Source organism: Rattus norvegicus, chromosome 17, assembly GCF_021556685.1.
Source record: "Rattus norvegicus strain SHRSP/BbbUtx chromosome 17, alternate assembly SHRSP_T2T, whole genome shotgun sequence".
In the NCBI taxonomy this organism is placed as follows: domain Eukaryota; kingdom Metazoa; phylum Chordata; class Mammalia; order Rodentia; family Muridae; genus Rattus; species Rattus norvegicus.
Window position 1 is genome coordinate 73,387,227 of NC_141550.1, and position 144,179 is coordinate 73,531,405.

Sequence of the window (144,179 nt, forward strand, 5' to 3'; positions counted from 1 at the left end):
AGCATTGAGGTTTTTGATCCCTATCTCTTCTTTTGTAGGGCTTTTTCCCCCTCGGGCGATGATAAGGAGAAATTTCCTAAAATGAAAAGTCTGGTCCACCATAGTTTAGGGGGAGAATATGCCACCTAACTCCTAAATATTCATAAAAACTTCTTTAAGATCTACAACTCAGAACTCTCTGGGCTGCCCATACTTTGGGGTGGCCCGTTCGAATCTCTCTGTGGGAATCTTTTGTTTTCTCTTGACTTTGATAAATGAACTTATGCTTAAACTATTTGTATCTGTTAACTGAATTCTTTTCTTTAAAAAGACAAGAACCGAGAGATCCTACTGGTGACTCCCCATATCAATCCAAACAGGCCAACCTCCTCCTTTGGGCTCTAAGTGCTTTATTCTTAGATACTTATAGATAAGTATGAAGATACTTGCTTTGTACTTGGATAATTTTGGTCCCTAACACATGGACTTACCACTCATGCAGGCCTCATGTAGCGGGGATGCCGTGTACAAAGGAGGGTTGACTTTCGCCCCATAGGACAGCAAGAGCTTCACACACTCAACGTTGCCTGAGGCGCAGGCATCACAAAGTGGGGTGCTGCCGTCAATGTTGCGTGCATCCACCTCAAACAACAGAAGCCAATGTCAAAGGGTTAGGCAAATGAGTGCAGTGAACTGTGTAATCTTTAGCCAGGTCCATCTTTGCAAAGATAATGTCTTAAAATTACCAGTTTGCTCATCCACACCAAGCCATGGGAGGGAGTTCAAAGAGAAAGATGCATGAATTGGGGTAGGAATGTAGGAGCCTCCTAAATATAAAAATCTCTCGTTGGAGCGTATCTTCCCGCCCAGAGCAGGAGAAAACTCAGCCTCAGCCTCCCTACCGCCCCAAGCAAATAATAAACAGAGGGCAAAAAGAGAGAGCCTGGGGCTGGAGAAGCAAGTTTCAAGATGGATTTTAAGTTGAGCTTTGACTAAAAAGAAATGTTCCAGACTGCTTAACATGCCTCATGGAAGGAGCCAACGCCCTAGACTGGGAAAATGCACTTAGAATGTATCCTAGTTAGGCTTCTATGTGGGTACACACTGAAAACTGAAATGTAGTCCATCCCAAGCTTCAGGAAAGGGTAGATGTATGCTGTGTTCATTCTGCACTCACATGGTGAGCGCCGTCCGAGACCAGAGTCCTGTACTCCCCACAGGCACAAGGGCCAGTACAGATCCTGCCAGCTCTACTAAGCAGACAGATAGCCTGCAGAATGAAAACTAACTGTTCCGTGAATATGCACACCAGGGAGGGCAGCCAGGTCAGAAGTTTGTTTTGTTACCTTTTTTCTCTGCCTCACCCCAGTGGTTATGCCTGCGCTTCACCCTGTGTATCGTTGTGTTAAACCTACACAGTGATTCCTTCCTTCCACACTTGTTAAAGCAACAGGTCACCTTTTAGTACTTACTCATCTTTTAATAAAAAGGACAACTGGTCAACCTCCTTTAAAAAACAAAACAAAACAAAACAAAAAAACCCTACACAGCAGCTGTTAAACCTGGGGCCCAGGTACTCACAGAAGAGTCTACCTGGTCATCTCAGAGTGCAGCTATGCTAAACCACTTTGCTAAAAGTGCCCCATCCATGAACCTGCTCTGGTCCACAGCAACCATCTCGCCTCCTCCCACGGCTTTCAGCACACTAAGCAGCCTGTCTATCCACATCCTTGCACACCTTACAGTCTTTTCTCTAGGGTTCTCCTGAGTCTGTCCCACCAAGCCCCATAGCTGCCACTGGGTGGCTGTCAATGCCAAATGGTCACCCACCTGGGCGCCAGCAGCCAGCAGCAGCTGCACACACTGGGCCTGGCCCTGCAGACTCGCTGCATGAAGGGGCGTGATGGAGTCCACAGTGACTTGGTTAACACATGCTCCACTGTTGATCAGCTGCTGAAGCTGTAGACTCTCGCCCCGCTGAGCGGCCTCATGCACGGGGGTGCGCTCCACCCAGAAACCTAAAGAGAAAACAGAACCCTTACTAAGACCCTCTCGCTTCCATCAAAACAAAGGAATCCACACGAGGCTCCAGGGCCCATTGGCAGCCAAAACACCATAGGTGACCATGTAATTGGTCCCAGTGCTCCTATTAAAATCCATAAGCAATCCCCACTAGCTAGAGGGTGGAGCTCAAGGTTCTTGCCAGGGCATATAAGGGTGTCTGCGCTATGAATCTGGCTCATACTGGGAGCCCATCTCTCACCCCTGACCCCTTATAGCCATATGCTCTATAGCTTCAGCAGTTCCACACTGGGGAAGAAAGGAGGAGAGGAGGGGGAAGGGAAGGAGAGGAAGAGAGTCCACTAGAACCAGAACGGTCCCTGAGGTGGAGCTAACGTGTCATGTGCAGTTCCTGCCCTGTAACCATTTAATAGCTTATCTACATGGAATCAGTACTCCCACTCCATACATGAAGATGTGTAAGATGCGATAACAAACAGCTCCTAGTCGCAGGCAACAACTCAAAACATCACAATGGAGGCAACGAAAGAACATTCCCAGTGATAAGAACTGAAAAGCAAAATCTCCCAAGTACCCGGGCAACTGCATTGGAAGCATCACAAAGGTCGCAGGTCAAGCTTTGCTTATTCAGTACTGTGTTTCCAGCACCTAGGATGTACACATGGTTCAGAGCTGAACAAAGTTGCTTGTGTTCACCTGGATGCTGGATGAATGAATGATTGGTTGAATGGATGAATGGATGATAGATGATGGATGAAGAATGGATGGAATTGCTGAAATGAATTATAATTGTATAAAATATACAATTTGAAAAAGAATCAACTTTTTTCCTTTATATGATCTATCTTTAGAAGAAATATAACATAAAAATCAAACAATCCAAGTTTAAAATGGGCAAAGGATTTTAACAAACACTTATCCAAAGGAGACATACAAATGGTCAACAAACATGAAAAGATTGTCAACATCACTAATCATTAAAGAAATGCAAACTGAAATTGCAATGAGATTTTTTTTCATACCTATATGTTGTATAGCAGTTGTTTCTGAGATAAACATTCAATCCGAGAAGCTCTGGAAGTTCTGGATATTTTAAGGGGAGGTGAAACATTCCACTCTCCAAGGGAAAAAAAAAAAACAGGAAGCAAACAACTCAGTAGCATCAGGAAGTTCCTGAAACTAACCAAGTTCATAAGGTCTCTCACTCTTCATAAATACATAAATAGTAAGGGCTGATGAGAGACACTCTCAAATAAGCCAAGCCTAGAAGAGGCTCAGACCAACTGAGCTGCCTACAAAGGACAATCTCCTGTGTGCAGTTGCTTACAAGTTGTACAGTGAGCTCCAGTTTCCCAGTGCTATCACCCATTCCTGGGTGGACATACAGCTGCCTTTGAGTTATCTCTTATTCTCTAAATAAGTCTTCACACAACAAATATAGAAGCAATACAAGCGTTCACTAAGAAATGAGTGCATAAGCCAAATGTGGCAGAGGAAGATGAACACTAGGGTTCGGATCACTTTGGAAAGGTGTGCATTGGGAGGCAGCTCACACACTGTGTGCACAGTCAGGAAGCAGAGGGAGATGAACACTAGGGTTCGGATAACTTTCTGCCCTTTTTCTTTTTTATTCCATTTGGAACCCCAGCTCTTGGATTGGAGTCATCCACACTCCTTTGGGTCTTCCCGCCTTAGTTGTACCTTTCTGGAAAGGTTCTCTCAGAAATAACCAGAAGTGTATCTCCCAGGTTATTCCAAGTCTAAGTAAGAAATAGTAGCCCTTCAGTAACAAAAATCCAGAGAAGAGCATGCCCACTGACATCAGAAAAAAAGATGGCTTTAGAGGAGGGAAGGACATTAGTCATCTAGTCTGACTCTCCAAACCACTGGATGTCTCCTGTGGTTATAAATCAGGGAAGAATAAGACATTCTCTTCATAAAGATCGGTAGCAATCAGCAGGAAGGATAACGGGAAAAGTAAGGGAACGATAACATGTGGAAGTGAGCCTTAAATAGATTCCTGAAGAGTAAAGCAAGCACAGAAAATACAGTCAGTCAGGAAACTGGCTGGTCAGGCTTCAGGTCAAGCTGGTCCAACCCAGTACCAAGAGTGCAATTATGGTAAATTGCCCCGTTTCTGAATCTCCGCATTATGCCCTTGAGAGTGGTGCTGCATTGGAAACCTGAGCCCCTGCACTGCTTTAGCAAGCTCCCTCTGGGGCGGGGACTCCATCTTCAATTTTCGCTATATAATTGCTCTCTCATTACCAGCTTGCTCCCTTCTCCCCTCCTCCTCACGTAGCCAAATACCAAGATGGCCATGTGGGACCTCGGTTACAGTCTTCCACTGACTTCTATTTCTCGTGTGCGCACTGCTGGTTCACATGTACAGATGTGCACATGTATGTCAGGCCAGAGGTGGGCTCCCTGTGTCTTCCTTAATTGTGTTTCCTATGGTCTTAGGAGATGGAGTCTCTCACTGAACCTGGAATTCACCAACAAGCCCAGACCAAATGACCAACAAGCCCCAAAGAATATTCTATCACATCTTAATAGTTCTCAACTGTTGGGCCCTACCTTGGGTGTTTCCCTCCCTCCTCCCTGAGTCTTTTAGCCTGCTATAACAAGAAATTGTTTACACCCTTGGGAGCTGCTCTTAGCCCCTGATTTGGGGCTGGGATTTTCCATGGCACCCTTCCTCCCCACTGAGCCTTCCTGCTTGTTGTTGTTTAAGAAGTTGTTTATGCCCCTGATTGGGCCGGAACTTTCACCACACAGACTTTTCCTGTTTTCCTGGTTGGGGATTTTCACCTGCCTTGTTTTCCTCAGCTTTTGCCTGGGGTATATAAGGAGATCTCAGTAAAGCCTTGGGGGCACTCGCTGAAAACTGGTGACCCGTGTATGTGTTTTATTTCAATCCCGAAGACCTACGCCCGATATTCATACTCTGGCGAGACCTACGCCCAATATTCATACACTGGCGGCACAGACGCCGACACTCAACAGACTCAACTTAATGAACTTCATACTGACTCCTCTTCAAAGTCTTTTCTTCAACACAGTCTAGAATTCCTGCTTCACCTTAGTAGGAAATTTCTGTGAAGCGCTCCACAGGCAGCAGTGTCTCTGGCTCCCACCATCCTTGGCAAACTGAGTTGCTACCTGGTTTATCTACTCAGTTCCTGGTCGTCTGAGATGGAGCTCATGCTTAATTGGCAAGCCAGAGACAGCCACAGAGAGCCTCTGGATAAACGGCAGGGATTCCTCTGGCCAGACAACTATGGTGCGAGTATTCATACCAGGACAAGCGGCAAAGTCTTTACCCGCTTCCTGCCCATCTCTCCACAACGCACTTAATTGCAGAGGGCAGAGACCTGCTGCATGAGCTCAAGATGTAGGTGTTTAGCCCCGGCACAGCTACTCTCCAAGAAAACTAGGATTATGGCTGACCTGCCCCAGCCTGCCCAGTGCAGAGCAAGCCAACTTTCCAGAGACCCTCCTCCACAATATACTATAGACATGTCCAGTAGTAGGCTGGACTTGATCTTAACTTTGACAGGGATCATGGCTGTGACTGAAGCTGCCTCTCTCCAGCCCAGTCACCTCTCAGCAGTAAGCAGGGCAAAGTGGTCCATCACTGTGACCACGAATCAGGGTCAAACCTCAGGGCTGCCTTCTTCGATGTGATATGAATCGGCAATCTTTTTCCAAGTAAGTCGCTGAAGGGGATCTGAAGGTTAGAGATGAAGCTCAGTTGGTAGAGAGCTTGACTGCATGCACAGAGCCTGGGTTCAATCCTCAGCATAGCATTAAAACAAGGTGTACTTGGATCTGAAGAGATGCCTCAGTGGTTAAGAGAACATAGTACTCTTCCAGAGGACCTGAGTTTGGTTCCCAATTGTCTTATAACTCCAATACCAGGAGATCTGAGGTAGGCATTGCATTTACACACACACACACACACACACACACACACACACACACACACACCATGGTATAACTAAAAATAAAAGCATTTAAATGGGGGGGGGGGGCTGCCAGCACACACTTGTAATCCCAACACTTGAGAGGCAGAGGCAAGTGGATCTCTGTGAGTTCAAGGCCAGCCTAGTCTGCAGAGCTGGTTCCCAAGACAACCAGAGCTGTTACACAGACAAACCCTATCTAAAAAAACAAGCAAACAAATAAATGAAGATGAATAAATATAGACACAGGAGGGGCCAGCCACACATGCTGGGCTAGCACTAGGGAAGAACTAAGAATGTCTATGAATGGGAACAAATGCTGTAAGGGATGCCTCAAGACACACATAGCTTTATTTAGCTCGCAGGGAAAAAGTCCAGAGGGCTGGGTGACTTATCCCCAGCGCCTTGGAAAACTAAGATCTGTGCCCTTAGTAATGAATTCTGGAGCTGAGGACTTCAGAGATACTGTGGAACTGACACACAAGCAGGGAGAGCCAAATGGACAAGCCCTTTACCGTTCCAAACCTCCTTACAAAGGCAGTCAAGGGATGCAAGCCTTGGTACAGACAAGCCTCTTTGTCTTCCTGGGGTTCCCTCTATACACTGGGAGGTTTACCCTCCTCTCCACTATAAGGATGACAGTGCCTGTTCTTCAGGACCCTATGACACTAAACATAATTTATGTGCCCAAGAATGGCCTGAAGAAGACACCTAATAAGTGTTAGTGGTCATTATCATCTGGCTTTAATTGTGCTCTATTTAAATTTTAACAGACTTTGACTCCCAAGAGAAAAACAGATCTCTTTATCTGTAGAAATCCTTACTTTAAATTTGTGCTGCCTTTTGTTGGTTTTTATCTCTCTAGCATATCTTTTTAAGTGTTTTAATTATGAATCTCCAAAATAGTCTTAGACAAAACAAAACAAAACACGATGCAATTAGCCTATGATGTAACTTTAAAAGGTACTCGATGTAAACAGGCGGGAGGTGGGGGTGGGGATAATTTCAGTCTATATTTTTTTTAAAAAATATACAATGAGGTAAAAAAAAAAATGAAATGTTAGCCTCGGAAGAGGAACAGGGAGCAGCAATTTGAAAGGACTAAGTACGGAAAAGAAAGTAAAAGGGAGTAAGAGAAAGCGAAACAGATTGGCAACTAAGTAAAAGAACCAGGAACCGGGCGGGCGCAGGAGTGACGCCTCTCCACTGCAGACCCAGCTGAAAGCTTACGTGGAACACATGATCTACCTCCTTCCCTTCCTGCCCTCACTTACTCAGTAATTTACTACCAGTCTCCTTCCCTGCCTTTAGTTGCCCTAAAATGTTTAAGTGAGGGTTTAGTTCCTATAGCCCAACCAGCGAGCCAGCGAGCCTGGGCTTCACACCACAAAGCCCTAAGCTCTCATCCTGTCTTTTCTTTCTTTCTTTCTTTCTTTCTTCCTTTCTTTCTTTTTTTTTTTTTTTTGAGAGAGAGAGAGAGAGAGAGAGAGAGAGAGAGAGAGAGAGAGAGAGAGAGAGAGAGAGAGGGAGGTTCTTGGTAGTAGCCTGAGCTAGCGGTAAAATTCACAATCCTATCTGGGCTACCTAGCCGCTGAGATTACCAGCGAGAACCTCCAGGCCTGCCTTATCTTCTTCCTTCCTGTTGAACTTCAGAAAAGAGTTTCATTTGCAATCAGCCACCTCGGCTTTCTCTTGAAGGAGGGAACTTTTCACAGAGCTAAGTTATGGGGAAGATAAGAATGTGGTGTTTGTTACTTAGTATTATTTCCTTTGAAAGCTTTTCAGACTCTCTTTAGAGCTTGTCAACAAGTTCTCTTTGAATTTCTATTTTAGGGTAAGTTTTCATTCTAACCATTCAGAGAATCACTGTAAGCCTTGAAAAGCATCCTGAATCCTTGCTAAGACTGAGCGTGTCGCGAGGATAAGAAGGGTCAAGCCAGGAGGTTCCTAATGACACACAGAAAGTCTTTTCTGTCCTTTCCAAAGACCTCATTAAATTGAGAAAAGAGGGATATATCTACATAAGCAAAGGAAAGCAGTCTAAAAGTGGTATGCATAAATATTTTGGTTACCCTACAGCAGAGACACAAGTCAGAATGTTACACAGTTAAAAGTTCTCCCGGGTGGGTTCCACTTTTAGTGGAAAGGAGGTACTGTCTTGGAGCCAACACCTTCCACTTATTCATTTAGGCCAGAAATACAAATACCAGCAGGACACATTTTGGGAGATGCATATTAAAATTTTAAAATTCCAATGTCAAAAATATCCAAGAACCCTAACATGCATGTACCCGCTAATCAAGAATATGATTTTCTGGGCTGGAGAGATGGCTCAGTGGTTAAGAGCACCGACTGCTCTTCCTGAGGTCCTGAGTTCAAATCCCAGCAACCACATTGTGGCTCACAGCCATCTGTAATGAGATCTGATGCCCTCTTCTGGTATGTCTGAAGGCAGCTACAGTGTACTCATATACAATAAAAATAAAAAAAAAAATCTTAAAAAAAAAAAAAAATCTTAAAAAAAAGAATATGATTTTCTGGGGCTGGGGATTTAGCTCAGTGGTAGAGCGCTTACCTAGGAAGCGCAAGGCCCTGGGTTCGGTCCCCAGCTCCGAAAAAAAAGAACCAAAAAAAAAAAAAGAATATGATTTTCTTCTCCACAAGCTATGCAAAAAATATACTGGGGGGTGGTGTTTTGTTTTTGCTTGTTTTTTTTTTGTTTGTTTGTTTGTTTTTTAATATTTAGAGACAAGATTGTGGCATAAAGCCTAGGTTGGCCTGAAACTCACAGCCCTGCTGTCTCTACTTTCCGATGGCTAGGATTACAGGTAAGTGTCCCCATGCCTGGCTCCAATGCCAGAGTAACCCCTACCTGAACAAAATAAAATGTATGCTGAGAGGCTTCTGTTTTTAGCCATTCATTGCATATTCACGCAATCAAATACTGACCAAGCTTTCAGGGTCAAAGTCTTGTGTCAGCCTAGGGTGCCAAGAAAAACAGGTGCTTATTAGAGAGTCTTTGATCGTTCTGAAGGTGTTTGTTTTGCAGAAGTCAATTAAAAGATCTACCTACCTTGTTATGACTACAATTTTCCAGTCAGCTAAATTAACTCGGTTTTCTTCACACTACTTTATTAACTGGTGTAAAGGAGCATTTTGGATTTCTTTTTTTTCTTTCTCTTTTCAAGCTACCGAAGTGCAATGCCATTGTCCTTTCTGTTTTCCATATTATTGTTTTGTAAGCAAGAAAAAATTTTACTTCTCCAAAGAACGCCCCTTGGCCTTGGAATCCATTTTATAGATCAAGACAGCCCCAAGGGTACAGAGAACACTTCTTTAGCACCAGGTATGTCAGTGTTGGGCCGTGACCTCATTCTGGAGCAGACTCTCTGGGTGCAGCTGGGTGTGTGGGTAGGATGCTGTAACCCCGGCAAGCAATACACCGCACCAAACGCCCGGGAGGTGGTGCAGTGACCACAATGGGGTTCTGATGAGGCTGCCAACCCGTGTGTTCTAATGCACACTTCCCAGACTCTGCCGCTGAATTCAGCAACGACCCCGCATGCTCCCCAAGGTGTGCCGGTGCTCTGGTAGACTGGCGGTTCTGAATTCCATACCTGGTGCATCACAGGGAAGACCAGCTCCGGCCAGGGACACACAGTGCACCGGCCAGGAACAAGGCGACAGACATTAAACGCAGGGCTGAGATGACCAGGATCACCCGGACCTTACTGGAATCACTACATCCCACCCCAACGCCTCTGACCACCAACTCGGAACGATCCGCGATGCCCGTCTCAGGGAAAAGGCCACCCATGAGTTTGCTCTGTCCCCAAGAGCTGGTCTCGCGGTCCTGACTCCAGCCCCGGTGTGGTGCCCTTGGCGTTGCGGCGCGAAGCACGTACCCACATCTCCCAGGAAGCAGCGGTCCCCGGCGCGCGGCTCCATGCGGCTCGCTGGCTGGGCGCCCCTGCCTACCGGCCTTGTCACTCTGAGCGCTGGGACCTGAGCCCGGACCTAAGCCGGGACCAAAGCCGGGACCAAAGCCCGGACCTGAGCCGACCCGAGCGCAGGCCGCTGGGCGGAGCCTGACTGCTACCTTGGCCACCGCTGGGAGTTGTAGTTTCTGTATCTGCCGCGTGCGGTCTGAGCGTCCCCACTCAGCTGTCACCGCCCGAAGGGTGACATGCAAAACAGAAGAGTGCAACACGTGCGTCCGTGTGGACGGGTGCGAATATGTCTATTAACAAGTTCTGTGTTTAGAAGAAAAGCTTAAATCCCGGTGTCATTTGTAAAAGATACGTTCGTGTGCAAAGTGTTGAGTTCCTCAAACGCGTGCCCATGTGCAATATGTGCTTGGCTGTGGTTTACACTGATAGAACAGAGCAAAATATTCAGTCCCTTCATGCCTTAAACTTTCAAGAAGAGCTTTTTACTGAAGATGGTGACCAAAATGGCTGATTTTTCCGGGTTTTTTTTCCAAATAAATCATAACTTTCAAACAGTTGCTATTCAATGAAGAAAACCACGTTTCCTGGTGGACGGTTTTAATCCCGTGTCTCACTAACCGGTTTAGAAAGGACCTGGAGCTCTACGAGCAACCCAGCAGAAAGGAGAAACCAGTCTTCCCGGTGGGTTCCAAGTCAACCAAAAAGTAAGATACTTGGGAGATACTCTCATCTTGACCTGTATGGAGGCTCAGAGTGGAAATAACTTGGGACTTGAACACGAAAACGTCAGAATCACTGGAAATAGAACTGCAAAGTCATCCTTTGAGGTAAAGATGTTTGGATGACACGAAACTTTATCTTCAGCTTGGACCACAGGTACTGTATTTAGGAAGCCTTGAATGTTATATATTGGAAACCCAAACTCCTGGGGAAATCTTGGAATACAATTGCAAACCTTTTAGTAAAAGTAGCTATATCTTTTTGGCCATTTGTCTATCAAATGTTGGCTCTTGTAAAGGTTTTGTTTGGGATTTGTTTTGTTTTCCGGGAGTGGGGGCGGCATTTGTTTTGTTTTCTCTCTGTAGGGTGTATATGTGAGTGCACGTGACTGCATGTGTGTTTGCAGGCCAGAGGATGCTGTCCTTGTTACTCCTTGAGGACCTTTGGCTTCGTTTGAGGTAGGATCACCTGTCTACCCCTGCAAACCGCAGGCCTGTGAGCTTTCAGAGAGCCTTCCCCTTCCACCTCCCATCTAGGTGCAGGAGTGCTGGGATTATGAATGACAGGTTACACTGCCCAGCCTTAACTTGAGTTCTGAGAATCTAGCTCAGGTCCTCTCAGACGGTTCAGCAAGCCCGCTACCCACTAAGCTATCTCCCAGCTGTTTTGCGTGCTTCTTTGCAAGGTTTCTACGTTTTTAAGCAGATATAATAGGTCTCTATTTTCACATATCTTCAGTGTAATTCTTCCTTCTCGTCAGTGTGATAATGTCTGGATGTTTGTATTTTCTTCAGCGTTGCTTCCCTGACATGTATTCTGCAAATCTGAATATAGGCTACACAGAACATATATGAATATATACATGTATGTTGTACATGTGTTATATAAATGTTTGCTACGTGTTCCTTAAGCAATCATTTGCTTATTACTTGCTTGTAGTGTTTTCCCTTTATTCTGATGCTTGACTTTAGTATCTATTGCAGAAATCCCCCTTTTAAAAGTGTTTACCTATTCAAAAGTACATTCTCTAAAATTAGTTCCTTGTCTTAGTTAGGGTTTTACTGCTGAGAATAGACACCATGACCACTGGGCTCTCTTCCAGAGGTCCTGAGATCAAATCCCAGCAACCACATGGTGGCTCCCAACCATCTATAATGAGATCTGATGCCCTCTTCTGGTGTGTCTGAAGACAGCTACTGTGTACTCATATATAATTAATAAATAAGTCTTTTGAAAAATAAAAAAATTAATCCTTTCTGGGGTATTGCAAATTGCTGCCTGCCAATAGGAAAGCTGGTTGGGAAAATTACCTTGATTGCTTACGCTTTGTCAATCCACAGCAAGTTGCTTAGTTGTGAATGTTTGAGGGCTCTTGGGAATAATTTGTTTTCTTTACCTTCATTATGTAATTTTTTTTCATGTAAAGGTACTGGAGAACATACTACCCTTTCATAGTCATTCACTAGAAGAAAAATAGAATGCAATTGCACTGTAATTCTGTACTCCTTAAAAGATTTTGCTGGGAAATATAAACTGAGAGAAAAAATAAAGTGGTAGAGCCTTGCTCCAAGCATCCATCAACCAAATGTGTGTGTGTGTGTGTGTGTGTGTGTGTGTGTGTGTGTGTAAAGTGGTTGGAGTTTGTTGTAGCTTCGTTCCATCCACCAAATGTGTATATGTGTATATATGTACATGTGTATACATGTATATTTGTACATATGTATATATGATGTATATTTGTTGAGTCTGCTTGCTGAAACTTTGCTCCAGCCATTCAATGTGTGAATGTACATATATATCACATATATATATCATATATATATATATATCCATCAGTCTATCTATATGTCTATGTGTCTTTGTATGTGTGAAGTTATTGGAGATTGCTTTGCTTCATCTACTCAGTGTGTGTGTGTGTGTGTGTGTGTGTGTGTGTGTGTGTGTGTGTGTGATTTTCTCTAATCTCTTTCTTTTTCTCTTTTCTCTAATCACTGGCTGTCATAGGCAGCACCCTCTGCCAGTTGCTATCTGAAACGACCCGGATAAGCCCTTCTAATTCTGACCCCTGTCAGCAGTGCTATTAGCTCTGACCATTTTTTTTTTTTATTTGCCCTGTGGTGTAAAAGTTGGCCTTCAACCCATGGGATAACTGCTCAAGTATTTGCCTTACTTTCTTTCAAAATTTCTTTGTAGCTTTCAGTGCACGTGTCTTCTAATTCTTTTGTGAAACCTATTTCTAAACACCTTAGTTTTGCTATCCTGTTGGAAATGCCTTTCTTAAATTTAATGTTCTCCAGTATAAAACGTTGAAATCATAATTGGTAATGGATTTTTTTTTTTTAAAAAATGGCATTCTACAACCTCACTGAATTCACTTATCAGTGCTAATTGTGGTAGCACATATGCATTCTGTCGATTTTGGACATATACAAGTAAACATGCTGTGGGTAAATAAATGTGTCTCACTTCTTTTCTCATAGAAATGCAGTTTTTATATTCTCTTGCCAAACCGTCTCTGCTGTAAGTTCTAGTACAATGTTGAAGAGAATTCTTGGGAACAGACATATAGTCTTGTTCTTGACCAGAATAGGAAGGCATTCAGTGGTTCACCAGTCAGCGTATTAGAATGAGTACTTTGGAGAGTCCTCCATTACTTAAAAAGCTTCTTAGTAATACTAGTTTATTCAGGTATTTTGTAAAATCATGAAAGTATGTATTTTGTCTAGTTCATCTTTTTTAATTGCTTTTAATAACCATCCCTTGTACTTTGGTATGTCATTGATTGCCATTGGTACTAAAGTGCTCTTGCACTAAGATTGATTTATCCTGTTGTACTATTTGATCTTTGTAATTTTTCCTGTGATGCTGGCTACAAGGTGCCATGTTTTTTCAGGAGTTTTTGCATCTTTGTAAGAGATGTGGTCTGTGGTTTTCCTGTTAAGAGTCGGCTTGCGGGGTTGGGGGTTTAGCTCAGTGGTAGAGCACTTGCCTAGCAAGCACAAGGCCCTGGGTTCAGTCCCCAGCTCCGAAAAAAAGAGAAAAGAAAAAAAAAAAAAAAAAAAGAGTCGGCTTGCCTTTACCTCGTCTGTTTTGTAAAAGGGGCGTGGGGGCGAGAAGCATTGATGTCACTTCAACTCAACAGGGCAAACCCCAAATTCTACATCTTCACGTCTGACGTTAAAGGGCTCTTCAGATCTCCAACTCTCTTCAGCTTTGTTGACTGCAACCTCTCTCCTATGCTGGTTCCATACCCAGCCTTCAGCTTCCCTCGGCAGGAGTCTGGGTTGTCCATCTTCTTGGGATCTCAAACACAATAGAGGATTCAGCTTCACGGCTTTACACAGTGGCTTCTCTGGGCCTCCATGAAAGGACGTCCCTGGCCTCAGCAGCTTTCCTTAGCTGCAAAGGGAAATTCCAGGACTTCTTTCTCGTATTTTTGCCTATAAACCCAGAATCTCCTAAAAATCCAGTCATCTCTCCCAGAAGCTGCCAAGCTACTGGATGGGGCTTGAACTTGGCCCCGCCCTTCAGTTTGATTTGCATGCGCTTTCTGTTGTTAATAGTTTTCCATCACTGCCTAAGCTTCCCTGTGATCCTTTCCGGGTTTGGGAGCTTAGCCAGGTGTGGTTTCGCCTTGAAGTCACCACTCTATTTGGTTTAGAATCAGGGTTTTCTTTAAACTTTTGTCTCCATGATCTCAGGGCTTCGCTCCAACCAGACATTTCCTGCTGCCCCTTTCTCCTTGAGCCACAGGGTTTTTGCACTTTTCTTTGTCCAGCCTGCTCCTTTTCGTTATAGATCTGCAAAAGAGTGGCGACTAAACACGTGACTGAGTCAACAATAAGCTGTTCTTTCTTAATAGGGAAAAAAAAAAAAACGAGCAATCCATTCTCTGGAAGGGACTGATTGTTACGCTATAGTTTTTACTGTCTACTCTGTTACTTTCCAATAATGTGATAATTACACATCAGCCATATGTTTGCTACTGAGCTAAATTTTTTGTTGACACGCTGCTTTATTTTGTTGTAGTCACTTCTTGGACTCAACAGGAGGCCTTAGTTGAAAAATGTATATATGTTTTGCCTGCACATACGGCTATGAACCACTGTGTGCCTGGTGTCCTTGGAAATCAAAGGGGGGCATCAGATTCCTTAGAACTGGAGTTATAAGCTGGAACTCACCATGTGGATGCTTGAAATAGAATCTGGGTCCTACAGACCCCCAGGAGGCTTTCTTTTGTGTGCCCCACCCACCCTCTCCCCATCCCCACCTCTCTCCTTTTGAGACAGGATTTCTGTGTGTGTGTAGCCCTGGCTGTGGAGAAATTCACTATGTAGACCAGATTGGCCTCGAACTCACAGAGATTCACCTGCCACTGCCTTCCAAGTGCTGCATTTCAAGGCACCACCATGCCCAGCTGACTATTTTCTTTTTTAGAAAACTATTTTGTTTACTTTTTGGAGATTAATATCATTATATAATTTCCCCCTTCCCTTTCCTACTCTCAACCCCTCCCCTATTCTTCTCCTTGTTCTTTTTCAAATTCATTGCCTGTTCTTTCATGAGCTGTTGTTTTACACACACACACACACACACACACACACACACTCCTAAATGCCTAAGTACATCCATCCTTCTTCGTATTTTACTTGTATGTTCTCAGGGACGACCATTTTTAGTACTGGATAACCAATTGGTGTGCCCTTTCCAGGGGAAAACTTTTATCTTCTGATTTCAGTCCTCCTTCGTTGCCTGTAGGCCTTTCTGTACAATTGAGGCCTCCTGGGATTCTCTCCTTTCGTGTTAGCCCTACGGTCTTTCCATCCACTCTTCCACAATGTTGCCCAAGTCTTAGGAGCTGGAGTTGTATTGTAGAGGAATCCATTGACACTGGGCTTCACAACTCTGCATTTTGATTGGTTGTGGTCTTCTGTAATGGTCTCTGTCAGTCACACAGAAAAGTCTCCCTGGTGTGAGATGAGGACTAGAGTTATCTGTGGGTATATGAATAAAGGTTTAGAATATAGTTAGTGATTAGGCTGGTGTAGAGGTAGTTACAGTTCTTCAAGATCCATGACATCACCAGCCCTGGGTAGTTGGCTAGGTTTTTAGTACCAGGCATGACCATTATCTTATTAAGAAAGCCTTAAATCCAACTAGAGAAGTATTGGTTATTACCAGTGTGGAGTCTGGCACGGTCTTGGTAGAGGTGGAATGACATGTCACTGGGGGTGGGTTTTGAAGTTTAAACTAGCCCTCTCCCCCCTCTCTCTCTGTAACATCATGACATAGCTCTCTGTTACTGGTCCAGTATCTGCCCTGCCTTGAGGATAATGGAACTACAATCAAGACCTCAACTATATGAATGCTTTATTTTATGAGTTGCTTCGGGATTGGTGTGTGATGGTTTGTACATGCTTGGCTCAGGGAGTGGCACTATTAGAAGGTGTTGCTCTGTTGGAGTGGGTGTGGCCTTGGAGTAGGTGTGCCATTGTAGACATGGGCTTTAAGACTCTCATCCTAGCTGCTTGGAAGCCAGTATTCTGCTGTTAGCCTTCAGATAAAGGTGTAGAACTCTCAGTTCCTCCATGCCTGCCTGGATGCTGCCATGTTACCGACTTGATAAGGGACTGAACCTCTGAACCTGTAAACCAGCCCCAATTAAATGTAGTCCTTATAAGAGTTGCCTTGGTCATGGTGTCTGTTCACATCAGTAAAACCCTAAGATAGAAGTTGGTACCAGCCAAAACCATCCAATGGAAAAAAGATAGCATTTTCAGCAAATGGTGCTGGTTCAACTGGAGGTCAGTATGTAGAAGAATGCAGATCGATCCATGCTTATCACCCTGTACAAAGCTTAAGTCCAAGTGGATCAAGGACCTCCACATCAAACCAGAGACACTCAAACTAATAGAAGAAAAAGTGGGGAAGCATCTCGAACACATGGGCACTGGAGAAAATTTTCTGAACAAAACACCAATGGCTTATGCTCTAAGAACAAGAATCGACAAATGGGATCTCATAAAACTGCAAAGCTTCTGTAAGGCAAAGGACACTGTTGTTAGGACAAAATGAGAACCAACCAATTGGGAAAAGATCTTTACCAATCCTACAACAGATAGAGGCCTTATATCCAAAATATACAAAGAACTCAAGAAGTTAGACTGTAGGGAGACAAATACCCCTATTAAAAAATGGGGTTCAGAGCTAAACAAATAATTCATAGCTGAGGAATGCCGAATGGCTGAGAAACACCTAAAGAAATGTTCAACATCTTTAGTCATAAGGGAAATGCAAATCAAAACAACCCTGAGATTTCACCTCACACCAGTGAGAATGGCTAAGATCAAAAACTCAGGTGACAGCAGATGCTGGCAAGGATGCGGAGAAAGAGGAACACTCCCCTCCATTGTTGGTGGGATTGCAGACTGGTACAACCATTCTGGAAATCAGTCTGGAGGTTCCTCAGAAAATTGGACATTGAACTACCTGAGGACCCAGCTATACCTCTCTTGGGCATATACCCAAAAGATGCCCCAACATATAACAAAGACACATGCTCCACTATGTTCACAGCAGCCTTATTTATAATAACCAGAAACTGGAAAGAACCCAGATGCCCTTCAACAGAGGAATGGATACAGAAAATGTGGTACATCTACACAATGGAATATTACTCAGCTATCAAAAACAATGACTTCATGAAATTCATAGGCAAATGGAGGCAACTGGAAAATATCATCCTGAGTGAGGTAACACAATCACAGAACACATGGTAGGCACTCATTGATAAGTGGCTATTAGCCCAAATGCTTGAATTACCCTAGATGCACAGAACACATGAAACTCAAGAAGGATGACCAAAATGCGAATGCTTCACTCCTTTTTTAAAAGGGGAACAAGAATACCCTTGGGAGGGAATAGGGAGGCAAAGTTTAAAACAGAGACAGAAGGAACACCCATTCAGAGCCTGCCCCACATGTGGCCCATACATATACAGCCACCCAATTAGACAAGATGGATGAAGCAAAGAAGTGCAGGCAGACAGGAGCCGGATGTAGATCTCTCCTGAGAGACACAGCCAGAATACAGCAAATACATAGGCGAATGCCAGCAGCAAACCACTGAACTGAGAATAGGACCCCTGTTGAAGGAATCAGAGAAAGGACTGGAAGAGCTTGAAGGGACTCAAGACCCCATATGAACAACAATGCCAACCAACCAGAGCTTCCAGGGACTAAACCCCTACTCAAAGACTATATACATGGACTGACCCTGGGCTCCAACCTCATAAGTAGCAATGAATAGCCTAGTAAGAGCACCAGTGGAAGGGGAAGCCCTTGGTCCTGCCAAGACTGAACCCCCAGTGAACGTGATTGTTAGGGGGAGGGTGGTAATGGGGGGAGGATGGGGAGGGGAAGCCCACATGGAAGGGAAGGGGGGGTTAGGGGGATGTTGGCCCGGAAACCGGGAAGGGGAATAAAATTGAAATGTAAATAAGAAATACTCAAGTTAATAAAGATGGAAAAAGGGGTTGGGGATTTAGCTCAGTGGTAGAGCGCTTGCCTAGCAAGCGCAAGGCCCTGGGTTTGGTCCCCAGCTCCGAAAAAAAAAAGATGGAAAAAATAATTAATAAATTGATAAGGAAGAAGAAGAGGAAGAAGAAGAAGAGGAGGAGGAGGAGGAGGAGGAGGAGGAGGAGGAGGAGGAGGAGGAGGAGGAGGAGGAAGAAGAAGAAGAAGAAGAAGAAGAAGAAGAAGAAGAAGAAGAAGAAGAAGAAGAAGAAGAAGAAGAAGAAGAAGAAGAAGAAGAAGAAGAAGAAATTGGTACCAGGAGTGGGATATTGCTGTGATAGACTGACCATACTTTTGTTTGGAAAAATGTGGATTTTTGGACTTTGGATTTGTAAAGTGTTGGAATGCTTTAAATGGGGCTTAATGGGCTATCCTAGTAGGAATATGGAAGACTTTGTTACTGAGAGTGATTTGAATTGTGCAGACCTGGCCCAAGAGGTTTCAGTGGAGTGCCAGGAGCCAAGCAAGCTCTGTCTCAGGAATTTTCTCAGGCAAACTTTTACAGCCTTTTGTCTTCGGGAAATCTAGCCAGTTATCTGCTCTTACCACTTTTACAGCCTCTGTCTCCAGCTGTCTGTTCTTACCAGTTTATACTTGCAATTAATGGTTTATGGCTACAGGAAGGGTGGTGACAGTGATAAATTAGTCTTGGACCCTGCATGGGCCTTCCTGATTGTCTTTTTAAAGTTTGAGAGCTTGATCAGACAATGGACTTGCTCTCCTTCTTTGTGCCTCCTGTCCCCCATTCTTTCGCCCCCTCCCCAGGTCTCCTCTGAACCCCCTCACCCCCCACCCCCACAGGTTGGGGCAGTGGAGAATTTCAATGTGTGGCCTAGAGACTGTTTTGTGGTATTTTGGTGAAGAATGTGTGTCAACTTTTGCTCTTGTCTAAAGCATCTGCCTGAGGCTAAGGTGAAGAGACTCAAATTAATTGCATTGACAAAGGAAGTCTCAGAAACAGCTGTCATAGATTTTGTTCTCTGGTTAAGTCTCATGAAGAGCATTTTAAGCAAGCTGTAAAAGGAAAATATAAAACATATGGTTCCAGTATTAAAGGGCACCAGGAAGTGAAATGGAGCAGAATCCTGTGTTCAAGGATACTAAATTGAATTAAGGGAATAATGACCCTGAGGTAATGGCCTGCATCAGGTGTACGTGATAATGTTTAAGAGTCACTCAGGTGGTACTGGTTTTGAAGCATCAAGGGGTCATGAAGAACAGCTGAGGCTTAGCACTGTGAGAGGCTATGGAAGGCCATTGGTGAAAGTACAGCCGCAGTTAAGAGTTGATGTCCCAGGACTGAAGGAGTCATGCAAAGCAATTGAGGCTTGGCACCATGAAGGGAGCCTATGAGAGGCTATTGGTGAAGCCTAGCAGCAGCAGAAGACCCCAGCATATTTGAGATGCCAGTGCCATGGGATGATCACCAAGAACAGCAGTGGCAGTGGAGTGGATCAGCCTGAGCTTAGAGTGCTACAGAGGGCAGAACTGGAGAAGTGACTTCAGCCCTTTGGAGGAGCCCAGAAGATCATGTGTGGATCCAGACATTGAAACAAAAAGCTGTAACATTGAAGTTTGAGATGCAAGAGCTGTGGCTTATCTGTTGAGGAAAACTGCTAACAGGGAGTGGAACCAGCCCTAGAGAAAGAAGTTTGTTGCAGTCAACAAAGACAAAAAGGGAGTTGGAGATCTGAAAACTGCTTTGACATCAGGCATGGAGTTTGCCCAGCTGGTTTCCTGTCTTGCTTTGGGGATTACAGTTACATGATTGGCTGAATCTCAAAGGAGACTTTGCACTTTGTACTTTTAACATTGTTGAGACTGCTATAGAACATGGGGGTCTTTTTAAATTGGAATAAATGTATTTTGCATTGGGGTATGTTTAAGTATGGTCCCCATAAATTCATATATTTGAACAAGCCTATGGAGGCCAGGAAGTCGAATGTGATGGTTTGTACATGCTTGGCTCAGGGAATGACACTACTCCTGTTGTAAGTGTGTCACTGTGGGTGAGGGCTTCAAGACCCTCATCCTAGCTGCCTGGAAGCCAGTATCTGCTAACAGCCTTCAGGCGAAGATGTAGAACTCTTAGTTGGTAGGCATTCTCCTGACCCTTCTTAGCCCTTGGGTAGTGTGTGAATATTCCTTGTTCTTTTTTCACTTTCATAGCAGTCTTACTGAAATCTTGAACACATTTTCACCGGTGAGGTGCTTTGCACTTGACCTCCAAAGTTCATTTGGTCACTTTCATCTTTGGATTTTGATTTCCAACATCCCATTTTTGTTAAATCTTTGGTGTTTTCCTTCTGTTCCAGTCTCCCGCCTCCAACTCCATTTACTAGCATTTCATTCATTTTTCACACGTTATTACCTGAAATAACTGTGGCACCTTATAATTTAATGCACCTGTACAATGAACTCAGTGATGAGTAGGGTCCTTCTTTTCCTTGCTCATGACCACGATCTCAGATTTTAATACAGAATTTGCCACATGTATACTAACCCGTTTAATGATGAAATCTTATCTCTGGGTAACAAAATTTCAACTCACAGCTCAAGGTCCTTGGTACTGTTGAATTTCTCTCCTCGGTACTTATCTGTAGTAAGGATAAGACTTGAATTGTTAATTACGGTGACCCCAACGCTCTTCACGTAGATGATAAACTTCAAATCCGCCTGGGGAACTCCCACAATGAACTTAAGTTTTGTATGGATTTAACATTCAGCAAATTCAAACAGTAGTGACATCTTCCAGTTGGGCTAGACCAACCTGCATTACCAGAGTCACTGGAGAGGACCTTCAATTTATAGCTAGTTGATTGTCTTTACTCCAGCCAACTCAGTTTTTTTACTCCGGACTGTACCTAGGCGCTTTAGCTACAAGGGGAGGTTCAAAAGCAAGCAGTTTGACAGAAATTATGTTAGCTGTGACATCTTGGCCTAAAGACCTAAAATAGTTGGGTAATTTTTCATCAAGGAAATCATTTCTAGTTCAACCTAAAATGGCCTCAGCAATGAAACAAGATGGAAGCGTCTCTGTACAATCTCGCCCTGATAGCACCTAATACAGAAAGAGCCGGAAAGCGGCCATGAGCAACCCACAATACACTGGAGGAGGTTCCGGCTGAGGAGCCTCACTTCCTGCTCACGCCTTCTATATCCGGCCGCCTACATCTCGCGAGAAGCCAGGGAAAGCTCGGTCGTCCAATCCAGAGCGAGCTTTGCCCCTCCCGCGCGCCTGCGCATAAAAGAAAAAGCAAGAGCAACGTGGACGCCGGCGGCGGTCGCGCCTGCGCCTTGGCGCGCTCCCCGTGATTGGCTCCCGTGACGCGACCCACGGAGCTTTAGTTTTCACTTTCTGTCTTCTGAGCCCCCTCCCTCTCTCACGGTCCACGAGGTTTCACTTCCGGTTACTGGTGCCGGGGGGGGTGCCGGAGGGCGGACGCGTTCCCAGCGCCTGGCTGGTTTCTGAAGCCGCTTCTCGCCCGTGAGACTGAGTGAGGGACCGGAGCGTGCGCGCGCGGCCGGGGAACACCCGGGTTCGTGAGGCGAGGTCCGGAGACGCGGCAGGACGAGGGGCCAGGAGGAGAAAGGGACGGGCTGTTAAAGCATGGGAAGGACACTGAGCTGTGAGCTCAGCTCCTCAGGGAAGGCTGCCTCGCCGGGGACAGGTAACGCTCCCTCAGGGGTCGGGGCGTCCGGGGTGAGGAAGAGCGGGGCACGCGTGGTGATTGAGGGCTGGTGGGCGGGCGGGCAGGGCGACGCGCGGGGCCACTGGGCAGACGCCTCGGTCGCCCGGGACGCGGGGCCCCCATGCTCCGACCTGGAGAGGAGGGTAAGGTTAGACAGGGTCTCCACCGAGCCTGTGGAGGGCGTGGGAATGGGTGTCTGCACTCTGAGGCAGAAAGCCGGGCGCGTTTTGTTTGTGTCACCTGTCACAGGGCAGCTCCATGCCCAAGGGAGGTGATCGGCTCTGCACTGAAGCGTTGCCTTGGTTTGGGGTTGGCCTAGCTCCTCCTCCCCCAGAGGGGTTTTGGGGAAACCCTCAGGTCGGGTTTCTGGATTCCGTAGAATCCAAGGCAACGCATGACAAGGTTTACCCTTCTTTATTACGTACAATGGGCCTTCCCCATATGGAAGAGAGCAGCGGGCTGCAGCCACGTTGAAGGAATGTTGCAGTAGGCTGGTCCCGGCGTTGGTTAGAGGCGAGCCGGCGGGCACTTGGTAGGAAAACGTGGCTTAACTTTGAAAACTGGAGTTGGTTTGAAAGTTCTCGGGTCTCTTAAGTCTCGGTTGATGCGCCTTACTTTAAGCTACTCTCTACTGTACTCTTTCTGAAGGGAAACTTAGAACGGGAAGTCAATCAAAGTCTTTCCTAAACCTGTATAATACAAAAGCACCTGGGGACTCAACAGTGTCCGCCCTCAGAGGAGCAAAAGGAAGGCGGGGTGAATATGTCAGAGTGTAGAATCTGAGATTGTTGGAAAGCCTACCGAAGAGGTTTAGGACAAAGCACATACACCTGATAGTGTAAGCGAATACTCTCGTACTGGAAAATGGTTTGGTAAAGGATAGTTCAGTGTTATCAGTGTACATCAATACCTAGAGAGCCCAAGATAGAAAAAATAAAAGGTAACTGAGTATTTCTCAGTAATTACTATTAAGGACGATGATGTTGGAAGTGTGTTGTCAGTTCGTTTCCTACAATCTTTCAAATAAACATAAATGGCATCTCTTCTAGTCTGTAAACATTTGCTTAAATACATTGAAATTTGAAAACCGCCAGGAAACTTGCCTGGTACTATTTGTTACCTGTAGCATATCCGTTTAGCACAAATATGTTGGACATGTTTATCCGTCGTATCTTGTCAGTGGACATTTTTAAGATTTTTCTTATAAAAATTCTTATACATATATATAAAATGTTTTTCAAAGATGTATTTACTTTATTTATTTGAGTACACTGTAGTTACCGTCAGACACACCAGAAGAGGGCATCAGATTCTATTACAGATGGTTGTGAGCCACCATGTGGTTGCTGTGATTTGAACTCAGGACCTCTGGAAGAGCAGTCAGTGCTCTTAACCGCTGAGCCATCTCTCCAGTCCATAACAATTCTTCAGAGCTGTGTTTTTCACCTGCAGCTGTTATAAACAGGGTTTAGTTGCTGATGATAACTGTTTGTAGAATCAAATTTTTATGATAATGCTAGGCAGTTTGTTAAAAGCCCTGGGATGATTTTACTTTTAAAATTTAATTCCCCTCAGATTTGGTTTTCATTACTCTCCAAGGCCGCACCGGATGGTAACAATGTTTTCTAAACATTTTAACTCATCTAATAATTGAAAAATCATTTTAATTTTTAATCTTTCCTAGTGAATAAGAAAGGAAAACATTTGGGACAGCCCAGTATCCCTTGTTTATGATATTGGGTCTGAACACTCTGCTTTGACCTATTTACAATTACCATACTGTTTTAGTTATGGTAGCTTTATGATATACATTGGTACTTTCTTTTGGGTGGGGGAGACCAGGGAAAGCTCAGGATTCTTCTTTGTTCTTCCAGATAAATCATCTCAATCTCTATAGAAAACCACATTGGGATATTTGTGTTTGCGTTATATAGCTTATTCATTGCATTTATATTCATTTACGAAAAGACTTTATTTTTTCCTTCCAAGAATATATCTTTATTGTGTGTGAAAATGTGTTTACAAAAAAAGCAAGCAGGCTATTTGGCTATTTGTGCACATTGTTAATGAGCATTACAGGAACCTTAGAAATAGATTGTGTGTTTTCTAGAAGGAAAATCTCGCTTGAACTTTCACCGTGATCCTTATTTCATTAAAATATCTTGATCAGTCTTGAACTTAGAGAGTCATACTTTATATTCACATTTTGTTTTGTGTTCCAAAATTTATATTAACAGCATGTGTCTTTGTCCACATTTTTTTTTTTAATTGTAACCCAGGCTACCCTTGAACTTGATATGGTAGCAAAGGCTGGAATTGAACTCTTGATCTTCTGATAACTCCTCTAAAATGCTGGAATTACAGACACACTGCCATGCTGCATTTGTGCCATGCTGGTGATTGAGACAGGGCTGTATATTCTAAACAAGCGACAAGCACTAGTCTACATCCCCAGCCAGTTCTTCTACAGTTGTAAAAATACTGCATTACTCCAGTTACATCTATTGATAAATACTACATTAGATGTTAAATTGATTACTTTCAAAAATAGTTATTAGTATGTTTCAAAACTAGACCAGTTACATCTTGGCTTAAATAATATTTTTGATGAAAAGTAGCTTTTTACCTTCCAAAAAATATTAGTGATAAAAGTAACATTGTATGATGTTTTTGCAAATAGCCTTCATGTCACCTTTAATTGTTCAAGTACTTCTGCACTTTGTCGTACAGATTGTTTTAGTTGAAGTATATGACAAAATTGTCTGGTATTGGCTAAGTGGTTGGAAAAGGAGGTACATTTTAATATTTTCTCATAGTCGTGGTTTTTTGGGGTATTCATCAGTTTTGATAATAATTTCCATTTATTGAGCTTGTACTTCAGAGGGCTTTCATTCATTTATTAGTCATTTGGAAAATACTAGTTCCCTAAATTGCATAGATTTTTCCAAATAATGAGTGTGTGTGTACACACACATATATTAATGTTATATATTTAATTGTTATATATAATATATTAATACTAATAGTTATACATAGTAATATATATTACTTATATCTTAAGAGTGTCATTTTTGTTAATTTAGATTTTTCTAGGACTCTGCTGAATGTTTTTTAGGACTTTGTCTTAGTATTTGTCAGAGTTATAGGTGCCCTTACTATTTAAATGCCTTACTATTTTACATCTTTTAATTTTAATATTGACTATTTCTTTTTTTTTTTTTTTTTTTTTTTGGTTCTTTTTTTTCGGAGCTGGGGACCGAACCCAGGGCCTTGCGCTTCCTAGGTAAGCGCTCTACCACTGAGCTAAATCCCCAGCCCCTGACTATTTCTTATTACTGCCCAACTGGTTTTGATTTATCTTTTTTTTTTTTTTTTTTTTCGGAGCTGGGGACCGAACCCAGGGCCTTGTGCTTGCTAGGCAAACGCTCTACCACTGAGCTTAATCCCCAACCCCCCTGGTTTTGATTTATCTTACCTCTAGTTTATCATTTATATTAATCTTATCAATGAAAAGTATGTTTATTTTTTACTTCTCACTAAACTATTGATATAACTAGGTGGCGTATATACACTTGTGCATTTTGTGTGTTTATTTTGTGGTACTAAGAATTGATTCCAAATTTCAAAAAAGATCAAGCTACCCCTGAGCCATGTCCTCAGCCCTGTACTTTTATATTTTAAAGGCTGTAAATGCCGAGCATTAGAGTATTTGTCTAGTATGTGCACCACCTTAGATTAGTATCTGTTAGAACATATTTTCTTTTTGAGACATTATACCGCCCTTGTACCTATGATTTCACTGCCATGTATATTGAGTTTCTGGAATTACAAGTATGCTCCACCATGCCTGGCTGGAAGTTTTTTTCATGATTTCATACTTATTTTAAGTTACATGTATCTATGAGAGCGTGTGTGCACTTGAGGGCAGATACTTGTGAAGGCCAGAAGAGGATGGATCTGGAGCTACACCCAACGTGGGTACCAAGAACTGAACTTGAGGCTCTTCAAGAGCAACATGTGTCCTTAACCACTGACCACCTCTCCACTAGCCGGAATTAAAAAGAAGTTTTAAAATGTATATATTTGTTTGTTTATAATGTAAGTATATAGGTATTTGTGTGTATGTAAACATGCATGAATACTGTGGAGTGTATGAGACAGGTTGTTGGGTCCATAAAAATGTAACTGTGTTAACGTGTAAATGAAATGTTAATAAAATGTAAATGTGTGTATGAATATACGTGTGTCTCTGCATATTTGTCTATGTAAAGAATTTTAATTCTTTTCCTTTCCTTCCTCTCTGGTTCACAGAGAGTTAACCAGCTAGGCCAGTGAAGAGAGAAATAGCAATAAATCCTTTACCTAGTCACTCAGCTGTTAGCAACAAGTGTCAGCAGATCTAGAAGCCTGCAGCTTCTGGCCTCAGAGTAACTTAGAGTCAAGATAGGCATACATTCTATAGAAAGCACTCACTAGACCAGATCTTGACCCATTCTCTGCTAAGCTCCCAGCAATATCCTCTTCTTGCCTTTTGCTTTTCATTTTGTCTTTTTAAAATTGGTTTCTGATTTAATTACTGCTTTTGTCATAAGAAATGTGCTTAGGGCATACTTCTGGTTTTGTTTAATAAAATATAACATTTAATTGGAGAAGTAAATCTCTTGTTAATTGTCAAGACACTATTGCTTGATGAAATACACACTTTAATGTATAGCTACTTTCTCTTAGGAGAAGAGCTATTTGACCCCAACTCTTGATGTCTAGTTCATTTTGATACAGGACATATTTCACCTCTATGCTCAGGGCATTTGGGGTGGAATAGAGGGGGGGGAGGGAGGGAGGGAGGGGGGGGAGAGAGAGAGAGAGAGAGAGAGAGATGAAAGCAGTTTAAAAATCTTAGTTCTGCCCCTTGCTTTGTAAGATACGTTCAAGATTTATTTATTTTATGTATATGAGTACTGTAGCTGTCTTCAGACACACCAGAAGAGGGAATCTGATCCTATTACAGATGGTTGTGAGCCACCATCTGGTTGCTGGGAATTGAACTCAGGACCTCTGGAAGAGCAGTCAGTGTTCTTAACCGCTGAGCCATCTCTCCAACCCCCAACCCCTTTTTTAAAAGAAATTTTTAAGTTAGAACATTGGTCACAGTTTATATGGATGTCTTTAAAAAGTCACCATAAAGGACTGGGGAGCGTGGCTCAGTAATAGAGCATTTATCTACCACATTGGATCTGCAGTATCATACTAGAGGATGGGGGAATGCATACAGCCACATGCATTTTAAAATAATTTTAATCAAAATTATATGATCTTGAACAATTTACCTTTTAGGCATCATGTCAAAACAAAGAAATTGGGGCTGGGGATTTAGCTCAGTGGTAGAGCGCTTACCTAGGAAGTGCAAGGCCCTGGGTTCGGTCCCCAGCTCCGGAAAAAAAAAAAAAAAAAAAAAAACAAAGAAATTTAAAAATTATAAGTATCAGGCTGATCAGAAACTTTGTAGATTATTTAGGGAATATTAAAAACAATCTTCGGGGTTGGGGATTTAGTTCAGTGGTAGAGTGCTTGCCTAGCAAGCACAAGGCCCTGGGTTTGGTCCCCAGCTCCAAAAAAAAGAAAAAAAAAACAAATAAAAACAATCTTCAAAAGTAAATATTGCTCTTAGAAAGCTAAGACAGAAAGATTGATCACTGCAAGTTTAAGGTTAGCTGGGGCTAAAGAAAGAGAAGAACCCTGTATCAAAAATCAAGGACAAGGGTTACAGAGATGGCTCACTCGTTAAGAGCACTGACTGCTCTTCCAGAGGTCCTGAGTTCAAATCCTAGCAACCACATAGTGGCTCACAACCATCTGTAATGGGATCTGATGCCTTCTTCTGGTGGGTCTGAAGACAGGTACAGTGTACTCATGTTCATGAAGTAAATAATAATAAAAAAAAAAATCAACTGACAAGGGGACGAGAAAGCTCAGTGGATAGCTCACTTGCTGCCAAATCTGATGGCCCTGAGTTTGATTCCTCGAACCTCTGTGATGGAAGGAGAAAACCAACTCTTTCAGGTTGCCCTCTAACATATATACCACAGCAAGCTCTCCAACACATAAAAACCCATGAAAAAGATATGTTACATTTTCTTAAAGTTGAATATTCAACTCAGTCTAACCAACTTTCAGTCAGATGATAAGTCATAATTTGTAGATATAATTTTTTTTTTTTTGGTTCTTTTTTTCGGAGCTGGGGACCGAACCCAGGTCCTTGCACTTCTTAGGCAAGCGCTCTACCACTGAGCTAAATCCCCAACCCCGTAGATATAATTTTTTAATTCAGTGGATATACTCTCCAGTCCCTCACTCCTTTCTTAAAAAGGCAACTGCCACTGGATAAATTGAAATATCTAAGTCTACTTGCTATTTTGAAACAGCACAAAGTTACATAATTCTGTATTTAAATAATTTGCTAATGAGTTCAAATTATCTTCTGTATAGTCAATACAACATAATATGCTTTTTGGTCTATGTACTCCTTCACATTTATATTACTGATATTTTTTCCCCATTTCTTTGATTTCTAATCTGAGTTCCTTTAACTTGTTTCTCTATAATAGACTATATTGCTTAGTGAATTAATTACTAACTTAGGGTAGTGTGTGATTTTACTGTATTTAAAGATGCAGTTATATGATCTCTGCTTTTTGTTTCAAAAGTTTTTTTTCAGAGAGATTATTCTTGTAAGCATAACTTCTGTGTTATTAGCACTTAAAGAGTTGGAATAAAAGCATCCCAGTGTTGTTACTGCTTCTAGAACAAACTAGTATCTTTCTGTGGAACAAGTTTGTGTCTGACCTATAGACTCAGTGTAGCCAGAGTTAACTTGAGTGCAACAAACATAAAATCCATAAATGTAGTACAATGGGGGAGGGTACTTTGTTTGTTTGTTTGTTTGTTTATTGAGGCAGGGTTTTTCTCTGTGTAGACCTTCCTATCCTGGAACTCACTCTGTAGACCAGGTTGGCCTTGAACTTGCAGAGATCCACCTGCCTCTACTTCCCAAGTGCTGGGAGTAAGGGCATTCCCCACTGCCACCCAGCATGAATTAAATAGATGTCAGTCTCTGTGGCATTGGCAAAAGCTAGGACATACCCAAGACTTGGGAGAAATGTAAACTTTACAGATTTAGTCACATGCAAATTAGACGCTTGGTAAACATTTGTTCACTTTAGAATTGTTTAGAACATTAACAAGGAACAGGACTGTATCAAGAATTACTGCCTTTCTAGCTTTCTGTAGAGATGACTGAGATGGGGCTCAACTCAGAAGACAGTTAAAATAAGTGTTAAAAATTATTATTGAGTTCATATTGTAAAGAATTTAGTAGTGGTAGTCTTTTCTCTAACCCAACTACCTCCCAAATAATCTAGACAGAGACTATATTTTTGTTAAATAATTTTTTCTTTTTTCTTTCATTGGTTATTTTCTTTATTTACATTTCAAATATTAACCCTTTCCCCAGTTTCTCCTCTGGAAATCCCCCATCCCACCCCGCACCCCCGCCTCAATGAGGGTGCTCCCCCCCAGCCACCCACTCCTTCCTCCCTGCCCTGGCATCCCCTACACTGGGGCATCGAGCCTTCACAGGTCCAAGGGGTTCTTCCATTGATACTGAACAAGGAGCCATGAGTCACTCCATGTGTACTACTCTTTGGTTGGTGGTTTAGTACTTGGGAAGTGGAAGGGGTGGGGGTAGGTCTGGTTAGTTGATATTATTGTTCTTCCTATGGGATTACAAACCCCCTCAGCTACCTCAGTCCTTTCTTTAATTTCTCCATTGGGGATCGTATTCTTAGTTCAATGGTTGACTGTGAGTATCTGTCTCTATTTGTCAGGCTCTGGCAGAGCCTCTTGGGAGACAGCTATATAAAGTTCCTGTCAGCATGCACCTCTTGGCATTCTCATTGGGGACTGGGTTTGGTGACTGGATATGGGATGGATCCCTATGTGTGGCAGTCTCTGGATGGCCTTTGGTTCAGTCTCTGCTCCACACTTTCTATTTCCTCCTGTGAGTATTTCGTTCCCCCCCCCTTTTTTTTTTTTTTGGTTCTTTTTTTCGGAGCTGGGGACCGAACCCAGGGCCTTGCGCTTCCTAGGTAAGCGCTCTACCACTGAGCTAAATCCCCAGCCCCTCGTTCCCCTTTTAAAGAAGGACTGGAGCGTCTGCACTTTGATTGTCCTCCTTGAGTTTCATATGGTCTGTGGATTGTATCTTGGGTAATTCCAGCTTTTGTGCTAATATCCACTTATCAGTGAGTGCATGTCATGTGTGTTCTTTTGTGATTGGGTTACCACACTCAGGATGATATTTTCTAGTTCCATCCATTTGCCTAAAATTTTCATGAAGTCACTGTCTTTGTTTTGTTTTGTTTTTTTAAAAGATTTATTTATTTATTATATAAGTATACTGTATCTGTCTTCAGACACCAGAAGAGAGTGTGTCTCATTACAGATCATTGTGAGCCATCATGTAGTTGCTGGGATTTGAACTCAGAATCTCTGGAAAAACAGTCAGTGCTCTTAACCACTGAGCCATCTCTCCAGCCCTGAAGTCATTGTTTTTAATAGCTGAATAGTACTCCATTGTGTAAATATACCATGTTTTCTATATACATTCCTCTGTTGAAGGACATCTGGGTTCTTTCCAGCTTTTCTGGCTATTATAAATAAAGCTTCTATGAAAATAGTAGAGCATGTGTCCTTGTTATATGTTGGGACATTTTTGGGTATATACCCAGGAGAGGTATAGCTTGGTCCTCAGGTAGTAGTATGTCCAATTTTCTGAGGAACCTCCAGGGTGGTTGTACCAGCTTGCAATCTGACCAACAGTGGAGGAGTTGTCTTTCTCCACATCCTCCCCAGCATCTGCTGTCACCTGAGTTTTTGATCTTCGTCATTCTGACTGGTGTGAGGTGGAGTCTGAGGGTTGTTTTGATTTGCATTTCCCTGAAGATGTTGAACATTTCTTTAGGTGCTTCACAAACATTCTTAACTGAGAATTCCTCGTTTAGCTCTGTACCCCATTTTTTAATAGGGTTATTTGATTTTTGAGTTCTTTGTATATATTGGATATTAGCCCTCTATTGAATATAAGATTGGTAAAGATCTTTTCCCAATCTGTTGGTTGCCATTTTGTCCTAATGACAGTGCCCTTTGCCTTAACAGAAGCTTCACAGTTTTGTGAGGTTCCATTTGTCAATTCTTGATCTTAGAGCATAAGCCATTGTTGAAATTTTCCCCAGTGTCCATGGGTTTGAGGCACTTCCCCACTTTCTCTTCTATTAGTTTCAGTGTATCTGGTTTTATGTGGAGGTTCTTGATCCACTTGGACTTGAACTTTGTGCAAGAAGTTACAAATGGATCAATTTCCATTCTATATGCTGACCAACAGTGGGACCAGCACCATTTGTTGAATATGCTGTCATTTTTCCTCTGGATGGTTTTAGCTCCTTTGTCAAAGATGAAGTGACCATAGATAGGTGTGTGGGTTCATTTGTGGGTCTTCAATTCTATTCCATTGGTCTACCTGCCTGTCTCTGTACCAATACCATGCAGTTTTATCACCATTGCTCTGTAATACAGCTTGAGGTTGGGGATCATGATTTCCCCCAGCAGTTCTTTTATTGTTGAGAATTGTTTTCGCTAGCCTGAGTGTTTTGTTACTCCAAATGATGTGGAAATTGTTTTCTAACTCAGTGAAGAATTTAGTTGGAATTTAGATGTAGATTGCTTTTGGTAAGATGGTAAGATAGTCATTTTTACTATATTACTATATTTTAGTATATTAATCCTGCCAGTTCATGAGCACTAGAAGGTCTTTCCATCTTCTGAGATCTTCATTTTCTTTCTTCAGAGATTTGATGTTTTTGTCATACAAATCTTTTCACTTGCTTGGTTAGTGTTACACCAAGATATTTTATATTATTTGTGGCTATTGTGAAGGGTGTCGTTTCCCTAATTTCTCAGCTTGTTTATCTTTTGAATACAGGAAAGCTATTGATTTGTTTAATTTTATATCCAGTCATTTTCTGAAGTTGTTTAGCAGGTTTAGGAGTTCTCTGGTTGAATTTTTGGGGTCACTTAAGTATCCTATCATTTCATCTGCAAATAGTGATATTTTGATTCCTTCCTTTGCAATTTGTATTCCTTTGACCTTTTGTTCTCTAATTGCTCTGGCTAGGACTTCAAATACTATACTGACTAGGTAGGGAGAGAGTGGGCAGCCTTGTCTGCTCCCTGATTTTAGTGGGATTGCTTAAAGTTTCTCTCTATTTAGTTTGATGTTGGCTGCAGGTTTGCTGTATATTGCTTTTACAATGTTTAGGTATGGGCCTTGAATTCCTGATCCTTCTAAGACTTTTATCATGAAGGGATGTTGAATTTTGTCAAATGCTTTCTCAGCATCTAATGAGATGATCATGTGGGATTTTTTGAGTTTGCTTATCTAGTAGATTACATTGATGGATTTCTGTATATTGAAGCATCCCTGCATCTCTGGCATGAATCCTACTTGATCATGATGGATGATCATTTTGATGTGTTCTTGGATTCAGTCTTCGAGAATTTTAATGAGTATTTTTGCATAGATATTCATAAGGGAAATTGGTCTGAAGTTCTCTTTGTTGGGTTTTTGTGTGGTTCAGGTATAAGCATAATTTTGGCTTTATAGAAAAAATTGGGTAGTATCCCCTCTTTCTGTTTTGTGGGATAGTTTGAAGAGTATTGGTATTAGGTCTTCTTTGAAAGTCTGTTAGAATTCTGCACTAAACCCTGTTAGTCCTGGGATTTTTTTTGTTGTTGTTGGGAGACTTTTAATATCTGCTTCTACTTTTTTAGGGATTATGGGACTGCTAAATGGTTTATCTGATCTTTATTTAACTTTGGTACCTGGTATCTATCTAGAAAATTGCTAAATTCCCCCCATATTTTCCAGTTTTGTTGTGTATAGGCTTTTGTAGGATCTAATAAGTTTTTGAATTTCCTCAGTTTCTGTTATGTCTCCCTTTTCATTTCTGATTTTTGTTAATTTAGATACTGTCTTTGTGCCCTCTGGTTAGTCTGGCTAAGGGTTTATCTATCTTGTTGATTTTCTCAAAGAACCAACTCCCCAGTTTTGTTGATCTTTGTATAATTTCTTTTTGTTTCTACTTGGTTGATTACAGTCCTGAGTTTGATTATTTCCTGCCATCTACTCCTCTTGGGTATATTTGCTTCTTTTTATTTTAGAACTTTCAGGTGTGCTGTCAAGCTGCTCTCTCCAGTTTCTTTTTGGAGGCACTCAGAGATACGAGTTTTCCTCTTAGCACTGCTTTCATTGTGCCCCATAAGTTTTGAGTATTTTGTGCCTTTTTATTAAATTCTATCTTTATTCTTTCCTTGACCAACTTATCATTGAGTAGAGTGGTCAATTTCCATGTGAATGTGTGCTTTCTGTCCTTTTTGTTGTTATTGAAGACCAGCCTCAGTTTGTGGTGATCTGATAGGAATCAAGGGATTATTTCAATCTTCTTGTATGTGTTGAGGCCTGTTTTGCGACCAATTATATGGTCAGTTTTGAAGAAGGTACCATCTGGTGCTGAGAAGGTATATTTTGTTTTAGTGTGAGATATTCTATAGATATTTGGTTCATAACTTCTGTTAGTTTCACTGTGTCTCTGTTTAATTTGTTTCCATGATCTGTCCTTTAATAAGAGTGGGGTGTTTAAGTCTTCCATTATTGTGTGAGGTGCAATGTGTGCTGTGGGCTTTATTGAAGTTTCTTTTATGAATGTGGGTGCCCTTGCATTTGGAGCATAGATGTTCAGAATTGAAAGTTCATCATGGTAGATTTTTCCTTTGATGAGAATAAAGTATTCTTCCTTGTCTTTTTTTGATAACTCTTGGTTGAAAGTTGATTTTATTCGATATTAGAATGACTACTCCAGCTTGTTTCTTGGGATCATTTGCTTGGAAAATTGTTTTCCAGCCTTTTACTCTGAGGTAATGTCTGTCTTTGTCACTGAGGTGCATTTCCTGTATGCAGCAAAATGCTGGGTCCTGTTCATGTAAGGAAAAGTGATTGTCCTGTGGCTGTCTTCTTTTGGGCATGTTGAAAGATTACTTTCTTGCTTTTTCTTGGGTGTAGTTTGCCTCCTTGTTTTGGAGTTTTCCATCTATTATCCTTTGTAGGACTGGATTTGTGGAAAGATACTGTGTAACTTTGTTTTTGTCATGGAATATCTTGATTTTTTCCATCTATGTTAATTGAGAGTTTTGCTGGGTATAGTAGCCTGGGCTGGCATTTGTGTTCTCTTAGGGTCTGTATGACATCTGTCTAGGATCTTCTGGCTTTCATAGTCTCTGATGAAAGGTCTAATAGGTCTGCCTTTATATGTTACTTGACCCTTTTCCCTTACTGCCTTTAATATTCTTTCTTTGTTTTGATTATTATGTGACAGAAGGAGTTTCTTTTCTGTCCCAGTCTATTTGGAATTCTGTAGGCTTCTTCTTGTATGTTCATGTGCATCTCTTTCTTTAGGTCAGGGAAGTTTTCTTCTATAAATTTGTTGAAGATATTTACTGGGCCTTTAAGTTGGGAATCTTCCCTCTCTCCTATAACTATTATCCTTAAGTTTTGGTCTTTTCATTGTGTCCTGGATTTCTTGGCTGTTTTGGATTAGGAGGTTTCTTTGCATTTTGCATTTTCTTTGACTATTGTGTCAATGTTTTCTGCCCCTGAGATTCTCCATTCTGTCTCTTGTATTCTGTTGGTGATGTTTGCATCTATGACTCCTGATCTCTTTCCTGGTTTTCTATCTTCAAGGTTGTCTCCTTTTGTGACTTCTTTACTGTTTCTCTTTTCATTGTTAGATCCTGAATGGTTTTGTTCAATTCCTTCACCTATTTGGTTGTGTTTTCCTGTACCCTTTAAGGGCTTCTACCTGTTTACCTGTGTTCTCCTGTATTTTTTTAAAGGGGGTTATTTATGTCCTTCCTAAAGTCCTCTATCATCATCATGAGATGTGATTTTTAAGTTCAGATCTTGCCTTTCTGGTGTGTTGGGGTATCCAGGACTTGCTGTAGTGAGAGAATTGGGTTCTGATGATGCCAAGTAGCCTTGTTTCTGTTGCTTATGTTGTTGCACATGCCTCTGGCCATCTGGTTATCTCTAGTGTTACCTGCTCTTGCTGTCTCTGATTGCAGCCTGTCCCTCCTGTGTTCCTGGTTGTGTCAGAACTCCTCAGAGACCAACTGTCTCTGTGATCCTGTGATCCTGAGATCCAGGTTGTGTCTGATTTTTCTGGAAATCAAGCTCCTCTGTGATCCTGTGATCTTGTTTCAGAGCACCTCTGATCCTTGATGTGTTAGAGCACCTGGGAGCTGGGCTTCCTCTGGGTGTTGTGGGACTGGGTGTGGAGCCAGTGCTCAAGGTCTGCTCAGAGTCGTGGTTCAGACTGGAAGGGAACCTGAGACACTGGCTCGGTGGGTGTCCCTGCATCCCGGGTGACCCAGGTACTCCTGGTGTATGGGCAGTTGTGGCCTCCTCACCCCTGATGCTGGGTGTGTTAGAGCACCTGGGTGTTGTGTAAATAAGTTTTATAACACAACAACTGAGCAAGTGTTAATCTCTTCTAATCCTCCAAACTAATAGATCTGCTTCTGAGCCAACACCTCTTATTCTAATCCTCAAACTAATAGATCTGCTTCTGAGCCAACACCTCTTATTCTCATCCTCCAAACTAATAGATCTGCTTCTGAGCCAACACCTCTTAGACCCTTGCATTTTAGTATTGATCTGGCTCTCTGCTTCATTCCTTTTCTCATACTGGTCCCTCACCTCATGGCCAGATCTCTCCTCTCTATCCCAATCCTTGCTGGACTTGGAAGTCCAGCCCTGTTCTCACCTCTGCTCCATCATTAGCTGCTCTTGTGCTCTCTCTTTCTCTCCAAAGTAGGAAATAAATAGAGTTGTGTTTTTACAACACTGAGACAGGAGATAACTGGAATAACAGTGCCACATCCTGATCGCAACCAGATATTGGAGCAGAGAAATGAGCATTTGAATAATGCAAGGATTAAAAAATAACGTGCCAAGTCTAAAGTAGAATGATTAAACTTCAGTTACAATTTAGATGTGTAAAGCAAAAACTTTTAAGTTGCAATGTCTATAGTTACAGCTTACTAAGGCTGAGTCTGAGCTAAGTAGTGTTCAGATTGCACCATAGGAGATGGATCACTATATTTGTACTTCAAGTGTTGATGGTTTGTGTTTTGAGTCAACTGAAGGTCCTACTTCCTCTGCCAAGTGTATCATGCCCAGCTTTGCATTTGTGTTTTTGAATTGGATTTTGGGGGGAGGTGTTAATATGTCCCAGTGTTTTGCCTGCATATACTATGTCTGTGTGCCACATGTGTGCCTGGTGTCAACAGAGGCCAGAAGAGGGGTTAAGATCCCTGAAGTTACAGACAGTTGTTAGCTACCAAGCAGGTGCTGAGAATTGAGTCTGGGCCCTCTGGAAGAGAACTGTTACGAAGAACAAAGACAGATTTACCTAAAAAATAATTAGAAATAACATATAAGGACTGTAAAATAACAGAAAAGCCTATGACTATTTAAATTAACCATCTAAATAGGAATAAAATCTCCAATCGACTTATACTAATTTTTCTTTCAAGAAAGGACTCGTGACCTTTTATAGTTTGGTTTTGCTTATGACATCTTTGTTAATAGAAATGATAAAACTGGGGTTGGGGATTTCGCTCAGTGGTAGAGCGCTTGCCTAGCAAGCACAAGGCCCTGGGTTCAGTTCCCAGCTCCGAAAAAAAGAAAGAAAAAAAAAAGAAAAGAAAAGAAATGATAAAACTATATAAATTTCCACATCAATTAAAACAGTTTCTCTATATGAGCTTGTTTCAAGCCATAAATACAACCAAATTGTATGTTGCTTTATAGTTTATAGAAATTTTATTTTAAGATTTATAATTTTTATTTGAAGATTTATAATAGAGTAAATATTTCATTTTAAGACTTATAGTCAAAATAGCTTTATTGATGTGCTGTTACCCCTCTGAGCAATCCAGCTAGATATAGGTCTGAGGAAAGTGAGTTTCTTCTCTACAAAATTAAAATAAAGTTTAGTCAGTTCCCTAAGATGACTATAATAAAGGCCAGATTCATTAGTGTTGAGCAGGTCATAATTTTTAGTTAGAAGTTTAGACATAATTGAGTTTTGACTATAAATGCCCAGAGACTGTTACTTTGGTATGGATCTTTTATACCATCACAATGACATAGAATAGAGAACAAGATAGAGCTGAGCAAACTTGACAACTGTGGAATGTTAGGGTAAAAGAGTATAAGGCATTCAGCAGATTCCAGTGGTCCTAAGAGTAGAAAGGAGGCAGGAAGAAAAGGGTGAAAGAGAAGCTGATAAATTCAATGATATAAATAGGTAATAGTTTAAAACTATGGTTAACATGAAAGTTTTATGCTTTAGTGTTCTCGTTTGGAAAATAGATAACTTTGTAGAATTACTGTGAGAATTAAATGACATTTGAAGTCCGTAGCCAAGGAACTTGTGCTTTATAGTTTCTCAGTAAGTGGACAAGCACAGTGTTTTAAACATTTTGTAATGTTCAGCCTTTCATGTTTCTGAAACATAGCCTGCAGGCAATAGAGATAATTGAAACTAACTTTGAGGACCAAAAAGGATCATAATATATGGTGGCTAGATTTCTGCTGATTTCCTGTGTGCTGGTATTCACCCATTTAAACTATGATAGGGGGGGGTGTCTCCAGTATTTGTAAAATCACCACTAATTTAAATAGTCTAGTTGACTATTTCCTACTTTTTTTGATCTGTCTATTCTAGACATTTATGTAAATAGTGTACAGTATACAGGTTTGTCTTTATTTTGTGCATGAGTGATTGCTTACACATATATTTGTATCCTATGTGTGTGCCTAGTGTCTGGGGAGGCCAGATCCTCTGGAACTAGAGTTAAACTCAGTTTCTAGCTATTATTCGGGTGCTGGGAATTAAACCCAGATCTTCTGGAAGAGTAGCCAGTGTTCTTAATCATTAAGCCAGCCCTTGGTCCTTTTTATTAATATTTTTATTAATTCTTTGAGATTTTATTTAATATATTTTGATATATACTCCTTACTCCTCAGATCCATCTTCTACTTCCTGTCCCTTCTGGAACTTCCTGTCCTTTTTTTTTTTTTTTTAAAGTAACCCACCAAGTCCAGTTTGTGCTGGAGATACATAAACACACACACACACACACACACACACACAAAATTATGAGTGTGGCCACCCACTGGAGTGCCGTGGACATATTAGGACCACACTTTTGAAGAGAAAGGTCCCTCCTCCACAAGCTATCATCTGTCAGTAGCTTCTCAGCAAGTAATTGTCCTCCCATTTAATTGTTCTGTGACATTTCATCATATGTTAAAACTTGATTTTTTTTTTCTATTGCTAGGAATAAAAATTAAAGTCTTTACCATATTTGCCCACACTGGGCAAGCATTTTACTCCTGAATTACACGTTCATTGTCAGTAAACTTGACTTCTGGTTCTTCGTTTTATCTACCTAGGGAAATTCTACTGATCATTCGCTTGTTAAGGGTACCTGCGTATGAGTCACTTTATTACATGTTCTCTCCTTGAAGACGTTCAGGGTGCTGCTGTAATTTACAGTTCATTAATACTTTGGTTTAGAAACTCATCTTGATAATTTAGATTTCATTTGTCATATTTTCTATTATTCACTAGTTAACCATTCAGTGAAGTTTCATTAAAGATAATTGGTCTGACCGCGCGCGCGCGCGTGTGTGTGTGTGTGTGTGTGTGTGTGTGTGTGTGTGTGTGTGTATCCTTTGTGTGATGAAAACCTCAGAAAGATTCACAAGCACAGCTATTTTCTTTTTTTTTTTTTTTAAGTTTTAAAGTACAAATGGGTGATTAAAACCATTAATGGCTCTAAGATTTTTCTAAGAAGTGTAAATTTAATTTTGGTTACTGGAGAAAAAACACCCCTATTAGGCTACTTTTGAAGTAACCCTTCCTTTGAACACTGTTGCTCTTTGAAGACTTCTGATGATTCCTATGTTTTCATTCTAGGGAAAACTCAAGTTTGTGTCTGAGAATTACATAGGTAATTACCTACCCTAGGCCACCTTATGGCTATGACTGCCACGTGGATGCAGATACCTACAAAGTTTCTTGCAAAAGAAGTCATTTTTGTGCCTTCAAACTAAATCACTGTGAGTAAATTGTACCTAAAATATATTTCTTAATCTAATGTCCTAAGTTTCAGGTTTGTCTGAGGTAGGGATAAACTTCACCTCATAAGCAGTTCCATAGTGCTAATAATATTTATTTTCCTTCTTTCAGAATTACCTCTATGAGCTTTCAGGCAACACTGTTATTAAATGACCCAGACAGACCTGTCCTTATATAATTGTAGCTTTTCAGTACAAGGAACCTAAAAGATGGCAGCACCCACTTATAAAAGCACGTGAGTAATAATAAAATAATAAATGCATGCTTTGTTTATTGGGTTTGTTTTTCTTTCTCTAATAAAATACTCTTTTTGTTTCTTTCTAGACTTGAGCTCAATAAAAATGGTAAGAAATTAGTTCTTGAGGTTCTTGTTGTTGTTGTAGTAAATGTTTCACAATGTAATCAGCCTTTTGTCCTCATTTCTTAAAGCGCTGGTCTCTCCTTGGAAAGGGCAGTTAATTATTCAGGGTTGTGTGCTGTGTGATGTGACTCTTCGGTCTACTTACCGCACAGAGGCTCCCGGACAGCTGTGAGTATTACGTTGGCTGTCATCCTTGATACAGGTTTTGTTTTCCCATTGCTGGGTGCTCACTTCATCGTCTTCAATCACTTCAATCGTGGGATTGGTGTGAAATAGTGATTTTACTTGGCTTTATGCTAGCATGTCTCTGATCTAGTATGCAGAGTACAAGTACACAGATCACCTAAATTCTAATTCTTAAAGAGAAAATACTTACATTGCTGTAGTTGAGGTGGGGTTTACATTGCCCAGGTTGGCTTGGAACTTAAGGGCTCACTTCAGCCTCCTGATTAACTGGAGCCACTTGGATCTCTTACCATGCCTGCCTAGATTATTTTATATTAAAAGGTTGCTTTTTCTCTAAAACAAATCAGATTTGTTCAGAGAGCAAATAATACAGCAAATTATAGCCACTCAATTCTATTATTGACTCATTAAGATAAGATTTATAATATCTTATGTTCTAATAGTCACATGATTCCCTTATTTGAAAGAAATACTAAAAGTGGCTGTTAAATCTGTTTGTAATATGATGAATTATGATAGTGAAGTTTTGTTTTTTTTTTTTTCTCCTGAGGAACTGTGAGGGCCATCTTTAAGAAATCTTTTTGTTTGGTCTCTTCATATTTTTAGTAGTAGGTACTCCCTACTCCTAAAGCCTGGATGCACTTTAGTTGACATGTGGTAATTGGACTCTGTGAGTTCCTTTCCCTGTGGCTGCTTATAACAACAGAGCAGAGACAGGTAGTGTAGCTCATAGTTAGGAAAGTAAGAGTTTTGTGAGAAAATTTTAAAAGAAGAAGAGCTCTTTTTTGCCATACAGTGTAGTTACTAAACTAAATTAGGAAAAATGATGGCATATAGTATTCAAATTGATGATAAAACGGGTAAAATTTTGGTTATTTGCCCATTTTTCAGCATTTTCCTACAACTTGCATATTAATCATAAATTTTAAAAAGGCAGACTTTGCAGAAGAGACAACTGAAAATCTATTTTCTTAAGTTTTTTGTTTGCTTGGTTTTGGTCTTTCAGTTTTTTTGAGACAGGGTTTCTCTGTGTAGTCCTGGCTGTCTTGGAACTTGCTCTGCAGACCAGGGTGGCCTCTGCCTCCTGGTGTGCTGGAATTAAAGGCTAAATCACCATTACCCAGCTTTCTTTAAGTTTTTAAATGTGCTTTTAATTAAAATAGAATTATATCATATACCCTTCCTTACCTCTAGCCCCTCCCAGCTCTCTTCCCTCAAACTTCTTCCATATCCTCCTTAAAAGGATTAGCATCTTTTTCTTGATTATTTAGCTCCTTTTTCTTGATTATTATTGTTACTGGTGTATACACACATGTGCATGTGTGTGTGCATGAGTATATATGTGTTGTTTTTAAGCAAAATCTCAATCATTATATTTTTACTAATGAAAACTTGGAGCCACATGCTGGGGTGGAAGCCTGCTAGCTCAGAAAGGCTGATCAAAGTCCTCAGCCAATATCCCAGAAGGAATGCCCTCTCTCAGTCATCTCCAAAAACCTCCTTAAAACTCATTGTCTCGGGGCTGGGGATTTAGCTCAGTGGTAGAGCGCTTACCTAGGAAGCGCAAGGCCCTGGGTTCGGTCCCCAGGTCCGAAAAAAAGAACCAAAAAAAAAACAAAAAACAAAAAACAAAAAAAACCTCATTGTCTCTTTCTTCTCCTCCTGTGCGTCTCTATCCATCCTCTCAATTCCCACTTACTCTCTTAGTAATCTTATGTTGACTTCCTGTCAACTGGTTGGTTGCTTCTCTTGACTTTATTTAATCTTGTTTATAATATTCAAGCAGAAAGCTCTTGGATTAAAAGTATGGTCTAAGGCTGAAGCACACCACAACTAAAAACTGGTTTTTCCAGTAAATAAAAGTCACAACCTCAGAGTTTACAATGTGACCTAATATCCTACAACATATATGCAACTTGCTCAATCTGTTTTTGTCAGTGGTTTCATGTTTTGGTTTTTGAGGATCTTAGCAAAAATTGGATAAGTTAATAGTAGTCTACAATTGTTAATTTCTTAATTTTTGGTAAGTTGTGTAAAGAAATGTTCTTTTGGGGGGAAACCCCAAGTATTTGGACATAAAAGGCATCAGATATGCCTCTCAGAAAAAGAAAGAAAGAAATCAAAGCACGCAGAGAGCAGCATAATAAAGTGTAGGGATGTTTCTGCTGTTTTTACAACTTTTACATAGTCTGAGACTATTTGAAAATAAATTATAAAGAAAAATTATTCTTGAGAGAAGATAGAATGAAGATTTGCATGTGACTCAATTTATGATGTGGCCCAATATTGCAGAAAATCTTAGTATAAGTTTTTTGAAATTTTTCAGTTTCAGAATACATAATTCTTTAATACAGCTAGGTATTTTGGCCATTCTAAAAATACATGTATTCAGAAAATGTAAACATGTTTTATACATCATCTGTGGATCATATGTGTGAGAATCTATATTGTTTATAAACACTATATAATATAAATATGCAATAAATTATTATAATTATAATCTATCCCAGAAATTAATGACTTGAAATAACTGCGTATATGTATGCTTTGTGTGTGGGTATGTAAGTGTGTGTGCAGGTGCCAATAGAGACCAAAGGAGGGAGTCATAAGCTCCCCCCTTGGGTGTGGGCACTAAGCTCGTGCTCTCAGTAGGGGCAGTACACACACTCTCCTAAGCAGTTATTTCTCCAGCCCTTTAAGTACTTTTTTCTGATGATATTTCTGTTTGTATTTGTGTCAGAAAGCGATAAGCTTATGTCGGTATTTATTACACTGCTTTATGGATTTTTGTTTTTTAGGCCCCAGGAACTAGATTTTAAGCATGTAATGAAAGTGTCTTCTCTAAAAGAAAGCCTACCAGAAGCTGCCTTTAGAAGACGGAATTACTTGGAGCAGAAAGGTCTGTCAGATGTAATGGCATACTACATATCCTGGGCTGTCTTCAGTTATTGTCCACTCTGTGGTCCATACATTCACAACAGTTTTTATTGTTTTGAATTTATGTACTGGTAAGTTCACAGCAAATATGAGGCCAGCATTTAGGAGGCAGAAGCAGGCGAATAGATTACTGAGTTCAAGACTAGCCTGGTCTACATTGAAAGTTCCAGGTCAACCAGGGCAACATTGTGAGACCCTTTCTCAAAACAAAAATAACAAAAATAAACAAAATATGAGAAAATTTTGGGTCCTGTAATTCATGAAACACTGATATTTTTGTCTAGCATTTATTTTGTTAATTTGTAGCAATGTAAGAGAATTTTTTTTGTTTTGTTTTGAGATAGGGTCTCTGCATAATTCTGCCTGCCTTGGAACTTACTCCAGGCTGGCCTCGAACTCACAGATATCTGCTTGCCTCTGTATCTCTTAAATGTTAGGATTAAAGTACATTTTTAAAAGGATTTAAAAACTAAATATTGTGAAAGTTGTTTGTTCTGAGGCAAGGTGTGGTGGCATGTGGCTTCAATCCCAACTGTGAGGCAGACAGGTCTCTGTGAGTTCAAGGTCACTCTGGTCTATATAGCAAGTTCCAGGCCAGCCAAGAATACATAGTGAGACCCTCTGTGTACATATGTACGTACATACACAAGTACAATATGCACATGTCCTGAAGAGAGGGCAGTGGGAAATGATCAAAATGTGATACAATTGTGGAATTTTTAAAATTAACATTTAAAATGTTCTATATTTCTGATTCCCTCTACAGTCTGTTGTCAAGATTTATGCTTTGATTTATATGAAGTTGAATTGTCAAACAAACAAGGAGAAAACATAGATAAGCTAATGGAATATGTTAAAAATAAGGAATTGGTAAGAATCACTAATCTCAAGTATAATTATTAATTTTTTTCTTAAAGTAGGAAGTTGGTATTTAAGTGTTCACTGAGTAATTTAGCTTACCAGTAGGGTTTTCACTGCTAGTGTTAACTGGCATACTATTGTAACTGACGTTTTCATTTTCCCTACGTCTCAGCTTACCTTTGTGTCTCATTAGTCAGTTTATATTCCTGACTAAAAGAACAAGTTTCTTTTATTCTCAAAGTCTTTGTTTTCTTGATACATTGATAAGATATCTAGTGCATTTGCGTTAATCACGATACCACTTCTGAGATGCTTCTTCGAAAGCCACTTTAAAGCATTATCCAGGGTTTTATTCAAGTTGTTTCTTCCTTTTCATAATAGAAGAAATAAGACTTAGGAACAGCTACTGGTTTATAGAATCCTGTTGGGGCTGGAGAGATAGCTCAGTGGTTAAGAGCACTGTCTGCTCCTTTAGAGGTCCTGAGATCAAATCCCAGCAACCACATGGTGCTCATAACTATCTATAATAGGATCCAGTGTCCTCTTATGGCGTGTCTGGAGACAGCTACAGTGTGCATTATATACATAGAATAAATAAATAATAAAATAATTTTTTAAACAAAGGAACACAAGCTGTCTGTTAGCCAGGGTTCTTTGTGTGATGATAGATGCTTCACTCAGAGTTGAGCTACCTTTTTTGATAATTTCTGAATATTACAAAGGAAATGATACAAATATTGGCAGTAATGAAGCAAGTCAGCTCTTGTCTGTTCCTACAATAGATAAGACATAAGTAAAGTGAAATAAACCAGGCATGCGTGTGTGTGTTTTGGGACAGTGACCTGTCTTAATGGTAGTGTGAATTAAAATACTCTGAGTTGCAAATAATACTAATCTAAGATGGCCTTCGTCAGTGAGAGATTTATAACTTACTTCTCAGTCTGGATAGTAAGGCCAGATTTAAATGCTGTTCAGGACACTTTCTTCCAGCTTTGCCCTTTTCTGTGTGATAGTTTGCCCTATGACTTCCGGTCAGGGGCACGTGCTTCCTTTCCACATGGGTGGAAAGAGACAGCCCGTCCTGACTATCACTTTAGTTTCATTAGAACAGTCTATATAATATGCAGAGCCCTCAGTAGCTGCAAATGGTGCGGGTGGCACTGATAAGTGGAGACCTTTATGAAAGCCCACCTTTCAAAAATGAGTCCTGTTCAGTCTACGGTAGTTCTCCCAGGAGTAATGAGATTGAACTATCCTCTTTCATTTAATTTGTTTAATTATTCATTTAATTATTTAACTTTTATTTTTATGTTTCAGGCACTCATCAAATGCTTAGAAGATAGGGGCTTTTTCATTTTACTTACGTCATCAGCCTTAATTCCAGAACCAGGTAAGGACAAGCTTTCTGGGGAGAAAATTTTAATGTTTTTATTTTTGTTTCATAAGATCAACAACCTACATTTCTTTTGTCCTGATTCTTACTCTTACAGACTTTGGAGATGAGCAGCTGGGTCTACATGCTTTGCATTTATTCCAGGCACCTCAGGCAGCAGGTGAGGTTCCAGTGGTTCCCAGTCCACTCATCCTGCTGGGTTAGGTGCTTCCCAGTCCTCCTCTTACTCCATGACTTAGTAGCACAGAGCACTTGTTACCCGTGTTTTTCCCTAAGCAACTATCTGTGCAAGTGGCCTCTAAGCTTCAGACCTGTGTCTCCACATACAGATCTAGCATAGTATCTAAACTTCTAAAATTCAGCATATCCAAAATTGAATCCATTAGGGCATACTTTTCCCACAGTCTGTCAAAAAGCTATGACTCAGAATTTCCATGGCTATTCTTGCTATGTAGACTATAGATCTTTCTTCCCAACATGGTATTGACCCTGAGGACAAACATGTGGCTCTTAGACAAAAATATTAATCATACATTAGTGACTTTTCTATTGCTGTGGTAAAACACCATAACAAAGGAACATTCAAAAAGAAGGGTTTATTTGAGCTTACGGCCCCAGAGAGCTAGGATCTATGATGGAATGGGGGCAGCAGGCATGGGGCTCGAACTGCAAGCCAAGAGAACACTAGCACAGGGTTTGTGAAACCTCAAAGTTTGCCCACAACAACATACTTCATCCATCCAGGCCACACCCTCAAACCTCCTATACAACTGCTATCAATTGGGGACCAACAGTGAAACATCTGAGCCTATGAAGGACATTCTAATTCAGACTACCGCAAGTCAAATCATATAGTGCCTAAACAGCCATACAGTAACACGGTGTGTGTGATGTTGCAATTAAAATACTTGTGGGATGCGGTTAACTCAGTTGGTAAGAGTGCTAGTCTCATAAGCATAAAGCTCTGGATTTAATCCTGAGGACCACATCACCTGGGATTGTAGCTGTGGCCACCACATCTGGGTATGCTTGATATACAGATATGTTAGTGTGCTGGACTTGGTTTTTGGTTTCTGATGCTGGGATTCTGAGTATGCTGTTTACCACTGGGCTTCATCCCCAGCATCTATCTTGGCTGCATTGTATATATCCTCAGAGCATATGTATGCCAGACATCTGAAAAAAATAAGCGCTGAACAAATAAATTTATAACAAAGCAATTTTTGTTTATTCTGTGTGTGTTTACAGATAATGCTAAAATTAATATTTCTTTAAACTTATAGCCAGTACAAAAAAGTTTTAAAGTTGATGTTTTAAAAGATTTATTTTACTTTATGTATGAGTATGCTACCTTCGTGAATGTATGTATGTATGTATGTATGTATGTATGTATGTATGTACCACATGCATGCAGTGACCCTGAAGGCCAGAAGAAGATGTTGGGTCCCCAGGAACAGGAGTTTTGGGTAGTTTTGAACTTCTTTGGGTACTGGGACCTGAACTCAGATCCTCTGGTCTGCTTTTAACTCATGAGACATCTCTACAGCCCCTTAGAATTGATTTTTAAAAATATATGTATATTCTGGTGATCAAAGAAGAGAACAGTACTTTTTGATATTTTGGAACAAATAAAACAACCAGTTATACAAACAGATTGACAAAGGATGTTCACATTTATTGTGTTTTGTATTTTTCCAAGGATAATTCATTTAGCAATTCTTAAAGTATTGTTTATAACTATTTCAAAGATGAGGAAACAGACCACTTTGTACAAAATTAATCTGATTCATCCAGGGCTGGTTCTCAACTACCATACCATGCTACTTTATTTTTTGTTAGATTTCTTTTTTATTTTAGAGCTGCAGAAATGGTTCGGTGCTGCTCTTCTAGAAGATCCAAGTTTGGTTCCCAGAGCCCACATTAGGTGGCTCAGCCCATAACTCTTATCTCCAGAGGGGTTCAATACCAGCTCTTGCACATATGTGTATAATCATTCAATAAAAAGTACAAAGATCTTAAAAGCTTTATTTATGGTTATTTATGTTGTTATCTCCTCCTGGTTTCTTTCTTTTCTGCCCGGATTGGATACAGGGCCTCATCGTACTTCTTTTTTCTTTTCTTTTTTTTTGGAGCTGGGGACCGAACCCAGGGCCTTGCGCTTGCTAGGCAAGCGCTCTACCACTGAGCTAAATCCCCAGCCCCCTCATCATGCTTCTTAAACTCTATCTGTTCTAGAGAGTGACACCCCAGCCTTCAGCTCTCCTCTTGGGGTCGGCAAAGAACCATTGCTATACCCAGGAAGACCACAGGTGCTGTGCAAATGAATAAAAACAGTGTGGGCTTACTTTTTCATACCTTTCGCCTTGAGACAGTTTCATTCTTCTGTTTTTCTTGTTCCCCAGCCAGACAGGGTTTCTCTGTATAGTCCTGGCTCTCCTGGAACTCACTCTGTATAGACTAGCCTGGCCCAGAACTCACAAAGATTTTCCTGCCTCTGCTTCCTGGGTGCTAGGATTAAAGGTGTGCACCACCACTGCCCAGAGGAAGCGGTAACCCTAACCTAGCCCTAACCGAGTTCCAGGTGCACTTCCACAGCTTAGGTAAGCCACCTGTCTGGGGACCAGCCCCTTTCATACATACAGACTTACCTATATTTCCTTTTCCTTTTTGTACTTTGATGAGCTGTGAAGAAATAAACTTTGTTTTAATACTTTTTGCTTTGTTTAATACATTTGCTTTTTTATTATTTGCCCCATTTGCCTTTTCCAGTATTTGCTACAGCATTATTGTATTTAACTAGGACTAATTTCTAGTATTTCACAGTTCTGGAGATAATTTTTAAAATATGTCATAATTCCTATTTCCATTTGTTTCTGTAGGTTTATATTACTGATAACTGAAATGTTCTAGAATCTTGTTCATAAAGAACTAACATTTTACTTTTTCTCATTTGTAAGATTACTTGTTTGATTTAAAAACAAAAAAGCAAAATGAATCAAAGAATAAGGGGAATGAGGTAAAATACAGATTACATAGGAGGAAACAGTCTGCCTGTTGTCAGGGCATTGCTGCGACCGTCAGTGTCCACCGGGCTCTGTCTCAGCCCCTTGTGAGGTGGAGCTGGAGGCAGGGTTGTTTACTCTTGGAACAGTTATTTGCATATCAAATCTTTTTCTGTGTGTGTGATATAAATGCACAGAGATGTTCTTTATATCCATAAAACTCTTACTAGTTGCCCTTTATGTTTTCATCTAAATACAATAATGTATTTAGCCTGGTAATACATTTGATGTCTGTAGCATTTTTTCCCTGTGTGTCTTGATTGAATTTTTGATGTATGTGTGTATATATTTTAGGATCAAAGGACTTGAAAGTTGAAGATGGCATCTCTTTAAAAGTGATACCTATTTTACCTGCCCTTAGTTATGCACTTCTAGAAGCAAAGAAGTCACTTTCTGAAGAAGCAATCCCTCCAAACATCTTAGTAAAACATAGTTTTCAAGACCTGTACAAGGTGGACAAAAGCCTTTCCTTGATGGCTCCTCCTCAGGATGGACTGAAAGATGCTGCACCCACTGGGGGACTGCCCCACGCTTTTGACTTGGCTCCCGCACTTGAAACGTGCCCTTCGGAGTCCTTGGCTCAGTTGAAGTGTTATTTTTCAGACCCTGCTGGGTATACTCTGGATCTGTCTGCTGCTTTGGATTTGTTGCCAGAGCATCCTCAGTTCCCTTGTATTTCAGACGGGGTTTGTGATGCTGGATTTTCATTAGTTATGACACCAGATCCTGAATTTCTTGACTCAGAGATGGAAATAAGAAAAGAAACTGAAACAGCAGAGAAGCCTGGGAGAACGTTGAAAGTGAAGAAGAAAGGTGTGACTCCATCGACTCCATCTTCAAATCAGAGAGTTCAGCCAAAGAGGAAGGCTAGCACGTCAGTTATCACACTGCCAAGTAAGCGCGTGAGCCTGGGCCGCCCCACTTCTAAAAGAACTGCACCCAGAACAGACAGGTCGTGCAACCCAACGCTAAAGCTGGCTAAAGGGCAGTTTCCTCAGAGAAAAAGAGGTAAGAATAGTAAATGTGATTATTAACATCACAACTTCACCTCTAACCCTGTTGACTGTATCCATGTGAACTAGAGCTTAGCAGAGAGGGTTAGAAGTTTGTTAGAAATGCCACTTTTTTTTCCCTGAGTGATTTGTACGTATATGAAAACTAGAAAACCAGTGATCTTGATAAAAGCTGGAAACCAAAAGAGAAAAATCTTAAAAGCCTGCCTGTTGGAAGTTAACATTTCTCTAGTAAAGATGGCTCTCACATATTAGAAAGATGACTGTCTGATTTGCTCTGACAGGTGGTAGGAAAAGGGGATCTTCTGAAAACCGATATTGAAATGGTTCAGGACCCAAGTTCTAGTCCTTTGTGTTAATGGGTTTTTGTTTGGTTTTGGGTTTGGTTGTTTTTGTCTTTTTAAGACAAGGTTTGGCTGTCCTGAACTCTCTGTAGACCAGGCAGGCCCCAAAACAGGCTGCCCCTGCCTCTTGTGCTCTGGGATTTAGGCATTGGCCATCATGCCCAGCTTGTGCTAACAGCTTTTAAAGGATCACCCAAATTTTATAACTATCCTACTAAAATGGAGTATGTTGTGGCCTAGAAACAAACTGGAAGGACTTCATGGTACCCCTTAAAATTGAGAATCAATTTTTAAAGTTATTTAGGTTTCTTATTTAGTTGGGAGTGGTGCCCACAGAAACCAGAAGATAACATCAAAAACTGAACACTTCCCACTGCTACCCCCAACCCCGAGATGGGGTTGAAAGTCATTTTGAGTTACCTGTTACCCAGGTGCTGGGAGTCTAGCACTGGTCCTCCAGAGTAGCAGTATACGGTCTTAACTACTAAGCCAACGCTCCATCTTCACCATTTATTAACAGATAAACTTCAGTCAGTATGGCCAACTGTATGACTTATGTGGTATCATCTCAAGTTATGTTTATTATATTTTCTCCAAAAGTAGGGAACTATCCTATTTTTTATGGGAACTCCTAAGCAAAGGGTCAATACACTATATATACCTAAGGTTCCCATTCATACATACATATATCATCTCTTGGCTCTGGCACTCTAGATAAGAAGAGGTGGAAAACTAAGGCAGGGATTATATGACCAGAAAGTACATACTCATTCTTGATGGAAAATGTTAGCCAATCTTTGGTTTTCTGTTTTTAATTTGGAACTGTTAATGCCTAAAAAGAAGCATATAGAATATACTGCTCACCAAGATCTGAGTGTTAAGTTGGACCCTGTGATTAACTACTAGTCATTTCCCTGCCTTGTGCTTTACTTTTGAAATCTCTTAGTGGTACCCCAGAACACCCTAATCTATTTCCTATTAGTAGTTAACACACACACACACACACACACACACACACACACACACCCAAAGAAAATAAAGGGTACCCCAGAACACCCTAATCTATTTCCTATTAGTAGTTAACACACACACACACACACACACACACACACACACACACACACACACAAAGAAAATAAAGGAAAGGGTTATGCTGATAAGTTTCTGGGCCATCCATACACATAGACTTAAACTGTCTTGTTTTTTCTGCATAAGGTGCAGAAGTGCTGACTGCACAAATTGTACAGAAAACCAGACTAGAGAGAAAAAAGCAAGATGTTTCTGTATCTAAAGATGGTCCAGTGCCTGCAAATGCCAAAAGAGCAAAGAAGCAAGAGAAATCTCCAGGAAGAGTTGCATCACGGCCTAAGCCACCCGTTAAAAAATCTCCACAAAAACGGAAGGTAAATGTAGCAAGAGGCCGTCGGAATACCAAAGTCAGAAAGCAGCTCCAACCTGGTAAGAAACCCTCTTGGAATATATAATAGCAATCGAAATAGATTAATAACTTTGGTCTATAATGCAAATAATTTGGTTTCTTTTTTTATATAAGTTTTAGATTTATACATATAAGACGTATAAGTGCTTTACCTGCACGTGTGTCTATGTACCATGTGCACGTATTGCTTGTGAGGGCCAGAAGAAGGGGTCTGATCTCCCAGAACTAGAGATAGGGATGTGTGTGAGCCTCATCATGTGGGCCCCAGAACTAGAGATAGGGATGTGTGTGAGCCTCATCATGTGGGCCCTAGAGACTGAGCTCAGATCCTCTGCCAGAGCAACAAGTGCTTTGAGCCACTGAGCCATACCGAGCCCTGTCTCACTGTACTACTTAAGACGTAGAAAAGTAAATAACATTGAATTGCTGCCTTTTACACCAGTACATTATTCTAGATTGTTGACAGTTTTGACCAAACTACATATAATTCTCTTTAAGTATTATAGAAACTTAGGATTTATGCAGTAAATTGTAAAGCCTGAACATGAATTTTCTAAGTTAAAGTATAAACATCTGTATTTATGACCAAATATGCTGCAAGTAGTATCTGCAGTGTTTTGTTTTGTTTTTTAAAGATTTATTTTATTCATATAACTGCACTGCAGCTGTCTTCAGACTCACCAGAAGGGGGCATCAGATCCCATTACAGATGGTTGTGAGCCACCATGTGGCTGCTGGGATTTGAACTCAGGACCTCTGGAAGAACAGTCAATGCTCTTCACCTCTGAGCCATCTCTCCAGCCCCTGTGCTAGTGTTTTATAATCAGTTAGAAAAGACTGTAAGGGGTCTGAAAATAAATATAAGCAGTAATCCAAACTATTTCTTTAACAAATGGAATTTTAAGGTAAAGGTAAACTTATGTACTTTATGTTTGATAAACTTATGTACATAAGCTAAAAGCTGACTGTATTAGTCCCGTATTTCCACCTGCTAGAAATTACTTCTTTATCAGAAAGTACAGTTGTCACCTCGGGCTTAACCTTGATACAACTGAACATACAACATCCTACCCTTAGTAATATTTCTCTCCTTAATTTTACTTTTCTTTATGTAATGTGTTTCTTCTTCCAAGTTGCAAAGTCTGTTGATTTTCTAGTGAGAGAGAGAGAGCGCGCGAGTGCGTGCGCATGCACAAGCCTGCCACAGAACCCTTGTAGAGGTCAGAGTAGTCAGACAGTAGTCAGTTCTCCCCACGGTGTGGGTTTCTGGTAAACACAGTTTGTTAGCCAAGCACCTTTACACTACTGAGCCATCTTGACCGCTCCCAAGTCTTTCCAGTACACCTCATTTTTGATACTGAATCCTGTTAGTATGTCCTGTTTTAACAAGAAGATTTGATTCTCTCATCTGTATACATTATATATAATTTTCTGTTTTACTCCCCCGATCCTACTTCCTCATCACCTATTACTACATGTGTGTGTGTGTGCATGGGTTATTTATTATTTTGTGGGTGGGAGGTTTGAAACAAGGTTTTTTCATGTAGTCCTGGCTATCCTGGAACTCACTCTATAGACCAGCTGCTGCTGAACTCAGAGACCCTTCTGCCCCTGCCTTCTGAGTGCTGGGATTAAAGGTGGACGCCACCACCACTGGACTTTTTTTTTTTTTAAAGATTTATTTATTTATAAGTACACTGTAGCTGTCTTCAGACACACCAGGAGAGGGCATCAGATCCCATTACAGATGGTTGTGAGCCACCATGTGGTTGCTGGGATTTGAACTCAGGACCTCTGGAAGAGCAGTCAGTGCTCCTAACCGCTGAGCCATCTCTCCAGCCCACCACTGGACTTTTTTACAGATGAAATTCAGCACAGAACTTCTGTTGGAGTGGCACAGTTAGAGATGAACTTTAGTATTTCTAAGTTCTTTTAATGTTTTATGATTGAAATTTTAAAAAATGCTTATCCTGAGCCAAAAGTTAAGACAACAAAGCCAAATGCTTATCTGTCGTTCTAAAAATGCACAGAAATGCAAATTTGATTCCCTTCCTTTTTTCAGAAGGGAATTTATGATGTAGTCTTATCCTGTGGGTTCTAGTTGTTTGGTTAGTTGCTTCCTAGCTGAAAATAAGTTTTTTGACTGCAGTTCTTCCTGGTTTTGTCCAGTGGAGTTCTCTCTTTGTAAACATTTTCTTATGCTTTGATCTGTGGGATGATGTCACAGGTGAGGCAGGTACAAGTTAGAATGAGGCCTGTCATTGGACAAGAAGGAAGGATGGACAGGAGAAAAGTTTGAAGGAAGAGGAGGAGATGGGAGAGTAGCCAGCTGAGAGAGAGAATATGGAAGCTGGCGTTAAGACTCCACGCTGTACCTTTACAGGTTGTTATGACTGTTCTTAAGAGATGGATGTGTGCAGGGCTTTGTATGTTTAAGTGGACAGTTATATCTTATCAATTGGGTCAAAGGTTATTGTGTTGTGTGTTCTTTCATGTAGCGATTTAAATGTAAGAAAGTGTACGGTGCTGGTCTGGGCTGCCATGGAATTGGGATGTGTGTTTCTGGCATGGAAAGCTGCCTGGGGAACTGGATGGGTAGAGAGATTGCAGACGGCTCAGAGAGAGGCCTTCAGCAGTGTGATATGGGATGGAGCAGAGCAGGTGAGACACTTTGCTGACTGAGACTTAGGATGTCTAGCAGATATGTTGGGGCACTGCGGTGCTGGATCTAAAGTGGGTAAAAGACAGCGTTTTTATTTTTTATATTTTTACAGCAACATTGATCCTCAGAAATCTAATTCTTCTGTTCATAATAATATAGAATTTAATTCACACTCTTCTAATCGTTTGATAACTGAGTTTATAAACAGAATACATACTTACTGGCTTTTAAATACTCTTTTATTCCTCCATTTTGCGATCACTTGTTCTAATCTGGTTTTTTTTTTTTTCTTAATATTTGAAATATCAAGTGTTTAGGAGGCCAGGTAAGCCTGGCATGATGGTTCATGCCTTTAATCCCAACATTCTGGAGGCAGAGGCAAATAGACCTGTGAGTTCAAGGCCAGCCTAGTCTACAGAACAAGTTCTAAGATAGCCAGGGCTACATGGAAAAAAAAAAAAAAACTGCTCAAAAAAATAAAAACCAGGTGAAACATAACTAGACTGAGTCAAATTCTGATCTATAGTATTTTAACTTTTGTCTGTCCAAATAAAATAAATGCTGAAGCCAGGTTTTTTTCTTTGACTATTCATTTTTTGTCCTTTTAAAAAGTCTGTGATACAGTTTCTTTCTTCCTGAATTATCACTTGGCAGTATTCTTATCTGTGCCTTAAATGTAGATTATCATTATTGTATTCTTAAATTTTTTATGTATTTGTTTTGCCTACATATATATCTGTGTATCATGTGCATGTCTGGTACTCAGTGGGGACAGAAAGGGCATCAGATCTCCTGGAACTGGCGTTACATACAGTTGTGAGCTGCATTGTGGGTGCTGAGAATTGAACTCAGATCCTCTAGGAAGAGCAGACAAGCTCTTAACCTTTGAACCATCTTTCTCATCGCCATTGTTACACTTTTAATTGATTGAGAACCTATAACAAATCAATAATTGTTTTAAATAGTACATTCTTACACTACTTTTCTTATCAATAGTCATTATCTTACTAGCCATAACCTACAGGTAATGAATGAGTATATGGAAACTACAATGTTAACAGAAGCAGACCAAACCAGTGTGAGTTAAGTGCATTAGGTCATAAAATAAATTCAATCTCCAATGTATCTCGAGAGCCATCAAGAAAATTCTCTGCTGTGGACCCTTTTCTGCCCTAGCTCTCTTAGGTTTTCTACTTTATTTATTTTTTTCTTCTTTTTTCTTTTTTTTCAGAGCTGGGGACCGAACCCAGGGCCTTGCATTTGCTAGGCAAGCGCTCTACCACTGAGCTAAATCCCCAACCCCAGGTTTTCTATTTTAAACAACTAAGCTGTGTTCGATTAATTTTTCCTCCAACACTCTTAACATTCCAAATGCTACATGATAGGCCAGAGATGTTTCTCTCCTTAAGTGTACTAATTAATTAAATGTATAAACTGGGGTTGGGGATTTAGCTCAGTGATAGAGCGCTTGCCTAGGAAGCGCAAGGCCCTGGGTTCGGTCCCCAGCTCCGAAAAAAAAAGAACCAAAAAAAAAAAAAATGTATAAACTGCCCTTCTGTAGGCAAGTTGTTGATTCATTTCATACCTCCTGTGATTGATGATAAAGACTTCATTTGGCTTTTCTCTTCATCCATTTGTCTGTAAAGGGAATTCTTATGTCGTATAGTTGTAAACTTTATTTTTTATAATAACAGCATTTAAGAAAGATTAGTCTAGGGCTGGAGAGATGGCTCAGCGGTTAAGAGCACCCAACTGCTCTTCCAGAGGTCATGAGTTCAATTCCCAGCAACCACATGGTGGCTCACCTCCATCTGTAAAGAGATCTGATGCCCTCTTCTGGTGTATCTGAAGACAGCTACAGTGTACTTATATATAATAAATAAATAAATCTTTAAAAAAAGAAAAAAGAAAAAAGAAAGATTAGTCTACAGAGAATGCCTTGCAAACCATTCGAGAATGTAATTTTTCTGATAAGGGCAAATATCTTATTACAGAAAGAAAACTATTAGAAGATTGCTTCTTTTGCAATTAATAATGCCTTTATTGCTAAAAGTAAACTTTTTAAATGTAAAATTAATGACGGTTGACTCCTCACCACTTTTGTAATGTTTTATACCTATCATTATAAAGCTAAACGTCTCTATTTTGAACTCAGTTGGGTTTTGGGAAATGGTTTCTGAGAAATTGTGCTAGCAAACTATATTATATATACTTCAAATTCCTAAATTACATTTTAACTATTTGTAAGCACACTGTAGTCAAGACTCTGGTGTTCGGTTTTCCCATCTTTTCATAAATCTATTGAGTTGATTATTAATTTTCACTTAAGACATAAGAGTATGCAGGTTATTCTAAGAAGAACAAAAATTACATCTGTCCTTTTGTGTTTTATTCTGAAGCCAAAAAAGAAATTGCTTTACATCTTCAATCAGAAATGTCATTAGACGGTCAAAAAGATGGACTTAACCTACTAAGTACTTCTCAACCAGAAAGCATTGCGGTGATTCCTAAAGGGCCTCCCGAGAACTCCATCGTCAGCTGTGATTCCCAGGCCCTAAATATGTTAGCTGATCTGGCATTAAGCTCTGCTGCTTCTCCTATACCGTCTTGTGAGCTCAGGAGTTTTCCCTGCTTCTCTGAATTGCCTCAAAACAATGTTTTACTGACTAAAGAAAGTGCATTGCATGGTGCCTCTGACCATGAATATCATAAGGGAGTTAAAAGTCAAAAAGCTGTACAACTACCCAAACCGTACTCTGACGAGAAGATTAGTTCAGAGTCAAACTTAACTCATAGCCAAGAAGAAAACTTGGTGCCAAGTGCTCAGCCTCTCGCTGTGGCCCAGTCAGCACCCCATGAGGAAGCCCAGGAGTTTTCTGATGCCAGCCAGAACTCTGTTGTTGTGGAGCATTCGTACGCCTTGCTCCTTGCTGAGCAGTCAAAGAAACATCTGCATCCGCGGAAGCTACCAAGCCCTGGCTTTGTGAAGAATGGGGCCAAAGGCTCTGAGGCTGGAACACCCATCGGAAAGGTCATGCCATTTCGGCATCTACAGAGCGCCTCCCCTCTTCAAAAGCACTCTGAAGATTCATTGACCAAGCGTAAAAGTCCGTTTGTATCTTCGAGCCTTAGAGAGTTTTTTTGCTCTCATACTATTCTTAGTTGTGATGGCTCCTTTAAGATTACTTTCAAATGTGAAGGAGAATATGTTTTCAGCTTAGACAGCAAATACACCAGCAACCCACTAGAGAAAACTGTTGTGAGAGCATTACATGGGTAAGTACGAGGGATACAGGCTTTTGTTGACTTCTGTGATAAGATGTAAGACTAATAATGACTTTATAAAACCTTGGTAGTGTCAAGTGTGTGTTTCCTGAGAGTTGACAATGACAGATTTTTGCCATTGTTGTTGATCTCATGGAGAACTTTAAAGTAGATTTAACATTGTAAGTGGATTTTCATTTTCAATGTTTACTAATTGAATAGAGTGAATTATTTTAAATGAATGAATGATTCGGTAAAGTCTTCCCTAAGAAGGCGGTGGTAGCACCTTAGAGGCAGAGAAGGACAGCCTCATCTACAGAGTAAGTTCCAGAACAGCCAGGGTGACAAGAGAAACCCTGTTGTGAGAAACAAAAGAGAAGATGGAACCACGGCAGCAGTAATAGACTTAGCAGACTGCATGGAGTCACGGCAGCAGTAATAGACTTAGCAGACTGCATGGAGTCACGGCAGCAGTAATAGACTTAGCAGACTGCATGGAGTCACGGCAGCAGTAATAGACTTAGCAGACTGCATGGAGTCACGGCAGCAGTAATAGACTTAGTAGACTGCAGGTCTCTGGAGCTTTCGTTAACAGCTTTCGTAGTTATTGCCTCTTGGGACCTGGAATGAGTGTGTGCTTCTAGTCAGTGATTCTCAGTCTATTGTACATACAACTCCTTTAGAAGACTCATCGAGATGCAGATTGTGGTGCATCTGGGGTCTATATCTCTAACAAATTTCAAGATGTCAGTGGTAGACTAGTCTGGATAGTGGTTTTGACTATGGGTTTAATGGAGCTGTGTCCTGAGGGTTATTAATATATTACTAGGTTTAATGGAAGCTGTGTCCTGAGGATTATTAATATATTATCAGGTTTATTGGAAGCTGTGTCCTGAGGGTTATTAATATATTACTAGGCTTTTGCAGTGACTTACCCGCCATAATAAATGGTAGCCATTATTGTTAACAAGAATTAACACTACAGAATGTCATTCAGCATTTGTGTATCACTTCATATTAACTATGACATTCCACATTACCAGATTTCTTTCCTTGCATGGGTTCACACAGGTAGTTGTTGACTAGCTAATTAACTCTGATTCCTGTATAACTGTAGCTTAACTCTGCAGTTCTCTTAACTCCAGTTCAGCCCACTTAAACTGTCTGCTGTCATTTTGCCTAAGGACAGAAATGTTTTGTATCTTTCCTTATAGTTTCATAATACTATTTAGAACTAAAATCTGAAAAGAGTAGTTTTTGCTACATTGCCCAGAGAATATTCTAGTCATCATACTTTTCCAACTATTATAAGGGACAAAAATGGAACTAGCCATTCTCATCCAAACTAAAGAGATAAGAATCTCAAGAGTCGCTAGAACCATTAGTACGTACCACAATAGACAGTCTGTCTCTAGAGTGCATTTGGGTGTTAGGAACAACAAATGCTAGGCCAAGAGTCAGGAGACTTGTTTGTTCTTCCATATAAGGTTTATGATTTGAAATAAGTCACTTAGTGTTCTTGATCCTTGATCCTCTTTAAAATGATTGGGTTATACTTGTTAAATTAACTCTTACTGTTTCATATTTATAATTTTTAAAATAAAAATGAGCGCAAAAATTACTGATAAAGGAACTTGTTTATGATAATTAACTAAAAGCAGCATTATTTTTTGCATTTTCTTTAACATCTCAGACCCTGGAACACTGATTTTCCTGAAAATATGGACGATGTGAAGCTTTTACTTCATATATGGGTAGCTCTGTTCTACAGCAAAAAGAACAAAGCCGTCGGGTCACCTCGAAAGGTAGTAGAACACAAAAATCCAGCAAAATATGTATGCATAAATAGGTCTTTAGAATCTTTGGATCACAGTGAAATTGAGGAGTTTTCCAATGTGGAAAGACCCTCTGTTGGAGGGTCTGTAGACCCTCTGTTGGAGACTAAGGAAACACACATTGGTCATGCCACCAATATGACCTTTCCTGGACCTAAACGCGTGCTTCCTTTCATTAATCCACCAACTACCAGAGACTTGGAACTCTGTGTACAGAATGACCAGAAAGAAGTATTTACAGGGGAGTGTCACCTGGATACTTCAGGAAGCCAGAATTTCATCTATTCTTGTAATACTGAGGTGAGATGTTATTTTAAATGCCGGTATTAATTTTTTTGATAATTTTTTATTTTATATGTAAAAACAAGGTATTATTTCAGGAAAAACAATCCAGCTGAGTAAAGTATTTTAATTTCCTAAACAATTTTTAAAAATTGTCCCTCTCATTGTCCACAGCTAGGTGTTATCTGCCATCTTAATTGGGTAAGAGAAAGGAATCCAGTATGTATGTAGGAACCCAGCTTGTCACTTATGAGTATTATAATTTGGGACAAAGTACTTACTCTGAACTTGTTTTAAAAGAAGTGACTAACTAGGGGGGATAGTTTAATGGATGAATTGCTTGTTTTGCAAACATGGACCTGAGTTTAAATCTGCAGCACCCATGTCTTAGGCATGGACCTGTGCATCTATAACCCCAGCACGAGGAGAATAGGCAGGGGGTAGAGACAGACTAAACCCTGGGGGTTAGTATCCCCAGAATATTCAGTGAGCTCCAAGCCAGGAAGAGAAAATACAAGGTGAATAAAGCCTGAAGAATGGCAACCACAGTTGACCTCTGACCTAACACACATGTACCACAGGGACACACACTTATGGTTTGCCCAGATGCTAAGGATCAAATGTTAGTAAGGACTTTGGGAAAGCAGACTAAACTTGACTATATTTGAATTCGTTTGGAAGGCCAATAATTGAATTCTACCATACAACCCCTTTAAAGAAAGTCATCCGTGGGTAATTACTCTTTAAGTATGGAAAGCGTACTTTGCTTTACTCCTTCCCTGCCAGCTAGGCCAAGTAATCCACATTTTATCTACCATAAATAAGGATGTGGTAACCAAACTTTGTAAAGCTCGTGGCCCAGGTTTAGTCTAGGATAACTTGACAGAGCCCGAACGGCACCTACAGAACTTGTTCTCACATTGGGTAGATTGTATCATGTATGAAGTCAGTGGGAGACTTGAAAAGTCAAGAATGAACCTTGGAAGGGGAGTATCCCAAGTGGCCGTCATTATTAGCAAAGTTAGCATATCTATAGCATTGTATACCACATAGTGTTCCAAGCCTTCACTCACAGAAACTCAGTTAATTCTGAAAGAAGGCAAGTAAAGTTAGAGCTGTTAGCTTGGGTTGAAGAGGTGGTTCAGTGGTTAAGAACACCTGCTGCTCTTCCACAGAACTCTTGGTGCGTGTACACATACACACACACGCGCGCGCGCACACACACACACACACACACACACACACATGCACGCACACACGTGCGAGGTTAAATAGATAAGTGAATGAATGAATGAAGAGGTTGTTAGCTTACTAAACTGATGAAGAGACTGAGGCTAAGGAAATTGTCTAATGTTAAATTATAAATTCACCAAACCAAGATTCAGATCCAAACAATCTTGTTTCTGTGTCAGTATCTTTAGGTGTAATTATATGCACATCTGACAAATATTTTCTAAGTAATTTTTTTTCTGAAAATGAGGTTCAGAAATTTTGTCCGTTTTCAAGGATATAAATAAAATTTGATTAAGAGCAACTGTATGTTAGAGTAAGAAAATACTTAGGCAGATTTCAGTTATTAATATAAGTTCATATTAGTTTCTTATGAAGTGCCTTTTTGATAAGATGGAAATTGTTTTTTGTTGTTTTTACAGTTTTTCAGAGACATGTTTTTTCTATGTAGCCCTGGCTATCCAGGAACTCACTCTGTAGAACGGGCTAGCCTTAAATTCAGAGATGCCCCTGCTCCTGCCCCTGCCCCTGTTTTCCAAGTACTGGGATAAAGGTGCATGCCACCACTACCTGATTTGACCGAAGTAATTTCATGAGACAATTACCAGTCTTAATTTTAGGAGTGATTTTTAAAACATAAAATAGAATATAAAGAAGGCTAAGTAAGATGGCTTACCAGATTAACAATACTTATTATCTAAGTCCCACAACCTAATTATGACCCTGGAATCCTCTGTGGAAAGCAAACCAAATCTTTAGATGTTATCCTCTGACCTCCATACATGAGCCTTGACAAAAGGAATAATAATAATTTTATTGTTATTATTTAAAAAATAAAGTGTAAGTCAGTCATGGCCAAGCCTGTAATCCCAGTACTTGATGTGTAAAGACAGTAGGATCAGGAGTTCAAGACCAGACTCCCTGCATGTGATCCTATCTTGAAAAGGGGAGAGAGGAGGATTAAGGGCTGAATATGTCCAAAATACATATGACATTCAAGAATAAAAATAGTATATATTTTTTAAAATTTAAATATTAAGTAAAATTATACTCAGAATGCTTGTGAAAAACATTCAGAACCTCTATACTAGCAAACTTACTAGTTGGTGAGAAAAATAAAATAATTAAAATGAGTAGTTTTTAATAATCTTTATAGTATATACTGGTTAAATGTTCAGAAAAATTAAGATTTTAGAACACTGCTCAGACTTTATTTGTGGACCGTCACTGTCTAAAAACCCCAAACTTGGGATAGATCAGTGTGCAAAGCTTAAGTATCATGTCAGCATTTAAGGGCTTTCATATCAGAGCATTCTGGGTTACAGGTGACAGGTGCTCCAGCTTGTGCTTCTGAGAGTTTGGGGGCAGGGGTAGCGCTCTCTTGGGTATTATGCCTGCACATACAAAGCTCATGACTGAGACATGGCCTTCCCTTGTTCCATAAGTGGACACATTGTGGTATAGAGAACACTTTAGGGTAAAAGATGCTAGAAGCCAATAGCGTGCTGTTTGTGGTTAGGTGTATACTTGGCCAACTTTTGAGCCTGGTTTTTTTTTTTTTTTTTTTTTTTTTTTTCCGGAGCTGGGGACCGAACCCAGGGCCTTGCGCTTCCTAGGCAAGCGCTCTACCACTGAGCTAAATCCCCAACCCCGCAACTTTTGAATAGATGTTATTTTAGAAATATTCTGTTATACCTGTAGTTAAATGCATATGTGTTAGTATATATTTAGATATACATGTAATAATATAATAAATATACCAAGATTGTCCAGCGTTTCACAAAGGAGGCATAGTTGCTTTAGGATTTTGGTTGGGTACTTGCAGATACGGTGTCATTGGGAGGACTGTAAGAATAGTCTCAGGTTTCTTGTCACCAAGACTTTTCTTTCCCATTCTTCTTTTAAAACTGACATCATAGTTCCTGATTACTCAGGTTGCTATTTCTTTGGTTGAGACAGAAAATGTTTTTATGATATTTAAAGCAGAAATCTTCACTCTCACCATATGCCTCTACACATGGCCGTCTGTGAGCATGGGACCCCGATACCGCCACCTGCGTTAAACGGTATCCATCTGTGGTTTTCATGGTCAGTTAAGATCATGTGGAGACTTACCAAGAGAACTTCCTTATGAGTTCATCATAATTGTTCTGAGACGTCCTGCTGATAATCTAAGTTCCATTTAATACTGTTTAACTCAGGGTTGGGGATTTAGCTCAGTGGTAGAGCGCTTGAGGCCCTGGGTTCGGTCCCCAGCTCCGAAAAAAAGAAAAAAAAAATACTGTTTAACTCAATCCTTTTATCATATGAAGTCAGTCATATTGATGTGTAGAATAAAAGGTAGTGAAGCGAAAAGTAATTTTCTCCAGCTTTAATCAAAGATACTTAAGAATTGAGGAGGAACCCTTACCCTTACTTATAAAATCAGTTATTCAGAGTACATGGGTTAGTAATTATTTACTCTCTTGTGGGAAAGTTCCAGATGTCAAGTGTTTGTATACTGTAGTTGAAAATTACTGTTTAAGAAGTAAAGATTAGTTTGGGCTTTAAATGTTATCTTTTCGCTAACAGCAAATTTAAAAAACTACTTCTTTTCTAATGCTCTGTTTCTTAAAAGACAGATGGGAAATAGAAATTTGGGAATAGGGACTGGAGAAATGGCTCAGTGGTTAAAGGTACTGACTGCTCTTCCAGAGATCCTGAGTTCAAATCCCAGCAACTACATGGTGGCCCACAACCATCTGTAATGCATACAATTTCCTCTTCTGATGTGTCTAAAGACAGCTACACTGTACTCATATACATAAAATTAATAAATATATCTTTTAAAAAAATAACGAAAGAAATGTGGGAATAGGTAGTGCGAGTGTGCATGTTTATATATTAAGAAAGGACCTTGCATACCAGGTTGGCCTCCAGACTCATAGAGATCTTCTCTGCCTGCCCGCCTGCCCGCCTGCCCGCCTGCCCGCCTGCCCGCCTCTGCCTTTCAAGTGTTAAAGGCACACACCACTACACCTGGCACATTTAAGACTTGGTTGGCTGGTTTAATAAAGTACAGAATTCTGGTCTCTGATGTTTGTTTGCTTTTTCTTTTGTCTTTTTTTTTTTTGTTGTTGTTGTTTTTTTTTTTTTTTTTTTTTTTTGGTTCTTTTTTTCGGAGCTGGGGACCGAACCCAGGGCCTTGCGCTTCCTAGGTAAGTGCTCTACCACTGAGCTAAATCCCCAGCCCCTTCTTTTGTTTTTTTAAATGCGTGTTTGTTTCTTTGTTTGAAACATACTTTACTTTATAGCCAGGTACCTTGAACTCAATATTTTTCTGATTCCGCCCTCTGAATGCTGGAATTACAGGGATATGCCAATACCCCACAAGCTGGAGTATAGCTTAAGTGGTAGAGTGCTCACTTAATGTATACAAGGGTGCGCCACAAAAAAGGGGCCGACACATCCCTAATGGTACGGGTTTGTTTATCTCTACCCTATGATAATTTCTTACATATTAAGACTCAAAAAACAAAACCCTTGCCGTTTTTATATATGTAATTTTTCTTATCTGTTTAACTCTGTTGTTGTTGTTGTTATTGTTGTTGTTGTTGAACTCTTTTTTAAAAAAAAAATCTTTTGTCATTTCAGGTAACTGGAGGTAAAGCCAAACAAGAATTATCAAATAAACTAGAGACTTCTAATGTTGTGCTTTCGGGTGTTGTAAGTGCCCAAAGTAATGGAACTTGTATTCCCAGTGAAGATAAAGCCTGTCAGAGCACAAAGGTGGTTTCTTGCCGTGACACTGTCACACAAGCCACCTTGACCACAGCTTACGATGGGGCCAGCAGTGAGTCGATGCGTCAGAAGTCTGTGTTCCACAACCTTGAGAACAAAGTTGATACTTTTCACCCATCACTGCTGATCAAAACAGGTGCTGTACAGGATGTTATCCAGCATAGCAGCCTCATAAATAACGAATGTCAGCCCTCTGTGGAAAGGAGGGATGATAGTGTGGAATGTATGATGGTTAATCTTGAGCCAGTTACTCTTGCTTTTGAAAAAAGTGCCAGTGTACCAGTACATACAGAAGTAAATACAGCCGACAAACCTACAGGCTTTAATACCGAGCTGGTTAAACAAGTACCCCCTGCCTTGAGTATTCAGTCTCCTGTGTCTGCATTGGAAAAGGTAGAAACACAGAGCCCTAGGGATGTTTCGTCTCTTGCCATGTCAGAATATAAAGATAGCACGTGCCTTTCTGCCTCTTCAGTAAACGAGGAAACACCTCCTGAAAGCCTGTGTCTATTACAGAAAGAGATTCCTCTGACATCACCAGCTGATAAAGGATTGATAATGGAGGCACTCTCACTAGTTAAGAGTTCTAGTTATTCATTAGCCAGTGATAAAACAAAGTGCCCACAAGATGTGTCTCTACAGACTCAGAATGGCCTGAGCATGTCTTCAGGTGAGGTTCTAGAACCATCGCAAGTTAAAGTAGTTTCATCAACCTCTGTTACCTTGAGGGCACAGCAGTCGCCTAACTGTATTTCAGTGACGAGTGATGTAGCAGGTGGCTCTTCAGAAATAATGAACAGTGACAACAGTAGTCTAAACCAAAAAAAGGTTTTACAAATATTTAATTCAGTATTTCCCAAAGAAACTGATCTGTCACTGAATAGGGAAGAGGTTAGCATGGAGTTGTCAGGGGAAGATGCTGATATTGATCTAACTCTAACAATATCACCGCCTACAAGCCCCAGTGAGGAAATAGCAGCTGGTGAAATCGAACAGTTGCTGAGGGCCACAGGATCAAATGTAGGACAACAGAGTAGACCTGAAGAAATGGTTGAACCAGAACAACAGGGGAGCCACATAAAAAACAGAGAAATAAGTTCAGCTGGCTGCATCTCAGTGTATCCTGTGGAATCCAAAGAAATGTCAAAAAATTACACCCCAGAGGTTGCAGAGAAAGTTAATGTCACCTCGGACTTTCCTTTTGGCCCTCTAATAGAAGTGTCACCAGCCTCAAGTCCTGACCCCATAGTACAAACTGGAGACAGACAGTCATCTCCATGTTGTTTAAAACTGCAAGACTCACAGTCTGAGAAAACTAACACATTTTCCCAGATTAAGTCAGGAGATTTAACTATACCAGAAAAAGAAAGTAGTCTTGTTGGTCCTAAGAGTCCAAAGGAACAAGATAAGTTAGCTCAAACACAAGTGCAGCTCTCAGCTGAAATGCCACAGATACTAACTAATGCAGAAATAGAGGGCAGAGATGCTGTGCCTGGGAAGGTAACCGAGGTCACGGTCCCCAGTGAGCATGAGAATTTATCTTTCTCAGAAAAGGTACAGTGCTATGATACAGAGTTAAATAAGCCTACCTCACCTGCCAAATATGGAGGTAATTTTAAGCCTCTTGAGAAACCTGTAAAATCAGGAAATTCACTGGAGGCAGATTGTATGGAGAACAGAAATATGGACATGAAATCCCTTGCCTTGGAGTCCAGTGTATCCTCATGTAGTCCTAGAAAAGTTGAAAATAAACCTTTGTCTGACACATTGGTTTCTGTTACCATAAATGGAATAGTGAATATGTCATTAAAACAGACTAGTTCTCAGAACATTAAGAAAAATGTTTGTGACAGTGATATAAAAGCAGAGGCTGATAGTAATATGCAGGCTGGGGCAGTGAACTCTGCCTCCATTGACAAAACTGACATTCAGGCATACTTTCATCCAGAGGACTCCGAGTTTGCGTCTTCCTCTGAGTGTGCTCAGTGCACCGACTACACAAATCCAGTAAGTGCAGAGCCAGGGTTTCAAACACAGGAAATACCTGTAGTCAGAATGGCCAGCTTACTTAAGAATATTGGAACAGAATTACATGAAGAAAGGATGGACCTCAGTGCTGTTGCCCTTCAGTCCAACCCCATGTCTGCAAAAGATGAACAAAAAATAATTCATCTGCCGCAGGACACAAAGTGTGAAGTAACAGAGCTCTTGAATGGTGATTTCTCCCAAAATGCTCATTCTTGCCAAAATATAGTAGACTTCAGTAAAAGTGAAGAGCCTTCTGCTTCCTTTGTCCCAACATTAGCTGACTCTGTTTGTGGCAACTACAAAGAACATAGTGACCCTAGCATGGGGCATGAAACCAAGGCAGATGCTGCAACACTGAGCAGGGATACAGAGATAAGTGCAAGTGCTTCCGTGTGCCATGGACCACATTCTGGAGACTCTGTTCAGGATTCTCTAGATTGTAAAAACTGCAAATTCGATACGGAGAATTTGAGAGGTAATCATGCAAGCCAAAAAAATGCTGTAAAAGATAGCTGTGACTCTTTTACAAGCTTAAACAACAGTGATGACACCTGGACCTGCTCTAGCAAAATTTCAGCGCTTGAGACACACATCTCACCCAGAAACCAGGAAACAGAACCATGTCCTGTCTCGCCAAATACTAAGTGTATGCCACGCTATATCCAGATCCCAGATTCCCACGGTATCCCCAAGACTTATGCTAACTTTACTATAACAAAAGAGTTCAAAGATACCACAAGAAGGTTGCATAGCCTGAAGAGGCATCGGAATTTGAGTGCAAACTGTGACCTTCTAAGTTCCTGGACTAGCACCTGGCATGTAGCAGATGACCTTACTCAGAATACATTAGACCTAGAGTACTTGCGTTTTGACCATAAGCTAAAACAAATAATAAAGAAGGGAGATTCTCAGCAATCTTCCCCTTCCAACATCATCTTCCCTAAGGAATCACGCATGCAATTCTCAGTTGGAACACTCCCTTCCACACAAACACCTGAGGCCTCGGGTCTGCATCTTCCACCCAAGAACAGAAGCCCCATTTTGGTGACAGTTGTACACTCAGACACCAGGCAGCAGAATCATCATCACAGAAGAAGCTACTCACACAGCAGTCTGGACAGTGCTGCTGCTTTTTGGAAGGAAAAATGTAGCCAAAGTAGAAATCTTAAAAATTCTGAAAGAAGTCAGACTGTTCCATTCCACCTCAATAAACTGAAATACAACAGTACTTTTAAAGAATCTAGAAATGATATTTCACTTATTCTAAATGAATATGCTGAATTTAATAAGGTAATGATGAATAGCAACCAAATTGTTTCCCAAGAAAAAGAGTTAAATGCAGCTTCTGCAGAAGCTGTGTCCCAGGAGACATACCAGCCAAGACAGTCGGTATCCTACAGAGATGTGATTACAGACTTGTGTGCCACTCTGCATGTCAAACTAAAAGGAGTTATGAGAGAGGCTTGTAAGAGCCCTTTCTGGTTCTACCTCGTTGAAACAGAAGATAAGTCATTCTTTTTAAGAACAAAGGTAAAGTACTAGCTTACTCTACGTTATCTTCTAATTTTAGTTTATTTTAGAAGTAATAAACTTGGAAGTTTGGGCTTAAGAAATGGTGTGGGATATGATATTTAGTTTTTAATTTCTGTTCTTATTCTGCATACTACATGGCAGGTGTTGTCAATAACCCAAACGGAACAGAAGTTCCAACAGAGCAAAAGTAAAAAGGCTAATGGTGAATCAAGACAAAGGCCAGACTTTCACCGTGGTTACATTAGTTTTCAGTGATCACTTTTTACTTTACCATTCAATTGTTTAAAAGAAAAATTATATTCCAGTACTGTGGTGATGGCATAGTAAAATGTGGGCCATACAAGCATCTAAAGGCCTGATCACAGTGGTCATACAAAAGCTGTGTCCATGGCCTGTAATGCAAACACTTGTTAATCCTTGGGACTCGCTTGGCCGGCCATTCTAGCTAGATAGATTAGCTCTAGGTTTGGTGGCCAACCCTATATCAAAATGGTGGAGATCAATAGAAGACACCAGAAGATCAAATTTGGCACCCACATTTATTTATACACAGAACTCACACACCAAATGTCTTTCTCTGGTGTGTACACTGGAGGAAAGTAGGTAATGACTTCTGAAATGAAGGCATATCTACATGGTAACATTTTATGAAGAGTAATCTTTGTACTAATTCAGATGCATCGTACACAAAAGGCTTAGTAAGGCAGAGAAAAACATAGGATGGCAAAAGACACAAGGTTTGAGACAGAGGGATAGAAGGGACAAGAACCCAGCCTGCAAGGGTGACAGAGGCTGATCAGCACCACTGGACATAGTTTACCGTCAAGAGATGAGTTTGGGGGTTGGGGATTTAGCTCAGTGGTAGAGCGCCCCTGGGTTCGGTCCCCAGCTCCAGAAAAAAAATAAAAATAAAAAAAAAAAAAGGAAGAGATGAGTTTGGAGACATGAGAGAGCCATGCAAGGAAAGATATTAGCGGGGATCAGACAGATGGCCCAGCTGTTAACAATACTTAGCTGTTCTTGCAGAAGACCTGAAGTTGGTACCCAGCACCAACACAGTGGCTCATAACTGTCCATGGCATCCTTTTGTTTCTGTGGTGAATGATGACAGTATTTCACCATGAGGCCACTGTTTATAATGAAGAGTAACATGTTTGTAAGGTACAATTTTTAAGTAAGGAAGTAAACACATCCTAAATTAGCTTGAAAATAATAAGCCTGGCTACAGCGAGAGATCCTAGCTCACAGAAAAGAGTGTTGTGAGCTGTTTCTTAGTGGTGGGGTACAGGAATGTTTGTAAGATAGGATCTGTGAGCAGTGGCAGTGCAGTCAGTAGACGATTAAAGGACCTTGGTCAGAAGTTCTGCTGTCCCTTTGGAGTGATAATAAAACAGCCAAACATTTACCTGTTTGCAGATCCAAGGCAGACAAAGTAATACATTTCAATAAATGTTCAGACTGCATGTGGAGTGTAATTGGGGTGTCCAGGGCAAGCTGTAATCCTTCATGCAGAAGCATTACATAAGAGGCACAAAGGAGGGTGTGGTTGAAGTTCTTTCACATTGCACAGTCAGTCTTCCCAAGTAGGCTGCACAAGGAGCCTCTGAGGTAAAGTGCTAACCTGTCAGAGCATATACTTACCTATAAATGTGTACTCTAAAGTGAGTTGCCCTTTTATTCAGATATGGACAGCCAAGGAACAATTAGCTCTTCAAATTGGTTCTCATTGGTAATAAAGGAATGGGCTGGTATTTTGCTAAGATTCTGGCTATAAAAACAGCATTAAATAAAAACATACCAAACCTGCCCAGTCTCACTCTTGAACTTCATATATGTGTATTATTTTGGAATTTTTTTCTTTAAGCAGCCTTTGCTATTTTATAAACTGCTTTATCATTAAAATAAACTTCTTGCTTGGGCTGTTAGAATGGCTCAGTAAGAGGGACCAGACAGCACGCCTGACAGCCTGAGTTTGAGCCCTTAGGACCTATGTGGTAGGAGAAAACCAAATCCTGAAAGTTACCACCGGACCTCCACATGTAGTCAGTCCATGGCATGTGTGTATGAATCCTTACATACATACACAAAAACACATATTAATCATTTTTAAGCTAAAAACAAATCCAGTTCATAATTATGTGTTTATTTAGTAGGAAGAACAGTAGCTACTTACATTGCCTTAGAAATAGGATTTTGCTTTTTTTTTAGCATATTGTTAAATAGTTTTGCTTGTTTCATATTGAGATGTGTTGCTGAGTAGTCTCCCAAGTGCCAAGAATGTACGCTCTAGCATGCCCAGGCAGTGGCTTGATTTAAATAAAATCCAAAAATAGTGGTACCAGAGCATGATGGCATATAGCTTTGATCCCAGCACTTGGGAGGCAGAGACACCTGGATCTCTGAATTTGAGGCCAGCCTGATCTACATACTTCATTCCAGGACAGCCCAGGTTATATATACAGAGAGATTTTTTTATTTGTCTCCAAAAATCAAAAAGTTCTGTACAAGTATCCTTTTCAAGTAACAGTTGTTTGTAAATCTTTCAGAGCATTCTAAAGAAAGGAGGCCATACAGAAGTTGAACTTCTGGATTTCTGTCAAGCTTTTCACAGAGAAAATGAGACACTATTAGTTATTATCAAAAATGAAGACATGATAGCACATTTACATCAAGTAAGTTTGTAATCTTTTTAAAGATTTTTTAACATTTATTTATTATGTATACGTCATACAGCTTTCTGCCTGCATGTATGCCTGCAGGCCAGAAGAGGGCACCAGACCTGATTATAGATGGTTGTGAGTCACCATGTGGTTACTGGGAATTGAACTCAGGATCTCTGGAAGAGCAGACAGTGCTCTTAACCTCTGAGCCATCTCTCCAGCCCAAGTTTGTAATCTCATAATAAAAAATGTGTTCTAGTATTGTGAGTCATTGTTATTCAGTGAAGGGTATAGCTGGCATTTCCATTGATTCGTTGGTGGGAGGATACTGTGTGAGTACAGTGTGGTATACTGTACAGTCACCAGGTTCTGTGGGGCAGGTTGATAAAGTGTGTCAACTGACGAAGAACTATGAGAAGATGTACTCGGTGTGTCACTGTAAGGAAATCATGCTTTAAAAGGACTTATGTCATATTTACCTGCTAGTTGACAAATAATTGCTTGTCCCAAGAAGCAGTTTGTGGACACTGGATAGATGCATGTTCCTATTGCCAGTAGGCAGGGACATGAGCTGATTATAAGTCCCCTGAACTTCAGACATGTTCTTTTTTTGTGAACTATTTCCAGAGTCCTCTTTTTCATTAATTTTGGTGGACTATTGGCCACTCATGAGAAGTTGAGAACTACTCTTCATGTGTCTCAAAGTTGTCAGTCTTGGCTGAAGATATTTTATTCTCCTATTCATGGTCCCTGAAACCCATGGGGATGTTAAATGTTGCCTGCAAGTGCCTTTTCTCATGGAAGCCCTTTATGTCTTAACAGATTCCTTCTCTACTGAAGCTAAAGCACTTCCCCAGTGTCATCTTTGCTGGAGTGGACAGCCCTGAAGACATTCTGAATGACACCTACCAAGAGCTGTTTCGGTCAGGCGGCTTTGTGGTATCAGATGATCATGTACTAGAAAGTTTATCTTTAGGTTGGTCTTTAACTTTGAAATTGAATTAGGTTGGTTTCTTATTTCCCAGTGACACAAATAGTTTCATCACAAAGAAATCACTATATATTGAGGGCTTAATGTGTGCCAATGGCTGCACTACATGCTTTTAATATAGTGATTCAGTTGATGGACATTTATGTTAATTCTAGTTCCTAGCTACTGTGAACAGAGCCCAATAATCAGGCATGCACAAGCCGGATACCAAAGCCTTTTGTATATAACTCAGGCACATTATAGCTGCTTCATTTGGGAACTATATTTCTAGAGTTTCAGAGAAATTTAGACCAATTATTAAATTGTCTGCTCAGATTCCAGTTCTTCCCTCAGTGAATGAGAGATGCCTTTCCTCCCATATATGATGGCTACCATTCTGTGCTGCAACAAATCTTAAAAAGTGGTGGCGATCTGTTTCCTAATGGCTGCATGCATTGATCATACTATTAAGATGCCCTTTCCCATTATAGCCTGACCAGACAGAACTAGTTTGTAGCATCCCTGAGGTTGCCCAGCCATGTAAGGTAGATACAAGGGTCTAGTTGTTCTTAAGTGGCAGTGGCCTTACAACCGAAACTAAGACACACCTTTTCTTGCTGAACCTACTCTACAGTTCAACTGAAGGAGGTGCTCAAAACCCTAGAAAAACTAAATGAAAACAGCAGGTGGAAGTGGCTGCTTCACTACAGAGAGAACAAAAAGCTCAAGGAAGATGTCAGGTAAGTATGTGTGAAGAAGGGTGCAGAAACCTGAGTTCCAGTGTTTGATATGCCTTAGTGTAACTCAGGCACCACAGCCACAAACAGTGTTAGAAAGGGTAGCACGTTCCTAACATTTGTCTGCTGGAAAGCTCTAGGATTTGGCTTTTCTATCAGGGCATTCAGTGAAAAGTATTTACAGCCACATTTTGAGTCAGGATTTAAAACGCCCACAGTTCAGTGAGGCTCTCTCTGCTGCCATACACTACAGAAATACAGTGAGCAAACTTGCTGATAGTGCTTTTTTTTGGATACTTATTCATATATTGCGTTGTCAGGGGTTAGCAGATTTAGCAGAAGTCTCTCTAATCTAAAGCAGTGCTCTGTCTTGGTGTGTGCGTGTTTGTGTAGGTTGCTGACTCCTGCATGGAGCTTGGCAGGCTCAGCAGGTGTCTTCTGTTTGTGTCTACTGTCCAACTTATGTTTGAAGAGGTCACATTAAACATGTAACTCGCCTGTTAGTTGGCATTGAGCCTGTCCTCACCCCCGTAGGGTTGGAGTTACAGATGTGCACTATGACACGTGGATTTTTCTGTGGCTGCTGGGGATCCATGCTCAGGGGATCCAGCAGGTTCTTTGCTGACTCCGCACATATCCCTAGCACCAACAGTGATTTTTTTTTTTTTTAAAGAAAATTAATTTTGACTATTTTGCTCAAGAGATGTAGAGCTATTAAAGTTTCTACGCATTCAAAGTGTGACTCTTGAGTTTTCTGGGAACAGAAAGATAGGAAGGGAGCTTAAGTTCAGTAGATTGAAGGAGGATAAAATGGACAAGGCATTGTTTTAAAAGTTTCTTACACTGCACACCAGTTTACACAGTGGAACACAGTAATTCCCAGAGAACAAACATGACCGTATGTAAAGTCCTAGTTAATTTTAAAGCTAAACATCCATTCCAGACTTTGAGCACTAAACTATTGAATACTTTCAACACTGCTTTCTTCAGACCTTAGGGACACATATAACAGGAATTGTATGAGTGCATGAGACCTAGCAGAACAGGCTAGCGAGATTGCTCAGCACATTACAGCACTCACTGTTCCGTCAGGAGTTTGGATGTTCGCATCTGTGTTGGGTGACTCACAATCACCTGCAACTCCAGCTCCAAGGGATCCAGTGGCCTGTTCTGGCCTCCGTGGGAACTTGTACATCCATGCGCACATACGATACACTAATACTGACATGGAGATGCACACAGACACATGCATTTCAGGTTCTTCCTTGGTGCAGGAACTAGCAAAGAGGGAAAACAGGTTCACTAACAAGGTAGGGAGCTTGAACGATGCAAAGCAGACTGGAGGGCGTGGCTGGAAACTCACAGGATCTTGCTAACGAGCCTTTTCATACATTGTCTGTATGTGGGTGTTTTGCCTACATGCCTGTACCACCCAGAAGCCAGGAGGAGGGCATCGGATCCCCAGGGAGAGTTGTGAGACACCATATGGGCGCTGGGTATCAAACCTGGACCCTTAGGAAGAACAGCTGTGCTCTCAACAACAAAGCCATCTCTCCATCCCCAGATAAGCAGTATATGTTTAGAAGAAAGCTTAGCATGGTCCATGATTTTGTAGTAAAAGTATCAGGTACACGTCTACAGAAAGGTAAATTTAAAGAACTAAAAACATTTTCCTCTAGGAGGAAATAAAAAAGGTTAAAGACTTCATGGAGGTAAAAAATTAAGAAAATTCTGGCTGCTGCTTAGTTTCACTGAGATTGGTGATCTGACCACAAACAAGACTTAAGTGTGGACCTATTGCTAATAGGCATGGCAGCACAGTGTGATCTCAGCGCTGTGGGCAAAGCAGGGAAACCTCAAACTGAAGGCCAACCTGAACTGTGGAGCAAGACATTCTTTCCCTAACTGAGGAGAGATTTGTTGGTTTGCATATAATTAGTGCAAACGTCCACTAAGATAAGTTGAGAAAGTGGTCTTTGTGTGACTGCCTGAGAAGTTTGAAGTTGCCAGCAGACATTGTTGAAGTGGCAGTAGTTACATGGGTTGTGACTCTGCCTTGGAATCAGGCCCAAGGTTACAATCTGTATTTTCAAAGGTGTCATTATTGTATAATGTCTAGAGGCAGTTAATCGGGACAGTGCATACAAGAACATCAAGAACAAAAGCCACAGGGAATTGGCAAAAGTGTTAAAATGAAAGACAGCTAGCAATGGTTCTGTAGTTGAGAGATGTCCCAAATTCAAGTCCCAGCATCCAACACATCGCATGGCTCAAACTGCTAACTCCAGGTCCTGGGAAGCAGACACCCTCTTCTGGACTCTTAGGGCCCTTTGTTCATGTGCACCTTCTTACCCTCAGATACACATTTTAAAATGAATTTTTTTTTCTTTTTTTTTTTTTCGGAGCTGGGGACCGAACCCCATGAATTTTTTTTTTTTAAGCCAAGAAAAGCTACTAACATTTCTTTGTATATTCCAGGGTAGATTCAATAGCACATAAAAAGAACTTAATTCTAAAGTCATATCAGAGTGTAAACATCATTGACTTACTTCATTATCACAACTGTGATTCTCCATCATCAACAAAAGCTGAGATTTTGAAATGCTTGTTAAACCTGCAAATTCAACATATCAGTGCCAGGTTTGCTGTCTTCCTAACAGGTAAATATAAGCTAAATTCTACTCTTCATTACTCAGCTAATGCTAACCAAGGACAGCTGTACAAATAGCCTTCCTAATTAGCTGTTGTATGCCTTGGATACATAGGAGTATCCATAGCTAGTAGTATAGCATGTGTTTTGAACACTTCATAGGATGTTTGCCAAGGAGTGCTGTTTCTCTAGTTAACTCTTGCACTCAGTGTTATCAGGTCCTGCACATACATATCCTACCTTACACATCTGAGTCCTTGCTGGACCTGGTACAATGTCCCTTCCCTCCACCCTGTATTGCTGCCCTGAAGCCTTCATTTTTCTTCTGACTTTAATTAATTAATTCTGCCACCTTGAAAAAGCTAAACATCCTGGCCTTTTGTCATTTTTTTTTCTTCCTTTACAGACAAGCCTGCGGTCTCTACAGAAATCTTTGAAAATCATGGCATCCTCGTTACAGATGTAAACTACTTCACTGAAAATATACAAAAGATAGCAGCTCCATTTAGGAGTAGCTATTGGTAAGAACTTTTTGTAAAACTCCCCTTGAAAAGTGGAGTTATTGGCAGCAGACACTGCCACTGATGGAAAGAATGCTGTTCAAAAACTGCTCTTTAAATTGTAAAGTTGTGGGGTTGGGGATTTAGCTCAGTGGTAGAGCGCTTGCCTAGGAAGCGCAAGGCCCTGGGTTCGGTCCCCAGCTCCGGAAAAAAAAGAACCAAAAAAAAAAAAAAAAAATTGTAAAGTTGTCCCAGTTTAATTTTTTGGTCATTTTCTTACCAACTTTGTGTTTCTACAGGTGATTTTGGAGTTGAGACTAGATATGGAGTACAACAACAAGAAAGTCATGTTTTCCTGTGTCTGAAAAACTCCAAATACATACAGACAGCTCTCAGTGAATAATCAATGTTTCGTTTCTCCTACTTCGCTGTAATGTCTCATTTCATCATGGAGAGTAGTCGCCATTAACTTTGGGTTATAATGTTGAATATTGTAAGTTACTTTTAACCTAAACTTAATGCGCTCAAAACTACTGAGCTAAATATCAAAACTCAAGAACCTCACGTTTATGTGGCTACAGCTAAATCTATTTTGACAAATGGCTGTTTTTGCGTGTGGTCAGAGGCTTATGAACCGCATGTTTCAGAGGTTTTGCCACACTGTAGAACGTATAGTCTGTAATGGTTGTTTGCTGTTACATAAGAAACACTACATAGTAAAGACTTTTTTTTTCATAAATGACAAATTTCTACACTTTTACACTTGGTTTTTTAATGCAGCACTACAAAAAAAAAATCAATTGAGGAAGAAATCCTTTATTTATGGTATTAGAAATTTCTTAAATCTTTAAAATACAAACAAGAAAAAAACCATTTGTATACTATCTATTTGGAACAAAGGCTTTTATACCTAGTTTGGGTTTTTTTGTTGTTGTTTTGTCTTTTTTTAAATAAAGACATTAAAAAAAGCAGTCGTTTGTAGTTTCTGTGCAATGTATTAGCAAGATTTAAGCCATCACCAGGATACCTTTAGGAAAGAATGCTCCTTCTAGGTCCTTGGTTATATTTTATTGCCCTCTAGTAGTAACTCGTGGTCTTTTGCTTCCTAAAGCTATGCATGGTGCAGAAAGGAAAGTATTAACTTGCTCTCAATGTGGACAGCAGAGTTGAGGTCACAAAGTAAAGGAGGAAAACACTGGGGTAACACCAATCTTAGTGACCTTAAGTAGGGGACTACAAAACATGAAACTAACCGGTTGGTGCTTGTCCAGTACTTAGTGATAGACAGGACAGGGTGAGGGAGCACGACTACTAAGGTCACCAGTAACTAATGAAATGCAACTACTGAAGTGAAGCCAGGAAATGGCTCCCATCCCAAATCTTTCTTGCCTCTTCAGCAGTTGTTCTGTAGTCTGCATGTGCAGGACATAGACACACAATACCAAAAGCAGTGGTTTCCAGAGTTTGGCTTTATTTTGCAGTACAGAAATCATTTGGAGCCATTTTGGAACAGACATCATCGAAATTGAGGCTCTGTCAAATCAATACTGCATTGCAGCTTGGTCCGTTGAAGAAGCCATACCTGGGATAAAAGGTGCTTCTATATTTTTACCTGCTTTCCCTTTCTCAGCAATTGTAGGTTAAAATACCACATATTGGCTTCTCCAAACAACTCCCTAAGTCTGAAGTTTGGTTAAAGTTTATACCCACATAAACAAAACATGTGGCTCTCCTATCTGGGCCCTGCTGTAATACTTGACATAACAAAATAGCGAAAACTGAACGTTTTCAGAAACCAAAGGATATTCAATTTGACTCCCAATATCAGGATGGCAACAAATTGTATGGATCCAGCTCTTGGGCAACATCACACAATCGTAAAGGCTACAGTGATTAAAAGATACAAGTACTGTATCAAGTTCTCTATCGATATCAATATATGTTTAGAACAGCTCCTTCACTACAAAAAAAAAAAAATGCAGTTTGGTTAAACTGAACAGAACCAACCAATTCTGACTAGCCATTCCATGAAAACAAGTTAATACATGATATTAGAAAAGTGAGGGAGCATTCACTGGTATAGCACTCTTCAATCTCCACTTCGATCATAAAAGCAGGGCTTACAATATTGATTTCATACAATATACATTATTTGCCAAATTTTAAGTTTGTCCTAATTACATAATATGTACTGCTGTTAGTCTTCTCCATAAATGTCATTCTTCTTGCGCTTCATTTCTTCAAAGTCAAACTCAGACCCTGTCATCCTCTTATAGATATCTTTGATGTCATCACAGGTTGTCTCAAAGTGTGTGGTAGCATCATAGGCACGGGAAATAAAGATCTGGAAGTAAGAATTAAACAGACTCAGACTACTTAGGAATGGATGTTCCCCAGTAAAGACTAGTAACATCTTTTCAGATCATCACACTCACCTGACTATCTGTTCCCAAATCTTTAGGTACAAAGAGGTCGCTGATGCTGACAAATCTATATGGGGGAAAAACAAATTCATATCACACTGCTTTGCCTTATTTTCTAAGCCAGAGGCATTGAATTACCTGACCGTGCACAGACACCAACATCTCAGCTTTGATTTTAGTTGACATGAATAAGCACAATACTCACTTTTGTTCAATTGGTTCCAAGAGCTCCAAAGCTGGTCTGATTTCTTTCTCTGGTTCCTTAGTCTCCACAGTTGTACTTACAATGGCAATATACTTGCCCTGTGCTGCCACATTATGTGCAAAGGAGATCATGCAAACATAGATATCTAGAAGTAAATAACATACATGACACTTGTAAACTCTGGACATAAGTGCACTCAAGTATCGCATGCTTTCACTTCGTTATAAATTAAAATTACTTGAAACAGGCACCGTCATCTCAATGTGTTATATATGGAAATAAACTAAATTTTGGCAAATTGCAAATATTTAATGAAATTTCTCTTGACTATGGTATGATTTGGATATAAAATGTCACTCAAAACAGACTCATGCTCTGAAGGATTGGTCTTCTGTTAGTGGTGCTCTTGAAAGTAACTTGATCATGAGAGTATCAGTATCACTGGCCCTCTCATGAGCTCAGAGCTGAGTGTGCTGTTAGAGAATGGGGTCTAGCACAGTGGTTCTCAACCTTCCTAATGCTGTGTGTGATCCTTTGAAACAGTTCCTCGTGCTGTGGCAACCCCAACCATAAAATTATCTGTTACTACATCATAATGATAATGTTGTTAGGAATTCTAATGTAAATAATACGTAGAATAGCTGATTAATGGGACCCCTCTAAAGGGGCCATTCATCCCCCAAAGGGGTTAAAAACCACTCAAGCAACTGTGGGCAGTTTCTTGTCTTTCTTTGCATTCCTAGTTTCCATGAGGTAAGAAGCAGTTGTGTCATACTAACATTGACATGACCACTGAGGCCTTGAATGTCCACACTCTAAAAACATGAGTCAAAATCTTTCCTCCTTCAGGGTAGTTTTCCCATGAAAGAGTTCTGTAAAGTATTGAGACTGAGGATGTATGTGACTATGAACTGCCAAACCTGGCAATGAACGCTGCCCTAGGTATGGCTCACATCAAATATTTAAAAAAATCATAGTAGCTGGGTATGGTTGTCTATGTAGTGAGTTCAAGGCCTGACAGTGAGACCCTGTCTCCAAAAAAAAATTACCTTAAAGGGATTTTTCTACCACTCTAGAGCCTGCGTTTGGAAAGGTTTTGAATAGTTAAGAAATCTGATTTTCGGGGCTGGAGAGATGGCTCAGCGGTTAAGAGCACCCGACTGCTCTTTCAGAGGTCATGAGTTCAATTCCCAGCAACCACATGGTGGCTCACAACCATCTGTAAAGAGATCTGATGCCCTCTTCTGGTGTATCTGAAGACAGCTACAGTGTACTTATATATAATAAATAAATAAATCTTAAAAAAAAAAAAAAAAAAAAGAAATCTGATTTTCAAGATGGCCTTTTACTGTGTAGCCCTGGATGACCTAGAACTTATTTTGTAGACCAGGCTGGCTCAAGAAAACCTCTTGCCTCTGCCTCTTAAGTGCTGGGATTAAAGACACATGGACCACCACCCAGCACTAAGCTGATTTATTAAGTACTTACTTATTATATAATTTAAAATATTTTAATCAAAATAATAAAGCATATAAAAATTCTATAGTGTATATATTTGATAATGATTAAATTTAAAAAGCTTTCCAATGAGAAAGGATTCTAGATGGCAGTTTTGTACTAAAGTCAAAGGTTATTCCAAGATGGAAAATATAAAAAAAAGTGAGGACAAAACCTTACTTTCTTAAAAAAAATTCAGCATTTTACAAAAAGTCCAAATAGGTCACGAAGAGACAAGAGAAGTAAAAGTTAATGAGGGCGCACACAAGCTAAAGTTTTACCTTGATTGATGGTTAACATTTTTCTTAAGGCCAGATTATGACCTTACACTTATCAGTCCTCTCCAGACAGTGGAAGGACATACAGGAGGCGGGCGGCCATGGGTCTGCAGACACTCCCAAGTTAACTTTTACATTTAGTGTTGGGGTTTATAACAGCATCCTACAAGTTTGGTCTGGATCTTCCTTTCAGCCCCATGCTCCCACATATAAGACTCAGATACAAAATATATTTACAGATACGCTGGCCACAGAGGTAGGCTCTTCTCTGACTGGATATAACAAGATCTATTCTAGCCTACTCTGCCAGATGGCTGGGGCCTGTGCTCAGGGACCACACATTCTTCTTGTCACATCTTACTGAGTGAATTATTTTTTGAAAATCATATTTATGGGGTTGGGGATTTAGCTCAGTGGTAGAGCGCTTGCCTAGCAAGCGCAAGGCCCTGGGTTCGGTCCCCAGCTCCGGAAAAAAAAAAAAAAATCATATTTACTAGATTCAATGTATTTACAACTAAGTAATTTCAAATGTAGAAATTTCTGAAACTTTTAAGTTTTTACAGGTCTGAGATTCTGAGAATCATTTTTTAAAAAATTGTTTAGCGAAAATGTTATGTGGTTTAGTTTCTAAGTGGAAGGGGGGAAAACTACTGAAAACCACATCTGAGTGAAATCAGAGATGTGGTGTTCCAGCCAAAATACACACACCCTGTTGAAAATCACTGCTTAAATCAAAATTGGAGTTGAAACTTCAGATGAAGTCCTGACTTGAAACTAGCAAGTAAAACTAGAAGCCCATAAGAGTCATCCATGCACTCCAGACCTGAAGCCATGATTCCAGATAGTGTCTTTACAAGGCTGAGATCATTTCCCTGCACTGCTGCTAGGAGGACCACACCTGGCTTCCCAGGTTACAGGAAAGTCTCTACTCTAGTACGGAGTAAAGGCAGGAATCTGGGTGAAACACTAAGAAGGTTCACAAAATTCTACCCTCATCTGTCCTTCAAACTCACCTGACTTGCGGTTGACTTGGTTCTGTGGAATGATGATCTGGCAGGAGTTAGCATCGTTGGTGTTCTTGATGGGGTGGCTAAGGATACAGATCACTCTGATTACCTGGCCTACTTTTTCAACCCGATCCTTGACATAGCTGGGATCACAGATGAGCTGCTTACAGCGAGCAATCTGTAACAAAACATTTAAAAGATCTTCTAGAGATGACGTGGAAACATAGCAACATTCGTGTATTGGAAGGTTAAACTCTCTAAATCAGTCTGGAAATGTATATTGAATGCTAAAGACTTAAATTCAGTAACTAAAACATCTTGAAATAAGAGCACAGATGGAGGACTCCCCTAAAGATTACTGCAGTCGATATGGTTTGGTACCTGGTACTGGCACACAGACAGAAAAGAGAAGCCAGAAATAAATAGCATACTTGCAAGTGACTTTTGACAAATCAATTCTGGGACATGGCAAATCTTAAAACTGTGTTGCGCGCACCTATAATCTCAGCACTTAGATACAGGGGTAGAATCAAATTTTGAGGCCAATCTGTTTATACTTTAGGTCAGTGAGGTCTGGCTACCTGCATGAGACCCAAAAACACAGAACAAAACCATTGTCCTTGTAAAGCTATTAATACACTAAAGAAAAAAGCTAAAACTTATCCCAAACTATAAAGACCAAAAATTCTCAAGAGAGGGGTTGGGGATTTAGCTCTGGTAGAGTGCTTGCCTAGCAAGTGCAAGGCCCTGGGTTCAGTCCCCAGCTCCGAGAAAAAAAAAAAAAATCTCAAGAGGAAAAAAATGTAAGGAAAACCTTCATTTATTATAATTTGGTAGTGAGTTTTTAGCACAACAAAGACTCATTTGTGTGTATTCAGGTAAAAGAAACAGAAACGTGACAAGAAATATTTGTGAATAATATATCTGGTAGGGAGTAAGAGTCACAGTATATCAAGAAAAATTCATCATTTTTTTTAAAAAGACCTGATTAAAAAATGGGCAAAGAGACAGGCAGTGATGGCAAATGCCTTTAATCCCAGCTATCAGGAGGCAGAGACAGGTAGATCTGAGTTCAAATCTAACCTGATCCACAGAGCAAGTTCCACGACAGCCAAAGCTATATAGAGAAACCTTGTCTCATACAAAAAGGGCAAAGAATTTGACATAACTCTAAAGGAGCTCTACAAATGGCTAAGCAGCACATCACTAAAAGTACCAGTAATGTGCAAACCGAAACCACAAGACCCCTATTAGGATGGCTACTACCAAAGCCAGTGACAGCAGAATATGCGTACTCCTCATGAGAATGAAGCATAATTTTCCCGGTGTCACAGCACAGCAATTTCTCAAAAAAAAAAATAAATAAATAAATAAAAATAAGTTAATCCAGCAGTCCAGCCTCTTCAAATAAAATCAAAAGCACTGAAGGCAAGATCTTGAAGACAGGTAATTGTACACCAGTGCTCATTGGAGCATTACTCAAAATAACTATTTGGGTAAATAATTTAAAATTTAATCAGTGTTTATAGTGTTTTTCCTTTTAGAACATTATATTGGGGCAAGCCTACAAAGTATAAGGTCCTAGAGTCCACCCCAAGCACCACCAAAAAAATCTCGAAACCAACAACTATATTATCTTCATAAGTTCATAATTACTGAACTACAGCTAAGCATTTAAACTAGCTTTGCCAATAATTCTAAGTTTTCCCTGGGCAGTGGCAGGGTAATCAGAAGTAATTCAAATCCTGGCTCTACTTTGACTTCAAGAGATTATTATTAGATTATTATTATCATGTCTGTGCTAGCAGGAAGGAACCAGTGTATGCTGTAAACAGATGATGCCATCATCAAGGTTCAGTTATATGACAAATGCATTACACCCACTTCTGTTTCCTGAAGCTTCCTGAAGACACATGTGAGATCTAAAAGGAAGACAAGGAAGAACAAAATACTTCCTAATATATAAAGAATACTAATACTAAAAAAGAACTTTAATCAGACAGGCAGACCCAAACGCAGAGCGCGCATGTGTCTATCCAACATTAACATCAACATCTACACCACGCTGTTCAGCAGACAACACATTTTCTTCCCAGGAATAGTTACCTCTCCTTCAGATTTCACGCCAACCACTTTTCCATTTTGCACAATGATTTCTTCAATTGGCTTATTCAACATGTAGGTACCTCCATATATAGCACTTAACCTAAAAAAGTTTTTTTAATCAATTAATTATGTTTACAATTATAAGAACTGTTAAATCTTCCTTCTTAAATCTAGATGGATTATAGTATGTACTAATTGAGGGTAACTGGACCATAAACATTCAACACGGAAGTACGAGGGAAAGTGTAGAAACAAAGTGTCTGACAGGTGGGAAAAAGGGAACTACTGAGAGGTAAATGAAGGAAAAGGAGTAGTCCAGCGTAGATAAAAATGAAAGTATATAAAAAGAAATCTGAATAATCATGATGTTAAGCAAAATAAAACTTAAATCACAGTTCTCAAATACAGGACTTGGATGTGAATACATTTTTCTAAACATATTTCTAATGTATAATGTAACACAATAAATACATACACACACACACATGCATGTATGACAGGAATAGAACAGGTCTATGTGGAAGAGAACTAGAAGGGCAAGGAAAACCCAGGGGAGATTAATGGGAGATAAAGAGGAATATAGCTCTTTTTTCCTTCATATGAAAAAGGAATAATTCAACAATAGCGATCTTGCATAACAGAGTAAAGCCCCGGGACCAACTCCCAGTACTACATAGAAAAAAGAACCCGAAAAAGTGATACTATTTAGGACAAATGAAAATACATCACCCAAAGTGAACAAAGAGAAAGTCAGATGCACAGAGCCTCAGTAACTCACACAGAGTGTGAACACCAAGGACCTCGAGGACACACAAGAGACTGCTGCTCCAAAAGAGAAGCAGACTATGACCAAATAGTTTAAGAAATAATGACCTAAAATTCTGAATTTGGCTCTTTTAGAAGTATAATCTAAATATTCAAACAGCAAGACTGTCAAAAACTGAAGAAAACCCAAAAGTCAGATTAGTGCCAGAAGAGAAAAATCCACACTATCCAAAGGAGAGTCCCTGGGTTCAGAGACAGCCGCCTTCTCATTCATGTCAAAAGCAGCCCTGGCCATACTAGTTTCAATGTGCTAAATGCAAACAAGCAAGAGCCAAAGTCCTTCAAAATGAAGGCAAAATATTTCCAAATAAACAAAAGCTAATCTGGAGATGTGGCACAGATGTGCTTGCCTGTGTGTCACTAATATAATAGCCAAGACAAAATCTGAAGATCCACATCAACTGACTTAAGACTTCACTACAACATTACAGGAAGCAGGGCAGCGAGGAAAAGGCAAAGGCAACTCAATCAACCTCCAACTAGACATCAACATGCGGCTAACACGCACGCACGCACGCACGCACGCACGCACGCACGCACGCACGCACGCACGCACGCACGCACGCAGGCACACAATGCAGCTAGAACAACTAAATCCCAGGGCTTAGGAATTAGGCCCAAGCCCTCCATCACTTACGCATCAACATTCAAGAGGAGTGATGACAGTTACATGAAAAGGCAAAACTCTAACATCTCTTCGTGCCCTTTGGCCAAGCAAAGATTCCATAGTTCTCAAAGTGCATTAAACACATGTAAATACGTTTGACATAGTGAGCTTCACAAACTATGAAATTTCTTATAAAATGCAAGCACCAACTAGAAGGAAATATTTGTAATGTGTCAGGTCTGACAAAAGACTGGAGCCAGAATACATCAAAATGACCCACAAAAAAAACCAAAAAACTCAAATCTTTAAAACTTGGCAAAAGACTTGGACAATCCCAAAACAAAATTACAAATAGTTCATGAAATGGCGGTAAAGATTAGTTTTCTAGGCATGCAAAGTGAAGCTACATGAGGGTCAGCGAGATGTGGAGCTGGGACACTGTCTGCAAGTAAGCCTGATGGCCGAGTCTGGAGTCCACATGGTAGGAGGAAAGGTCAGACTCTACAAGCTGTCCTCTGCTCCATAGGGAAGATGCACGGGCACAGACACAGCATGAAACTATTTTAAAAGGTAAAATTATGTTATCCCTCACACACACACACACACACACACACACACACACACACACGCAAAACACAGATTAAATGTAAAGCTATAACTGAGCACTATAACACATGCCTTCACTCCCAGAACTCGACAGAGGAAGGCGATCTCTAAGCTCAAATCCAGACAGAATGACAAACCAGCTAGCTCCATGACAGCCAGAGACACATACAGAGACGGCCTCAAAACATCAAAAGACTTGTCTCAAAACATCAAAAAAATTTTAATTAAAAAGTTTGATAAAGGGTGCTGGAGAGATGGCTCAGCGGTTAAGAGCACTGACTGCTCTTCCAGAGGACCTGAGTTCAAATCCCAGCAACCACATGGTGGCTCACAACTATCTGTAATGGGATCTGATACCCTCTCCAGGTGCATCTCAAGACAGCTACACTGTACTCATATAAATAAAATTAATAAAAAAAATTTTAAAAAAAGTTTGATAAAGACACTTACTAATCTCACATCAAGTTCAATTCACAGGAACTACTAAGTAGGACAGAGTCCGCAACCATCCCACATATACAAGCGCGCACACATATACATGCACATACACTTATACACACATTAATAAATGTAATGTTAATGTCAATTAATAGTACCAAGTATGGAATAAATAAGACTCTCACTGCTGTGTGTATAATAATGGCACAAGTGCTCAGGAAAGCAGTGCTTTATTACTTTTGAAATCATACTTTCAACATCAAGTCAGCAATATTATCTGTGCACAGAACTCTCATAAAACCTTCATTCATAATAGCCCTAAACTGGAAATCCAGACATCCCACCAAAGACTGAGGTCTAACCATGCAATATATGTAATACTGTGACTCTCAGTTTAGGTGGGTCCTCAGCCCGTGCACCAACCTAAGGGGATCTTATACGCACTGATGAGCACAGAATGTATTCTTCTATGTGGAGGGGACTAACTATGATCTCAGGTAACTTTGTGTGGGAGGAAAACATTTCTGTAGTAATTGGAATTGCGATGATACATGTCTATAAAGTGTATACACTTTTCAAACTACATTTCACTTAACTGAAGCTCTGTGTTTATTGTGCATAAATTTCATTTTAATAAGATTAAAATCCCCAAAACAGAAAACAAGCAAATAGCATTTCATTTTTCAGAGCCGTTTTTCACCTTCATGAGTCAGGATGAAGTAAGTCTAGGATCTTCAGGGTTATAGGTAATGGGTAAAACAAGCACTCACCTTGCAAATCCTTGTGGCAATTCCCCAAGACCATAAAGTGGATAGAGGTATGGGCTTTTACCATATCTTGCCAAAGACTCGCTGTAAAGTTTAATTCTGTTAATCGTTTCACAACATGGCTGGTCTAAGTAGCTGGGGAAAGGAAATGAATATTAGAAGTCTGTTTGTTTGTTTGTTTATTTATTTGTGCTTTTTTTTTTTTTTTGAGCCGAGGACCGAACCCAGAGCCTTGCGCTTGCTAGGCAAGCACTCTACCACTGAGCTAAATCCCCAACCCCTAGAAGTCTATTTCTTTCTTGTTGATTTCAAACTACTATCCCCTAATTTCTCTTTAAACACTCACACACTTATTTGCAACCAGAACCTCCTTCCCAGGACCAAACAGCAACACACGAGTCCAAAGTCTCACATTTGGAGTTTCACAGTTGGAGTCTCACAGTTCAAAGTTTCAAGAAAGAAATAGATCTGAAAACCCCAAAAGTCCTGACTGGAATCCTCATCCTTTGTCTGTCATCAACATCTAATATGACTGATCCAGTACAGGACCTGTAATGTTGCCGAGATCACTTGCAGTAAAGCACCTCCTAGCACTGCTAGCAAATGGTCCGCTGCCTTTGTAGAGCCAAGCCAACGACACTCATTAGCCTACTTACTCATCTGTTCTGTACAATGCAAGAGAATGGCCAGTAAAGTCTATAACATCCTGGCCCAAATCAAACTTCTTATACACATCTCTCATGGAGGTCTTCTTAGGATCCACACCCTCAAAAGTTCTAGGATCTTTTTCATCAAAGTTGGCAACATAAACTAGGAACTTCCTGAAGCGGCGTTTCTCAAACAGTCCCATTAAGCCTGAAAAATATTTTTTCAAAAAGCACACAGAATTAGACACTGAGAAACTAAGAATGTGGGGGCACTTTAAACACCAATGTCATGACTCAACATATATCATTTACATAACCTGGACACCAGCTGCACAACACTTTAAAACAGGTCATTCACAATATTCAATTGCACAGCAAAACCTTACTAAATAAATGGTACACATTTTCAGAGAAGTTGAATTAATTCTGTATCTTATACACAAAATAAGTAACGCTGAAAAAAATTGATCCAAATGCATCTATACCAATGTTCTTCTTCTAACAATGCTGATCTGTGATTCAGCCAGTTCCCCAAATTATGAATGTTGCTTGCTTTCCACCTCTGAATGCTATGACACACTTAGACCTCATGGGAAAAGACCAAGACACCAAGGAAGACGTAACCGCAACTTAGTTTAGATAGTGCCTGCACTGTAGGACACTTGCTTAATGAAATCTTTAACAACCAGTGCACTGCTCCACACAGGCCTGAGAGAGGGCTCAGCAGCTAGGAGCACTTGCTGCTCTGCAGCCAATCCAGGTTCAGTTAACAACACCCACATGGTCGCTCACAACCATCTGTAACTCCAGTCCCATGAGATCTAATGCCTCCTCCTGGCCTCCATGGGCACTAGGCACCCATGTGGTGCACACACATATATAGAGGCAAATAAATAAATTTTTTAAAAAATCTTTAAAAGAAATACACTGGCTGTGGTGACACGTACCTTTAATTCCAGCACTTGACTGTAAAGGCAGGGGGATCTCTATGAGTTCTAAGCCAACCTGATCTAGACCTAGGGCAGCTGGAGCTACATAGTAAAACCTTGTCTAAAAATTAATTTTTAAAAAAAGTATGATATACACGAGAGACAGGGCGATGTGTGCAACCCTAAGCTCTCTGCTTGAGTCAGTCCTACCAACGTACAGCTGGTAGTAAGATAAAAATGGGAAAACTCCTAGTTTTATATCCTTTCCTGGCTTCTTCTAAATGGAACAAACACTGAAGTTAACTGGGACATAATCAGTAAGTACTTGTGCCTAGATAAATGGATCTCTGAGATTACTTTTCACTAGAAATCTCATTGTGATAATAAAATGAGAATTACGTACTAGACGCCAGGGCTTCTGCTTCAGTGGAAGGAACCTTGTAGATTTTCCCTCCCTTGTAGACAAAGCTCCCTTCGATCACTTTGAAGTCCATATAACGAGTGACCTCTGTGAAAAGCAGCATCTTCACCAACTGACCTAGAAAAGCCACGTAATGCAAACTGTCACTCAAACCTTACCACCATTAAAAAGGAGCAAAACTTGCTATTAAAGCCTCCCAACTTTTTCCTGACATTGTACAGCAGGTCTTACCAGAAGCTTCCAAAGTCACATTTTAAGTGGTGCGGCTAGAATATATACCTTAAGCACATGTTTAAGCTCAATGTTACAACTTGTAGGCTAGTGAACCTCCATCATGTGCAAAGGCCATGAAATATGAACCAGCAGTGATAAGAGATCTGGTTTACTGCAAGTGATTCAGGCAACTTTGCACTTCTGTTCTGTATCAGACACAGACAATATTTCAACTTATATTTATTAGAAGCTATCATCGGCATCAGATAGCTTAAGATCACAATTAGGAATATCACCTGTCTGTAAGCCTTAGGAGGCTCATGCACCAATCACCAACACGTTTATGAGACCAAGACCATCTTACTGCTGCTCTGAAAGGAGCACTACAACAGGGTCGTTAGGGCTGGAGACATGACTCAGTGGAAGAGTACATCATGTATGAGCCACTATGTTCAAACTCCACAACTAAAACAAATATAGTCAAGAAATAAAGTATGAGAAGGTACTCATGAGCAGAGTTCAGGTACACTGAACACCTGTATCAACTGGCCCCAATATGAAGACCCACAATTACAAATTGACTATATAATTCAATATGGCACACCAGGCAACCATGTCAGAAGGCTGAGGAAGAAGGCCCTGGGCTAGTAATAGGATAAAATTTCAAGACAAAATGGTAACAATAAATGGTACCAAGTACCAAATGGCCAGCCTCTTTGAAAGTTTTCAAAGAAGATAAAAGTAGGTGAGCTTCATACCATAGAGTCATGTATAAACAGTACAAGAGGCAATTTTATATGGCAATAAAATGACTATATATGTGTGTGTGTGTGTGTGTATATATATATATATATATTTAAAAAAAAAAAAAAAAACCACTCCAACCAACCAGAGCTCCCAGGGACTAAACCATCACCCAAAGAGTACACATGGACAGACCCAGGGCTCCAGCTGCATATGTAGCACAGGATGGCCTTGTGGTGGTTGGGGAGGGGAACACCCTAATAGAAGTGGGGGCCGGTGGGGGGATATACAGGGTTTATGGCTAGGAAACCAGGAAAGGGGATAACATTTGAAATGTAAATAAAAAATATCCAATTAAAAGAAAAAAAAATCTGACAGCAAATACTGATATTCTTAGGATCACTTGGTTAAAAAGAAAACAGTCAGTGTATTAAGTAAGCCTAGGAAGCACCACAATCAAAAGCACCAGCGAATGCTCTGTAACACAAGACCTGGAGCAGAGCTGTACAGCAGAGGCCGACTGAGAGGCTACCCTGTGTCCTGAGTCAGGCAATCATCTGTAAGAGTTCACTGCGAGGGGAACACTTTATAAACATACCGAGCACAACACTGGCCAACTCACCAAGAAACAGGGGAGTTGGTAAATAACTAAAACTCACCCTGCCCTCTAATAGACAACAGATTTATATTTAAAATCCAAATCTCACTTTCAATAACAAAGTGACAGAAACAGAATGAATACTATCAAAAGTGAATAAAGGTACAGGGAAAGGCAAATCCAAACACAGCAATAAGCAGAAAAGGCTTCTGGGAAAGAATCACAATGCTTCCTACATACGAATGTGTATGTAGGGGGTACAATAAAGAGGAGGGATAGGCTGGAGAGATGGCTCAGAGGTTAAGAGCACTGACTGCTCTTCCAGAGGTCCTGAGTTCAAATCCCAGTAACCACATGGTGGCTCACAACCATCTGTAATGGGATCTGATGCCCTCTTCTGGTGTGACTGAGGACAGTGACAGTGTACTCATAAATAATAAATAAATAGATCTTTAAAAAAAAAAAAAAAGAGGACAGAAGAAAGGAATGTGTGAGTTGTTGATATTGACAGGTACCACTATGTACACAGGCTGAAAACTACATGCTAACTGGAACCACATACATATATACATAGATGTATCTTATACATCAAAACGTCAAGCATAATTAAGTCTAAATGGTGGCTCAATCCCTAGCACTGTAAAACCAAATCTGAATGAGACTCTGACCATGTAAATTGTTTCCTTTCCACTTACTGTTAATGTTACCTAGATTATACAAACTGGTTGATTATTTACCCCAGAAGGATTCCGTTATTATTTAAATTTAAGACAAATAAAGTCTGTACTAATACAAACTATAAAACATAAACAAAAGAAAGGAAAAAGTAATGCTTTATTTCATAGGAAATAAATTTGTAACAAAATTTGTTTTTTCTTGTTTTATTTATTTTTTTCACCAGACAGTGCATCCCACTGTGAGACTTGGTTGACCTAAAATTTACTTGTTGCACAGGCTAGCCCCACACTATTAGCAATCCTGTCTTAGCTTCCTGAGTCCTGGGATTACAGGTATATACCACTATGCCTGGTTCACTATGCAATACCATCCTAGCCAAAAAAAAAAAAAAAAAGGATACCACAGAAAAGATACAAGATACTTTAGTCTCCTAAAATACAGAGACCTTTAATGTGAAGTTAATCTCAAAAGCTTACAAATTAGAAAACCTTTAACTGACCATGTAAGACTCGGTTTCATGTATTCATGTAGATTATCAAGTAAGCCTCAAAATGGGAGTCTTACAAATATTTACAATGTTACTGTATTGAGAATTTTGGTTGTACTGCACCATACCAGACCTGCAACAAGTGTGAAATGTCTGTAATTTCCTGAGAACTTTATATATATTACAAAATCTTCAATTCTGATAGGCACTGTGCCACATCATGATTTTGCTTCTTTCCCCGCTTCCCTCCATTCTTAACCTGACTGCAGACACTTACAATGGAACATACTGCTTAACCACTTCTGACATAAACAAGCCCCAGCGCATCCAGCCTGGGGTAACAGTCTCTCCATCCAGGTCAGGTTGAGTACACTGTCACAAATTATATCAGAACTCTTTACCATTGGCCATAAGGAACTTGGGAATTAAGTCAACATTCCAGTCTCTTCCTCTCCCCATCGATGCTGGTGGTTGTCCTGGTAATTTAAATCTTTTGTATAACTAAAAGCAGAACAAAAATATCAATAATGTAACAAATGTAATTTTCATCAAAAGTTACCAGTCGTTTTTAGACTGAGTGGCTATGGTGTATCGCAGCAAGAGGTAAAGTACAGGCACATTAAGTCTGAGTCAGATAAAAGTCTGTTGTCTGATAAAAACTTCTATTTGGTCAGATAAGGCTTTTAGGTCTCAATATACTATGTAATTAAACACAGTATTTAATTTATGAATGATGCTAAGATTAATGAGCACTGCAGAAGTCTGTTTCCCACTTATTGTAGAATCATTTAAACTCATTCCCTCTATTTTTGCTTCTCTAGCTACACAAGTTAAATAAAGAAATGTTACACATTTCAAAACTAGAAACGATAGTTAGAATTAGTACCTGTTAACTTGCTGTTCTGAAGTTTTACTGAAATACGACTGTTGTATAAAACTGCACACACTTAATGTATACACTTTGATGAGTGTGAACATACACACACCAATGATTATGTCACCAAAGAACGCTACGCACGCATTCACCTCCAATGAGTGCCTCCCAGAATATAGTGTATGAAGTTATCAACAAGTTTTTTCAGACTCGTAGCCTGAACTTCTCCAAAGGTAAGAAAGACAGAGGAAAGGTGGTGAGACTTGTAGATTCAGAGAACAGAGAGAAGAAACACACACAATGCTTGAACCCTCAGGGAATCCTGGCTTTAAAGACAAGTTTACTGAAGAGCTAAATATCACTCTCTGGACTACTGGACATCTGAATATAGTCTACTACCTGAATATACTTTCATTTTCATAAATGTAGTGACATTATGATGATATAGAAAATGTCATCCTTAATAGATGGAAGCTGAAATATGTAGGTCAAGTGCCACAATGTCTTAATTACTTTCAACTTTTCAAAATCACAAGAAGGGGTTGGGGATTTAGCTCAGTGGTAGAGCGCTTGCCTAGCAAGCGCAAGGCCCTGGGTTCAGTCCTCAGCTCTGGAAAAACAAAACAAAACAAAATCACAAGAAAGCTATGTCTAATGGCACAGACCCATAATCCAGCACACTGGAAGCAGGGAAATCTTGAGTTCAAGGCCAGCTAGGGCTACATAACAAAACTTTGAAAATTAAAAAAACAAAACAAAACAAAACAAAAACCAGTAACAAGTAACAAGTAACAACAACAACAACAAAATCTAACTGAATGCACCAAAATGTTAACTCTAGATTCAGAGGGAAGGTCTTGCTACACTGGTAATAAAGTACTTTCAACTCTCCTATATTCCTAAAGGGATATTTGATATATGTATTAAATTAATGAGGCAGTGATTTTAATACTTACGGGGAAAATATACATTATTTTCACAAAAAGAGGTATTAATCTCCATACATGTAAATGTTTACAAGCTTCAGATAAATTTAGAAAAACTCACTTATAACTCATGTCTTATTCAAAAAGGGAAGAGGAGAAAATGACAAGGAGAAAAGACAGTGGAGCAAACAGCAGTAACTTAGACTCTCAGCTCTGACTTTAACCCCACAAACACAACTCCAATTGAAACAGCAATGAGGAATACAGGGTGACAAGAGACTAAAGCCATAATCAGACCAGGTATCGGCAATAGCGTCAGCTGGCACACTGGGCACAGCCCACCCCATGCTTCTTTGTCCTCACTGAACACTTTTACAACCCCCACACTAGAAGCTCTTAAGAAATCGGAGCCTCGGGGTTGGGGATTTAGCTCAGTGGTAGAGCGCTTGCCTAGGAAGCGCAAGGCCCTGGGTTCGGTCCCCAGCTCCGAAAAAAAGAACCAAAAAAAAAAAAAAAAAAAAAAAAAAGAAAGAAAGAAAGAAATCGGAGCCACCAACTTATTAAACAGCATTTAATAAGCCAAAACTGCCAGGTGAGGTGCTCCACACCCTTAATCCCAGCACTCGGACAGAAGTGGAGGCAGGTGGGGAAGCTCTGGGAACTTGAAGCCAGCATGGTCTGTATAGAGATCCAGGACTGGGCAGAAAAACACCCTGTCTCAAACCCTCCTCCTACCCCACAAAAAAAATGGCAGTAATAATAAGCCAAAACCAAGACCAGGTCCAAAAGCAAAAGAGGGCACCACAAGTAACCCTACTGCAAAGAGGTGTGAGCAGAGACTTACATCTTCCAGCGGTGTTATAGATGCACTTTCTCCTCCATAGTATGGGTTCTGATCCATATGAAGAACCTTCTTTCCATTCACTGACATTATCCCCGACAGGATACATTCCTAAAAGTAAACGGATATTTTTAAAAGAGAAGGCATAGCCAACATGTTTACGTGTCTTCTTTATTAAAAGTAGACTCACTATGCCTTCTCTTAGCAATTAAAACACTCGTTCACCATGACAAAACGGGTAGGTTTAAGGCCTCTCCTAGACTCCAGTGAGCTCCCAGGTGAAAATAAGATTCCCACTACTAGGACAGAAGAGCTGGTTTTTAACTGGGCAGACAGAGCAAAGGCAGCTTTCACTGCATCCTGTTACTCTGTTCCTTTCTACTAAGCATTCACTAAGGCCTTTATGAGGCATTGAAATTTAACTTAAAGGCACACTTGTAGCACCCATTTTTACACTGCATGTGACAAAATCCAGCTCAAGGAAAACCTTCAGTGCCATTCATTTACAGACTGAATGTAAAAACTTACATGAGGTAACATCTTTATTTGAAATAACTAACAAACTATGACTATTTGGCTTTGGTAAATTCTTTCAAAACTGAACCTCTTAAAACCAGGTCTCCTTGTTCAGATGTATCCAATGATCATCTCTATTCAATTCTATATAAAACACACACTGAGCTTCTGGGATGCTGAGGCTTCTCCAGCAGAAAGCACGGGCCACCCCATCTGTGTGATGACTGCCTTTTCTTCATTCCCTCACCACCTGACACAGACCTACCCCTGGAAACCTGCAAGGACACAGCGGTTGAGGGCTGGAGAGATGGTGCAGAGGTTAAAACACCAGAAGCTCTTCAGAAAAACTGTGATTGTTTCCCAATGCCCACAAGGCAGTTCCCAACATCTACAACTTTTAGTTCCAAGAACTATGACCTTTTTCTAGCCTCCATGGGCACCAGGCAAGTACAGGGTGCATAAACATACACTGAAGGAAAAGACGATGAGCATAAAAAAAATAAAGATAAAACCCATCATTTGTACTAATAAATACAATTTATGAATGCAAAATAATGTTGGAAAGCCCATCTAACACCACAGGGTAACTGCTGATTGTTGCAGCATATTTCATCACAGTGTGCACCCAAGATTGTGTTATTTATTGAAAAGAGGTGTTTCCTGTTGTGGTGCGGCTCAGTCTTAGCACACACCTTTAATCCCTCTGGCTGGAATACAGACATGTCCTTAGGGCACACCTCTAATCTCAAACAATGAAGGTAAAGTTAGTTTGTAGAAGGAAGCACCCTTGTTTGAAAGTGATGTCTAATTGAGTGGCAGACAAAGTGATGAATCAGAGAAAAATTTGACTGAATAGGATATTCCTAATTCTCACGAGAAGAGAGAGGAAAGGAGTCCTCCTAAAGCTAACAGTGCAGAAAGAAAGGAAAGCAGCAGTTTTACCAGGACAGGTGCACAAACAGGTTGCAGAGAGAGAACAAGCTACACACAGGTGAAGACAGAATGAGCTAGAGAATGAGGAGGGAAAAGATTAAAACAGACTTAGTTTAAGGCCAGGAAAAGCAATTCAGGAGAAGTTGAGAAAAGCCAGGTTGAATCAATCAGATGGAGAGAACTTTGAGCGAGAACAGCCAAACTGAACCAGCCAGCCAGAGTTAGAAAGAACTAAGAAGAGGTGAGTCTATTCACCAGTCAAATCTCAGCAGCTGAAAACATGCTGGGCCTACATTAGATTGTATGGAGGCTAGAAGCTTCCAGGCCTAGGTTAGCAGATGGGGGCAGTCAGCTCCAAGATGACAATTACTACAGGAGAATAAAGGTTACATTTGACTCTCCTCTTTTTATCTTAAGAGTGAGTTTTCCTACTACTAGGCTGGCACACACACTTTAAGTACTAGCATGTTCCAACACATACTACAAGGTAGACAAAACTTTTCATATCATTAACTGAAACATTCTAACACTCAGAAGATCTGTGTTGTTTAGAGTAAACTAGGATTTCCTGAGTGTATTTGGCAGGGCAGGGGTAGACCTAACCTGAATGTGGCAGCCTTGTCATGTGGAAGGAAGGTGCAGGCATTTGGTATGGAGGGAGGAAAAGACAGCCATCCAGCACATGTATTCTCTGTGTCAGTATGTGGGCTGCTCTGCCTCATTACAGCCTCCCAGCCATTGCAGCTGAAACCTCTGAAAGTAAGAGCTAAAATAAATTACCCGTGCTGTTTGGCAGATGCTTTGAAGTCCAACACAAGGGTGTTTAAAGGATGGGTTGAGGAGACAACTTGGTCCACAATCCTTCCATGCACAAGAACCAGTGTTAGAGCTCCAGACCCACATGAAAAGGTCAAGCAGGCTAGCACAGGCTTGTGAGCCCAGTGCTGGGGCTTCAGGTCAGGCAGAGCCCTGGGCCTCCATGGTTACCCAGATTCGTTCAGGGCCAGTGAGAAACCCCATCTCAAAACAGATGAACAGTCAGTGCTTGTCCTAGGCTTTCCTCACACATACCCCCAGATAAGATTTGTTTTTATTGGTGTTGCTCTGCCTTTTGACAGTGTCTTACTGTGTATCTCTGGCTGGCCTGAACTCCGAGATCCACCTCGTCTGCTTCGTAAGTGCTAGAGCCAAAGGCACATACAGCTTGTTTGAAGTCTTACAAGGAACCACTTATTCTTGTTACAGAACAGGGCCTCTTGGGTACACGGTCAAATCTAGCTGGTAGACTCGTTTTATAAATAATCTTAATGCTTGTTTGTATACAGACAGTCTGTGGCTAATTTCCCAGTAACAGCAGTTGTGACCGAACCCATGTGGCCTGCAAAGCCTAAAATATTATGTCCTATATGAAATTCTGCTTAATCCTGCAAGCAGAGGATCTCAAGACATGTTTCCTATTTTGCCACAATCTACTGTCTTGCTGAAAAATGTACTATAAGCAGGCTCTGGAGACTCAGGCTGAATCCATAGCTCCCCAAGGTCTAATAAAACTGAGATCTGCCTCTTGGACTGCTTCGGAAAGGAGGGGATGAAAACCTGCATTTCTTTCTTTTTTTTTTTTTTTTACATTTCGATTGTTATTCCCTTTCCCGGTTTCCAGGCCAACATCCCCCTAACCCCTCCCCTCCCCTCCTAGATGGGTGTTCCCCTCCCCATGCTCCCCCCATTACCGCCCTCCCCCCAACAATCACGTTCTCTGGGGGTTCAGTCTTAGCAGGACCCAGGGCTTCCCCTTCCACTGGTGCTCTTACTAGGATATTCATTGCTACCTATGAGGTCAGAGTCCAGGGTCAGTCCATGTAGAAAACCTGCATTTCTAACAAGTTCCTACATAGGTGATGGTGATAAAGCTGGTCTGGGACGGCTATCTGAAGAGCAGCTACTAGAGCAGCATTTCTCAAGTGACAGTCACCTGGGGCTCATGTGAAAATGCAGATTCTGATTCCTGTGTCTGTCTCTGTGTTTCTGGTAGGTTCCCAGGTGCTGTGGAAGCAGCCAGTCTAGGGAACTGCACTTCTGATAGCAAAGCAAGAGGACTCCACCGAGTGAATACACCATGGGAACACTCTCCTCTTGGTGGGGCACTGACTTCCAGTTCTTTGCTAGTTAAATACTCTTCTGTGGCCACTTCGGGCACACCATGTTACAGCACACCATGGAAAGCCTTCCATTATGACTGCAGACTGCGTTGACATATATGAAAATCCCTATTTCAGGCCCATTTTAGTCACTCTGGGTGTGGTTTCCTCATGGATCCTGATGAAATGAGGCTGAGAACACTTTATAACTGATTGATGAGTGGCAGAACCTGCTAGAACTTAATCACACTTTCAGCCCTTTCCCCCCTTGTTTGCAATATTTAATTTTTAAAATATTTCATCGATAGTTACACATATTAGTGTGTGTGTGTGTGTGTGTGTGTGTGTGTGTGTGTGTGCGCGCGCGAGCATGCGTGTGTGCATGTGCCCAGAGACCAGAAGAGAGCATCAGATGGCTGTAGCTGCAGAGCTTGTCACTGTAAGCTGCCTGGAGGTTAGGAATTCTGGGTAAGCACTGGTGCCACTGACTCATTTTTTACAAAACACTTAAGTTTATTTCTTTTTTTTTTTAATATTTTATTTATTTATTATATATATGAGTACACTGTAGCTGTCTTCAGACACACCAGAAGAGGGCATCAGATCTCATTACAGATGGTTGTGAGCCACCATGTGGTTGCTGGGATTTGAACTCAGGTCCTCTGGAAGAGCAGTCGGGTGCCCTTAACCACTGAGCTATCTCTCCAGCCCACTTAAGTTTATTTCTGTTTTACTTTTTTGACTTTATATGCATGAGTATTTTGCCAGCATGTACATATATGCATTTCTGGGCCTGGGGTTACAACAGATGGCTGTGAGCCACAATGTGGGTGCTGGAAATCAAACCCAGGTCCTCTGCAAGAGTAACAAGTGCTCATGCCTGCTGAGCCACCTCTCAATCAAACCTAGGTCCTCTGCAAGAGTAACAAGTGCTCATGCCTGCTGAGCCACCTCTCAATCAAACCTAGGTCCTCTGCAAGAGTAACAAGTGCTCATGCCTGCTGAGCCACCTCTCAATCAAACCCAGGTCCTCTGCAAGAGTAACAAGTACTCATACCTGCTGAGCCACCTCTCAAGCCCTGACTCCTTTTCTTAAATGGGATTTTTGTGCCACTTTATAAAAGATCATTATATATTTTAGAAATGTGAAGTCCTTAATAAACCTATGCATATGCACATAAGTACTGCAAAACATTTTCCATTATCTGTCTACCTATTCACTGTCTTAATGTCATATTGATAAACAGAATTGAAAGCATTTTACAAATACAATAATCAGCCCTAATATTACTTAAAAGCAATACCTTGTCTCTATCTCTCTCTTTTCCTTTTTATCAAGGCAGGACCTCACTATATACACTGGCTCTCCTGGAACACTTCATGTAGATAGACCAGGCTGGCCTTGAACTCAAGAGATCTGCCTGCTTCTGCCTCCCAGCACAGGGACTAAAGCTGTGGCCCACTTCACCCAGCTCCCCGGCTTCTTTCAGTAACATATTAGGATATACTGTTCAATATATATGAAAGCAGAATAACAGGCTCTTGCATTTAAAAAGAGTATGACCAAAACGCCACATTCTCACTTAATAAAAGCGGACTTCACAGCTCAACTTCTGAAACAAAGTCACAGCAAACTTTGCTGAATAGCATCTACATCTAACTCTTCACACACCTACAAACATGCATAACCATGGCCCTAAAACAGAAGGCTAAGCACCAAAATAAGGGGCCTAATAATTTAAAAACCTGTTCCAAAGTGTCACTTAGAACAAATACCACTTTGGTTTTTGTTCTTTTCTTCCCCCCCCCCCCCCCCCCCGGACCTGGGGACCGAACCCAGGGCCTTGTGCTTGCTAAGCAAACGCTCTACCACTGAGCTAAATCCCCAACCCCCTTGGTTTTTGTTTTGAATCTGGAGGCCCTCGTTTCTCCACAAGCAGCATACTGACACTATTTGCCTAGCCCTGCACACATTTTTATTGACACTTTTGTATGTATGCATATGGATACCATGGGCAAATTGAGAGTCATAGGAACACTTGAAAGCAGAGACCTGATCTCATGGCCTGTGAGTCCCAGGAATCAAATTCGAGTTGTAAGGCTTGGCAGCAAGCCCCTTTTCCCACTACACCATCTACTCTACTAGCCCCTGCTACTTGAAGCTTACCAATACTTAATTAGTTTGTTTTGAGATGGGGTCTCTCTATGTAGCCCTGGCTATCCAGAACTCACTACGTAGACCAGGCTGGCCTTGAACTTAAGAGTTCTTGAGTAGTGGGATTAAGGGGTATACCATCACAACAGGCTTACCAATATTTTCAAAGTCAGTTAACCTCCTTTTATGGAGGTTCTGGGGATTCTATCTGAACTTCTCGTGCTTCCTTTCTTTTTTAAGTCAGATAGGGTCTCACTATGTAGCTTAAGCTGGCTACAAACTCCAATCTCCTGCCTCTGGCTCCTCAGTACTGAGATTATATGCATAGACTCCTCAGAGCCTACATTTCCTCTTATTACTCCTCCACTTGTGTCTTGATTCATTTGGAGCACTCTAAATTCAACATTTCTAGGCTAGGAATACTCAACCTTTTTAAAAAAAGAGTTTGATTTTAAAGAATTTGAAAACATTGGCCTGTGACTACTACTGCAAGGAACACAAAGTCCTTTGTCCATACCTCTCGAAGCTATGGCAAAGGTTTTCAAGATCAAATCTAAGTCTGAGCAAATTTAAATTATAGTTTAGGATTCTCAAATCAAGCACAAAACCTAGAATTTGATAAGTATGTTTTAATAAAGAGAAATAATATGGAGAGTACTCTGGGATATAAAATAATCTTCAAGCATATAATGCTGAGAATGAGTTGTTTACACGCCAAAGTACATGTTTCTGCTCATAATCTGTAGGCTTACTGTAGAGAAAATAAAACAAGAACAAAGACTTCAGGAAACACAAATGGCTGTGGAGCTGGCTCTTTTCAAATAAACTAATTCCAGCACAACTCAGTGATTTATTACCAAGCCCATATGAGTTGTGTGCCAATTATGTGGTAAAAGTCTGCTTACACATGCTCAAAGCACAGAAATGCAGAAGTTGCCAGCCAACCAACAAAGAAGGGATAGGAAGCAAAAATGAGACTGAATAATTCAAAAGGCAAAGCAGCCTGAACCTAGTTGAAGGGGCTGAAGTCCCCAGAAAGCTCGCTAGGACTTAATGCATTCGCTATGTCACAGCACAAAAATCAGCCTCACAAAACACTGTTACCAAGACTGTCACTCTCCTTACTCTGGTGTCAGCAGAAAAGCTTGTCCATACACTATAGGTTCGGAAGGGGAGGGGTACTACCACTTTTCTTTTTCAAGACAGGGTTTCTCTGTGTAGCCCTGGCTGTCCTGAAGCTCTGTTGACCAGGCTGGCCTCCAACTCAGAGGTTCATCTGTGTCTGTGCCCACTCCTGCCCCCAAGTGCTGGGATTAAAGGTGTGTACCATGACCTCACAGTCTCAACCTTAGAGAATTCTCAACCTTAGAGAATAATACAGAATCTGCTTTTTCTCATAGAAAATTAGTCTTCTTTACTAAAGTTACTTTCAATGCTTGTGGACTAATGTGAATTTAACTGATAGAAAACAATGCCAACACCAACACTGAAGTAACAAGTGTCCTTCACTCAAAGTCCTTGACGTGCCAATATTATACATTTGGCATACACCCTTCTATTAGATTCTTAAATCTCCAGCACTGAATGTCTACAAGTCAAACACTAATTGGTGTGTACACTCTGATATTCAAAGTTACTTCTAATTTGTGATTTTTAACTTTGACTGTCTCTTCAAGACTTAACCTAATTCAAGATTTCACCCAAATCTTACTAATATCATCCCCCTATTACTACTTTTATCAAGGATGGGCCTGTGATGATCACAATCCTACACTGATACAATTCTCAAAGACCATCTAGTATGTATCTAGGAAGGCCCGTAAGAAAGTTAGCACAGCTGTAAGAAAGCAGAAACTGTTCTAAATTCTAGTTACATATGTATCCACTAATCACTAAGAAATTTATAATTCAAGTGAAAATTTAAATAAAGGGTGTTACTTTGTTAAAGAGATGTGCTGTCTTTGATACAAAATGATGCTTCTAAACTAGGCCTGTGGAAGCCGGCATGATGGCTGTGCACTCACTTATCTACAGTTCACCGATCTTATTAATGGGCAAATATGAAGTATTAGCAATGACAATACAAAAAGGAAATAATTGGCTCTCACAATACACTGGCAGCCACAGGGCCGGCTTAACAGGCCACACAAACAACTCAGTATGCTGCGTACTATTGGAACCCCAATTAGGCACTAAAAAAGGTCAACCTGCAGAGAGCAGGGTAGAGTGATTAATTTAGGCATTGAGTCTTCCCAACTGACAACCACCCCCTACCCCAACCCTGGGTGTGATGGTATGTGCCTTTTAATCCCAGCACTGACCACTGGGATAGTGAGAGGGTAGAAATATCACTTTTGAGTTCAGGGCCAGCCTGATCTACATAGAGAGTTCTAGGATAGCCGGCTATACAAAAAGACTTTGCCCCAAAAAAGAAGAGAGAAAGAGAGAGAGAGAGAGAGAGAGAGAGAGACAGAGAGAGAGACAGAGAGACAGAGAGAGACAGAGAGAGACAGAGAGAGAGACAGAGACAGAGAGAGAGACAGAGACAGAGAGAGAGAGAGAGAGAGAGAGAGAGAGAGAGAGAGAGATCTCGACTGACTCAATCATTCATTCAAAGTAAGTAGATGGCTTTGTAGATGAGCAATGCTGTCTATCTGACAGTCTACTCTTTGGGCAATCACATGTTCACTGAGCCTCGTAGGACCTCTTGGCCTTGCCTTTCATCCCAACGCCCAGGAGGCAGGGATAGGCAGAGCTCTGCATTCCTGGTCAACCAGGGCTACATAGTGAGACCTTGTCAGAATACAACAATCTCTTCTAGCAATCATCATTGATCGCTGTAAAGAGAAAACTAAGCTTTTCCTAAAAGTATAAAGAAGTAGAAAAATGAAGGTTTTCTCTAAAAGAGTTATTTCAGAGTGTTTTATCTTAAAGATATCAATTTGATCCTAAGAAATGTCGAACATTTCAACAAACTCAAAAGCCTCGGCTCTTATTAAATGACTTGGAGACTTGATGGACATACATATAGGATGCATACATCAATGTTCCTGATGAAGTAATTCACTCATAATTTCACGTTCAACTCCCCCACCCACCCACACTCACACCGCAATTGATAGTCAAAATGGTTGGTTCTCTTTCCAATTCCTTTTTGCAAATGATTAGCTCTTTTGTTACAGCGGAGGCTGGGGGTGGGGGGAGCACAAGATATAAAAACCTGTCTCTATTTTTTCCAGACCTAAGCAGATACGAAAACATAACTGTAGCATTAGATAGCCCCTTACATTTATATACCAGCATATTCACGCTGCGCATTTACTTTCTAACCTGCCTGAAGTGATAGAACTTGGCCTCCTCCTCCTCAAGAAACAGTGGTGACACGCAATAAACCGAACAAAAGGGAAACATAGCAAGGGCCCGGCGTGAAAAGTGTTTAATAGACAAGTTTTGAGAAAATTCATTTCCCATTCCCAGAGAGAGAGGATGAGAGGACGGTAAAACAATACTTAAGGCTTATTAGAAAAAGGAATTTAAAAAAAAAAAACCGTTTCATTATTCTCTCTAGAAACTTTAAGTTGGCCAAACTCTAGGACAAATCACCAATCAGCGATCATTCTTCTGCCTCGCTTTCTGCGCCAAGTGACCAGCTGAGCAAGCTGCTGTTGCTCGCCACATAGAAATGCAAGCGCCAGCAGCGACTCCCTCCCGCTCGGTTCGGCGCTCGCCTGCTTCCAAGCGGGAGAGGTCATCCACCCAAAAGGGAAGTGCCAGGAGCACGAGCTGTTTTCCCTTTCCTCTTCCTTCCTGCAGGAGGACCGGACTGTTTCTCTCCGGCTGTTGGGCGATTCAGCCCTCAACTTCCCAATGGGCTGGCTTCCCAAATACACGTCCTGGGTTCCACATCCTGGCTTTTCCTAACACACTAGGGCGTCTTCAAATCAGTGCATCCCACCAAGCCACGACCTCCCTCCCAAGGGAGACGACCCAACACGGGCGACTTGGGACAGTCGCCAATGGGGTGCAGACACCGGCAGTCCGGGCGCGGGCGGAGCTAGTGTACACCGACCGGACCCGCCCTCGCCCCGGGCCCGGCAGAGGCCGGCCGGACACGTCTCCCCATCGCAGCTCACCGTCAGGCCGGTGCCCAGCACGATCACGTCGTATTCCTCATTCATGGCGGGGAAAGGAGCGCACACAAGGGCTCGGAGGCCACCGTAGAGAAGGGAGCGAGAAGTCCGGCCGTTCTGGGCCCCGGGGGGAAGAGGGAAAAAAGCGAGGAGAGGAAAAACGGAGCTGAGAAAGAAGCGAGGCCGGCCGCCACCTCAACGGGAAGAGAAGAGCCGGGAGGGGAGGGAGGGGAGGCGGGGAGAGCGCGGGGAGAGGAGAGCGAGCTCCGTAGCCGGGGCGGGGCGTGCGAGAGGCCGCCGGTGCTGTCAGTCATGGGAGACCTGCTATCTCATTGGTGCATCTCTCGCTCGCCCCACCTCCCCCTCGTTTCCCGTCTCGCGAGAGAAGGGAGGGAGGCTGCCATCTTGGCTTCCGGTTTGGGTTTTTTCTTTTCCTACCCGTCTTGCGCTACGGTGGTTTGGGCGGCGACACGCGAAGCCTAGGGTAGAGTTGAATAGGAGAACAGGGCGGAAACTGCGGCTGGGCTACCACGTGCCTGATTCCGGCACCTAGACATGAGATGGAGTTCGGTTAAGTCTTCAGGCCCCAGAGCCCGAACTCCGCCCTTTGGGACTTTGAGTGGGGTGTGCACCGCACGATGCGTGCGTGCTGGGCCAAGTCGTGAGAACACCAGCCACTCGGAAGGTTGGCAGCCTCGTTGCCTCTGCAGCTTGGCTCCTGCCCCTGCCCGCGGGGCTGGGAGGAGCTCAGGATTCTTGTCTGCCCTGTTTTAAACTTGTATGGTTCTGTTCCAACAAATAAATGTATCCATACTTTAGGTAAAATGTGGTCCAGAATGGCCTTCCTATATATAATGGTCTCTGCATTCTAGCTTGAGATGCTAAGCAGGTTATAAATTTAAGAGTATATACCCTGATAACCAAGCAAGTGGGACTCAGCCAGCGGGGTTGTCAGGGTACAAAGTAGACCTTCCAGTAACCCTCAAGACCATTGAAGCAATATCTGCAGGCCTTAGCACACACCTTTAATCTGGATGGAATACAGGTGCGCCCTTAGTGCACCTCTGATCCCAAACAATAAATGTAAAGTTTGTAGAAGTAAGCCCCCGTGTTTAACAGTGATGTCTTAATTGAGTAGCAAAGTGATGAATCAGAGAAAGATTTGACAGGTTATGCAGAACTCTCAAAAGAAGAAAGAGAAAAGGGAAGAGCTACTTAAGAGTCGGTACAGAAGAGGGAGAAGCAGTTTTACTGTGACAGTCATAGAGGGACAGGTTGCACAGAGAGGACAGGTTAGACACAGCTGAAGGCAAAACGAGAGTCAGAGGAGACTGACGATCAAACCAGGTTGCTACAGTTGTTTAAAGTCAAACAGCAATTGAGGAGAAGCAGAGAGAAGCCAGATCGGATCAGTCAGCTTGGAGAGGAGTTCCAACCAGAACGGCTGAGTTGACCAGCCAGGCAGAGTTCAGAAAGAACTAGAAAGGGCAAGTTTATTCCGTAGTCAGTCTCAGAGGCTGAAAACATTAGATTGTATGGAGGCTAGAAGCTTCCAGGACTAGACCTTGGTTAGCAGACTGGGCGGTAAGTCTCCCAGATGACAGTTACTCAGGAGAAGAAAAGTTACATGAACACACCATATGTATTCTTAGCCAACTTTTATTGCCTTTGCCCCCAACATTTACTAAGTCAGATTGGTTAAGTGGTCCCACCTGTTAGCTGGGTGAAAATCCTAACAATTTTAAGAGTCAAACTGGAAAGTACAGTTAAGAGGGAGGAACCCATGTAAGGGCCTTGAGCACATTCTCTTTCTTGATTTTTTTTTTTAATTCGGGAAGAAATAATTATTTTACAAAAGTTCTTCCCAATTCAAGAAGTCCAGGTCTTGGGGCTGAGGAGATGGCTCAGCAGTGACTGCTCTTCCAGAGGTCCTGAGTTCAAATCCCAGCAACCACATGGTGGCTCACAACCATCTGTAATGAGATCTGATGCCCTCTTCTGGTGTGTTTGAAGACAGCTACAGTATAAATAAATAATTTTTTTTTAAAAAAAGAAGTCCAGGTCTTTACTTCCTTGGACACCAGCTAAAGTTCATTTGTTAAAATCATGAACCCAAACTATGTAAAATTGGTTGAGGACATAGGTTAATTTAAACAAAGGGCTTGCAAAAGCAGTGTCCACAATGGAATAGAGAATTGTTTCCAAGGCATACTTGGAATAAAAAAAGAAAAGTCAACAACCTTGAAAAATGGAAGGGATGTAGCTCAGTAGGTCAGTTGCCTAGCATGCACAAGGCCCTGGCCTGGTTGGTTGGAATACCAATTTCATGCCCAACACTACAAAAAAATAATGTTTTTTTTTTCAAATTTCCTATCTAAATAAGTCTTCTTTTTAATTAGGATAAAGAAGGACCTAAAGGAGTCCGAAGCCATGAGCTGACAGAGAGGCTCTGTGGTAAAAGTGCTGGCCACAAAAACTTGACAACCTAACTCCACTCCCAGAACCCACAAGGTGGAAAGAACAGAAGCAACCCCACAGTTGTCCTCTGGCCACGCAGGGACACACACACACACACTCTCACACACACTCTCATACACATTCATACACACATACACACACACACACACACTCACATACACACTCACACACACACACACACACACACACACACACACACACACTTAGAATGGTAATGAACACAAACTGAAAAGGGAGTCAAATTTGCTTCCTGGGAATCAGTAGTTGCTGCCATGAAATTTTCTTTGGAGAGACGATGAAAGATCTGAGCAGCAAACCCAAGACTTTACACACTATTCCCTTTATCTTTCCGTGAGTGCTGTGATTCTGCTAACACTTTTATACAGCGGTCTTTCCGTTTGAAGTCAGTCAAAACAGGCCTACCTGCCTCATGAGGTAAAACTTCTGACCAACCAGGCCTGTGTGCAGATCAGATTTCTCCATGCTCTGCAGCAGGGCTTACGGCCATCACGGGAGAATCAAAAGAAAACCTTCAAAGATTTACTAAGTATTGCTAAAATTCCTTCTCGTGAGGACTTATAAACTCCCTCTACCCTCTTCTACAGTCCTCAGGATAAACCAATTATATAAAATTCCACCACAGTTCACTCTGGAGTACCATCGAGTTATCATTTACAGAGCAGTGGATGAAGGGTTTGGGGAACACTGGAAAATCTAACCCAACACTCATGCACTCATGAAGATCTCTCTCTCTCTCTCTCTCTCACACACACACACACACACACACATCTTTTTTTTCTTTTTTCTTTTTTTTTTTCGGAACTGGGGACCGAACCCAGGGCCTTGCGCTTGCTAGGCAAGCGCTCTACCACTGAGCTAAATCCCCAACCCCTCACACACACATCTTAACTGTGTAGATGGAATCCCCTTTCTCATCCTTCCCCCACCTATATACCCTAGTCCTTCCCACCACCACCCCAATCCCCACCACCAAGGTCACATTCAGTTGGGGCAGAATTGCACATAACTGGTTGGGAAGGATGGCTGAACATTCAGCATTCAGATGATGGTCCTATGGCCCGTGCAATGGCTCCTCCAAAGGGAATGCCAGAAGTCCACAAGCCAATCAGTGATGACCTTTGGCAACCATGGACAGCTATATTCCTGAAGATGGTTTGTGGCCGATTAGCTTGGAGGATGATCCTATACAGCAATGGTCTAGATCCCATCTGCCTCAGAAGAACTGTGTTTAGCTTTAACTTAAAGTCTTCAGCAGGTATGTCGTACCAGGTGTCACAATCCTATTGCGTTGAGAGAGATAAATGCACGGTTTAAGTCTCTGAGACTTGGCTATAACACAAATGGTAAGAAAGTGGTGTTGAGGACAGAGGAAAAGGTACAGTTGGTAATATGAGTTAACCCCCGCAACACACATCAAAAAGCCTGGTGTGGTGACCGGGGCTTGTGATTGCACAGCACTGGGGAAGTGGAGATGGGCAGGTGCCTGGGACTTGCTGCCCTGCCTGTCTACCCCAATCCATGAGTCCCAGGTCCCAGTGAGACTGTGTCTTGGAGAATAAGAGATCGCTCCTAAGAAACAGCACTTGAGGTTGAAGTCTGGCTTCTACAGGCACTCACCACTTACGCAGTCACATAGAAGAACATGTCCATACTATAAGAACTTGGAATCAGGCTATGTGTGGTGGTTCACACCCATAATCCTAGCACTTGGTGGGTGGAGGCAAGAGAGTTAGGAATTAAAGGTCATCTGCCTCAAAGCTAGGTCCAGGCAGACCTGGGCTACATGAAACCCTGTCTTTAAAAACAACTTGGCAGCTTCTTTCCCAATCAGATAGAAAGGCAAGCTTTCTCTGATGTCATTTCCTGAAATGACCTGAGATATTCCGAAATACTTGTACTTGATGAAAATAGACTCTGGCATAATGTACTAAAAACCTTACAATGTGTTGGCCTGGAAAGTGGGAAAGGGAATAACACTTGAAATGTAAATAAGAAATACCCAATTTAATAAAGGTGGAGGAAAAAAAAATCTTACAATGTGCCGGGTAGTGGTGTGCCTTTAACCCCCTACAAGTGCTTGGGAGGAGGTAAAGGTAGGTAGATCCTTGGGACCCAGGGCAACCTAGTCTACAGAGTTCCAGGGCAGCCAAGGCTACACAAAGAAACTCTGTCTCAAATAAATAAATAAATAAATAAATAAAATAAAACCTTATAATGCTTATATGACAGAATTGGGGAAAGCGAAAAAAACGCATGAGGCACTATTCAAGGTATAGACATTCCCAAATTATCAGAGATCAAACTGTTTAATGGAAGCTAATCAGATTGACATTCAAAACAGTATTACCAATACCATAAATTCAGCTATTTGTCAACTTTGATTTTATTCTTTAGAAACACAGTTTCAGTATATATAGCTGTTTGCCCTCAAACTCATTATGGTGTCAAGGCTGGTCTCAAATTTACAATCCTCCTGCCTCAGCCTCTCAAGCCTCCTACCATGCCGACTTCCACTTTCTAAGCCTCATAGATCTTCTTGAGAAGTCCAGAAGAATTAGGTGACAGGGAAAGCGGCAATTCAATGGTGCTCACCGCACCTGACTAAACTGCTTTTTAGTTTGTTCACTGAAATTGGTTCCTTTGTCACTGGACATTGTTTCAGAGATGTCTCATAGAAGAAGGAGAAGAAGAATAAGAGGAGGAAGGGGAGGAAGGAGGAGGAGAAGAAGAAAAACATATTTTCTAGGAACTTTTAGCTCATAATATAACATCACTTTCCTAAGAAATCCTCCATCAGGAAAACATACACACACTGGAACCTATTTAAGGCTGCAACTGCAGCTCATTTCTAAGTGTCCAAAGGTACACATTGGGTATACGAAAAGTTTTTATTACTTTCTCATTTATGGGGAATAGAGGTTTGGCAAACCATTCACAAGCCACTTTTGCAGTCCATCACAATTACCATGCCAATTACCCACACCAACGGATGCAAGGGCAGCCACAGAAAAGGCTAAACTTTCCCCGGTGTCCCTCAAGAAAACCAAAAACATTATGGTACCCAGGTGTTTTTTCAATCACTTGTGTGTTACAGTGAAGTCTGAGAGCCAGTGCTCCCTCCTTTTCAAATACAACTTCCACCCCTCCCACCAAGGTCCCAACAACAAACTGGGGCGTGAGTTCACCAAAGTTCACTCTGAGGAGACAATGAGATTACTGGGCATAGGTGAGGGGTTACCATAGGGGTGTGGAGTGCTCCTCCCAGACAAGGCCACACCAGAAAGTCTTTACCAAGCAAGAATGATGGCTTTCCCATAGCTATACAGATGGAGAGCCCTCCCCTAACCTTCCCTGGTCTTTATTCTCTAGGCACCCCTGAGGCCATAAGCAGTTAGGTCAGAGTTTCAAACAACAGTTGCTTGGGAGTTTCTAGATTCTCAGGTGAGCTTCCACTCACCCTCTATGAGGGGATGTAAAGAGCCAACCAACCCAGTTGGGATGATCTTTGGCCAGTGGGCACAGCTGTTTGGCTCAGAGGATATCCTGTACAATTGTAGCCCTCAGAGGCATAACTCTGGAACTACAGAATGTTGGACTGCTCCACTCTGATGACCTAATCGAGCATTTTTAAAGCCTTCCGGAAGGCAGAAATTCACTGGCAACAGAATAAAGGGAAACTGTATCACCCGGACATTGTCTGAAACAATACCACCCAGTGCTACATATGTCCTCCCTTTGGTGTAGCTAGAGACCGTCTGCGTCTGCTCAATCAGCCTTCCCAGGAGACTGGGAGCATGCATTTCATAAAGTTATCTAACACGTGACAGTTTGCTGAGCCAAGTGACAGGATGAATGGCTCACCAACAAACTGGCAGAGTCCTTAAGATAGGATCTAAAGTCTTCAGGACTTGTTTTGTGCTGCTTATTGTTGCGAATGTGTCAACTGCAGCCTCAGACAATGTATCCCATTCAGTCCTAAGGAAGGATACGACTGAATGGGGATGAGATCCCAGTCTGCATCCTGTGGTTTCTGGGAGTAGAGGATGAATGTGGTGATGCTGGTCTTAGACAAGCTGCCTGCGGACCACCTTTGAGTGGGAAGCATAAGGAAACCCGAAGCAGTTTGGAAGCAGCTCTTCACCTGCCGAAGGAGAGCTAATCAGGTATAGAAAGTGACAACTGTCCCAAGTGGGAAAGGTTTAACAGGCGGTGAGCAGAGGGGACTCTTCTCCTGGCGCCTCCCACTTTGTTCCTCCAAGTCTGCTTTTCTTCCTTTTTTTTTTTTTTTTTTCTTTTTTCCGGAGCTGGGGACCGAACCCAGGGCCTTGCGCTTGCTAGGCAAGCGCTCTACCACTGAGCTAAATCCCCAGCCCTGACAAGGGGCTTTTTAAACTTCTCCCACTAGTAGCCCTTTCTAAACCCGACAAATTTTTATGCAACTCTAGGTATACACGTACATTTTTTGAGTACACTGTAGCTGTCTTCTGACATACCAGAAGAGGGCATTGGATTCCATTACAGATGGTTGTGAGCCACCATGTGGTTGCTGGGATTTGAACTCAGGACCTCTGGAAGAGCAGTCAGTGCTCTTAACCACTGAGCCATCTCTCCAGCCCCCACGTACATTTTTTAAAAGATTTATTTATTCTATATGAGTGCACTGTAGTAGACACACCAGAGGGCAACAGATCCCAAAACAGACAGTGGTGAGCCACCATGTGGTTGCTGGGAATTGAACTCAGGACCTCTGGAAGAGCAGTCAGTGCTCTTAACCACTGAGCCATCTCTCCAGCCCATACACGCAGATAAAAATATAAAGATTTTTACTTTACGACAATTCTTTGGTATACATATAAATTTACTATTTATTAAAAGTTGAAGCAAAGCTGCATACTAAGGACTTGGATGTGCTGGACATTGACATTGCAGTCCGGAGAGCAGCTTCAGCCTTTGTCAGGGTCAATTGACGGTTTTGATTTTATAATCAACATTGCCGAGAGCACTGCCATCTCTAAGTATATCATATTACATGACAGGTGTATATGTGGAACTGTCTCAAAAGTGTTGAAAGTTCTGTCCTAATCCCATGTTAAAATGCACTTAATATTGTGGCATGCACGCAAATCTACAAATCAGTCCCCAAGGTTTAGAATCAAGCATTCTAATAATCCAATCCACAGATGCACTGATTTGATAATTAATGGTGACGAACAGTGGTAGAGAACACCCATTCTGCTTTCACAATTAAAGCATGGTTTCTACAACAACAGATGACTGTATGCACACCGAAGACACTGCCATCTGTAACATACACTGGTCCCCCATCTGAGCCGAAGTGTTTGGGGCAGCCCTCACTTGACATATACCAGGAAGTGTGAACATGTTATGTCTTCAGCAACAAGGCTGTGTGGGTTTGGTGATATACGCTTCAATCCCAGCACTCAGGTGGCAGAGGCAGGAGGATCTCTGTGAGTTTGAGGCTAGCCTGATCCACATAGTAAGTTCCAGATAGCCAGAAGTACATAGAGAGACCCTGTCTCAAACAAAACAAACAAACAAACAGGCTACATCGGATCTGTACAAGCAAGGATCGACAGAGGCAAGTGTGGCCTGAATCCTCCTCCGTTCACCACACTCTGTCTAATTTTAAATTGATTTTTGATCCTTTTGAATTCCATTTTTAAAATTTTTTTTTTACTTTTGCCAAATTTTCTACAACTTCTGCATTTGGTTAGGCAGTCCTACACAAAGTCCAATCCACGGTTTCAGACCACGTGGTCTGAATAAATGATTTTTTTATGGCTGTCAGCTGACGGAGAACTGGTGTTTCCTGCATGTGACCGCAAACCTAGTGGATTTAATAAAGGTTGAAGATCTCACTCAAGCTTTACTCTCAAGTCCAGCTGAACAGTCACTCCTCAAAGCAAATGTCTTTTCTCATAGTTAAAGAATTCAGATGAAAGAATGTTGTTTTTAGGGGACCTTTTTTCTTTTGCTTTTGCTTTGTTTCTGAGTCAGGATCTTGCTATAATGGTTGGCCTCCAACTCTCTACCTTCCGGCCTCAGCCTCCCAGGCGCTAGAATGATGAGCACAGGCAACTGTCCAGCAACTGCGACACTGTGACTTTTTTTTTTTTTTAACATTTCTTCACTCCACAAAGGATTTAAGAAGTATGTTACTGGATAGCAGACCTCTCTGAGGAGGAAGAGGATAGCTATTTAAAGCTATACAAAACAGTAAGACTGATAAAACAGTTCAGTGGGTAAAGTACTTACCAATCAATCACAAGGACCCAAGCTTGGTCCCATAAACCATGTGAAGGCCAGGCACAGTGACACATGCTTGTTATCCCAGCACTAAAGAGGGACTCAAGGATCTCTAGGCTTGGCCAGTCTAGCAGACTTGGTAAGCTCCAGCCATGTGAGAGACCCTCTCTCATACAAGGTGAATGCACATCTATACACAAGAATATGTTTAAGTAAATAATCAAAGCTACAGAGAACCTTGAGTTGATATACAGGTTGAAAGCTAAATAAATTTTTATAAGAAAAACCTTAAGTGCAAAATAATGGGATATTAAACCTGGTTATCTAATAGTGAGCATCTCCGACCTTTTCTTTGCAAAACAGCTGCTGCCTTAAGAAGGGACCACTGAAGAACACATCCTACCTACAGGAACAGCTTTTGGTATAGCCCCCTCTCCGGTTGTACAGGACCTACATGAAGGCCAAACAGAACGTCTGCTATACATGTGCAGAGAGGCCTAGGTAGGCAGCCTGAAATGCTCTTTGGTTGGTGTTTCAGTCTCTGGGGGCCTAGCTGGCTGTCTTGTCTGGCCTCAGTGGGAGAGGATGAGCCTAGTCTCAAAAAGGCTTGATGCACCCTGGTAGGGATATACCTAGGGGAGCCTCCCAAGTGCTCAGAGAAGAAAGGGAGGGAAGAAGGATTGTGAGAGGTGGTGACTGGGAGGTAGGCAATGAGAAGGATGTAGAGTGAAAAACAAACAAACAAACAAACAAACAAACAGAACAAAAGGGAAGATACTGAGTCAAGCGGTGGCAGTACATACTTTTAATCCCAGCATTCTCGAGGCAGAAGCAGAGGGATCTCTGGGAGTTTGGGGCCAACCTGATCAATAGATCAAGTTCTAGGATAGCCAGGATTACACAGAGAGACTCTGTCTCAAGAAAAGAAGAAGAAGAAAGAAGAAGGAGAAGGAAGAAGGAAGAAGAAAGGGGGAGGAGGAGGAGGATGAGGAGGAGGATGAGGAGGAGGAGGATGAGCAGGAGGATGAGGAGGAGGAGGATGAGATGCAGGATGAGGAGGACGAGGACGAGGACGAGGAGGAGGAGGAAAGAAAAGGAGAAAGAAAAAATTACCAATTACCAGTTTTTAAGGCATCAAAGTCATGATGCTTATATTTTTTAAAAACATTTATTTATTTATTAAATATAAGTACACTGTAGCTGTCTTCAGACACACCAGAAGAGGACATCAGATCTCATTACAGATGGTTGTGAGCCACCATGTGGTTGCTGGGATTTGAACTCATGACCTCTGGAAGAAGAGTCAGTGCTCTTAACCACTGAGCCATCTCTCCAGCCCACGATGCTTATATTTTTGACCTGACATGGGAAAGCCATTTTTAAAGTGATTAAAATGTAGTAATTAGTTTGCCACCACACTCAGAATATCTTTTTTTATTTATGTATTTTATGTACATAAATGCTCTGTTTTCATGCTCGTCAGAATCGGGAAACAGATCCCTTTTAGAGATGGTTGTGAGCCACCATGTGGTTGCTGGGGTTGGAACTCAGGACCTCTGGAAGAGCAGTCAATGCTCTTAACCGCTGAGCCATCTCCCCAGCCGCCCACCCTCAGAATATCAAAGAGGCTTTTATGTGTATCAGCTGAGTTATACCATTGTTGTTTTGAAAGAACAGTATTTCCTCAAAGAGACAGTCACCAAGAAACGTAAAGGCACTGGGACACGAGCACTGACTTTAAGGCTTGCAAAGGTCCTTTAGACAGAAGTTTCACGTTGTTGGCAGTACAGGTCCAATAGCCCTGCAGGAAGAATAAGAAGCAAAATTAGACACCCGAACGGAATCAACCTTTCCAGACTGAGCCCAACTGCAACTCTGCAGCCATTTTTGGTTCTTGCATCAGTACCTACCTACACCTCCCACCCCTCCACCCCATCCCCACCTCACAACCCCCCCCCCCCCCCCCGTCTCCATAAACAACTAGGTAAGCAACAAAAGCTATCCATGGTGATGTAACTTTAGAGCCGCTAACTGGTTCAGCGGTCTGTAAGGCCACAGATGTTCTTAGCTCCTGCCGCTGTGAAACCTGAGGAAGGGGAAGTAGATTGGCTGGTAGAGAACGGGGGAAATACATCAATCTTATACATATTTCAAGTCTTGACGTGCGGCCTCAGATTGGAGTCTTCCCCATACCTGAGCACTTTGGAGGGACTGTCTGCCTCTCTCCCCTTACAAAGGAAGAAACTCAGGTTAAGGAAAGAACATGCGTGCGCTCTAATCCTGGCCGGGCTCTCCTCTCCTGGGCCACTGCAATAGTCTCTCATTAAGCTTTCCCAACAGTCTTCCCCTCTGTATTCTAAATCCGCCATCTTCCGAAAAATGAATCTGATCATTTCCGTGCCTCTGCATATATTTTGTATTAGGGAAGAAACAGAAGCAAGGCCGATAATACCGCTCCCAGGGCTTGCTTCATCAAGCCCCCGCAGGATCCTCCATCTGTCTTGTGCTGTGTCTTCGCTTCTGGATGAGTACAGTCCGCACCCATTAGCTTTTCAGGTCCTAGAATCTCACTTTAACCACCTAAGACATGTGCGCTCTGCTGGGTTCTGTAGCTATCAACTTCCACTTCCTCCCTGAGCGTTTTCACACAGCTAGCTCTCCCCACTTCCCCTCCGGCAATGTTCCGTCAGTATTCTACCCATTTGCTTCCCATTGCTTTATTAAATTGTACGTGATTTTCCTCACTTGTTCTTTGCCTGCCAACTAGAATGTCAGAGTCCACCAAGGTAGGGATATAATCTGCCTTGTCTACAGTTACACTCCCGGCACTCTGAAAAGTGCTGAACACATGGAAGGAGAATGAATGGGAGACATGGGCAGATGGCCAGGATCAGTTAGGATTAAATGCAACGGGGAAAAGGGTGGCAGGCACACAGTTCAGTAGTAAAGTGCTTACCTAGCATCCATTGTGCCCTGCATTCCATCGCTAGTACTGAAGAGAGAAAGGAAGGAAGGAAGGAAGGAAGGAAGGAAGGAAGGAAGGAAGGAAGGAAGGAGGAGGGAGGGAAAAGAAGGGGAAAAAGAAAGAAACAAAGAAATGGAGGACAGGCATGGTGGTAACTACTTCTAATCCCAGAACTCAGGAGGCAAAGGACAGTGGATCTCTATCAGTTGGAGGCCAGCCAAGGGTATACATACATACATATACACACACATACACACACTGTATATATATGTACAGGGTCTCAAAAACAAAAAGACAAGGATTTAGTACCAGCTCTTCTGGATGTTTTGAAAAGTGGGGTTTTGTTTTTGTTTTGTTTTGTTTTCTAAACATTGGTTCAAAAATTACTATGTCATGCGACCATGAAGATAGAGATTTATAAAGTACACATCTATTTAAAACCTTGCACTGAGGAGTAGTTCAGCCATCCAGCACTTGTGTGCAAAAGCATGGGGAAGACTGTGTTTGATCCTTGGTATGTGTTTAAGTCTTCGGTGGGGGCTCCACTGCTCTCAGAACAAAGTCCAAATACCTTATCATTTCTTAACACAAGCTTGCACCATCTGCTGCTGTTGCCTATTGAACCAAATCGCTCACCACAGCTCTGCTTACTGTCTGACTCAGTGGTTATTTTAGGGTCCAGTCAGAAGGTATTTAAAACACAGACAATATGATAAATGGAAGTGTTAAAAATATGTCTCCCCAGAGATTTATGGCTGCATGAAGCTAGGCTGGAGAAGTGTGAAAATGATGCTCTCCAGCCTTGGCAAACAATGCTGTCTGTGACTGGTGCGCTGTTGAATGGAGTGCAGAGGTATCCTCTGTCATTACCACCACTGCCGCGGAAGATGATGTAGTGTGCCTGTCACGGCTGCTGGTGAACCCAGGAGGACTTACTCACTGGCTGCTGCAGCTGCCACTAGTAGAGACACTAGCAATGTGGAGGAACGTGACACACACACAGACACACACAAAAATGCATATATAGACACACCACACTCACAGACATACACACAGAAACACACACACACGCACACACTCACAGACACACACATAGACATACACACACACTCAGGCACACACAGACACACTCACAGACACACTCAGGCACACACAGACACACACACATACACACACACTCTCAGGCACACACACACAGACACACACACTCACAGACACACTCAGGCACACACACATACACACAGACACACACACTCACAGACATACACTCAGGCACACACACACAGACACACACACAGAGACACACACATACACACAGACACACTCAGGCACACACACACTCAGGCACACACACATACTCAGGCACACACACACTCAGGCACACTCAGGCACACACACATACACACTCACACACACACAGACAAACACACAGAAACACACACACAGACACACACATAGACATACACACACTCACAGACACACTCAGGCACACACAGACACACTCAGGCACACACAGACACACTCAGGCACACACAGACACACACACATACACACATACACACAGACACACTCAGGCACACACACACTCAGGCACACACACACACACACACACACACACACACACTCACAGACAGACCACCCAGTATTGTCTTCCTCCACAGCTTTCCACTGGCCAGGCCTGGCCAATAGCCAGTTGGCAGAGATCTGGGAAATGAACTTGCTAGCTTTTTGTCCCCTGCAATGCAGAGGAAAGCAGAACTGGAGCTTTCAGACAGATAGACGGACAGACAGACAGACGGCTACACCAAACCCTTGATCCTCCCAGGCACTTGGCATGCTGTTTCCTTTATGGACATTTGTACACACGCATACTTGTTGGAGGATATTTGATCACATTGTGAACCTGGAGACTGTGGACTGGAAAAACCTGTTTCTAGTTGTGGTGTGGTTCAGCCCTAGCGCACACCTTCAATCCGAGAGCCAAATAAAGTCAGCCACAGGTCAAGAGGTGGAGCAAGCGAACAGCTGACAGGAAGTGAGCATAAGTAAACAGAAGGGAGGGTCTTTGAGTTGAAGGATATTTAAGAGAGCACGGAGAAGGAGAAAGAGCTTTTCCCTTGTGGGACATCAGTTGAGGAGGTCAGTCGGGTGCTTTCTCTGTCTCTCTGAGTAGGCAGGCTCTCACCCCAACATCTGACTCTTGAGTCTTCATTTTGTAAAATTGAATGGTTGGGATCTTAAAAAAAAAAAAACAACACACAAACACACACTTGCTTGGCCATGCTTTCTCCCTCTTTGCTTGAGTTCTCAGAGTAGCTGTCACACATTATAGGGTTTTCTCCTGACCTCAGGGAAATTCTACCATTCTGGAGTCTCAAAATACCCTGAATTACCCATCTCCTTTTCTTTCCTTTTAAAGGATATATATTTATATATATATATATACCAGAAGACAGCATCAAATCCTATTATAGATGGTTGTAAGCCACCATGTGGTTGTTGGGATTTGAACTCAGGACCTTTAGAAGAGGAGCCAGTGCTCTTAACCACTGAGCCATCGCTCCAGCCCTACCTGTCTCTTAGTACTTAGCATCATGGCTTGGTTTGGCTTAATATTGTTTTGCTTTGTTTTTGTTTGTTTGCTTGCTTTTATACACAGGATCTTTCATGTATTCTAAGCTGTCCTCAAACTTTCTCTGTAGCTGAGTCAAGCCTTGAACTCTTTTTTTTTTTTTTTGGTTCTTTTTTTTTTTTTTTCAGAGCTGGGGACCGAACCCAGGGCCTTGCGCTTCCTAGGTAAGCGCTCTACCACTGAGCTAAATCCCCAGCCCCAAGCCTTGAACTCTTGATCCTCCCACTTCGCTTCTACCTTCCCAGTGCTGGTACACCCTGGCTTCTGGGTGTTTTCCGCTTTGTATTATTTCGAGGATTCTCTTAAGAGTAGAATGCTGCATTATTCCTTATTGAAAGGAAGCAAAAACAAACATGCAGAAAGACCTGAAATTGCGACTTAAGAAACTTTCTGGGACAGCAGATCAGTAGTAGTAGGGTGTTCCTCTCCGATGCTTGAGGCCCTAGATTGAATCCTGTGTACTTCCTAGGAGCTGAGTAGAGAAACAGTGGAGGAATCAGAAAACTGTCTATAACTCCAGCATCTTCTCTGTGGGTGACCTTGCCTGCTTCTTCTTCATGTGTGATGAGGGCCAGGAATTCCCATCCACTGGATTTACATTACCTAAACTTAGTGACGTGTTAGGTCAGATCATTGTTTGCTGTGGGGCTGTGCTGTGCATTAGAAGGTGTTTAGCGGTATCCTTGACTTACAGCCACAGGCATGCCTACCAGCCACCCCTCTGACCCCACTGACTTTTAACAAAGTATCTATCTACAGATACTCCCAGTGTTCCCAGCCGGCAAGAAGCACGTGGGATGAGAACTAGGCTGTGCAGAGTAATCCCATGGTCCACTTTGACCAACTGAGGGATCACATGGGAGAGATATGGCTGTCAGCAGTCCACACCTGTGGGAGGACTGGCCAGTTCCCAGAAGAGAGGGGTGGCTAATATTCTAGTAGGTGTGAGTTACATTTCCTTAATCACGGACATTGATTAGGTGTTCAGTCCCAACCTGTGTACCCTGACTCCCGGGTAATTTAGGGGAAATTTCCAGAGAGATATATTTAAGACATCTTTACAGTTTTTTTTTTAAATTATAGAAGCTGGGGCAGCTCAGTGGTAAAACATTTGCTTGGAATGCTGATTTTAATTCCTAGAAATGAGAGAGAAGGGGGGGGGATGGGGAGGAAAGGGATGGGGAAAGGGAAGGGAAGGACAGGGCGAGTGACAGGGAAGAAAAAAGAAAACATAAAAAATGGCCCCAAATCATCACTACAAGGGTTTTGACATAAAATATCTGTGTTTTACTTTTATTTCTTCTGAATATATTGTTTGATTGTCTCCTCTTTGCCAAGTGTTGGGCTGGGTCTTAGTAAGCCAGGATCACTGGGTTTCTATAAAGACAGATCCTGCACTGAGTCTCCCTGTTTGTGGGACGTTCCCACAGCTAAGAAACTTTTAAATAACTTCTGGCCATTAGCTGTCCTGACTCAGCTAATTATATTCGAAATGCTCTGCTGGTGGAAACCTGTCAAAACGTATGATTTGGGAAGCCTGGCTTTTTGCTCTTTTTTTTTTTTTTTTCATCTTAACATAGAAATGTTATTTTTGTTTCTTTGTCTGTTTTGTTTGTGGAGATAGGGTCTCTCTATGTTGCCTTGGAACTCACTCTGTAGACCATGCTAGCCTCAAACTCAGAGATCTTCCTATCCCTGCCTCCCCAGTGCTAGCACAAAGGGCTTGTGTCACTGTGTCTGTCCCTGCTCTAGAGACAGGAACCTGGCAGAACGGAGCCCAGAAATGAGATGAACTAAAGTCTCATGCAGTGGCCCTCTTAATTCAAAGCATCTGACAATTTATACGCTCAGAGTTAAGAGGAGTCACACGGATAACGTGTTTTGTAATGTCGGTTTCATTTCCTCAAAGTGGTGAGGTGAGAGTGTGACCAGCTTTAGTTATAGGTGGCTTGGGCTGAGCCCATAGTGTCCCTACACAGCTGTTCCTACGCCTAGGCTTGGAACTGTCTAGCCCCGTTCAATCTAATCTTCTGTAAATTGGAACCTTAAAGACTTCAGCTTCCAGTCTCTGCTAACCTGGGCATGGAATGTTTCAGCCCCCAAGAGACGCTTATGCTGAATAGACACACCCTTTCTAGCATTTTCTGAACTCTGGCTGGTTGGTTCAATTCAGCTGTTCTGGATCAAACTCCTCTCGGAGCTGACCATTTCAAATGGGCTCTGCTTGAAAAATAAAACAAACAAACAAACCTGTCTCTGGACCCCACAAACTGAACTGTTGTGGTCTGAACTGAGCTCAACTGGACTCAACTGAAATGCATTTGACTGACCTGTCTGAATAAAACTGCACTGAATGGAGACACAGATGAAGCCGATCTGGTTCTTGCAAAAGAAGCTAATGGGAAATGTCCCCAAATTATGATGGCATTTTATGAAGCGAGACTGACGTGGCATGCACATCCTAAGGATGCGAAAAACAAAGAAAAAGAAAGCGCAAAGAGCTAAAGGAGGAGGCCGTCTCTGTCATTTCTCTTTGTATATAATTCCTTTGTAAGGCTCGAAGTGAGTCTTGCCTACTGGGAGACCCCCCCCCCCCAAGTAGAATGGAGTTCGATGCAAACACAAGAGGTTTATTTTCTGGTGAGTCAGGGTCCGCCTCCAATCAGTCCCTTGTGGTGAGTGACTGGAAGGCAATCCTCAATGGCTATAACAAGCAGTTTTTATACTTTTTAGGGGTACAGGTTACATCATCAAGGTTACAGTTTAAACTTTTTGGCTAAACATATTGACCTCTGAATCTATTGGCTAGCAAGCATATGACATGCATTCCAACTCTGGGACCAGAGGGTCAGGTGACTATGTCAGTACATTCTGCAGATTTTCAAGAATGTCCCTGCTCCTCCTAAGAACTGTGGGTGGAGAATGGAACTTGGCTTAGCCTTGACTTGAGGTGGGAAGCTGGTACTTGGCCTAATCTTGACCTGAGGCGGTGGGTGTAAAGCTGGCGAAAACCCTTAGGGTCCTCATACCCTACCTACTTTCTACCAGGCCAAGCCTCCTAATAGCTCTTATGCTTCAGTAAGAACTAGGGTCCTTGCTTGCCTAGCAAGCACAAGGCCCTGGGTTTGGCCCTCAGTTCCAGAAAAAAAAAATTAAAAAAAAACAAACTAGGATCCTTCACCTTCACCTTCCTCCTCCTCTCGCTTCTCCCACTCCTTTTCATCCTAAACACATCCATAAAAATAACGTGCCTATCACGATGCTCCACAAAACAAAAAAACCAAAAAAAAAAAAAAAAAACCCAACCAAACAAAAAAAAACTGAACTCCTTCAAACTGCCTCCCTCTAAGTAGCCCCTCTTTCCTACCCTCGTGAGAGTCGGGCGGGTATATCCTATCTTTGACTCATTCTGTCAACTCTTTCTCTGATTCATCACTTTGTCTGCCCCTCAATTAGAGGTCATTGTTTGGGATTAAAGGCATGGCATGTCTGCATTCCAGCCAGAGAGAGCAAAGGTGTGTGGTGTGTCTGCTTTCCAGCCAGATTATATTTTGGGATGGGATCCCTTGCCAGAGCAGCCATCTTGCTGGATTAAAATCCCTCTACAGTGTAGATCACAATGCACATGGCAGAGGAGCCCATCCCACAGAAACAAGTTACAATAGCATCTGTGGTGAATAATCTGAAGCTCACTCCCATCCACTGCACCTGGGTGGGGCACGCAAGCATAATCCAAGGACAGTTCTTTGTTTTGGAAGAAATTAAAGTCACAAGACTCTTTTTTTTTTTTTCCCCATGGAGTTTTCTCCAAGAAGTCAGAAATCTCATAGGACTCCATTCTTGGACTGTGTTTTGACAGGCTACCACACCCAGCTTCTTAGAAATGTTCTTACATGATCTGTAAAGAATGGCAAAAACGTAGGGAGGGAGAAGATGGAATTCGGGTATATTTTTTTTGTAGTCCTTGTGGTTTTTGAGATAGAACCTGATCTAGTTCAGGCTGGCCCTGAACTTACAATGTAGCCGAGCTTGGAGGTGAACTTCTGATTTTTCTGTCTCGACCTCCCCAGGACTGGGATTAGTCATGCACTACCCTGTCCCATTTTTGTGGTATTGGGGATTGAACTCAGGCCCTCCTGAATGTCAGACACTCTACCAACTGAGCTATATCCCAGTCCCTGGACTTGAGCTGTATTTCAGGTTTTTCAGTCCTTGTATTTATTTTAAAGAGAAATAGAGACTGAGTCTCTTTTCTTTTTTGGGGTGGGGGATAGGTTCAAGGCATCCTGGAACTCACTGATAGAACAGACTGGCCTCGTCAGTGATCCACCTGCCTCCCAAGTGAAGGGGTGTACCCACTGCCTGGCTGAGACTGGGTTTCTAGAAGGCCCTCTCCATGCAGTAAGAGACTAACTGTAATAAGCATGAATTGATGAGGGAGTTCTGGGAAGGTGGCAGTTTGGATCATAACCAGGACAGTAGTTGTAGTTGTGGGGGCACAGGAAAGTCAATCGGATTCACGTTCACAAGGAAGGGATGGTGGATCTGTAAGTTTGAGGTTAAATGTAAAATCCATAATTAGTCAAAATGACTGACATCCCCCTCCCCACCTAAACCATTAGATGGCTGGCCAGGAGAGCTCTCTAAGGGGGTACGGACTCCACCATTTAGGAAAGGGTGTGGCAGTGCAGATCACCTCCTGCTAGGACTGGCTGGAAAAGGAGGCCAGCTAAGCTGGCTGTGCTTCGAAGGATGTAAATTAGGTCAGGAGAATCCTTCCTTTTTTCAGTCCTGTCACTTCAAAAAAGCTATTTACACTGAAAAGCTGTCCTTGTACTTTATCTGTGTGAGGGTGGCTAGGCTGACAGGTATGGCCTGACTGGTTGGTGTGCTTTCCTGATTATCTTATTGGCTGGCACAGTCAGAAAGCAGCCGAGACAGAAGCTAAATGTGTAGGTTGAAGCTTCGCCTTTAAGCCGGGTGTGGTGGTGCATACCTATAATCCTAGCACTGGGAAGCTTAGGCAGGAGGATGACCATGAATGCTTGGCCAGCCTGGACTACCTAGGGTATGGAGACTGTCTTAAAAAGCAGAAAAAGAATGTCCTTTGACAAAACAGCTTCTGTTTGGTTGGTTTTAGTATTGGGGTTCAGGCCTAGGGCCTCAAGGATGCTCTGCAAGAGCCCCTTGGCTAAACATCGCGCCCCCAGAATTCTCTCATTTCAGCCCATGCTTCACTTCTAACATGAGTGTTTAAGCAGCAGTAACTAGAAGAGAAATGGCCAGTGGGTCACTGTCTTTTTTTTTTTTTTTAACTAAAAGTAATCGAAATTGCATATGTTTTAGTTTGCTTTTCAAAATCTCTTTTCATATATGCATTTGCAAATAGTTCAGTAATTATTTTTTTTCTTTTTTCTTTTTTTTCGGAACTGGGGACCGAACCCAGGGCCTACCACTGAGCTAAATCCCTATAGTAATTATTTTAAGTTTTCTGTTTGTTTGCTTGTTTGTTTGTCTCACTGTGTAGTCCTGGCTATCCTAGGATTCTCTATGTAGACCAGGCTGGGCTCGAACTCATAGAGATCAACCTGCCTCTCCCTGCTGAGTGCTGTCCAACTTGGTGCGGTGTAGTGTAAAGACATTTTCATACATACCTGTGTCCTCTCCCCTTCTCTTGGTTCTTTTTTTTCGGAGCTGGGGATCGAACCCAGGGCCTTGCGCTTCCTAGGCAAGCGCTCTACCACTGAGCTAAATCCCCAACCTGTCCTCTCCCCTTCTCATCTCTCCAGTTTCTCTCCATTTTATTTGTCCCCTTTGTTTCACTAGAAAGTTTTGGTTTTACTTTTCATTAGTTTCAGAAATAAATTTCATTTTAAGCTTTATTATTAAAAACACATTGCAAAATTTAAAACCATGTTACTTGTGCTTTCATACATGCATGAAATCTAGGATCCTCGTAAGAGAAAACACAATAGTCATCTTTTTTTTTGAGGTGGCTTTGTTCGTGGCACCTGGTTCATGGAACACAGTTCACCCATTTCTTGAAGATGGCCCTGGATTGTGAAGGTAACCTCACCTATTTCTCTCACTCCTTATTCTCATCTCTCCTATTTATCGTGTCCTTTTGCTCCCCCTTTCCCTTAGGTCTTCCTCCAATAGAGCCTGCCAACCATACTCTCTTTCCTGCTTCCTAACCCCGCTGTCACAAGAAGCTATTTCTTTGGAAAGATGTTGCCTGATGTGGTCTAAGGCGCCCCACCCTCCAGTTGATACAACTGCATGTTCCACCCCAGTTCATCAAGTGTCGGGCTTTTCATGGCTCTAAGGACAATTGTGTTGCACGTTCCAGTACTAACAGATCTGACTGGAGTGTAGAGTCAAAGGGTCCCACATGGGCTTTGCCTGGTTTGCCTCTCTGTATAGAAGTCAGGCCTCTATTTAACTGGGTATCCAAGTGCTTCCTGGGAACACTGCAGTAAAGATTAGAATCTGGCTGGCCAGCTCTATTTGCTGATCAGTAGGAAGATCGCACGCTGCAGGAGGACTTTCTCCCCTGTGTGTGATACCAGGAAACACCCTGAGTAACCCTGGAACTTAGCTTGATTGACAGGAGAGGGCTCCGCCTACTTACACCCTAGCATTGCCACAGCGTCAAACAGTTTACCTTGCGAATTTAGCCTTAAGATATCAATATTATATGCTTCTATTACTTTGATGGGGGCGGGGGGAGGCTGGAGGACAACCTCAGATATTATCCTCGGAAACCCCACCTTCCTCCTTTCAGACTGGCCTTGGGTTTGGTTCTGTTGGCAGGTAGGGAAGGGAGGCCCAGGATCCTCCTGTCTCTGCCTCCTCCCTGCCTCCGCCTTGCTGGGCTTCCAAGCAGATGCCATGACCCTGGGCATCCGCCACCCCCAACCCCACCCCCCTACCCCCTCACCCCCCACCTCCGCGTTGAGGGGATACAGCTCATCTCCTCCTGCTTGCAAGGCAAGTTCTTTACTGACTGAGCTATTTCTCTGGCCCTCTTTTGCTTTGCTTTTGGCTTAAAAATTATATACAGTATTTTGAAAATCAAACAATGCTTAAGACAACATGCTGGTTAATTTTCCCGTTGCCCTGACAAAATATCTAACAGAAATGAGAGGATGGATTTAATCTGACTCCGAGTTCAGGAGATAAAGTACATCAGGCAGGAAGGCACAGTGTCAAGAGCAGTTCATGCCTGTGGCAGAGGAAACATGAGGGCGATAGTTAGTGAGGCCACCTGAGCAGTCAGGAAGAGCTATAACTCACCCTGGCCCTACAAATGCTAGCTAGGCCTCGGGGCCCAAAGGTTTCACAATCCTCCCAAACATAACTACCTGAAGACCAGGTGTTAAACCATAGAGGAGTCTGGGGTGTGTGTGTGTGGGGGGGGGCGTCATTTATGTTCAAATTATAGCAGGCACAAAGAGAAAAGCAGGGTGTGTTTGTTACTTATAGCAAGACCTCTAGTATCTTTCTTTGCTATTATTTTCATAGTTTCCTTGTACCATTTTGTGTGTGTGTGTGTGTGTGTGTGTGTGTGTGTGTGTTTGTGAACATTATTAACATAATGGGCAGAATACCTTTGTTATTCACTTAATATGTTTGACAGATCATTTCATTTATCCGCACACAGAGCTCACTCTATACACTTTTGGTTGTGAATTTAGCCTTTGAGTTTTTTTTTTAAGATTTATTTATTATATATTAGTCCACCGTAGCTGTCTTCAGACACACCAGAAGAAGGCATCAGATCTCATTACAGATGGTTGTGAGCCACCATGTGGTTGCTGGGATTTGGACTCAGGACCTCTGGAAGAGCAGTTGTGCTCTTAACCACTGAGCCATCTCTCCAGCCCGAGATCTTATATTCTTTAACAGCTGTACGACAACTATGGCTATAGTACATATAAAAAACACATATAATGACACTAAGGTGGCAGGACTGCTCAGTAGTTAAGCACACTGGCTACTCTTCCAGAAGACCAAGGTCCAATTCCTAGCATCCATATACTGACCCAAGTTCAGGGGATAAGATATCCTGGTCTGAACTCTGCTGGTTCTGCACGAATCTTGTGTATATGCATACATGCAGGCAAAACGCTTGTATACATTAAAATAAACAAGTAACATAAAAAATACATAGGGTGGCAAGCCACTTGGAACTGCCCTGTAAACACCCAGATTGAACTTTAACTTGCACTTTCTTGGCAAAGCACCACATTTATGGCAGGACAAGGTGAGGTTTTCCTTAGGGAACATGTGTTAAATGGTAGCCCCTAGGGAGTCCTGTCTCTGACCCTTGAAACCTGCAATGTAACAACATTTGCAAAACTGCCCATAGATTTGGGGAGGACCTAAATTACTATAAACCATTATAACATAAACCTGAGGGAGATTTTTAAAAGAGACACACAACAGGAGCCACTATGGCAATAGAAACAGAGGTGGTGTCACTCTATCCAGAGAAGGCTTGGGGCCACCAAAGCCAGAAGTGACAAGGAGTGACCCAAATCTACATCCTTCCAAAGGGGGTGTGGCCTCGTCAACACCTGGACTCCAGATCTCTCATCCTTAGAGCTATGAGGGTGCACACTGCTCATAGTGCATGGTGAAAACCACGTAGTGCTGTATTCGTTACCACAGCCCTAGAAAACCAATTCAGGTTACCCATTCACGTACCAGGAGGCATTAAAATCTGTGGCCCAAGCCAAGTTATCCAACTCATTCAAGACTTAGTTTTCTTTCTCTTAAAAGATGAGAGGTGGGGTTGGGGATTCAGCTCAGTGGTAGAGCACCTGCCTAGCAAGCACAAGGCCCTGGGTTCGGTCCTCAGCTCCAAAAAAAAAAAAAAAAAAGAGAGAGGGGGGGAGCAAAAAAAAAAAATCTTTATGTGCCTTTCCTTTCCAAATGTACCCTTAGGAACTTGAAGAGTAACTAATGTTAACCATTGGGATTTTATACCATGGGCTGAGAGGGTGATAGATCCATGAACAGAACTCCTGTATGAATCCAGACAAGAGGACATTCTCTTTAGAAAGCAGGTTCGGGGAGAGAGAGAGAAGAGACCCTTGTTGGGTGCTGAGAAATGAAGAAGTATGAAAAGTATGGGCCATGGTCTAGAGAGGACTAGACTCAGAAGAACACGAGCTGAAGTGAGAATTCATCACAACGGAAGTAATTGTCTCCCTTTGGGGCTTTTGTTGTCTGTCTGTCTGTCTGACTGCGTAGCCCTTACTGATGATAGACCTTAAGCAGAATTCTGTCGTGAGGTGATGCACTCTGACTTTAGTGGGAACACAGAGCCCTTGTCAAGGAGGATAGAAAACTACTGGGAGAGTAAATGTTTGGTTTGCAAACTAGTAGTAACTAGCTGTGATAGACACAGGGATGAGGGCACCTCAAAATCATACACAGAGGTTCACACCTTTCATCCCAGAACACCGGAGGCAGAGGCAGGTGGATCTCTGTGAGTTTGGAGGCTAGCTTGGTCTACATAGTGAGTTCCAGGACAGCCAGGACTATATAGTGAGAACCTGTCTCCATAAGAAACAAATAAAATAATATAAATCACACCCATGTCTTGATTATTGGGAACAAGGCAAGCGGACCCTGGGGGATGGCTCTGTGGGTGTGATGTCTCTTCCTGGTTGTCAGTTTGACACGGTCCAGAATGAACTACAATCCAGAAACAGAGGACACACCTGGGATCCAGATCTTGAGGCTGGAAGACACAGGCTTCTGACTAGGGTCTTGACCGGGAAATCTTGAGGTATTGTGGCCATGAAAAGTTTAGGCTCACGCAAGGTAGTACACATCCTTAATCCCAGGAGATTTAAGGCAAGCAGATCTCTAAATTCAAGACCAGTCTGGGACAAAGCAAGTTCCAGATCCAGGCATGGTGGTACACACCTTTAATCTGGGCTATAGCTTCTGCCGGAGGCCTACATAAGAACACTGGAAGGAGGAGGGCTCACTCACGCTTCTTTGCCGGCTTGCACTTACTCGAAAGCACATCTGTTGGGACGTCCTCCTTCAGACTGCAGCTTACACAGAAGACTACCTGAAACTACTAGCCTGTGGGACTGAGAAACTACTAGAAACTTGGATTTCCCATTCACAGCTGCCCATCGTTGGGTTAATGGACTACAGGCTGTAAATCATTACAATAAATGTCCGTTAATATATAGAGACATTCCATAAGTTCTGTGACTTTAGAGAACCCTGATTAATACACTGAGTGGATGCACTTGCTTCTACAAGTCTAGCAACCCAGAATTAAATCCCCAGAACCCAAGTGAAGGTTGAAGGAGAGAAGAACTCCATAGAGTTGTCCTCTAACCTTTACAAGTGCACAGAGGCATGCACACCTCACACACGATGTGCACACACTCACAATGAGAGAGAGAGAGAGAGAGAGAGAGAGAGAGAGAGAGAGAGAGAGAGAGAGGATGTACCTCTAGCAGAGTACTTGCACAAGGCCCCAAGCTCCACCAGAGATGGGGTGGGGAGGGTCTAATAATGAGCCATTGAGTTGAGAAAATTAACCTTTTCAAAATGGAGAACTAAATTAACTCTGGCTACAGGCAGTGGTATGAAAAGCACTAGGACCCTTTGTGACCACTGTGTCAAACAGAATAGCTTAGGAAAGGGGAAGGTATGTTGGGCACACAGCCCAGACCTCCATCTGTTAGTGAGAAACTTTTTACCTAAATGCTTACGGATGCACAGCTAAAGAGAGGCATTTGCCCAAGGCCAGGTCCTTCCCTGGGGCTGTGTCCAGTGACTGATAGCCACAGAGTCAGATTTCTTATCCCCAGGACTCAGAACTCTTAAAGCTCATACCCATAAAGCTCCCACTAGCCTGGCTAACCCTGGTCCTAGGGTTACTAACACTGTGATAAAACACCAGGCACCAAAGCGACTTGAGGAGGAGAGGGTTTATTTGCCTTATGTATCCTGAGTCATCGAGGGAAGCTAAGGCAGGGACTCAAATCAGGTGGGAACCTGATGGCAGGAGCTGATCAGAGGCCAAGAGGAGAGCTGGCTACTCAAGACCACTGACCCAGCAGAGGTGGCATTGCCCATGATGGGCTGAACATCAGCCACTAATTAAAAAAATGCCCTACAGGCTTGCCTTATAACTTGATCTTATAGAGGTGATTTCCCAATTGAGGTTTCCTCATCCAGATGACTCCAGCTTCTGTCAAATTGACATAAAAACTTGCCAGCAGTGGTGGTGCACACCTTTATTCCCAGCACTCAGGAGGCGAAAGCAGGCCCATCTCTATGCATTCGGGGCCAGCCTGGTCTAAGAGCTGGTTTCAGCACAACCAAGGCTACACGAAGAAACCTTTTCTTGGAGAAAACAACACCAAGAACAACCACAGAAACTAGCCTACATACTCTCTCCAACCTGCTAAACCCATCCTGTTCTCATCCTGGGGCAAGCCCCATTGGCTTCTGTAACCAAGCACAAGGGTCTAGCAAAGGCAGCCTCGGGAGTCAGAGCGCCTGCCCTGAACTGTCTGGGGCTGCAGGCCTTGGCTTCCACCACCAGACAAACCAGACTTCATTCTGTCTCTGTGCCCAGGTCATTATGCTAAGAGGGTCTCTCTGATTGGTCTAGTTTGGGTCTGGAGTCTAGCCTAAGGCCACTAGGGATAAGCTGATGAATGTGAGCATCTTAATGTTAGGGTTCGACTCTGATGAGGCCAGTGAACCATTTTCTGCAAGGCAGTACTGACACCAGCCTCCTCAAATGGATGAAGCTCCTTGAGGTCAGCATCTGTGCAGTGTAAGCTGCATTCCACACTGGGTTGAAGGAAGTGCATTTAGTCAGCGCTGGCTGATGAACTAGTGAATGAAGGGACTCCCGGAGGACTTCCACATGGACAGGGGCAGATGCCTTTTGAGCTCCTGTTCACCTTCACTCCCCCTCCTTGTCCATTATCCCCGCATCGGGAGTCAAGACCAAGAGCTTGAGCCACTGCAAGCCAGTGAATTTGGAATCAAGTGTCAGAGGGTGGTCTACCAGATGCTTAGCTGGGTGAGTAGTGGTGTATGGCTGGGTGTGACTGTGAAGTCCAGGGGCCAAGAGCACAAGGTACAGAAAGAGAAGGCTAGCAAGGTAGCAGGGGCCTCTGGGACTGACGTCAGTAAACCTAGGGTATGTGGAGCCTCATTTTCCTGAGCAATTGGTCCCCGCATCTTGGTCCTGAGGGCATCAGATGAAAGTTAAAAGCACCCTCCAGCCAGGATACAATCCTTTAATCTTTGAATATGCAAGGCTGACAGGTAAAGCATTTCCTTGGGCATCAGCATTTTGATAGAGATCAGTGTCTTAAATCAAAAAATTAAATTCTAAGGAAAGAATTCCAGACTTCTGCTGGGCCAGTACTTTGCAAATACTATAGAAACCCGAATGGACCTGCCATTATCCTAGGGGGCAGCCTCCACGGAAGACTAAGAGGTGTGAATCTGCTTCAAGTATCCGCAAAACATAGGGCTGGGCTTCCAGGTCACTTATGTCTGCAGACATTTATATTAGAATCTCCCCTCCCGCCCCCCACCCATGCTGACCTCAGAGTGGGCACTTAGCATGGGTGCTAGCATGGGCCAGCAACCCTTGAGACTTCTCTCAGGACAAATTCCTGCCCTCCCCAACCCCAAGATGTTCAAGGGGGAGAAACTTAGAGATTATGCAAATCTACAACAATGAGACTTACATTTTTGCTTTTTGTTCTTCCAGGAAAAAAATTGGGGGACATCAAGACTATTCTGGGACTAATAGCTGGCAGATTTTCATTGGGCAGGATGCAGAAAAAACAGAGCTACTGTATGTAAGACACTTTAAGATACCCCTTATGTGAGGGTCCATGATTCCAGGAAGAATGACATCTCGTACTCAAATAGTATGTAAACGCAAAGAGTGTTTTATTCTGAAGAAGTCAGCACACTGGGGCCTCCCATTACAAGACAGAGAGACAATCAAGTGAGCTCACAGGCTGGATTTAAAGCACACTGGAGTTCTAGGGTAGATGAACTTTATCTTACTCTATCTCTAGGCATTCAGGAACCATGGAAGCTGGAACCTGGGGTTTTTTTCTATTGGTAGTTGACTGGCCTGGACTTGCCCACTTCTTAGGTCTAGTCTCCTGAACTGCCAATTTGAAGCCTGTCATGGAGTCAGCCTAGCCTCCTCACTTATAGGCAGATGGGGGTCACCAGAGGATTAGATTCAAGTGGGAGAAAGTAATTTGGTATGTTCATCCAGTCAAGTAGAGACAAAGTCAGCCATTCGGCAGATACAACAAGGCAACAAGCATACCAGATGCTGTGATGAGGACCAGCACAAAGGAGGGAGTGCTACAGATGAACTTCCTGTTCTTCCGAGGGTCTAGCATTAAGGGCTCGAGTTGCTCCTCTGAGCAGGAAAAACAAAAAAACAAACAAAACAAAACAAACAAACAAACAAAAAAAAACCCCCGGTGTTTCACAGGACAGGAGTGGGGTGCGGCAAAGCAGAAGAGGAAAGTGTAGAGATGGGAGAGGAGGGAAAAGGAAACGGGAGCAGGGGAGGAAGGGGAAGAGACTGGGAGAAGGAGATGGGAGGGAAAGAGCAAGGAGAGGAATGGAATGTTAATCCCACAGTTTGAGACAATTCAAAGCAAGCTTGATTTTATTGGCATGCATCCAAAAGCTGGCCAACCACTGTCCACAGAGTTGAGAAAAGAGAGCAGCCCAGAATCTATTTCTTGGGCCCCCTTTAAGGAGTATAAGTATAAGTACTTGCAAAGGGGGTTTACAGAAGACAGCGAGGCAATAAGGAAATATTGAAAAAAATCTCGGGCTGGAGAGATGGCTCAGTGGTTAAGGGCACCGACTGCTCTTCCCGAGGTCCTGAGTTCAAATCCCAGCAACCACATGGTGGCTCACAACCATCTGTAATGAGATCTGATGCCCTCTTCTGGTGTGTCTGAAGACAGCTACAGTGTACTCATATATATAATAAATAAATAAAATATTTAAAAAAAAATCTCAAAAACCGTACTTGCCAGGTAATTAGGGAGGGCTTTAGGGAGGGGTCACAGAGGGTCCGGGAGCATAAGGGTATCCTCAAAAATAAGTCAAGGTCATGGGATAGGGCAGGTCAAGCTCCAGGAAACAGACTAAAAAGCAGTCAGTCGCTTGGCTCTTATGGTAAACAGAAACGTATCTTTAGTAAGACAGCATAATGGCCCTGCCTTCAAAAATGGAGTTAGGTTAGTTCCTCAGGAGGAGGGGAGGAGATAGAAGAGAGGAGAGAGGAGTCATGCTAATGGCTCCAGTGGATAGCTTGGTTCTCTGTGATTCTCTGATGGAGACTTCATCTCCACTCCACAGATGAAGAAACTGGAGTCTTGTGACATTAGATACCTCTCCCCAGGGCCATACCACCAACAAATGGCAAAAGTGGGATGCAAGGGTCTGTCTCAAAGTCAATGTTTTCTTTACAGAAATCCAACTCAAACCATCTTAACAGAAAGAGAAGTTCAAAGGCCTCAGAGCTTCAAGTGCTTACTTAGTCTCTGTTCCTGGCTGAATCCGACACCTGAAATAACGGGGTTGGGGCTCAGTTCTATTCAAATACTGTTCAGCTGAGGGCTTTCATTATTCTCATTCAGAATTATATTGCTCTGACATCAATGGGTCTTCCCACTGATAAGTCACTGCACAGAATTAAGAGATTAATAAAGGGGGTTGGGGACTTAGCTCAGTGGTAGAGCGCTTGCCTAGCAAGCACAAGGCCCTGGGTTCAGTCCCCAGCTCCAAAAAAAGAAAAAAAAAAGAGATTAATAAAGGAAAAAGCTCTTTAATAGAGCACAGATATGGCCCTGGCTAATACCCATAGAGGGGCTAGCCTCTAACAGAAGATTTTTACTAATTTACAAACACCTTAGATCTATGTATTCCTCAGACACTGGCATCCTTAAATCTCTTCCAGGTCCAGGCCCAAGGTTATACGTTGAACAATTTAAACAGAGACAACACTACAGGCCTGGCTCCTTGGGCGTTATTATCAGGGGCTGGAGAGATGGCTCAGTGGTTAAGAGCACCGACTGCTCTTCCTTGAAGTCCTGAGTTCAAATCCCAGCAACCACATGGTGGCTCACAACCACCTGTCATGGGATATGATGCCCTCTTCTGGTGTGTCTGAAGACAGCTACAATGTACTTATAATAAATACATAAATCTTAAAAAAAAAAGTATTGTCAGAATTTCTTAACTATACCGGGTCATTCTTTTTAACAATCCTGTTATCCAGGATCATCTTACCCACCTGGTAGGATTATGTTTTTCCTGATAAGAACACAGAAGACTTAATGACAGACCAGGACTTAATGACCGTTGTCACTCTGCAAGACCAGTTGTAACAGGCTTATCTCCTTCTCTTATGGGAATGGAGCTTCTGGAGGTCAATCTTGGTAAATAAATATTAACAGGCACTTTCTCAGTGACCCTGAACTAGTACAAAAATCTCCCATCATGCACTTAATAACAAGCCTGGTTAGTAGTCTACGTATCTTTAAGGACTGGAGGCAGTGCTCTCTTGTGTAAATTCTGCACAGCATAACTTAGTGTTTCCCAAGCAAGTGCTAGTCAGTAAATCCTTTTTAGTACCAACTTTACTACTTCAGGTTTCTCCTTGAGTGACGTGCCCGTCGTTTATCAATGCAGAACATGGTTCTTACTCCAGAGGAGTGAGAGACAGTTCATCTGAATTAAATACGAGTGACTGTGGCTGGGAAGATTAATTCATGAATGAAATATTCTACCATGGAAGAGGCTAAGTGGATTTTTTTTAATATTTGCAGAATATAAGGAAGCCATAAAATGACAGAGGAAAAAAAAAAACCCATGTTGGTGAGACATCAGGTAGGCGACTAGACATCAGCAGAGTTAGGAATATCCTCTATAGGTTTCAGATGTTATTTTGTCTTTTTTTTTTTTTCCAGAGCTGAGGACTGAACCCAGGGCCTTGTGCTTGCTAGGCAAGCGCTCTACCACTGAACTAAATCCCCAACCCCTAGGTTTCAGATGTTATAACATCCTTAGCTATAGGTTTAGTGGTCTGCTAAGATGAACAATGAATTCCAAAAGTCTTACCTAGCAGTCATGAGGCTCAGATTAGAGGTTGGTAGTAAATGGTTATCACAGAGACTAAGGATAGCTTGACATAATATGGGGGTCTTGATCTGCAATATTCCCTCGCCACACAGTCATGGAGTTCTTTCTAGTCAGTCAATCAGGAGGCAAGATCTCTGACACAGATACGTCTTTGGAAACTTCAGTTCACACAGGTCTAATCTGTGACTGGTGGGCAGCAGGAGTATCCCCAGCTACATGGAAGAGAAATAGGTCTTCTCAAGAAAGAGGGATCCTGTCTCCAGAAGGGGAAGGGAAGTGACCAGTCAAGGGAACAGACCCAGAGCGGCTGGGAGCCATCATACAGTATATTTAGGCTGCCTTGTGTGCGCAGGAGGGAATGCTGTGTGTGATGGTTTGTACATGCTCGATCTGGGTAGCAGCACTATAAGAAGGTGTGGCTTCATCGGAGTGGGTGTGGCCTCCTTGGAGTGGGTGTGTCACTGGGTGTGGGCTTTAAGGCCCTCATCCTAGCTGCCTAGAAGCCAGTGTTCTGCTAGCAGCCTTCCGATGAAGATGTAGAACTCTCAGCTCTGCCTGCACCATGCCTGTCTGGATGCTGCCATGTTCCCACATTGATGATAATGGACTGAACCTCTGAACCTGTAACAACCCCCAGTGAAATGTTGTCTTTATAAGAGTTGGCTTGGTCATGGTGTCTGTGCACAGCAGTAAAACCCTAACTAAAGACACGGTGGGTTCTAAGGATGAATTCCATTTTTCATAAGCTCATCTAGCAATTACCATTTACTCATTTTACATACTGTTTCATGCAGATTAACCTAGTTAACCCCCCTCCCCCCTCAGGTTCAGGGACTATTCCAGGTCCTGGGACTGAAAGTTTTGTTTTTAATGCATAGCTCCTGCTCATGAGGAGCTGTGTATCGAACAGAGAAGGGGAAAATGTAAGGAATTGGAATACGGGGCGGGTGAGCCTAGGGGGTGAAGAGCATTTGCTGCACAAGAGTGAAGATCTTCGTCCTAGAACTCCAGCACCCATGTAAAAAGCATGTGCAGCTGCCTCTGCCTATAACTCCAGCAATGTGGGCAGAGATGGAAGGATTGCTGGGACTTGCTGGCATCGGCCTATGAGAGACCCTGTTTCTAAGGAAAAGAGAGAGTGATAGCACAGGGCACCCACCATCTTTCTCTGGCCGCCGTGCATTAGCAAGGTACCTACGCTACGCATATTCTCTCTCCCTCTTGCCCCATTTTTAGCATAGAAGGAATTGACCCTTTTTCCCCCTAAGATTTATTATGTGTAGAATTCCGCCTGTTTGTACACTTGCACACCAGAAGAGGGCATCGGATCCCATTACAGATGGTTGTGAGCCACCGTGTGGTTACTGGGAATTGAACTCAGGACCTTTGGAGGAGCAGCCAGTGTTCATAATCTCTGAGCCATCTCTCCAGCCCCAGGAATTGACTCTTGATAAGGCCACAACGGGTAATATCAACAAGTGAATGAAGACAGGACAAAGGTCACACACCCACACACCACGTGACGTGATGAGAAGGAAATATTTAGAATAAGGAAATCCACGAAAAGGAGATTGGCTGTGGTGAGAGCTGACGGGGAAAGAGGGTGGCAAAGGACAGCTGAGAGGTACAGGATTCTATCCTGGGATAAGGAACCTACTGTGTGACTGTTTCTTGGCAAGACGTGGACAAATATCTATTCCTCCCTGAGGTGGCATCAAGCTCGGAGAAGAGAACCATTCCTCCCAAGTCTAGCTTAGTGAACTGACGACTTTACTGTGTCTCTTAACAGGAGCATCAGTGCGTGCTTACTTACAGGGGGCAAGGGTGACCCCGCCCCCACCCCCAGACAGTGACATCAGTGAACACTCACCCCTGCATGGTGATTTCCTCCATCCCCCTTCAGCCAGCTTTCCACAGTGACACCAAATGATTCCTGTGGATGATTATTTTTGTTACGTGAATTGCACCAGAGAAGACATGCTTATCCGTCTCTACTGGTGTTGTGAAAAACCTTCTGCCTGGTCCAGATTTCCCCCACCAATAGATGTTTGTCTGAGCTCCTGGGGCAAGTACGGCTATTTACAAGATTCAAAGCGTCTATTTCTTGCGAATGCACCAAGATGGCTGGTGCTTCTGCCCAGGAGGTGGGTCTTCGTTTCAGGGTCAGACCTCAAAGCACGGGTTGTATTTGCTGGAGTTGTCGTCAGCGTGTTTGTTACTTTGATTGAGATGCTGGCATAAAGAGCCACTATCAAAGGACTGCGTGTTCTCTGCCTGGTCACTGCAGGCCTGCTCCGCATCCCTGGAGGGAGGTTGCTGGTGGGGAACAAAGGTACCATTGTTGTGTGTACCAAGCAGTTAGAAAGTAGATTCTTCTTTGCTGGCCCTGTGAGGCAGGACCGGTCTATTCCCATTCTCCGGTGCATTTAAATCAAGCCTCGGGGGTCTGTAGGCAACAGTGTCCACTCAAGGCCACGGCTGTTTGCTACAGAAAGCAGGAAAAGGGGGGATGCTCAAAGGCTCCTGTGTAGGCATGTAGGCTTATCTAAGGAATACAAGGCCGCTCTCCTGGAAACCCTGTGGTGACTGCAAGAGGCAATCAGGCAAAGCCCAACAGGACCTGCATTGTGTTCATAAAAAGATAAAGGGGGGATATCTCACGGGTTTCAGCACCAATACTGTTAAGAAAAGGTTAAGGAGAAGCGGGATGTGTTCTATGGAGGTCTGGGGAAAGGGGCCATGCTGAGACATCCCTTCCCCCTAAGGGACCAGCCCTATGCGATAATATAGTATAAAACCGAGTTCATTCAGGGCATGGGGAGGGGAGTTAAGAGGGTAGTTAGTAGGGTAGAGAAAGAGAGAGAAAGAGAATAGAGAAATAGAAGAGAAGAGGAGAGGAGAGGAGAGGAGTAGAGGCCGGCCATAAGCACGTGGACAGAAAGGGTTAGGGAAATGGGGAGAGAGGGTACAAAGGGGGAAGAGGTTAAGAGGGATCCAAAGCAAGAGAGACTGAGGAGAGGACAAGCAGCTCCCTTTTATAGTATTAGACATGCCTGTCTGTTGCCAGGTAACTGTGGGGTGGAGCATATCTGGCTGTTGCTAGGTAACTGTGGGGGTGGAGCCTAAACAGAATGCTAACAATGTGGCCTTCCTAGAGGCAGTGCCGTGAGGTCTCAGAAAATCTTGTCCACTGCGGTTGACTTAGAAATACCTTAGCATAGCATAGCGAGCCGTCAGCTCAGGGCTGTCCATAATTGGGAGCCACTTAGGCTTAGAAAGTCAGGCTCATTTCTCTTTGGCCCTCAAACTTTCTCCACCCCTTTATTTCTGGCATTTACTTCCTTTTGGGGAGCTCCCCCCCCCATTCTGAAGTCCTTTAATAAACACCAGCTCTCTCAAGCGTCCTGAGTTCGTGCAGACACATGGTCCATTGCTTTTTGTTTGTGAGCACGCTGTTGCTGACACACCGGAAGAGGGCATCCAATCATAGATGGTTGTGAGCCACTATGTGGTTGCTGGGAATTGAACTCATGGCTCCACATTCTCTAAAAAGGCTAGACCCCCAAGTCAGATAAGGGTGGAGAGGCTGTGGAGAAACTGGAACCCTTGCACACTGTTGGTGTTGGCGGAAGTGAAAAATGGTGTAATCGGGTTTGGTTTTTTTTTTTGGGGGGGGGGGAGGGGGACAGGCCGGCAGATTCTCAAATGATTCAACAAGCAGTCAAAGAATGTTTAACAATAGGGGTTGGGGATTTGGCTCAGTGGTAGAGCACTTGCCTAGCAACCGCAAGGCCCTGGGTTCGGTCCCCAGCTCCGGAAAAAAAAAGAAAACAAAAAAAAAGAATGTTTAACAATAGAAACAATACCAGTGTAGGGGAATGCTAGGTGGGGAGGCTGGAAGGAGTGGGTGGGTAGGGGAGCACCCTCATAGAAGCAGGGGGAGGGAGGATGGGATAGGGATTTCTGGAGAGGAAATCAGGAAAGAGGATAACATTTGAAATATAAATGAAGAAAAATATCCAATAATAGAAAAGAAAAGAAAAGAAAAAAAAAAAGGAACAATAGCCCCAAACTAAGGCTGAAGTATGGGTGCACCCCTACAATCCAATCTCAGAATTTAGGAGGCTAAGGCAGGAGGAGTGTGAGTGTGACCTTGGGCTAATTACCAAGACCAGAGACAGCACCTTGGTTAACAGCATGGGCTGTTCTTCCAGAGGATCTGAGTTCAAGCCCCAACACCACAGGATGGCTTACAATGGCTTGGAACTTCAAGCCCAGGCGGATCCTCTACAGGCACTGAGTATCCACGGGGCATAGACATGTGTGCAGGCCAGACACCCACACGCATAACATAAAGATGAAAATGTTAAATAATCTAACAATAGAAACAACCCACTATCAAACATGTACACTCTGGAATCACAGTGCCTAGAAGCAGTGGCAGAGAAGTTACTGCTAACACTCAAGCCAGTTTGGGCTACATAGTAGTAACTTCAAGACAGCCAGGGCTACTTAGTAAGACCTCCATCTCAAAACAAAACAAATGAACCTACATCCAGACAGCTGATAGATAAACAAGGCACAATGAACTGGTAACATTGATTGCCATTTATCTGTCTATAAAAAGGGTGAAGCAAGGACTGGCTGAAGTATGGATCTCAAAAATTAGCTCAAATAAAACAGGCTCACAAGATTGTATTTTGAATCTGCTAATATGAAATGCTCAGAATATGCAAATCTAGGTAGAAAACAAAAATTGTAGCTAGGTAAAGAGGCAGGCCTAGAAGGGGAAGTAACTACAAGAATAGGAAGGGTCGGGGACTAGAGAGATGGCTCAGCGATTAAGAGCACTGGCTGCTCTTCCAGAGGTCCTGAGTTCAATTCCTAGCAACCACATGGTGGCTCACAGCCATCTGTAATGGGATCAGATGCCTCTTCTGGTTTACATAAAATAAATAAATAATTAGATATTAAATAAATAAATAAATAAATAAATAAATAAATAAATAAATCTTATTTAAAAAGAATTTAAAGGGCTGGAGAGATGGCTCAGCGGTTGGGAGCACTGGCTGCTCTTCCAGAGGTCCTGAGTTCAATTCCCAGCAACCACATGGTGGCTCAGAACCATCTGTAATAAGATCTGATGCCCTCTTCTGGTGAGTCTGAAGACAGTGATGATAGTATACACACACACACACACACACACACACACACACACACACACACGCATGCACGCACGCACACACACATGCATGTATATATAATTAAAACAAAAGAATCGGAGGGGTCTTTGAAGTGGAGAAAAATTCTAAAGTTGATTTGATGAAGGTTGTGTAGATCTCTGAATACACTAAAAAAAAAAAACAAAAAAAACTCCCTGACTTGTATCTTTTACAGATCGTTTTTGTTTTGTCTGCTGAGGCAAGGCCTCACTAGGTAGGCCATGCAGGCCTGGGATTTTTGCATAGCCTAAACTGGCCTCGGACTCACTCTCCCTGCCCCACCTCCCCTGTGCCAGAATTACAAGCACGAACCAGCTTACCCCGCTCAGTTTCATTCTGTAAACAGACGAACTCTGTGATAGTGGACCATATCTCAAACAAGCTGTTACTAAACAGAGGTTTGGGGTTGGCAGGACTTGCTTCACAAGTCTGACAGCCCAAGTTCCACCCCCAGAACATGTGTAAAGGTGGGCGAAAGCAACACCTCCTTCACAGAGGTGCTTTTGGCTCCAGGTGCACTCCGCGGCACGCACGCACGCACAGACTCGTACAGAAATAATGAATAAAACATTTGAGCTGGCGAAACAGCTCGGTAGATAGAGGTGCTTGCCACACAGACTGATGATCTGAGTTCAAGCCCCGGAGCCCACATGATAGAAGAAGAGAACCGACTTCCCAAAGGCTGTCCTCTGACTTCCACATGCCTGCTATGAACATGCTATGACCACACTTGTGCCCCGCCCCCCCCAGTAAAAGTAAAATGTATGAGTACATGAAAGGTTAAGGTAGTAATAGGGGTGGTAGGATTGCTCAGTAGGTATAGGGAGGTGCCTGTTGCTAAGCCTCAGGACCCAAGTTCCATTCCCAGAATGCACATGGTGGAAGGAGAAAAAACAGACTCCATGCATGCCCAGTCATTCACATCATTCACACCACACACCACACATATTAAATAAATAAATAAGAAATAAAAATAATAGCAAGAAATATTTTTAAAAGTTTCACAACCCTGTACCCCTTGCTCTAATTCCTCTTCGTTCATATTAAATTTAATTACTTGAATTTTGGCTGATATAAAACGTTTTCATACTTTATGAACATTTTAATGAATACTAAAATTATGTTTAATGTCTCTTGAGTTCCTTTTTTTTAAGATTCTTTTTTTTTTAAGATTTATTTATTTATTTATTTAATGTATACGAGTACACTGTAGCTGTCTTCAGACACACCAGATCCCATTACAGATGGTTGTGAGCCACCATGTGGTTGCTGGGAATTGAACTCAGGACCTCTGGGAGAGCAGTCGGAGCTCTTAACTGCTGAGCCATCTCTCCAGCCCCCTGAGTTCCTTTTTTAAAGATGTATCTATTTTTATTTATATGAGTACAGTGCACTTTTAAAGATTTATTTATTTATTATATAAGTACACTGTCGCTGTCTTCAGACAGACCAGAAGAGGGCATCAGATTCCATAACAGATGGTTGTGAGCACCATGTGGTTGCTGGGAATTGAACTCAGGACCTCTGGAAGAGCAGCCAGTGCTCTTAACCACTGAGCCATCTCTCTTGAGTTTCACGAGTATGGTTTATGTACCTGAAATAGAAACCATCTAATATCAACATCGGACACATTGCTTTTTTTCCCCATGAAAGAATAAGAGTCTTAGCACTCACAAGGAATTAACACCTCATTCCCCTAGTAGCCCAGGGCTCTGCTTCCCTTTCTAACTTTAGTGTCAGAGAGGAGTGATGTGCTCATAGCATCCATCCTTGCTCTATCTCCAGGATAGAAATGGTCCCCAAACCAGTCTACCTCCTGCCATGCCCAGAAGGAATTGAGCATCAGTGAGGAGGATGACCATGGAGACCAAAGCAGAAACTCATCAAGGGACGCTGAAGAGAGCCTAGGCAGGAAGAGTGGGAATGGACGTCCTCTGGGGCCCTGGCTGAGCTACAAGACACCGGCTTCCTCTGAGACAGATGGCATGACTGAAGTCAAGAGCAGCCCAGTAGATGAGGGATGTAAAGACTTTTAAAAAAGGAGACACATTTCAAGCTCACAAGGGGGTGATCTCCATCTCCTTCTAACTAATTTTCAAGAGCTCGTCTTCCTAGGCCTGATTAAATATCAGCCAGCACTGGCCTTTTAGTGAGGGATGAAGATCCTCAGGCTGTTTGTTAGCTAATGGCAAGGTTAAAGATGAACCAGCTTTAGCTGATCACTGAGGATAGACTCAGGCCAGTAAATGAAGCGGCAAGCTTTTCCTTTCTGTCTCCAGCTAGCTCATCTAGAAGAAGGCAAACCAAGGACAAGAAATACTTAGGAGTTCTTCCTCCCTTATGCACACCCTGAGTTCTGTGTCACTTTGTTCCCTGACCACAGGGCTAAAGCAAATAAGAAGGACACTAAGTATTTGGGGGGTGGGACGGGGGTTGCCACAAAGAATAGAGCCCTGCTTTCGTGCTAAAGGCACATGTCTTCCCAAGGGAAGGCAGTTAGTTTCGAAATACTTCAAGCAAAACTACAGGGAGTGATGCTCAGTGGTTAAGAACACATTGCCTGCTCTTTCACAGGACCAGGGTTCAATTCACAGCACTCACATGGCAGCTCAAAGCCATCTGTAACTCCATTTCCAGGGGATCTGGGACTCCCTCTTTTGGTCTCCTGAGGGACCAGGTACACGGACATACGTGTACAAATATCCACACACGTAAACTTGACTGTTTTCAGCTGCAGAAGGAACAATTGTCCTTCCTACCAGTCCACCTTCTTTCTCAGTCTCTCTTTTAATTTCTTTCGAGAGAGTGGGAGGCACCTGTGTTGTCTCCTATTTGTGGTAGTCTGAAAGAAAAGTGACTTCAGAATAGAGAATGCAAGGGTAGGTACATGTGGCTTAGTTTCACATCTTTGTTAGAAGCTAATTCCCATCGGGTGGGGCACTAAGATGGCTCCTTGAGTAAAGCACTTGAAGGCCTGGTGACCTGAGTTTGGCTTCCCAGAACCCATAGAAAACAGCCAGAAACAGAAGCACATACCTGTAATCCCAGCACCCATAGGGTGAGGTGGGAGACAAGAGGCCTGCAGGAAGTTTCCGGGGTAGGTAGCCTGCAGTTCAGAGCACAACAGTGATAGGGACAGTAAGAGAAATCTTGCCTCCAACAAGGTGAAAAGTGGGAAATGCCTTCTGACAACTGTCCCCTGACGTCTACAATCAGGCTGCAACAACACACACACACACACACACACACACACACACACACACACACACACACACACACACAGAGAGAGAGAGAGAGAGAGAGAGAGAGAGAGAGAGAAAGAGAGAGAGAGAGTTACCTAAGAGGTTTTGTTTGTTTGTTTTGGTTTGCTTTTGTTTGTTTGCTTGTTTTGTTTTGTTTTTAAGACAGAATTTTTCTGTAGAACCTTGGCTATCCTGGAACTCACTCTGTAGACCAGGCTGGCCTCAAACTCAGAGATCCGCCTACTTCTGCCTCTGAGTGCTGGGGCATGCACCACCATTGCCCAGCTGAGAAATTCTTAAAACATAAAAAATAGTCAAATGCGATCTTTTGATTTTGAAGCCTGGAAAGTGACTTCGTGATTCCCTTGATTTTCTCATCTAGGGCATCGCTTAACTCAAGAGAAGCCATATCATAGGATATGTATTCTTTCTCTTTGGAGACAGAGCATATAAAAGGTAGCCATGGCATCTTTTTCTTGGAGAGAACACCCTTTCAAACATCAACTTTAAATGCAACTCCAACCAGATGTGTCCAATGTTTTGATATCAAAACAAAACTGAGGTCCACAAAGTTCATGCCTCAGAACCAAACAATTTGATACAAAAACAAACAATGCTACCCAACCTCATAATATTTTAAGTAAACTGAAAGTTTTGTATTGGGTAGTATTCATAACGGATCTAACCCTACAGGCCATGCACATGCTTGCTAATAAACCATAAACTTCATCTTAACTCATTCAAAGATATATTTGAGCCTTAGTATAAAATGCACTTTTTCATTTTCAAGATAGAAATAGTGAAAACATTTACTTGCCAATCTCCCCAGGAGTACAATCTCTGCTAACCTGACCTGTGTAAATGCAGGAATTGTCATGCAGGTTAATCTTCGTGGTCAACTTGATTTGGGATCACCTAGGAAACACACTTCTGAGTGTGCCTTTCAGAGAATTACCAGAGAGGTTTAACAGAGGGAGGAAGGCCCACCCTGAATATGGGAGGCATTGACCGATAAAAAAGGAAGCCAACCAAAGCCCAGCATTCATCTTCCTGTGTTTCCTGACTGGGAGCACGATGCGACCCGCACTCTTGCCTTGTATCTTCCTTAAATCATGAGCTAAAACACACCCTTCTTTCCTTCAGCTTCTGTCAAGTCTCTTGTCACAGCGCTAAGAAAAACAACCCCTGTAGAGAGCTTGGGATTTGCAGATGGAAATGACAGGAAAACCAAGGGTTATTTAAAGCTGGGGCCTCACCCCTGCTAGGCAAGCATTCTACCACTGCCCCCAAGCCCCAGCCCCAAATGGGACTTTGCTGCTTGCTGAAAAACATTTTGAGGAGGGCCGGTTGCAGATGTACGTGATTGGTCGTTTCCAAGGAGATCTCGCCGCTAAGCTGTCTGTCCATCAAATATCCCACCGCATCCGCATCCGGGTTCAAAGGAAAGCAGGAACTGCCATCTGCCTTCAAGATCTTGGATACATTTTCCCCTTAAATGTATCTGCTTGTTTGGAAGCTGGCAACGGGGTAGGCCGACAGCTGTTACAACAGGACACAATGCTAAGAAAGTCTGGTAAATTCATGTCGTGGTCAACTGATTCACTCTCCCTGACTCTACTTTTTCACTGAACTTGTGAAAAAGAGACAGCGACTGTAAGTCCATGCCAGCAGTACAGATGCACCGCGCCATGATCAGCCTCCTGAGGAAGGTCTGCTGGCGTGGCAAAGTGAAACTAGGTTGAAAACCAAGCAACAAAGCAGAAAGAAGATGTGGTCGAAGCTGTCTTGTCTGTTGCCATTAGCAACTCACTGTTGACCCTGATTGACAGCAGTACAGTGAAGAAGAGTTTGGTATTATAGGTGGTACTCTGTCTGCTGTAAGACTCGTCACAGGGAAACTCAGACCCACAAGGACAAGCTCATGGCTCAAACCAATGAGAGAAAGTAGGCTTGTCGAGTTTTCTTTTACTGGGTTGTGGTCAGGTAACTGGATGAAGGAACCAGAATTTACAGCTTGGGCCAAACTGTCATTTATACGAGAAATAAAAATTTCTGAAGTGTTTGAAGAATGGGGCAAATATAGCCGTCTATATTTATGTAGCAAGTCTGGGTGTGGACATTTGGCAAAAATTACATCATTTACTCTGAGGTCAGCGAGCCAGATGTATTTTGAGATCCTTAGCTATGAGATCTCATCCAAGCTGAGGAACTGAACTCGGC

General features: G+C 42.0%; 3 protein-coding genes and 1 long non-coding RNA gene across 17 annotated transcripts in view; 1 reads left to right on the forward strand and 3 right to left on the reverse strand.

Moving 5' to 3' along the window:
* The window catches only part of Asb13 (ankyrin repeat and SOCS box-containing 13), a 16,605-nt gene extending 6,581 nt beyond the window's left edge, over positions 1-10,024 (reverse strand). Inside the window, 3 exon segments of the mRNA NM_001108420.1 lie at positions 471-621; positions 1,810-1,997; positions 9,872-10,024. Coding sequence (NP_001101890.1) covers positions 471-621; positions 1,810-1,997; positions 9,872-9,914 — 382 coding nt within the window. The 5' untranslated portion in view covers positions 9,915-10,024.
* An 11,588-nt stretch (positions 10,025-21,612) lies between these two features.
* Tasor2 (transcription activation suppressor family member 2) lies at positions 21,613-75,917 on the forward strand. 14 transcript variants are annotated; one of them, NM_001427686.2, is given in 20 exon segments: positions 21,613-21,881; positions 39,059-39,201; positions 39,332-39,455; positions 39,545-39,564; positions 39,650-39,749; positions 42,566-42,666; positions 43,471-43,574; positions 44,883-44,955; positions 45,056-45,118; positions 48,315-49,028; positions 50,593-50,835; positions 55,877-56,753; positions 58,435-58,876; positions 63,722-67,426; positions 69,976-70,101; positions 70,912-71,065; positions 71,694-71,799; positions 74,275-74,456; positions 74,853-74,967; positions 75,246-75,917. In NM_001427686.2, coding segments are annotated over 18 exon segments (7,155 nt in total). In that variant the 5' UTR covers positions 21,613-21,881; positions 39,059-39,201; positions 39,332-39,429; the 3' UTR covers positions 75,250-75,917.
* A 480-nt stretch (positions 75,918-76,397) lies between these two features.
* On the reverse strand, positions 76,398-103,083 carry Gdi2 (GDP dissociation inhibitor 2). Its single transcript, NM_017276.2, has 11 exons — positions 102,939-103,083; positions 93,067-93,174; positions 90,824-90,923; positions 87,685-87,819; positions 86,362-86,560; positions 85,709-85,840; positions 82,463-82,562; positions 80,363-80,534; positions 77,575-77,719; positions 77,382-77,436; positions 76,398-77,290 (listed from the first exon to the last, which is right to left on the reverse strand). Exons 1-11 carry the CDS (start codon positions 102,981-102,983, stop codon positions 77,144-77,146), a joined length of 1,338 nt encoding a protein of 445 aa, NP_058972.2. The 5' UTR covers positions 102,984-103,083; the 3' UTR covers positions 76,398-77,143.
* A 10,037-nt stretch (positions 103,084-113,120) lies between these two features.
* LOC120097798 (uncharacterized) lies at positions 113,121-114,333 on the reverse strand. The gene is made up of 2 exons (XR_015641807.1): positions 113,895-114,333; positions 113,121-113,502 (listed from the first exon to the last, which is right to left on the reverse strand). It is a non-coding gene; the product is annotated as an uncharacterized LOC120097798 (long non-coding RNA).
* Between the last annotated feature and the right edge of the window lie 29,846 nt (positions 114,334-144,179).

Excerpts from the sequence above, each read along its gene's own strand:
- Gdi2 (NM_017276.2), bottom strand. The coding sequence starts at position 102,983 with ATGAATGAGGAATACGACGTGATCGTGCTGGGCACCGGCCTGACG. Across the intron at positions 86,561-87,684 it reads AGCAGAAGCCCTGGCGTCTA|GCTTAATGGGACTGTTTGAG; the intron begins GTACGTAATTCT and ends AATATTTTTCAG. Across the intron at positions 85,841-86,361 it reads GCATTGTACAGAACAGATGA|CTACTTAGACCAGCCATGTT; the intron begins GTAAGTAGGCTA and ends TCCTTTCCCCAG.
- Tasor2 (XM_087591143.1), top strand. The coding sequence starts at position 39,430 with ATGGCAGCACCCACTTATAAAAGCAC. Across the intron at positions 42,667-43,470 it reads GAATTACTTGGAGCAGAAAG|TCTGTTGTCAAGATTTATGC; the intron begins GTCTGTCAGATG and ends TTCCCTCTACAG. Across the intron at positions 43,575-44,882 it reads ATGTTAAAAATAAGGAATTG|GCACTCATCAAATGCTTAGA; the intron begins GTAAGAATCACT and ends TTTATGTTTCAG.